Source organism: Mustela nivalis (assembly GCF_964662115.1).
Source record: "Mustela nivalis genome assembly, chromosome: 16".
In the NCBI taxonomy this organism is placed as follows: domain Eukaryota; kingdom Metazoa; phylum Chordata; class Mammalia; order Carnivora; family Mustelidae; genus Mustela; species Mustela nivalis.
In genome coordinates, this window is record NC_139035.1 from 28,663,022 (window position 1) to 28,764,767 (window position 101,746).

Here is a 101,746-nt window from a genome sequence, read left to right on the forward strand (position 1 = left end):
GTAGTCCTTTCACTCTGGTTTTTTCCAAAGCTGTTCCAGTGAATCTAGATCCTTTGTATTTCCCTCTGAAACCTAAAATCAGCTTGTCAGTTTTTACAACAATAAAAAAAAAAAAAACCCTCTGGAACGATATTGATCAGGATTGTACTGATTCTGCAGACTAATTTGGGGAAAACTGACATTGTAACAATACTGAGTCTTTGGTTGATGCATGTGGGGTATCTTTCCATTTGAATTTCATCAGTGGTGTTCTGTTGATTTCATTCTACTGTCTTACACCCCTTCTCTTATGGTAACACCTGTGTATTTCATAGTTCCTGATGCTATTATAAATAGTATTCTTTTAAATTTTGATTTCTGATCATTCATAGCTAATCTATAGACCTACAATTGATTTTGACCTATTGATCTTGTATCCCGCAACCTGGCTGTTATGGGGTGAATTATGTGCCCTCAAAATTTATGTGTTGAAATTAATGCATCCTGGCATGCCTGAGTGGCTCAGTCGGTTAAGCAACTGCCTTCAGCTCAGGTCATGATCTCAGGATCCTGGGATCTAGCCCCATGTCAGGCTCCCTGCTCAGCGGAGAGCCTGCTTCTCCCTCTCCCTCTGCCTGCTGCTCTGCCTCCTTGTGCTCTCTATCTCTCTGTCAAATAAATAAGTGAATTTTTTTTTTTAAATTATGTGTTGATCTTCTAATTCCTAGTACCTCAGAATGTCTCTGTATTTGGAGGTAGGGTCTTTAAAGAGGTAATTTAGTTAAAATTGGGTGGGCCCTAATCCAATATGACTGTCATCCTCATCAGAATGAGAGAGTGGGACATGGATACACGGAGAGGGTGGCCAAGGAGGGAGGCCTCAGAAGAAGCCAGACCTGCCACCACCCTCATTCAGACTTCTTGCCCCCAGGATTGTGAAGCAGTACATTTGTTTGTTCACACCACTCGGGCCCTGGTACTTTGTTACCACAGCCCTAGCAAACCAATACACTTGCTAACCTCACCTAAAGCTTTGCTGTGGACTCCATAGGATTTTCTGCATAGACAATCGTATCAACTGTACCTAGAGTTTTGCTTCTTTCTTTCCAGTCTGAAGCCTTTTATTTCTATTTTTCATCTAACTGCTCTGACGAGGGCTCCCAGAACCATACTGGATAGCAGCGGCAAGCACAGACGCCCTTACCTGCTCCTGGTCCTATGAAGCCAGTTCAGCCTTTCACTAAGTATGATGCTAGCTGTAGGTTTTTTTCACAGATGCCCTTTGTCAAACTGAAGAAATTGCCTTTCTGTTCTTAGTTTCATGGCTATGATTTTTAAAATTCCATTTCTGGTGCTCGCTTCGGCAGTGCATATACTAAAATTCCATTTCTGTACTCCTGAAACAAATAATACATTGTATGCTAATAAAATTAATTAATTAATTAATTAAAAAAACAAATAAGAATGTAAATAAATGAATAAATGAGATTCCATTTCAAATGTGGGAAGATGGAAACCCCAGACAGCTAGGCAAACTTTCCCTACCGATACCTACAATGGTGGGTATTTAGTATAGAATATGGAGAAATTAGTCACAAGCACGGATGCTAGATCCCGACTGCACAGGTTTGAATCCAAGCCTTTGCAACTTGCCAGCTATGGGATTTGGGGGGGAGATTACTGTGCCTTACTTCCTTCACCTGTAAAATAGGAATAATCGTAGTATCTTGCTCATAGGATTGTTCTGAAGATTACAATGTGAACAGTGCGTGACTTCTAAAACTTGTTGTATGTTTTTTTTCTCCCGTACATTCATTTAAAATCGTGGAAGACAACCAGATTCTGCTTTGGGAAGCAAGCCAGCCATGCTGACTTCCAGATACGGGTTTTGTTCCATCTTTTTCCCAGTCCATTATGCTCTTGGTAGCACAGTTAGAATTTTGGACCGGAAGAATTGTTGTCTGGCTCTACCTCCAGCCCAAAGCAGGAATTCCTTCTGCGTGCCACCCCTGACCAGCTGTTGGCTCCCTTTTGAGCAAAAATTCTTCAGGCTAATTGTAGGTCCTGGAAGCCCGAATTTCTCAGTTCTGGGAAAGAATAATGATATCTAGCCATGAGGTGACAGTGAGATTTCCCAGGGACTGGGAAGCTAAATTTCCATATTCATAGTGTGCACTGCTAGGTCCTCCAGTTGCTTCCACCATGACACCAGACATGGTGTTTGCTTCTTGTAGAACAGTTAGGAACCAAGTCTGTAGAATGGGTCTCCTGGGAACTAGCAGTTCCTCTGGGAACTAGCCACTAGGGAACCAAATTAGGGTCAAGGGTTGGCCTGGCACCTCTGCCTTAGCAACTGCCCAGATCACAAGTCAACACCTGAATACAGTCTAGGTTCCTTTTATTTGGCCCAGCTGTGGGTGAAAGAGTACTTTCATGGTGTATTTGGAAAAAAATTAGAAAGGACTCCAAGCATCTGATTCCCAGAAGCTCTTAGCTAAAAGATCTCTTGGTTTCAGATTTGACACGAGTCTTTCCCTGATTGAGCAGCAGGCTGTTTTGCTCACTGGAAAGGTATTGTTCCATAAACAGGCAAGAGAGGCATTTGCTACAAACAAAGTCAAAGTTTCCATCTAAATTTTAGCTAATAGAAATATAAGGCCAATTCAGGTTCTAGATTTTTAAATCTCCTGAGCCTGGCAGCTGTGTTTTCCCTCTTTGTACTAAATGCTGCGGTTTAGGATTTAGGGAATTATGAAAAACACACCGGTAGCAACAGTGCTCAAATGGGGTGGGTTTCCCTGCCTGGGAGTACTGACTGAGGCACCTATCCCCGCCACCCCCCCTTTTTTTTTGCTGATGGCTCTCAAAAATGATCCAGCTAGAAGAGACTGAGCAAAGCGTCTCAGGCTTTCTTAGCTTCAGGACTATCCTTTTTCTTAAAATAACTGAGCATTACATGCAAAACTATGTCAGCGTCCCATTTGCTGTGCACCTTTAGTAACAGAGAAGCGTGCAAAGTCCAGGCATGTTTATACGACTAGTTGCTCTGCAAAACCATCAACCGCTCACAGCCCAACAATCTTCCAAAATACTATGTGATGCATATTTAAAATCTGCAGAGTTGGGAGGGGGCACCCACAAACTACCTTCTTTGAATTTGCATATTTGTGTATAAGAACCCACATCACACTGATATAGGATTTGAGCTAGTCTTCAATGCTAAAAAGGTCCCCACGATTTGCTTTGTCTAAATGCACACTCAAAACTTTATTAAAAACATTTTTCAAAAATAAGCAAGACATCAGCAAGGCTGGGGGGAAGGGTGGAAAATGGATCGTATATCTTTTAACCTGCAGAAGTCAAAAGACTTTTTTTGTTGTTGTTAGCTAACAATGGAAACTTTTTTTTTTTTTTTTTAAGTGTTTCCCTTTCTCGGTCTTGCCAAGCAATAGAAAAAAAAAAAAAAAAAAAAAGAAAAGAAAAGAAAAACTTGTTCCGCTGAGTTCAACCCCAGACGGGCTCACAACTTCCTTCCTGCTTTCCTCCCCCAAACCCCCGCCTTTCTCCCTCCTCCCTCCTCCCTCCTCCCCACCCCACCCCACCCCACCCCCCATTTTTTTTTTTTAATCGCACATTGAACAAACACTGAAGTAGCCAGAGCAGACACTGACAGGGGTAGTGTCTGCACGGCCCAGAAGGGCGTGCAGGGCCGGCCGGCGGAGCCTCCGCGCGATCGCCGGCCCCAGCCCGGGCGCTCTCCCCCAGCGTTCGCGCTCCCCTTTTTTGTCTTCCAGAGCTCGTTGGGGAGGTCGATCCTGAGCTTTTTCACTTTTCAAGCCATCTTGTTCCTACGAGGTCTGCGTCCCTGGGCCATATAGTCTGCTCGGGTCCGGGCAGCTGAGAAATTGCAGGTAAGTTTGGCGGCTTTTTTACTACTCTCGCCTCCGAGCCCTCCCTCCCCTGCCAGGGAGCCAACCTGGGCGTTCCGGGTTCTGGAAAGACAGAGAGGTGGGAAGCGGGGACGCGGACCGAGTGTGAGCCGGGAGGGCGGCGGGAGCCGAGGCGTGGGGAGCGGAGGAGGGACGGGTTCGGGGCGTCCCACCCGCTTGCCTTCCGGGCCGCCGGCCCTGCCGCCTTCCGCGCGAGCACCGGGCGTCCCCGGCTCGGGCAGCAAAGCCGCTGTGCTGGCGCCGGGCGAGGCTGCCCAGGATGCGGATGAGCCCGGCCCTCGGCCGCGGCGCCCGGCGTTCGGAGCGCGGGCCGGGGCGGGGTGCCGAGCCGGGCTGCAGGCGCGCGGGCCCCCGGGTGCCTCCGAGTGGGCGCGGGTCCCGGAGCCTCAGAGGCAGCCGCGTCTTGGGGCACAGGGGGTGCGGAGGCTTGGCTCCCTGTACGCGCTCACACACACACGCCTCCGCTGGGGGCGACGACAGGGGCAACGAGTACTGGTTCCGGTACAGGGGACGTGCAGCGCCTCGGCTCCGGGCGCGCGCAGGCGCGCCCACACTCACAAAACACACTTGTTTGGGGACAGGCGACAAGGCCAGTGCTGAAAAAATCCCTCGGCTGCGGCTCCGCCGCGCGCCCAGGCCCTGGTAGGCCGAGGGACCCACCCCGAGCTCGGGATCGGGGAGGTAAACGGCCGGCGCGCAGGCGTCCTCCCCGCAGCCCGGCGCAGGTAGCCGCTGGGGAGGCAGGTCCCGCTCAGGTTTCCCCCGCCTGGGTGCCTGAGGCCAGAGAAGGTGGAGCGGCAGATGCTGCGGCTCAGGGCGGGCTGCCCTTCCTCCCGCTTCGAGCAGGGTTTGCTCGGCCAGAGGAGACTCGCAGACGGTGGATGCAGTGTCCGCACCCTCGGGGAGATCCGACTCAGCCGCGCCTGCACGCAGCACACTTAGGAACCAAGTAGCCGTACGTGGGCCCCCGCCCGCCGTGTGGCTTTAGGGAGGAATCTTAGATTTTGGACTCTGCAGGGACCTCTAAGCGCATCACACCCTGGGGGTGAGGGGTGGGAGCGCACTCGGGAAATGCACACCCGCCGCTGCGCTGGTGTCCGCGCGGAGCAGCGTACTCGGGTCCCGAGAGGTCCAGTGACCCCGGACACCCGACGTAGGCGAGCGGGCCGCCCCGCCCCTACTCCCGCCACCTCTCCCCCTTCGGCCGTCCCCCTCCCCCGCCCTCCGGGGTCCTGACTCTCCTTCTTGTGTCTCCACAGCGGCGCTGTCGTGTATGGAGCTTTGGGCCGGGGCTGAGCCCTCGGTGTTGCCCCTCCGCTCGCAGCCCAGGCCATGCCACCGCCTCGGCGCGCCTAGCCGCGGCCGCCGGGTCTCCGGGGCTGAGCCGGGAGCCGCACGAGGAGGAGGCGCCAGCGGCGGAGCCCGCTCGGGAGCCGCGGCGGCGGGCAGCGCGGCGGACCCAGTACTATGGCTGTGTACTGCTATGCCCTCAACAGCCTGGTGATCATGAATAGCGCCGAGCAGGTGAAGAGCGGCGGCCCCCGGTCCAGCAGCAGCGAGACACCCCCGCCGCCGGGGAGGGCCGCGTTGAGCCCCGGCAGCGTTTTCAGCCCCGGGAGAGGCGCCTCTTTCCTCTTCCCCCCCGCCGAGTCGTTGTCGCCCGAGGAGCCCGGGAGCCCCGGGGGCTGGCGGGGCGGCCGGCGCAGGCTGAGCGGCGGCAGCGGCGGCGGTGGCGGCAGCAGCGTGGGCAGCCCGAGTTGGGCGGGCAGCGCTCGAGGGGACGGGCAGCAGGTGGTGACCGCAGGATCCCTCTCCCCTCCGGGGCCGGAGGAGACCCAGAGGAAGCTTCGAATCCTGCAGCGCGAGTTGCAGAATGTGCAGGTGAACCAGAAAGTGGATATGTTCGAGGCGCACATCCAGGCGCAGAGCTCCGCCGTCCAAGTGCCCCGCAGCCCGCGCCTGGGCAGGGCTCGTTCTCCCTCTCCCTGCCCCCTCCGCAGCAGCAGTCAGCCCCCAGGGAGGGCCCTGGCTCAGAGTGGGGAACGGAGGACAAAGTCGTGGGGGGAGCAATGTCTACAGACTGCAGAGGCCGGCTCCTCCCGCCTGAGAGGAAGGGCGCTGGGCCTGTGCCTCTCAGAGGGCGACGAGGGAGTGGCACCTTTCCCCGGCCCCGCGGCCCCGTCAGGACCAGGGGCTCAGGGTGCAGCGGATTCTGCAAGAATGGAGAAGAGGACCCCTGCCAGATCCCACTGCTCGCCCAGAGCTGTGGAAATCGACAAGACAGTCTCTCTGCCTTCCCAAACGCGCAGCTGCCAAGCTTCCCCACTGGGGCTGATCCATGTGAACTTAGGGATGGCCACAGAGGGGACAGCAAGAGCCACATCCAGTGGGCCACACCATCCACACGACCCTGACCTCACTCAGAGGGCCCCAGAACTCGGTGGTGTGCACCCCCAGGAGTCTCTGGTGCAGAGACAGGGGCAGCCTCTGGGCAGCGAGACAAGCCCAGCCCCAGAGAGGGAAGGGCCCCAAAACGGGGAGCCCTCTGGGGAGGTGGGGAAAGGAGATCTGCCTGGTGGCCTGGGGGGCCCTGGAGTGCCTGAAGCCAGAAGGCCAGAGGACAGGACTGTGAATTCGCAAAGCTTGGAGCTTTCTGAGGCCCCCAACCGGGTCAGGCCACCTCCAGACCTGGGCTCCGTAAAGCCAGAGGTGACCCAGGGTGGGGCCTCCATGGTCCGGGAGCCTCCGCCGAGCTCCAGAGGAGTGGATGAAGGGTCTCTGACAACACGAGGCTTGCTTGGGGGCAGTTGCTTAGCACAGCCTGGGACACAGGAGGTAAAGGCAGGAATTCCCTTCAGGGGAATGCTGGAGACTTTGCCTTCCTGGGAAGCCGTGAAAGAGCTGAAAGAACCACCGTGCCTTCCTGGGGACAGGCTGGGGGTGCAGCCTGGGAGCTCTGGGGCTTGGCTGGGCCCCATGGAGGCAGCCCAGCTGGCCTGGACGTGTGGCACAGGGATGCAGTCAGAGGGCACTTGGGGAAGCCCCCAGCAGGACGGAGCTGCCCACCCCAGCCTGGAGCTGCTCTCCCCAGATCAAAAGGATAAGACTTCCCCGAGAGAGGCTTGCAGCCCTAGCAGTATACCAGCGGTCATCATCACAGACATGGGTGCCCAGGAGGATGGGACCATGGAGGAGGCCCAGGGGAGCCCTCGGGGTAGCCTGCCCCTGAGGAAACTGTCCTCTTCATCTGCCTCCTCCACCGGCTTCTCTTCCTCCTATGAAGATTCGGAGGAGGACATCTCCAGTGACCCTGAGCGCTGCTTGGACCCCAACTCCGCCTTCCTGCATACCTTGGACCAGCAGAAGCCCAGAGTGGTAAGTTTCGTTCTGAGATTTTCCGTCAACTGGTTTGCATGCCCCTGTTGTTACTTTCTCCTGAGTCACGAAGACTCCGATCAGGGCCCTGGGCCGGTCATAACTTCACCATCCTCTCCAGGTGTGTTTGCTGGGGAGGTGGCCGAGCACTGGCTGTGTATTCGGTAGCTCGGATAGTGAGTCAGTCACTTCACTTGCTACTTCTATGTACATCTTAAAAAACAATATTTAAGGTACATTTCTGGCAGGTCACCACTCCTTTCTCAGGGAGACAGTGTTCATGAACGTTACCAGAAATTCTCCGAGTCCCCAAAGATAGTGAACAGAGCTGCTGAGTATAGCTTTTGTCTGATCAGGCGAAACACAATTCTGTGATACCTTGGGGCAGAAGAAGACTGACAAGATCATGGAATTACCTTGGCTTCTACTCATGGGCCAAGAAAACAAGCCATGGGATTCTATGACAGGCTCTGAATCCCAGGGCTGTGCTGGGGCGGGGTGTCCTGGGTGAGGAGGACAGCACGATATTTGTGGGATCCTTGTAACTTAGATACAGTTTGATGGTATGAATTAAAACAACACCATGCTTTGAGCTATGCAATTTTCAAAAATAATAGAATGTTATATTTGGTTATATTGCCCAAGCTAGAGTTCTCTATGTGTATGCTTGCTGGCTGGTGTAGGTACATTTCAGATATGTTTTCAAGTGCATTTGTTTTAAGACTTTTTATTTATTTATTTGAGAGAGAGAGAGAGCACACGAGCGGGGGGAGGGGTAGGAGCAGAGGGAGAGGGAGAAGCAGACTCCCCACTGAGCAGGGAATAGCAAGTGGGGTTTGATCCCAGGACTCCGAGCCCAGCCACCTGAGCCACATTTGTTTTGATTGATCATACTGACATCTTGCTCTGTCCCTGGCAGGAGATGGGAGTTTATTTCTGTTACACAGTTAATCTCAGTCCCAAGCTGTTTTCACTCTTAGGAGAATGAGAGTGTCTTACGGAAGACGTTAAGAGTTGACGCTAACACTTCTGAAAAGGTCTGGACTTTCTCTTACTTTTCCAGAGTATGGGGAATTTCCTAGTTCAGTGTGCAAGGGGAGGGGTTCTGGTGCTACGCTGCGGGAAAGTCTGCATCTTATTACAGCAGGTAGCTTTTTGACTTCATCTTGAGTATCAAATACTATGCGACTTACCGCAGTAACTCCAACTGCAGGTGCTCAGAACTTTGTTTCTACTTGGCCTCCTTCTTGAAGGTATTTTGGACCTCAAAGCCTGTCCCTCTCAGACTCCCACTTTAGTAATCACAGTCTGAATTTTTGAACACTGAGCATTCCTGTTCATGAGACTCTATTTTATGCCGATGAAGGAGAGGCAAATGTGTATGCAAAATCTGGCCCCGATCAGCCCGGTGTTTTGTGACGGGATAGGGCTGTGGGCACAGGCATACTGGGTTGGGGGGAGGAACGGTGCACCCGGGATGGGAGGGACAGGCTTCTGGATGCAGGTGTGGCTCACGTCTCTCTGCCTTCGTGCCCACAATTACAGGCCTGCTGGAGAGGACAGTTCTCGGTTCTATGCTTCCCGTTTGCTTTTAAATCCCTGGCGCGTCGCTGGCACGGCCAAGTGGCTTTAACTCGTTCTCCAGCTTTCCATTCGGCCTTTCTAGGGGCGGATTAGCAGCTCCTATTGGCTGTCTCTCAAAGCAGCTTCTGTGTCCCAGCCTTTGAAAAGGGCTGTTGTCTGGAAGTCAGTTAAAGGGGAGATCAATAAGGACAGGTGCTATGTTTTTTTTTTCTTTTTTCATTTGCTGGAGGGATGCCAACTGAGAGGCCAGATGGCTGAGCGATGTTCTGTGAGCCAGCAGGTCCTCGGGTAGAAATGAGGGCTGCCGGGCACCTGGGGGGCTCAGCCGGTGAAACCTCTGGCTCAGGATCTCAGCTCAGGTCCTGATCTCAGGGTCCTGGGTTCAAGCTCCTTGTTTAAAAATAAATAAAAATAACAAAGAAATGAGGCCTGCCTGTTGTCTACCCTTCCTCCCCACTTTACACAGGTTTTCAGACACCCTCAGAGTAGAGCCAGGGAAAAATCCCGGGCAGCGTCACTCTGAGTCACGTGAGGCCGAGGGGGTGCGCCCGTGGGGGAAGGGTGGGTAACCAACTGGAAATTATGGGATCCTAGGGACTTTTCACTGTTGGTTGAGTGCTTGCATGATAAGCCAAGTTTTCTTTTTCTTGTACAGCTTGTTATGGTGGAGCCTTATCTGTGACACCAAAACTTCTGCTCATTGGGTCAAAAATCCCTTGGTTACCTGATAAGGATATTTGGTCTACAGAAGGCCTGACATCTTGATTGACTCGGCCTTCTGGTTGCACGCCTCCACGCACTCTGTAGACCTCTCTGCGCGGGGTAGCTGGGGGATGCCCCTGCCGCTGCCCCTGCTCTTCTCCCACCCTGCTGCTCCCATGTGGGGCTGCGCTCACTGGCTCATGTGCACATGGGCTCACACGTGCTCACACTCACACGTGCCCCCACACGTTCAATCTCACAAGTGCTCACATGCACACACGCCCTCATGTGTTCATGCTCACAGCACTCACACACACACGTCCTCAGCCTGTTCACGCTCACACGCACACACCCTCAGCCACTCCATGCTCATGCGTGCTTACACATACACACATGCCCCCACGTGTTCACGCTCAGAGCTCACACACACCCTCAGCTGTTCCACACTCACACATGCTTACCCTCACACACGCCCGAAGTTTTCACGTTCACACATGCTCACGCACACGCCCTCACCCAGACTTGCACGTGCTCACACATGCTTATACTCACACACGCCCTTAGTCGTTTCACACTCACATGTGCTCACTCACACCCCCACCTGTTTGTGCTCACATGTGCTAACACTCACACCTTCACCGTTCATGCTCACACCACTTAGACACACTTACCTGCTCACACACTTGCGTTCACCCTTGCCCCCTCGTGTTCATGCTCACAAGCCTCACATGCTCACGTGCATACTCAAATTCTCACACTCACACATCCTCGGGTTCATGCTCATACATGATCACTCAGACTCATTCACTCTTAGTGTTCGCACTCACAATGCACTCAATTGCTCACACTCATACACACTCACCCTCACGTGCTTGCACACCCACTCACACCTACAGGTTTGATATTGCACATTCAGCCTTCCAGTCATGCAACCAATCCCTGGCCCTCAGCCCCACACTGAGATTTTTTTTTCAAATTTTTCCTTTTTTTTCCCTGCGTTGCCTTTCCTTAGAGTTAAGCCTTTTGTGCCTTGTGCAGCTCGTTTTTTTCTCCCGCAGAGGAGTGACTGTGGGTTATACTGTGCGGGCAGAGGTGACAACCCAGTGAAGCCTGAAACAGGCTGCTTTGTTCACTCAGTGGCTGTTGGGTCCCCCTGCTGCTGCTTGCTGGTGGAAACCCCACAGCCCAGGGACCAGAATCCAGAAGCCCTCCCTGTGGTTAAAAACAAAGTGCAAAGCAAGTTTTTTGGGATTGCACTCTGAAAATCACTTAGCCATTTAGATGATGCAAATGAGCTGTGGCTTTTTTACCAGGCGGGAATGTGGTCCGAAGCCTAGTCTCCCCCCTCCCCACCCCCACCCCGCCGCTTCCACATGCAGGAGCTGTGCCTCTGGCTTTCTGCTCCTGATGAGCCTGACACACAGGCCCGGCCCTGAAGTCGAGTGCTCCAAGGCTTTGCAACTGTCTGTTTATAAAGGCTCACATGTTTGAAATTCACTTGGAAGCAACTGTGTTGCACGCCTTATGTCTGGGGCTTAAATTCACACACCTTCACACTTACTGCTCTCTGCAGTCTGAACAGAAGTGAATTGCACTTGAGCAAAGCTGGTGTTCTTGCTGGTCGTTCTTGAAGAAGCTAAAAATCCCATCAGCACTTCTTGCCTTCCCTCTGTCACTCTGTTAAGAAGAGTATGCGGGCCTTGGGAACACCAGGCTTCAAGGGTCTGTTAAAATATGCATGCATCTTACCTAAAAAATAGATTTTATTGATTTACTTCAGAATTGCATTATCAGTTATGCGTACAGAGGCTAAAACAAAATGCTGGCCTACTTCCCTGGGGAATTCCGTAAAGAAGTATCATATAGAATTCTGGCCTTCTTGGTACTTAGGATTTCTTAGGGGCCCTTGGAATTTCGTTTCCTTTGCTTTAAAAAAAAAATAGTGACCAGTTCTGTGTTTGTTTCGGGGTGTGTGTGTGTGTGTGTGTGTGTGTGAAAAATGAACTCATACATAGAGTAAAAAATTCAAACAGTTTAAAATGCTTTTACGTGGAGGTGCCTGGCCGGCTCTGTCCATGGGGCACATGACTCTTGATCTCAGGGTCATTAATTTGAGCCCAACATTGGTCATGAAGCCTACTTAAAAAGAATTTTTTTTTTTAAAGTTAAAATGGTTTTATGTGGTTTTGAAACGTGTCACACTTGTTTTGGGTAAACCAAATGAAAATGTAAAAGCCTTAGAGGGATATGTACCAAAAAATGGACGTCATGGTGAAAACCTTTAAATAGAGAATTCTTTTCTGGATGAGAATCTTGAAGGCTTGGACTGGTGGGGTTTGGTGTTCAGGTTATACATGCTGTTTGCTTGAGACGGAGCCCACTTTTTTCCTATCGGTCGGTGGAGAGGATCTTTCTGACAAGGCCTCCGCACCTTTGCAGTCTGGGAGGACCCTGAGCCGTCTAGGTGAGATTACGGCATTCCTCTGCTCAGTTTAGGGATAAGAAAACCAAGACTCAGAGGCACAGAGACCCAAGGACAACCTCTGTGCCTCAGTTTCCTCTTTTTAAAATGTGTGTATTGCGTGAAGATGATCTCCTGGAGGTCTGTTTAACTCAGTGGTTGTAAAATTCTAGACTTGAAGTAAAACCTGGCATCTGTGAAGTCCACGTCATGGTGTCAGAATGTGTGGCCTCTCAGACCCGAGGCCCAAATTGGGCACATTTAATTTTGTGCTTTTATTTACAACCCATTAATCGATCTGCCTCCCTTTGCCGGAAGATGGGTTCTTTGTTACATCACATTTCAAAAAGCTTAATTTTGGCAGGTTTCAATGTAGTTAGCTAAAGGCAGAATCATAAAGTATTTGATGGAAAGAGTTTTAGATCTTGGTAGAGAAAACTGCATAGACTTCTGGTAATCAACAGGCAACTGATTCAGAATTAACTCAGGAACTCCTAGCCTGTGTTGTGGCCACACCTTCAGGGTGGAAATTTCTCTAGTTTTGACAAGAGACAGAACCTGAGCATGGCAGGTCGTGCACGCCGGACCCTCAAACCCAGGACAGAGTGTGCCTTGCAGGGATTTTTTTCCTGGCCAGGTAGAATTGGCCCCAGGGAAAGATGTATTTTTCACGAATCGGGGAGCACACTTTTGAGGAAATCAAACACAACCAAAAGGTGAGCTCTTGCATCCTATGAAAAGCCATGTAGAGTGCCAACTGCCATTTGAACTACTGGATGTTTGCGATTTTGTATGTCCCGTTCTCCCGAGACCACAGGTGCCCTCTCCTGGGTCGGGGTACTGTTGACTTGGTGCTATCAGTGGTCTCCGCACATGGAGCAGGAGCACCCAGCATCATAGATGTCCCTCAGACCAGTGGCCCCAGTGCACCTGGTGGGAGAGACCCCCCAGAGGTCCGAAGAACCCATTGTCTTTGTCCCAGGACCCTCCAGTCACACAAAACTTGCTACAGTTCTGATGCCAACCTTGAGTCCCACTGCAGGCCTCCCAGAACCCTGGTTATGCTATTTTTCAGGAGACAACTATTATTTTAAAGACAGTTCACATAGGGGCGCCTTGGTGGCTCCGTTGGTCTAGCATCTGCCTTCTGCTCAGGTTATGATCTCAGGGTCCTGGGATCAAGTCCCGCGTCGGGCTCCCTGCTCAGTGGGGAGCCTGCTTCTCCCTCTCCCTCTGATCCTTCTCCCTGCTTATGCTATCTCTCATTCTCAAATAGATGGATAAAACTTGTGAAAAAAAAATAAAGACGATTCGGGTCTCCTCAGCTGAAAGACACCATGCATATATATGATCCCATTAGGCAGCCGAGCCTCTGTTCTTGGTGTTAAAAAAATAACAAGAACTTTTCTACAGTGTATGTAGTTGGCGTAATACAAAGCTGGGTCTGGGAGAGGCTTTAAAGCTCATTTCCTCCAACACCCACGTTTTAGAGACAAGCAAAGCAAGGCCAGAGAAGGTTCAATACAGTGACAAGACCCCTGTTTACAATTCTTCTTTTCACTTAAAAAACTTGATAAGTGGATACGCTCCTTACCCCCCCTGGGAGGGCCTCCTTGGCTTTAAACACAGCTCACGCTTTTGAAAGGTTCATCAAGGGGAGGGAGGGATGAGTGACTGAGTGACCATATCTCTGCTGCCTTATCTACCCACCAAGGAGATGCTGAACCATCTAGAAGGTGGAGAGCAAAGAAAGGGGAAAAAGAACGAGGAAGGCGAGCTCATGGCTTCTCCCTGTGACCTCGCTGGCTTGGAGGTGAGGGTGCCCGTCTGCAGCCGGCCCACAGGTCCCACGCGAGGTGGAGAGAGCAGGCGTGCCCTCACGGGCCGCTGAGTGCCCAGCACCTCGCCTGGCCCGTGGGAGAGGCTCAGTAGGTGTCGTGGAGGTGGGATTGCAATGTCTGCCTGGAAAATCCCCTCGGGCCCCTTGCAAGAAACGCTCTGTAGCAGGCCTTGGATTGCTTGCGTCCCAGTCCTGTCCTGGGCTGGAATACAATCAGTTTCGCAAAAACTGGATTCCCCGGGCCAGCTGTGAAGCCATCACAGGCAGTGGACATGGTGGGACATTGGGCCCAAGGCCGGCTGCCCCTTCTGTGTCTGGTTCCTAGAGTGGGTGCCCCTGGTTCGGTCTCGAGAATGGGAGTCCGCTGAGGATCCAGGGGACACCAGGCAAACAGCTCCGCCGCAGACGTGCGCACCCGTCGCAGGGTGTTTCCAGGGGGAGACCACGCCCGTGCTCTCACGGGGAGGCAGACCCTGCAGGCCCTCTCCAACCAGGAGCGGACTTGTCCTAAGTCAGCATGCAGGCCTTTGACTGACTAACTGGTCGAGCATGTTTCTTGACGGTTCCATTTGGAGCTGGCTGTTAGAAGTCGGATCTTTCCCCGCTGCTGAGCTTTACTTGAGCGTTTGATTGACTTGGTATCACTTCGTGGAGGGCCATTCAGTAGAAGGTTCCTCTGCAGGGCTCTTGTCAATACTATACATTTTTTTTTAAAGAATTTATTTATTTATTTGACAGAGAGAGATCACAAGTAGGCAGAGAGAGAGAGAGGAGGAAGCAGGCTCCCTGCTGAGCAGAGTGCCCGATGCAGGACTCGATCCCAGGACCCTGAGCCGAAGGCAGCGGCCTAACCCACTGAGCCACCCAGGTGCCCAATACTATACATTTTTTATTTCCTGAAACGTTTGCTTCTCTTTTGCACCAAAACACCTAAGTTTTACAAGGAACCAGAAAGCGCACAGAATGAGCCTCCGCAGTTCATCTTTACGTATAGCTTAATGGGGGGGGGATAGGCTGTGACCCCCACCCCACCTCAGGATCTGTCAGAAAACTCCTCACCCGGCCTGGGCTGGTGGTGGTGAATTTTCAAATCAAGAAGAGCCTCCCTCGTGAAGGTCACGGTTATCTTGTTCATCTAGCACTTTACTTTTGTGGTAAGGTTTGGATGGAAAGGGAAAATGAAATGATACAGCGTCTTAAACAGAGGCCTGGGATTATTTCCGTTGACCGGGTGACTAAGATTAGGGGCGGCCCAATTTAGAGGTGATATGGTGTGTTACTGGCGTGGGGTGCACACACACACCCCCACTGAGGCCCGGGGAGCTCCTCCCATGGGCTCTCCCTTTGCCCAGGTTTGCAAAGTTGATCTCTGTGCATCAGAGAGCAGGGATGGGAGACTTGTGCCTTTAGCATTGGGGGCTCCGAGAGCAGTTTACTTTCTTCACCCCTTTTAAAGGGTCCTCTGCCTTCTGCACACACACACACCCCACCCCCACTACTTCCAATCAGAACAAATAAACTGATGGTCCTGTTTCCTAGGGAGAAGCTGTAATACCTTCTCTCTGATTGGCCTTTACCACTTTCCTACTCTGCAGGCAGGGAAGGAGGGATATGGTGGCTGGCCATCCCCCAGCAAGATCTGCAGTCTCTCTTGGTAGGCTGCCAGCTGGTGGGGCCTGGGCAGTTCCAGGGGGAGGTCACTGCACCCCCCAGGCAGTTTCCAGCAAGTGCTTTTCCAAGTTCACGGACATTCTTTCCAGGCTCAGCTCAATTTGTTTTCTTCTTCTCTATGGCAATTGATGACTGAGTCAAGTGTGTGAGTCTGCAGGATCTCCCGTGAAGGGCTTCCTCCAGAGTTGCCTGGGAGCTGGCTTTTGTCTAAGCCTCTGCTATGCGTGGGTGTGTCTGGTTGTGTCGTGTTTTTATAGGTTCACTCCCCAAAGAGCAGATCTAATACAGTGCACCTCTTCACGATGGGGAGATGGGGGCCCTGGTTGGGGTAGGGAGAGGAACTTGGGAGTATCACTTCTCTAATGCTTAAAATGCTTATCTAACCTGAATCTGCCAGCAGGAAACTGAAAAGGCCTGTGTATGACAATGTCAGAGACAGTTTGATCTCTTAACAATGTCAAGTGGAAAATCCAACCACAGCCGGTAGCTTGAGAAATGGCTAGGACGTCTTGTTGGGATGGCCAAGCCTCATACCCAGGCTGCTGAGCCGAGGGTAGGAAATGGGGCTGCCGGGGGGTTGGGGTTTGAGAAACTGTTGGAAAATCCTCACAGATGCAGAAATGGCTAATGTGGGGGACAGTCTGAATGCCCTATAGTTAGTATTTTGTTTTAAGATTTTTATTTATTTATTTGAGAGAAAGCACACGCACGTGTGTGCACATGAGGCAGGAGGGGCAGAGGGAGAAGCAGGCTCCCTGCTGAGCAAGGAGCCCGTTGCAGGGCTCAATCCCAGGACCCTGAGATCTAGACCTGAGCCGAAGGCAGAAGTTGAACCAGTGGAGCTCCCCAGGCGTCCCTGTAGTTGGTACTGTTAGTCTAAGACATTTTGAATGCTATATAGTTGGTATCTTGACCTCCTCCACCTTCCCTGCCTCCATCACAGTGGTCATTAGCTCATTAGCATTGAGCACTTGGCTCATTCCAGGTCATTCGGCAGGTGGCCGGCGCAGGGCCTCCTCTGGAAACTGTTGGGCACACTTTGGGGGTGCAAGGTGCTAGAAGAGCCAGCGCCTCTCAGATCCGCACTGGCCCTCTTTGGGCTGCGGGATCTTCATCTGTGAAATGGGTGTATTGATTAAAGCCTTCCTACTTCAGGCAGTCTTTGCGAGTCTCAAGGGAGAACATTCTGAGAGAGTAGGATTCTCTCCCGCCTAAACTAGTTTTAATCGTGAGCACCGGGACAGTGCTTTGAATGCTTTCCCAAAAGAGGATGGATAAGGTCAGGCACTGCGTGCGTGCAAGATGCCCCACGTCGGTGTGACTGACCCAAGATGTTGCTTGTGCCAGGGTTTCGGCCAGAGTGGATGGCGGACGAAGCTTCCTGCCCTGGGCCTCGCTGTCCCGTGCACAGGTGGGGTGCAGATGGGATGTAAGTTTGAGAAGCCGAGTGGGTGTGGAGGGGGCTGTGAGGCAGGGGTCAGTGTTCCCCACACTGAATCTGCAGGCTCTGAGCTCCTGCATAACTGAGAGGCAACTGTGCTCTGTCTAGAGTTGGAGGGTACATACAGGAGCATCGATTTTTTTTTTCCAGTACCACGCAATGGTTTTCTCTTCTGTGTCCTGGAAAGTAAAAGGGCGGAATCCGGCAAAAGCTAGAATTTTTCGAGCAGATGCAATAGTCAGCAGATAGTAACTGGGCATTCCCTAAGTATGGCTGGGCCATGGGCTAGACCTGGAAACCTGGGCACACAGGGGGCCACCCGTACTGAGAAGCAGACATTTGTCCCAGCTGTGCAGAGGTCGGGCAGCCACGTTCGGGCTCTGTCTGCAGACCCCTGTGCTAAAGAGAATGGCCTGGTGGATGCTCTGCCTCTCCCTGGGATCCTGACCTGGGAAGCAAAGCCGATGCCAACAGATAAACTTGAGAGTGGCGAAACTCAAGAACAAGGTGTATGGCCATGAATACGAGCATGTTCATTAAAGAGGAGCTAATATGTAGAGTCGGTGTTGGTGTGGGACCCATGCAAGAGCCTTCTGTGTGTGCTGAGAAGCCTGAAGGCTGCTCTGGATCCAAAGGTTCCAGGAGGTTGGAAAGGAAGAGGGAACACGCCCCCTGTGCCTCCTCCCCAAGCCTTAACACCCTGCACTGAACTCCACGAAGACCGATGCAGTATGTGGAAATGTGCCTCGAAGGGGCCCTCAGGAGACCACCCACCCCCACCCCAACTGACCAGAGGACCGTGATCAGGAAAGCTTGGCACGGAAAGCTTGACGTGGAGGGACATCTGTGTTTACTGAACTTGAATCTAAGCAAGGACCCTGGGGCAGGCTGGGGCGTGGCGAGCCCTGGTGTGGCCTCAGGGCAGAGTCCCCGGTTTGAGTGTGAGCTTTGAGTGTGAGCTTTGTGACTCAAGAGAAATGCCTTCCTTTCTGCCCCCCCCTCCATTTCAATGTCTGTAAGGTGAGATGGACGGCGCCACCTTCAGGTTGTGGGGAGGGCTGCTCAGGTGAGCACAGAAGTAGGACTTGGGAGCAGGAGAGCCGGCAGATCCAAATTCACACCCTCCTTCAGTCCCAGAGTCTGTCCCTGGGGGTGTTTCACTTCTCTGGGCCTTCCTGACTTGTTGAGAAGATGCGGTGACAGGCGCGGCCTGTGGGCCCGCATTTGGCAGGCGTGGATGGGTGTCACCTCCGCTAAGGTGGGGTGGCCCAACCCCATCCCAGGTACAGCTCCTGCAGGATGACAAAAAGCATCAGGATTTACTTTCCCAGAGAGATTTCTCCATTGGGGGAGAGACCTGGCTTTGTTACCAGGGGCTCAGAACTTGAAGTTGAAAAAACAACCTACTGCATTCAGCTTCTGGCAAGGGGTGTCAGGTTACTCCCCTGGGACCAGTCTCTCTTTATTCTGTCCCCTGCTCTGTAGAGCTGCGGCTCCTGGGGCCTGGGAGGTCTCTGAACAAAAGTGATTTACTTGGCCTCCCCTGTGCCTTCTCTGCCAGTGGGGTGGGCACCTGCTTGCCACAGGGGGCTCTTTTTTGTGCCGTGGACCCCACTGAGGCCTTGAGGACCAGGCTGGCGGGTCTCAGGGCCACTCTGCACTATGCCCCCCTCCTGCAACTGGAGCAGAGGACAGCCTTCCTGGCACCTCCTGAGTCACACTGCTGCTCTTGGCCGTTGTCCGGGCTGATTTGTGCGGAGCCTGCTGGAGCCTTGCTCCTTGGGGCTGGAGTGGCAGACGGTGGTGTAGAGGGGTCAGGTGGATGGACCCCGAGTGTACCAGCTCATGTCGGAGCCCCGGCCAAGCCCGGGGGACCCTGTGTGGGCTCTGGTGGGAGCTGGGGCTGTGTGGTGACAGGTCCCACAGAGTAGCATGGCCCGTCCCTTGGCCAGGCGTTGACACTGTCCCGGGGAACCCTCTTGCTGAACACGGACTTCTGCTTCACTCCACACTGAACGCAGGATGTGGAAATCTTTCCTTCCCCTATGGCTGTAGTGTGGGGTGGGCAGCCTGCTTGGCTAACCCTTGGGATTCCCCATCTTTCCTGCCTGCTGTTGGTCCCATGAACCTCCACGTGTTCCAAGACGGCCGTGAGGCCTCTGGGCAGAGTGTCCAGGCACTCAACTGTCAGCTCCTTCGAGAGGCACTATGTCCCCTTCTGGAACAATGGGTCTCTGGCCTGGCTTACATCTTCCCTGGGCCCCAGATTCCTGGCTTTTGCAGGGATCCAGAGGCCAGCGTCTGGGAGGAATGGAATCACTGAAAGAGTTTGTTAGCCTGTGGCAGCCTTGACCTCAGAGGCCGCGTGCAGGACAGTAGCTCCCTTATTGCCCCGACCTGGAAATGTACACGGCGTCGTAATTAAGTTCCATTGCAGCCTGAAGCCTTACGGAGCAACGTCTGGGACCCTGCTTGCCTTGCAGTCTCACACGGCACATTGAAAGTGATTCTGCTACCTTGGGAGAGCCACCTCCTGCCCCACTGCAGGCCTCGGTTTCCCCTTTGCCTCTGGTGGCCTCTGATACCACATCCCCGGGGCAGGGAGGGGCGGGGGGAGGCAGGAGAGGCTCACCCAGGAGCTGCACCGGCTGGGAGCCCTGGGGTCTGTATGGGTTAGCCCACAGGGAAGTGCCCTGAGTGTGTTCCTGCCTGGCCTTTGGGGACTCGTGACACTGACTTCGGAAAGAGGATTTTTAAGAACCTCAGGAAATAGTTCACCGTGACCCCATGACCAGGTGTTAGAGAAGAGAATGGGAGTCCTCAACGGAGGTTTCAAAAAGTCCGTTGCTTCGGGGCTCCTGGGTGGCTCTGTCTGTGGAGCATCTCACTCTTGATCTTGATTCAGGCCTTGATTTCAGGGTCCTGAGTTCAAGCCTTGTGTCGGGCTCCATGCTGGGCGTGAGCTTACTTTAAAAAAAAAAACAAAAAAAAAACGGCCCATGAAGGACAGGCTGGAGGCAATGTGGCTCTCGATGTTTCTTGGGAAATTCACTGGGAGTGACAACATTATTACAAATTCATTGTAAACTAACTGTGTGGTTAAAAGTGCTGAGCTGTCTTGGGGGACACAGTAATAATAAAATAAGAGCAGCTATGACTCCTGGCCTATCAGTTCTGTGCCAGGCTCGGTCTATAAATTGCTTCATTGAATTTCTATAAGGTCTCTATTTTCCTTCTCCCATGGCAAGTGGACTGCGGATCCCCAGCACAGCTAGTAAGTGGCAGGCCTCGGCCCCCAGCTCTTCCTCCCTGCCACCTGTGGTCTGTCACCAGAAGGACGGAGGAAGCTGGTGCCCTGTGCAAGGGGAGGGCACGGTTCAGATCTGGGCGTTGGGCTGGAGGGGGATCGGGGCCTGGCTGTGTTGAGTGCGGAGGGAGACGGAAGGGTCTGGGCAGAAGCCTTAGAGATGGGCGGCTGAGGGCATTCGGTTGCCTGTGCCTTGGACAGACCCCATCTGTGGGGCGAGAGAGTTGACTTCGCGTCGCTGCCCTGGAGTCATGCTTCAGTCTGGTTCAAGATCAATTTTCTATTCTCAGAGGTGAAACTAAGAGAGGATTCTTTTCCTTTTCAATGAATGGGCCTTTGTGCAAGAAACACAGACTCAGTTGATGGAATGGCTGCAAAAGGGAGCTTCTGGAGTGGCCTCGAAGTTCCCAGGCCCAGTGGGGAGGGAAGCAGAGAAGCCCAGAGCCGGGCAGCGACCCCGATGGAGGAGCAGGGGAGGGCACCCCAGCATTCCAGATCTTTCTCAGTGACACAGGTGAACACCTGTCGCAGTAGTTGCAGACGTGCCAGTAGCACCTACGCTGGAACAGGCAGCATCTGGTGCTTCCTGCCTGCGGACTTCACTTCTGTTAGGAGACACGGGACAACCAAAGAAGAGAAGGTCTGTTCCAGCGGGGCCAGTAGGCAGGATAGGGGGTCCGGTGCTGCCGTAGGTGGCCGTCCCCGGGTTCCTTCCCTGCCAGAAGAGACCTACTCTGCGTGGCTTCGGTGGGCAGAGCTGCGTCTGAGGTTGTGAGCTTCCAGATGCCGTGGCTGCACTTACACAGGGGAACTGCAGTGTCACCACAGGATAGTGACCCTCTGTGAGCACGGAGAAGGTGCCTGAGGGGCGGCGAGCGGCCACCACGGGCCAAGTCCGGCCCCGCAGAGTGAACACCATGCCCCAGGATGGTTCAGCCTTGCCCCACGCTCCTTGGAGACTCTGATGCAGCTGTCCCTCTTAGGAAGGGACTCTGTGCTGGCCGTGTGGCCATTACGGACATGCGCATCCGGGGTCCTCTGTGGCCGTAGGCATTCGCTTCTCTGTGATAGGTGCGCATGAGTGCACCTGCTGGGCCATATGGTCGTCACGAACTTGCTCAGTTTTTTAAGAGTCTGCCAGACCATTTCTAGAGTGACCGCGCCTCGGTGGTTCCCAGCGACCATGTGTCAGTGATCCGGGTTCCCTGCATCACGCCAGCCTGCAGAGCGGCTACGGTTTTCTACTTCAGCTGCTCCGAAGCTGCATGGGGCAACCTCCCTATGGTTTTAGTGGGTTTCTCCCCGATGGCTAACGGTGATGAACGTTCTCTCGTGTGCGTATCTGCCACCAGTACATCCTCTTCAGTGAAATGATCTGGCTTAAAAAAAAAAAAAAAATCCCCAGAGGTGCTGCAGAACACGGACAGGGTGTGTAAAGCCTTGTGCCTTCGTCACCTGCACCCACCCTGTCGAGGGAGCTGTGCCTCTTCCCACCCCAGGGAGGGCACGTGGCCACCCCCGAGGTCCCGTCCTGTGCCCAACTTCTCTGACCTCAGAACAGAGTGGTGACCCCCAGCAGCCTCCCCTCTGGGCGGCCCCCCACTCACACCATCATCTCATTGCCCCAGGGCCTCAGGATCCACCTCCCACCCCTCCTCTGGGGTTGTTTCACTGAAGTAAAGCAACAGCAGGCACCAGCAAGGAGCGTCTCCCTGGCACCTGCTGGGCCTCTCTCCCGGCCTCCCCAAGGAGAGGACATGGGGCTGAGGCTCAGCCTCCCCTCCAAGCTTCCCCTTGGGTCTCTTCGGCTTGGCCTGCACTTGGGGTTTAGTTTTGCAACACAGTCGTGCTGAAGGTCCCAGAAATGCTTCCCTTTTTGTGCTCATGAAACAGAAAAGAAAAAGTGCATGTATCCTTTCAAACGGCTCCGAACAGTGGTGAGCGAAGTCCCCTTTCCGCTGTGGAAGCAGCATGGGCGTCCTCGCTGCCCGGCACTGTGGGCTGATGGGCAGTGTTGCTGGTTTTCTGCCTTTCGCCTCCCACCTGGGAGGGGCTGCAGGAAGTGGCCTGGAGTGTTAATGGGGCGGCTGCCAGCTTGAGGGCCTGCTAGAGGGTTCTGTCTCCTCTCCATGGGGAAGCAGGGGGGGGGGGCGGGTGTCGTCTGCTTTAAGAACGTATTTGCCTTTGCTCTTCTGCCTCCAGAAGGACCTGGGGTGTGTGAAACGCTCATCCTTCATCATCCCTTTAGTGACTCCTAAAAAACAAGAAGGTGTGGCTGTTTCTTCCTTGGCCTAATGAAGTCTAATATTTGCAAATCCTCCTTCAGTGAATTGGTACAGACACTCTGTCCCAAAGAAGGAATTGTTTTCCAACGGGCTTAGAAGAGTTGTGGAGAACGAGCGAGGAGTTTTACAGGAGGCCCTGAGCCGGGGTGGGGGAGATGGTCTCATGTAGGTAGGTGATGACAGGCTTTCCACCCAGTCCCTGTAGCCTACTAGAACATTCCGGCACATCACAGCAGTCATTTGATGGGGCCCAAGATCAAAAGCAGCTGAATCACATGATGGTTTGGTTCAGAATCTTTTTCTGGTTTGGTACTTTCTGAAAGACTAGGTTTCATTCTGGTTGAACTTGTTCGATAGTCTTGAGGGAAGAGGAGGAAGAAAAAAACACCCTTGTTATGGTCCTGGTTCGAATTAAAATTTGATATTTGTGTTTGGTTTGAGGTCAAATAAATAAAATGCATTATGGCTCTTGGGGAGTCGTTCATTCTGATTCAAGTCACTTCTGCAGATAACATCACAGTTATAAAATTTATTTCCCGTGAACCTGCAGTCTTCCGGGGTGGAGTGTGTCGGTCTCATTTCTTAAATATTCTGGTTAACTGGGAGTTACTGCAAATTGCCTTCATCCTTTGCAGTGAACTAGAAGCTACTAGATGCCCAAGCCAGCAGAGGTTTTGCTAAATGCACAGACGTTGTCTTCTAGGGACCAGGAGGAAGGTTTTATCCACGACTTGCAACCAGGCAGCTTTGAGGAAAGGGTCAGCTCTTGACTCGAATAGTCCACGGACATGTACTGGGTGCTGCCTGAATCTGGGTTGTGGTGGCAGGTAGGGATCTGTGTGTGAGTGGAGGGTAGCTCCTGCCTCCTGGGAATGTTAGCTGGGGGAGGAGGCAGATTGCAACAGCTCACGTGGCGCTGAGCAAGGGGTTAAGTAAATGTCGAAAATCACAGCGATAGAACAAGCAGGACCCAAACTCGGGCCTTTTAACTGTAACAAAGAGTTTCTCAAATGTGGCCTGTGGACATTTGGGACCAGACAGGTTTTGGTTTGGGGGAGCTATTCTGCACACCATAGGGTGTTTAACGGCCTCCCTCAGCAGCAGCCTCTGCCCCTGATTGCAGTGACCAGAAATGTCTCCACTCATGGGCAGATCGTCATGGGTCGAAAGCTGGGATTCTAGAGCTTGTCCCGTAACAAGCAGTCGACACTGCCTACTAGGGCAGGTGCTGCAGGACCATGTCCATGTGTGTAGAGGGGTGAGTCCAGCCAGGGTCCCCGTCCAGGGTCCTGCTGGAAAGAGAGGACAGAGGCCACTCTCTATAGGGCTTCCAGGAAGAGAAATGGCAGAGAAGTTTCTATTTGTGTGGGATTTTGGTGGAGTTCACCGACCTCTCCACAGGCACAAAAGTGGGACCGACAAGGCAGTGTTACGGAATGGCAGATAGTTTGCTGTGGACCCTCTACTTCCCTCCTCTTGCTGTTTTCTCATTCCCTCCTTTCGAGCCATGAGCCAGTTTCCAGCAGCTAGAGATTTCTTCCAGTCACAGGTCTGTGTCGGTCAGGACAGGCGAGGCTCTGCTGCAGTAAGAAACAGCTCCACAGTCAGTGGTTGCCAACAGCAGGGGCTTACATCTGGCTCATACTGCATGCCTGGTCTGGGTCATCTGCGTCCTCACTCTGCACACCAGGCTGACGGTGCAGCCCCTGTCCAGAGCAGTGCTGGTCACCGTGGGCAGAGAGAGTGAGAAGATGGGGATTCACATGCTGCCTTGGAGAGCTTCAGCTCAGAAAAGTGGCACATTTCTTCAGCTCATATTTTTTTCTTTCCTTTTTTTTTTTTTTTTTTTTAAGATTTTAGTCATTTATTTGAGAGAGAGAAAGCATGATCTGGGTTGGGGGAGGCAGAGGGAGAAGCAAACTCCCCACTGAGCAGGGAGCCTAAGCGGGACTCGATCCCAGGACCCTGAGATCATGACCTGAGCCGAAGGCAGACACTTAACCAACTGAGCCACCCAGGTCCCCCCCTTCTGCTCATATTAAGTTGGGCAAGCAAAGTGTTGTGTCCTCACCTAACCTGAAGGGTACAGGGGCATCTACAGGAGAAGAGCTAGAAATATCTGGGGGACAGCCCTGACATCCCAAAGCCTGTACCTGAGCCGTGGGAGTGTGGGCCACTTGCCCTGGTTCTGAGAGACTCCCAGCTTGGCTCCAAAGAATGAATGGCCTGTTGGGGCGCCTGGGTGGCTCAGTGGTTAAGCTGCTGCCTTTGGCTCAGGTCATGATCTCAGGGTCCTGGGATCGAGTCCCGCATCGGGCTCTCTGCTCAGTAGGGAGCCTGCTTCCTCCTCTCTCTCTCTCTCTCTCTCTCTCTGCCTGCCTCTCTGCCTACTTGTGATTTCTCTCTGTCAAATAAATAAATAAAATCGTTAAAAAAAAAAAAAAAAAAAGAATGAATGGCCTGTTGCCAGGCTCAGTGACAAACTGCTGAGCGAAAAGAGAAAAGTGGACCGTCAGGATTCCAAAACAGTTTGATTTTCCAAATAAGTCAGAGGTCCTCGTGGGTTAGGACCAGGTCGTGAGCCCTCGTTCTTAGAGTTACAATGTTGGGCGTGGGAGAAAGTGTTCAAGTAAACAGGGCCTGGATGCAGTGGGTTGTGTCTGTAAGGAGGGAGTAGTGGATCAGGACATCCGTGGTTACTTAGATCCCAGATGCTTTCCCTGGCTGTTACTGTAGGAAACAGAACGGCTTTCAACCCAAGCCAAGGGTTGAGCAAGATGGCGTCCTTCGTGAACCATAGATTTACAGGCTGTTTTGAGATAGTAGAACATGCTGGGTGTGAGCAGACGTGACTGACGCCCTTCAGGATGCTTTCAGAAGCCCTGAAAAATTCCTTATAAAACCAGGAAGCGTCTTCCTCGTTGGAAACTCATTCAGACCGTGACTCGGTCCCAGGCCCTGGAGTGTGGAGATAGAGACAGAGCCTGGCTGTGGTGGATCTAAAATGGGATAAAACCGGAAACCTGTGGGAAGGACACAGGCCTTGACACCCCTTGATAGGGGGCACAGAGGTCTTAGAAAAATAGAACTAAAAATACCAGCTGTTGGCTATGTCCCTCCCCAGTGACCCGCTCTCTCCAAACCTGGTTTCCACTCAATTTCTGAACCGGTTTTCACCACGGTGTGTAGGGAGCTAGGGCAAGTGAGGTGGACAGAAGTGGGGGCGGGGGTGGGCACAAGCCTTGATTCAAAGGGAGACAAAATTAGGAAGCCACTGTCTGGGAATTGGGAGGTTAGGGGCATTCCAGAGACAGGAGGAGCCTGGAGCAGCCAGCTGGGTCCAGAGTCTCCCCCGTAGCGGGGGCTTGCTGGAGCGTGCACGTGGGTATGTGCATAAGTGTGTGTAGGGGGTGGGCCTAGATGTGGATGCGTGTGTCCCCCAGGGAAGGGCTGCGGTGAAGGGTATGCAGAGGACCTGCCTGCGGTTTTTGATCGCTGCCCAAAGAAGGTTGTGTAAGCTACCCCCTCCTCTGTTGGGGACCCCAGGCATCCAGGATGCCGCGGCTCCCTGGCATTTTCCACACCCCCAGTCTGTACTGTTCTTCTCTCACTCTGAGGGTGGCAAAGTGATCTTGTCCTTCTAGAAGCTTCCAAAGGCTGTGCAGGACCGGGTAATGGAAGACTGGAAAGAGCCTGAACAGACAGGTGGGCTAAAGGGCACAGGTGATGGCTGAACACAGGGCCAGGACAGCCAGAGTGAGGCCAGCTGTAACCTCCTCCTAAACCAGTGCTCCCTCCACCGAGACCACTGTCTCTTGCACATCTTTGCTTTTGCAGCTGCAAAATGGGCACATATCTTCAGCTGAGCAGGAACTGTTTGCAAATGTGCCCGCTCTGGGAATTTGTTTCCGTCAAGAAGGCCCCCAAGGTGACATTGTGGCTCGGCTTCCTTCACCTTCTTTGCCCACTGCCCACTTTGCATGGGGCCGCCTTGAGCACTCGCCTGCCCTTCACTTCCCCTGGGGCTGGGGCTGTGCCCGCAGCGGCTGGGAGAGCAGGGATGCAGACTGCTGTGGACCTCACCAGGGTCCCCCAGTTCCCAGCATCAGGCTCTGAGAAGGGCTTCCTCCCAAGCCTTGCCCACCCCTGGGGTGGCAGGAAGGTGGTTCACCCTGCTCTTACCCCAGGCTTTGAGGTCTCCGGAAGACACAGGTACTAAATATAAAACCACGACGACTATCTCACTCTTGCTACATTTCCACCCTGGTGGCTTACTGTACATCACCGCAGAAATTTCCTGAAGCCCTTCTCCCAGGCCCCTGAGGCCAGGCTGGGGGGCACTTGAGATTGAACATCCCTCCCCCCCCCACACAGAAAGGCCCGTTGCACGGCTTGCTTGGGAATAGGGAGGGGCACTACTTTCTAGAAAAACACCACCCTCCCACGAGGAAACTGCCAGTAACTGATCTGGGGGGCCAGAGCGGCCCCGACTGCGGTGAAGCCCCACCTTCCCCTTCTGGCCTCTGGGCTGGGGTAGGAAGGGGGGTGTGGCAGAGACCCGGATAGGTTCAGCTCAGCGCTTGAAGAGAAGATGGACGGTAGTCCTGAAAGATTGCCGTTGGCACTTGTCGCTTCCCTGACAAGCGAAGGGAGGTCCCCATGGGTAGATCTCTGTGAAGCTTCAGTGTTTCTCGCGCAGCTTTCCCAAGTAGGGCATTGTTGGCATTTGGGTCAGGAGAGCTCTGTACTGGGGCTGCCCAGCACCTGTGCGTCATCACTGTGCCCCCCTCCCCGAACATCCAGACGCTCTCTTGGGCTGGGCAGGTGGTTTCTGGTTAACAGCCATAGCGAGGAAGTCTTTATGTTGGCAGGATCTGGAGAGGATAGCAGGCAGAATGGGGAGACCTGAAGGGGTGGGGGTGGGGAGGTAGGCGAGGTCAGACCGAGCAATGTCTTATACCTGGGACAGGGTGTTGGCCTGATTTTTTAATGCAGTGGAGCACCACCAGTTCACCGGAGAATGTTTTGGGCTGGTTTTCTTTCTTTTTTTCCTTTTCCTTCCTTTTCTTTCTTTTCCTTCCTTTATTTCCTAATGAGCAAGGTCACATTTGGGCTGCTTCCCTGGTATGTGACCAGCACAATGCGGGCCCCTCTCGTCCAGGGCCAAACCCTTGGGGTTTAATGCTGTGAGGTCACCGTCTTGAAATTTTTTTTTTTTAAGGTTCTTTTATTTATTTGTCAGAGAGAGAGAGTACAGAAGCAGGGTGGGGAAGGAGCAGGGGCAGAGGGAGAAGCCGCCTCCCCACTGAGCAGGGAGCCCAATGTGGGACTCCATCCCAGGACCCAGAGATCATGACCTGAGCCGAAGGCAGACGCTTAACCCACTGAGCCACTCAGGCGTCCCTTGAAATTCTTAATTCTTTGAGTGTGTATTTCATAAATGAAGTCCAGTGGCACAGGGGAGCAGGAAGGAGGCCCCTGGGCTCGGGCCCCAGCTGGCCCAGCGGCTGCTGATGCCTCACCAGGGCCCCGGGTGAGAGGCGGTTTCTAGTTAACAGCCATAGCGAGAAAGTCTTTACATTGGCAGGATCTGGAGAGGATAGCAGGCAGAGTGGGGAGTCCCTGCCTCTGGTGTCCCAGGGGAGACATGCTGGCCAGCCCCAGCCCAGGCTGGCAGAGCCACAAACTGAACCTCCAGTCATTCCCGCTCCAGGTTTCCAGCGGGAAAGGGGAGATGCCCTGCCCCTGGCCAGGGTCCCGGATGGGGTAAGTCCCCTGGGTCCCTTAGGGTCTGCATTCACCCAGAAATATCAAATAGCAAAGGAGCAACACTATGAGGGTGAGGGAGAACCTGCGGAAGAGAGATTTCTATTTGACGGCCCCTCGGCCCCTCACGGCCCTCTTGTCTGCTCTTTCCTGCATTTCCGCTCGGCCTGGAGCTCATTCACACCTGCGTCTGGTTAGTTTTCCCTGCCTCTCTGGACAGAACAAAGGCAAGAGAGGGCAAGGGATCGCCACAGGAGGGTCCCTTCTGTTCTGACAGCCCCAGCCCCAGCTGCCTTCCTGGCCACACTGTTGGCACAGCACCTTCTCCAGGAGCCCGTGAGCCAGTGGCCAGAGAGCGTCAGGGCCGGGAAATTTGTCCTTCCCGGGACTTGGCTGCATTTGGGGGCCGGTTGGTCATGAATCTTCCGTAGCCGGTGAGCTGCTTCTTCATAGGTACTTGCTGTGGACCAGCTGAGGGCTGGCACGGGGCAGGATGCCAGAAGAAGCCCAGACAGGACCATAAAGCAAGGTTCTAGGAAACGAGGCTGGGCTCTCGGGCAAGCTCCATTCAGGGGTTGTTGGTGAGCAGGTGGATAGTGCCATACAAGGCAGATGACACAGACCTTGTCCTTGGCCTGGGAGACCATGGAGAAAGACTGAGCCCAGTCGAGGGACAGGTGAGGGTGAGGGACCCCCAACCCCAGTGCCACATTTTGTGGCTCGTGGACAGTCTTGGGGGCTTCAGTGTAGACAGGGTAAGGTCAGGGTAACATCAGGTCTTCTGCTTCATCTAGGACCTTCTTGGGGGACGCTGGATGTCAGGGGCCACTGTGCATGGTTCCCTAACCTCCCAGGGTCCCCGGGACGCCCACCGCCCCTTCTCAATTCCAGCATCAACCACTTCTTATTTATTGCTATCAAATGCATCCCAGCCCTTCTGACACATTGGAGACCCCAGGAGGCTACATAGGCCCAGGACAGCCTGGATGCCAAGGGGGCCTTTGTCCCTAGGTAGGTACCTGGCAGAGAGTGACAGCTGGAACAGAGGCTTGTGCCTCCCACGGGGAACACATTTGTACCCAGCAGGGCCTCATCATTCATCTGCAATTCAGACTCCTCCAGGTGTCCTGTGCTCTCCCCGGCAGCCCACTCTGGAGGGCAGTTGTCACAGCCTTCATGAAATGGGGGACTCCAGAACTGGGAGCGCTGGGGGTTAGGAGGTGTCCTACAAGGGGGCCAGATGTCTGGGGACCTGCGGCCCAGTGCTGTCACCGGCTCACCATACCGTCCAAGATCGTCTTTAGGCCGGTACAGTGGGGACATACGGTGTCTTTCCCTCTTCCACTGCCCCTCAGCTGTCCCCCAGGATGGGACCTGATGATGGGTCCTGGCAGAACCCATGAGGCCCAGAGACTGGAGGGGCTCACTTCGGACCCCCGCCTCATTTGTGAAGCTGCACCCAGCTGCACAGAACAGAAAACTGCCACTCTGCCGTCTTGAACAACAAAGCAAACGTGTTATTACACCTTCATGAGTAAGTTCCAGCAGAGGTTCCCCCCTACCCCAGCGCTGTGTAATCCGGGGCTGCTCAGAGTCACTCAGAGGCCCATGTCCTTTGCCTTAGCCACTCTTAGGATTGCAGGATGGCCGCCGCTGGTCTAGACCATGTGGACACTGGAGCATCCTGCGGAGGAAGAGGAGGGCATGGCCCTTCCTTGCGTCTCAGCATCTTTCCCAGGCATCCCTGCATCACACGCTGTGCCCGAGTCAGCCTCAGGCAGGAGAATGACTCAAGACCATTAGCACTTAGCAGTAGCTCAGGACACACATTTTCTGAGTTCCCTTGGGGGAGATGGAGGTGCCCAAACAAAATCAGATCCCTCCCTCCAGCCCCCTCCTTGTCCTAGAAAGGGCTGGCAGTTGCACTGATTTTTTTTCCCCCTCCGTTTTTTTTGTTTTGTTTTGTTTTTGTTTTTTAAGATTTTATTTATTTGAGAGAGAGAGAGAGTGCAGAGGGAGAGGGAGAGGGAGAGAAGCAGACTTCCCCGCTGAGCAGGGAGCCCAAAGTGGAGCTCAATCCTAGGACCCTGGGACCACAAACTGAGCCAAAGGCAGATGCTTCACCAACTGAGCCCCTGGCACGCCAGCACCAAATTTTTACCAAGTACTTATGTGTCAGGTACAGCTCTGAGTGTTTTCTGTGGATTACTTTTCCTAATCTTGTAGCTGCCCATTTTCAGAGGAGGCAAATGAGCATCCAGAAACTCGGTGACGTCTGATTCCCAAGCCGGGGCTTGAACCTCTGCTGCTGCAGTTATGTCCTCGAGCTCCCGGTTGCCATCGGCAGCCACTAGCATTTTCATAAACGTTACCTTTCTCTTCTCCCCATGGTTGCTTTCTTGGGAAGTGTTCCGCTTGGGGATGTTGTCCTCAGTGCCCAAGAACAATGACCAGCCTTCTCCTGGTGTCCCCGTCCTCCCCGGAAAGACTGAACCAATGACGGGCCCATACGCAAAGTCATTCCTCCAGCACCACTGGCTTTTCTCTGTATCTGCTGCTGTCTGATTGTCCCTTTGAGTTTGTGTAATTCTGGAGTTTTCAAGTGGGACTCACCATGCTTCCTTGCAATGACGGCCTTTAATAATTCCTGTGTAAACTCCTGCTGCTTCCCACCGAGCCACTGCCCTCCCGTAGCGACGGTGTGAGTTACTAGCATTTTAATAGAGCAAGCTCTCGACGGCTGTTTACAAATATTTTTCTGTTCTGTGGTTTGCCCTTAAAATCTTGCTTTATTGGTGGCTGTGTTTCCGTTCTAACTCTGATAGACCTTTTTTTGCCCCTTGTGAAACTGGTCTTAATGATGCTTTCCTGAAAGTAGGGACACACTTGTCTTTGAGGGAGATGGTTTTGACTCATGTTTCTTATGCAGCCAACCTTTGGGATGGGTTCTTAGAGGACTGGACTGGGTCTTTCCCTCAGAAGGGGTTTTCTGAAAAACCTCTCTTTGAATTCCCAGGAAGCACCGGGCTCCAAGCAGGTGCCTGGCTGTCAGCTAGTGGGCTCGTGGCCACATCCAGCCACCCCCAGTCTCCTGGCCATCTGCACACCTTGGCAGCAGGGTAGCGACCGACACACCCAGGTCCTGAAAGCCAGACAGAGTGGCGGCTGGAAACTTCTTGGAATCCTTGTAATTAGTAAGGGAAAAGGCCTGTTGGCTCCTGTGGTGTCCTCCTCCTCCCACGGGCCCCAACCAACTTTAGAGATGACATATAATTTGCTCGGTCACCTGGAGCCCTCCACGGAGCTTTCTGGGGCTCCTCTGTGAAACCCAAGAGCTAGACCAGGTCAGTGGTTTTAAACCCCCTTCGGCTCTTGTGTCATTCTGGAAAGTGGTTGAGAGTGGTGTACCCTCCCCTCTAGAGAAATGCATACTTCACAGACCATTCTGCGGGCTCTTTTAGGACATCTGTGGCTGAAAGCCCACCTCAACTCCAGCTACAGTCCGTAGGCTTAGAACCCAAAGACTTGCTGATCTCTGAGCTCCCTTTCAGCAAGCTGTAGAAAGTTTGCAGTCAAGAAACCTAAGGATGGAAACGGGGGAAAGGAAGCTAGTGGTACTTACTTGGAGGAAACAGCTGTCCAGCCCCCAAAGGGTTTCACTATCAGGTATTTGTTATTTGTTAGCTGTTTGTTATTTTTCAGGGTTGAGTTTAACTTTGTGATAGTGTGTTGTATCCCTGAACCTGACTTTTTAAAATTGGCACCCCCTCTGACTGAAACAATTGAAATCTTTCAGGTTTGTGGGGCGGGGAGGGTGGGGGTGGGGCAGGGGGAGGCTTATGAATGCTTTTTGACCTTGGAGTCACAGAAAGGGGGAGGGGGAACGTCTACCCAGAGGCCCAAGCCACTATCAGCCTTAGCCCTCAACTGCTGGGAACAAGAGAGAACAGGCCAGTAGGGTGATGTTTTGTGAGTGAATGGGTGCTCAGGAGTTGGGAGAGAGGGCGGAAAATCTCTTCTGGTTGATCAAAGTATTTTCCCAGCACTTCTGGGCTTGGTTAAGAGGCTTTGCTTCAATTCCAGGGACTTTTCAAATTCCTGAAATGATCTGTTTGAGAGGGAGTTGCAAGGAGCGGCTTAAAGATCTGTTCTCAGGGTCAAGAGAAACCTCACAGCCTTGTTTCACAGTTGCTGGAGGGGAGATACCCGCAGTCTCCAGCATTGAGGCCAGCCCAGCCTCTTGGAATAGGGGTGGAGGCAGTCACAGATACAGGTCTTTCTGGTCGGAGGCCGGAGGGATGTGCGCATATAGGCACAGACGTGCTTCGGAATATTTGGATTTCACTCAGGAAGTTGACAGGACACAGAAGGCAGGGGGAGAGAATCAGAGTTGTAAACCCTAATTTTCTGTTTGTGAAATCTCTTCCCTCCCTCTCACTGCCAGGTTTCTGTAAAAGTTGGGGTAAGAAGTAGAGGACTTCACTGCTCAGTCTTCTATGAAATTTTGGACTGATTCTGCGGTTTGGAGAGTAACCGGGTGCAGGGAGCCTGGGGTCTGCTTTTACCATAGTGACTGGTGTTGTGCTGTTTCTCTGAACATGGAACACTTTGGACCAAGCAGGAGTCAGGCTGTGATTCTTTTTAAGAGCCCTGCAAACAGTCTTGCTTGGTAGCTCTCCTTCCCAACTCTTAAGTTGGATGAGGCGTTTGGGTCATAGTGCTGTCAAGGAGTCAACAACTTTAAGAAAATGTATTCCAATTCCAGGTTTCAAATGAAAATGTATTCCAATTCCAGGTTTCAAATGAAGTTCCAACTCAAGCTGTCCGGTGTGGCCTGCAAAGGCTGAGGCCCTCACACTGGCCTGGGCACTGTGCTGCTACCCATCAGGGAACGTTTAAGTAGCCAACAGTCTCTGGAAAAAAAAAAAAAGGCTGGAGGTTAAGGTTGCCAGAAGGATGCACTGTTTTGTTTCAAGCCAGTGTGAACTCTCTCTGGGTCCTGTTGTTTGCCTCCAGGACATTTGTCACAGTCTTTCTGTTTGTTTCTCCAGAGTGACACAATGTTGCATTTCCCCACAAAACCTCTCAGGAAGACGAATTTCATTCACATTTTCATAATGACCCAGGGGGGGAAAAAACTAGCAGGGTTTTTTTCCTCCAGCTTCACTCCTCTAAGGATATGGGCACCACTTGGACCAGTTCTGCTGGCTCTTGGGGTGTGGTTAGCCCAGATGACACAATGATGTTTAAAAGAGTTAACGTATGCGGAGTTAATAATTGGTCATTGGTATCTTGGGGCACGCTGAACAGATTTTTCTGAGGTGCTTGTGCTGTTAATGTTTATTCTACTCATTGGTTTCCTGGCTCCATTTTTTACACGGCAAAGAATGTTGACTTCAGCCTAAGCTGGGCTTCTCCCAAGACCATGGGGTGTGTGTGGGGGAGTCGGGGGAGGCAGTGAGCAAGCCTTATTCCTCCCCCCCGCAACGCAAATCTGCAGCCCAAGGCCTTTGCAGGGCTGTGTGATCCGAGAGACAGGATCAGGGTTGTGGGTGCGCGTCTCTGGCCTCACTGGGGCTCGCAGCAGCACCCACCACCCACGCAGCCTCGGGACTCGGAGGCACTGAGAAGGACTCGTTGAGTAATTCGGCCCACGTGGCCTGAAACGAGGGGGCTGCTAGCCCACCGACGGTGGGGACGCCACAGACATCTGCACGGCACACTACAAACGTTGCGCGGCCCCCCAGACCCCGGAGGGGGCGGTGGCCGGGCCTGTCACGTGATCTCGCGCCGCCGGCCGGCCGGCGGGTCGTCACGTGACCGCGCGGGCGCGCGCCCCCGCCGCCGAGCATGCTGGGAGGCGGCGGCGCAGTGCAGGCTGGGCTTCCGCGCGTGGGCGGTGGGACGAGGGAGGGGCGGGGACCCCTCGGGTTGGAAGGCACTGGGGTCGCTGGTTGGCCCGCGTACCCTGACTCCGGAATTCCCGACCCGCGGAGGGCTGCAGGGCCGCAGGCCGCTGCTCTGGGGCAGGGGCGGCGGTGCAGGCGGGGCCGGGGGCTCTGCGCGCACCTGCCCCCTACCCGGCACTGTCCCCTATGTCTTCACGGCCGCTCCCCGTGGCTCAGACGTGCCCGCTCAGCCCTCGGCTCTTTGTCACACCTCAGTGTGGAAGTTGCTGAAACAGGGCATGTTTGGCTGCGGGATTTTACTGTCGTGACATTAAACCACCTCTCGCAGGGACACGGCTGCTCAGCTTCTCCCTCCGCGGGGAGTGATTAGAAAGGAGTAAGGTCGTTTCCAGTCCTGGTCCCTTGAGACCGGGGGCCGGGGTAAGGGCCAGTCGTAGGAAAATGCGCCCCCGAAATGTGCTCCCCGTTGGCTGCAGTGACCCAGCCTTCCCGCGGCCTCCTGTCCAGTCTCCCCGAGGGCAGGGTCCCGCTCAGGGGGCTTTACCGCCGCCTGCCCAGGCCCCAGTGCAGCGCTTGGATTTCCTGGAGTCCGCTGATGGCCCTTGGGCTGTGGTCTCCGTGTGAGTGTGGCCGGTGACGCCAGGTATCCTGCCTGTTTGCGAGACGGATCGTGAGGCCCTAAGAAGAGCAAGGTGGTTCTGGGGGTGCCTCACTGTGGTGCAATAGGGGGCCCATCGCCTGGGTCTTTTTGTTTGGAGGTAGTTTCCCTGCTTAACATACACAAGGTGCAGGTGTTCTTGTTTCCTTCTGCTCCCAGGTATTTTCTCTAGTGTTAGGGAAGTATTTCCCGCCTTTTCTGAGCCTGGCTGGGTGTGCAGGGAGTGTTAGAGGAGAGGGGGGAGGAAGATTTCTGATAAAAGGAGCAGTTGGTGAGGTGAGCGGAAATGGCTATTTGGCACTGACTGTCCAACAGAACTCAGGAGTGTTTCGGTGCTGATGCTGTGAGGTCGGGTGGCAGGGTTCGGTGGATTGTGACATTGAGCCCTGTTATCCCAACTGGGGGGGAGTCTGGGAGGGCCCCCTGCGGTGTTTCAGGCCCAGCCAGCAGCGGGCTTTGGCAAGGCTCCGTAGCCCTACTAATCCTGGCCACGCAGACACTATACTGAGCGGGTCTTCTGCATCTGTGGAGCTTAAGACCTGAGGTCCTTGGAGAAAATGGGAAAAGTCAACTTTCTGAAGTAGAGCCATTAGCAAGACCATAGAGCATCCAGAGCCTGGTCGGAGTCCTCCTGTTGGGCTGGTCCTTTCTTGGCAGAAGTGATCCTTCTTCTAGCATCGGGAGTTGGGCAGATCTAGCAGGAAGCCTCGCAGGCCTGCACAGACTGGCTTCCGATCCAAGTGCCAAGAATGTATGAGGTTCTTGGAGGTGTGTTCACTTGAAGAATCAGCTGGGGCTTCTCGAGAAGGCTTATCCCCATTTATGTCCACAGTCCCAGTTTCCAACTGCCCTGCTGCCCCGTGGTTTCCGTCACTGTGTCTTCTCAAAGGTGCTGTGTGCAACCCTGTGATGCCCTGTGTGATCTAAAAACCCCGGGGAAGGCGCACCTGGGTGGGTCAGTGGGTTCAGCCTCTGCCTTCGTCTCAGGTCATGATCTCAGGGTCCTGGGATGGAGCCCCACATCGGGCTCTCTGCTCAGCAGGGAGCTTGCTTCCCACTCTCTCTGCCTCCTGCTTTGCCTACTTGTGATATATCTCTCTTTCTCATAAATAAATACAATCTTTAAAAAATAAAAAAAATTTTTTTTAAAAACCCAGGGGCAGTGGGTAAGTAAGCTGCAGGTGACTAACCTAGGTCCAAAGAAAGACACAGACCTGTAGAGGATAGTGAATTTCTTCTGACGCCCCTCACCTTCTCCTTTTGTGTTCGTTCTCTCTTGCTTGGCTGCTGTATGGGCCCCCTCTCTGCCCTGTGCAGAGGAGGTTGTGTTCAGCAGGCAAGGCAGGTTAGCCGATGGGAAGAAGAGGCAGACTCTGTAGTGCAAGGCTGAGTTTCCATCCTGGCCTGGGCAGTTACTAATACCATTTTAGGCAAGATACTCATCTTCTGTGATAATCTGTCCTGCCTTGGGTCTGTGTAAAGTGCCTCGCCCACATGGTAAGTGGTACTGATTGTTTTGTTTTTACACAAACGAGGCTGTGCTGCACCAGGTGCCGTGGGGAGTCTCCCAGCAAGGGCATCTCTCAGAGCCAACAGATGAGAACGGCTACCTGTCGAGTGCCCATTACATGGGCAGCATGCTAAATGCTCAAACATTGTAGCTTCTGCAGTCCTCACAAATGCCTTGTGAGGGAAGCATTGTTCACGTAACTCTTCTGCAAGTGAGGAAACAGAGGCAGGTTGAGTAGCTTCTCAAGTGTGAGAAAATTCTAGAATGTGAACATAGGCCACCTGGCACCAGAGTCTGGGCCCTTAAGGGCTGTGCCCTCCTGTGCCTCCTAAGACAGACTGTTAGATTCTGGAGTGGACGTCATCAGTGGTACACAAGGGCCCTGGCAGCACCAGGAACCTCAGGTCCTGTTCGCAGGGTCCTGTTGTGCCCTCCTGTCACTCTGACCAGGACACTGCTCAACAGATGGCCCCGTGGGTACATGCCCTTTGGCTGACACTTTCCTGCCCTCCTGGTCTCATGGGTCCTTACTGTCGGCATGTTAGAAAGCCAAGGGTTTTCTAACTGGGGGGCTCAGGCAGTGAAGTGTCTGCCTTTGGCTCAGGTCATGATCAGGATTCTGGGATTGAGTTCTGCGGCGGGCTCCCTGCTCGGCGGGGAGCCTGCTTCTCCCTCTTCCTCTGCTCCTCCTTGCTCCCTCTCTCTCTCTCTCTCTTTCTCTCAAATAAAATCTTTTTAAAAAGAAGAAAGCCAAGGCTGTTCCTTATAGGGGATGGTGGGAGGGAGAGGAGGCCGAAGGGCCGTGCCGAGGTCACCGAGCCCGAGGAGACCAGGAGGCAGTGCTCCTGGCCATCTGCTCTTCCCTAGGCCTTCCCCAGTGCAGCTTCCTGATGACTCCAGATTGATGCTGGCTTTCCAGCTTTTCCCTGAGCTGCCGAACTCAGACTTCTTCATCAAGTAAGGGCGACAGGCTGGACGAGGCAGCAGCCCGGGGCTCTGGCTGCAGACTGTCAGCAGATGAGTGAGTCCTGAGTCAGCTGAACGGAGCAGAAGCCAGGTCCGGAGCTGAGCGGTGAAAGCCTGCCTCATCGGTGATGCTGCTTTCCAGAACCGCCTGCCGATGATGCTCTTCCTCTTCCTGCTCTGACCTCAGTCAGCGGCTCCTTCGCATTGGGCTGGACCTCCCGGAGGAAAAGTCTTGCTTTGCCATTCTTCTCCAGCTGCTGGTGGATTGGTAATGACCCATTCACCTGTGAGGGAGCAGTGCCTGTCCCCTAGGCCTCTTGTCCTTTCCAGGCGAGTTCTAGCTGGGCCCCACTCTGAGTCCAGGAGAGGCAGAAGGAAATGCAGAGGTACGCACCTTTCCGCTGCCAGGGAGAGCCCACGTGCATTTAGCGGAGGCTCTTGACCCCTGTGCCCTGGGCCCTCGGGTCAGCTGTGTTCACTCCAGAAAGGAGTTGTAACTGCTTTAGGGGCCCTAAGGATCCCGGGACCTTTCTCAGCTTTTGCATCAGCCAAGATGTCCCAGCTGCCCGCCATAAGCCAGCACTGTGCTGGGGGCTCTGGCTGGTGGGCAAGGCGGGTGGGCCCTCTGGCTCCTTGACAGTTATCCCCGTGACATTTAGGGGACAGAAAACCATTTGAGCAGCCGATTGTCCAGACAACCCCAAAGTTGCTTTCAGCCCACAGAGCTGGCCTGCCCCTGGCTAGCGTCCCGGGTGCGCGGTCTCCAGAGCGTCGTTCCCGAGCCCCACCCCTGGGGCTGCCCCAAGAGAGGGCTCCTGCCTCTCGGAGACCCCTTAGCAGCCAGGGGTGAAGGCACATCTGCTGGCTCTTCTTGCTTGCCCTGACAGAGAGTCCGAGAACCCTCCCCTGGAGCAATCTCTGGAGAGATGCTTTAGCTCTTCTGGGTGCAGGGAAGGCACTTTTGCTGGGGAGCGCGTAGCAGGGGCTGGTTATATTGGCAAATTCTGCCTTCCCTTTGGGCCTTGGTTTTGGGGGTTACTCTCCCTCTTGAGCGCTCAGAGTGAGGAGCCCTTCACCTCTCTGTCCTAACCGCCCAGGGCTGTGTGAGGTCACCCGGGAGAACCACCCACCACCTGGGCCCTTGCTGAGCTCTCTGGCATGGGGCATGGCTGGTTCCAGGTGTGTTCATGGCAGCCCAGTTTGCTGAGTTGGGTAATCAGGTGCAGAGGGATTCCCCCCACCTGACTTCAGGCCAAGGGGCGGCGAGAGGAGGAAACCATTTCCCTCGCTACCCAACTCTCCTTTGCAGCGCTCACTTGCCTGAAAGGGGGACATACTCTTTCTCGTGTTTTCTGCACTGTGTACTTGGGATGTTTTCAGATTTGCTTCTTGGGGGGTGGAAAGAGGAAAGACACCTCATGTTTGTTGACTGTTGGCCAAAGACTAAATGCATCATGCCTTGCGTCGATCCTCGTCATCCGTCAGACCAGGAAACAGATCCCAAAAGGTTAAGTAAGTTGTGACGGGCACACAGCCTGAACTCAGTGGGTTTGTTCCTGGACCTACCAGCTTTGAATTGTGTTTGCCTGTGTCTTCTGGTCCAATGGGCCGTATTTAGTTGCTCTCATACAATAACACCTCCGAATTCGAGCAAACCAGTTTGTTTAGTGTATGGTTTGTTCCCAGGAGGTCTGGATGAACGAACATCAGGATATGTCCTCTCTTTAATTGGGGACATTGTCCCCATCCTTCCCGTAGGAGACTGGCACCACTGAGTGTGATCATGCCTGGGACGTATTCCTGGGAGTGGGCACAAGGGGTGTCCAGCCCCACTAAAGGAGGTGGGGAAGCTACCCACAGTACTCAGTTCTCCTGGGGAGGCCCAGGCCACCTCGTTTCAGTGGGGTCTCAGCTCTCAGATTCTGTGACCTTACTCGGTGTGACAAATACTTAGAAACTCTTCAGGGCCCTCACCGGATGTTAACCTTTCGCGTTGTGGATGTTTCTCATTGCTGTTGCCGGCCCTCAATTCTCTGAAGGGAGTCTGTTATCTTTAATGGCCACTTTGTCACCAAAGGGACCCTGAGACATAGTAGCAGCGTATGCTCCCAATGAGAAAGTGGTGTCCTCGGGAAAGAGAAGAGACAGTACGGGCCCGGCCTGCATTCTCTGAGAGCCTGCACCTTGTCGCAGGCGAGGCTGACTTTCAGGGTAGTGACACACAGTCCCGGTTGGCCCACCGGGGCCTCCCGTTGTAAGTGATGCTAGCTACCAGCGCACACTTGCCCAGAGATCTAATTCTCATTTAATCCCATGAGCAGAACTAGGAAGGTGGTATTATTGTATTCCATTCCTAGACACGGAAACTAGGGCCCTGAGAGATTGAATAATTGGCTCCAAATCCCACTAACGGGTAGAGCCAGGATTTTAACCAAGTGTATTGGATTCCAAAGGCTCCCAGGTGGGACGTTCCTGGGTGGGTATTGGGCTCAGCAGGTGCTCTGGAGGAGGAGCGGGACGAGCAGGGGAGAGGGCAACAGTATAGGTGGGAATGAGAATTGGGGGCTGGGGAGAGGCTGGGGTGAGGCCAGCCCTCCCCCTGCTCTGTTTCCTTCTGTCCCCCTCTTCCTGGTCTGGGCCCCTTTGCATTTCCTCTGCCCTGCCTTCTTCCTTGCTTCGTCCTTATCCTCCCTGGGGTGCCTGCGGGCCTCACCCCCCGTTGTGGGCCCTGCCCGGGGTTCTCCACTCCCCACCCACGCTTCTCCCCAGACCCCTCCCTCCCTGTCGCCTCTCTTCCTTCCTGCCATCTGTCTGCCAGTTTACTGCCCAGCGGCCTCCTCAAAAGGGCAGGGTGAGGCTGGGGCAGAGGCAGGCTCTCCAGGGGAAGTGAGGGGTCTGCAAGTGTCTGGGGGTCGGCTGCCGTGGGCAAGGAGGGGCTGGGTTGGGGCTGGGGGAAGATGCCAGGACTGCTGCCCGTGCGCTGGAGTCTGACCCCCGTCCCTTCCCCTGCAGTCAGCCGTCCCTAACTGCTGCCACACCAGCACCTTAGGGCTCTTTTCTTATTGATACTGGCCTGGCACTTCAGTCAAGATCATTCTGAGTCTTGATTTCTAGGATTCGTCTTATTCATCATTCCTCCCAGCTTTTTTGAGAGCGTAGGAAGAAGTGAGCCTTGGATTCAGAAACTGGCCCAGCACCTTTTTAACTCTGGACCTTGACCAAGACCTTGGGTTTCAACCAGGGTGTTTTTGACCCCCACCCAGGACATTTGACAATGTCTGGAGACCTCTTTTTCCATCACAGCTGTAAGGAGAGCGCTACTGGCATTTTGTGTGGCAAGGCAAGGGGTGTAGCTATGCTAACCTTTTACAGTAGGTGGAGGAGCAAAGAAGTCCTCCCTGCAGAATGTCAACCTGGCAGACACTGAGAAATCCTGAGTTTAATGAGACGTGGCCCCCTGCCTTGGAAGGCTGGAATGAAGTGAGCTACACAGATGGCCTTGGAAGAACTGTGAAGGCCTCTTATCAGTCATGATCAAAGGCACTCTACCCCAGTCAGGACTTCAGCTGCTCATTCACCCGTCAGAGGAGTCAGCAACAGAGAGGTTAACCAGGATTAGACTCAGCAAGGAACCTTCTGGGATCCTCCAAGAGGCATTCCTCAAGGTTCCTAATGAACGATCTGGAATCAGCCGCCTCCAGAGTGTAGCTCAGATTCCTTCAAAATTGTGCAGCCCCACTCTGATGCGGAATCATGTCTGTTTTCTCGTGTAACTCGAGGAGATCCAAACACGTTCCCCGTGGTATTCTTTCTGGTTTTATAGCTTGCTGCAGAAGAAGAAATGAGATTGATTTGTTGAGACGTTTCCTTACTGAACCCATTTAGACTGTCAGTGACTTTTGCTCTTCCCTGTAAATGTTCACAAATCACTTGTTCTATAATCCAACCGGCAGAAACTTCCAGAGTCCAGTGTAGCAAAAAGCAGGAGACAAATATTTACCCATCTTTAGTCTTCTGACCCTTCTCCCATCCTCCGCGCTGTCTTAAAGGCTGCTATCAATGGTTCTGGGAACACACAGTTGAGGTCTTTCATGGCTGCCCTTGAAGACAAAGAAAGCGAGCTGTGTGTGCTGGGGGAACCCACAGGGACAGGGCCTCCAGATGGTGTGAATTCTCAGAGCACCGGTATGGGGCTCTGTGGGGAAGTAGGGGTTGTCCAGAACCGGGGAATGGGCTAGACACCAACCCCTGATGGGTACGTTCGGTCTGACCCATGCTGTCAGCCCACGAGGTTAGCTTGGAAAGGTGGGACTGGCTGCAGGAGCCTTCACAGCAGTGGTGAAACCACAGATGGTGACCCTGTAATGGGGTCAGAATCCCGTGGTCATAGCCAGTGGGTGATCATGCAGGAGTGCAGAATGGACCTCTCAGAGGGCTCTGCACAGAGCAGTGCGATGTCCTGGTTTGCGAGACTTCGGTTACCTGTGTGTGTGTGTGTGTGCACATGCATGTGCAAGAGTGTGTTGGGGGGGCATAACGGGCATCTCGTGATATCACTGCTTACAGTGGGTCCCGGTGAAAGGCCGGGTAAGAGCAGGCAGAGGTCTCTAGACCCACATAGGAAGTGGTTCTTAAGTGCAGAAATTAAACTCTGCCACCGTGCCTCTCAGCGTGGGTCATCTCTGCACTCCCAGTGTGCTCAGGTGAGGCCTCTGGGTGGGGGGGTTGGTGGAGGGGCCCCAGTAGCCCGAGGCTGTCCAGTCTTAGCATCTCCCACCTCCACGCTCAGCACGCATTCAGTCCCCTTCTGAGCAAACAGGGCTTGGGGCTGTCCGCCCCCAGAAGGTCCCCAGAAGACTCTGATGCGGGGTGTCACTGTGACGGGCTCCGAGGTTCCCGCAAAGAAGCGGCACCCAGATCAGGACTAGACACTGCTTTGTTCCCCAACCAGCCAGGCACTGCGACAGGTGGGCCTGGAGCAGCTCATCAGGGCTTTTGCTGCTGTGCTCCCCCCAGCCCCCCACCCCCAACCCCAGCCCAGGTCAAGACCAGAGCTGTGGACTCAGGAGCCAGCTGTGGAGACTTGATTGTCTACTGATTGCTGATGTTCATTGGAAAAAGAGGAAAGGAGACATGAAAGAGTGTTCATGTTGATAAAAACACATAAAACAGGCTTGTTGCATACCTCCTCACCTCCTTCCTTCCTTCCTTCTCTCCGATTAAAGAAGTTAACATGTTCCTGAAACCTAAAGATTTCCGTGGCTACTTTGGGCTTTGATAACGCTACAGTCAAGGATAAATCGCTTGAACGACAGGCATTTCCAGCTCTCTTTCCTGAGGGTAAGCCAGGAGGCGGTTTGAGGAGGCTGCAAGCGGACACGGCCAGCATGGAGAGCCCTGGACTAGGCCTGAGGTCGCAGGTTTCGGAGGAGCCGACCCAGCCTTGGCCGCGGGGTGCAGGGTGGGGAGCATCCGCTCCGGTTTACGTTAAGGATTCCAGGCTGGGGAGCCAGAGCGCTTTCTGCTGAAACTTAACCCCTTTAAAAAGTGATTTCCACTTTCTTATTTATTTAAAGAGGCTTTGGGACTTGTGTTTGTGAGATCTCTTCCCACCACCGCACGTGACTTGGGACGTAGCCCTGGGATAATCATGTTCTTTTTACCCAGATGGGAAATTGGTCTGGGCCACGGTCTGTGGAAAACTTGGAGAACTTTGGGATTCCCCCCAACCCCAAAAAACCCCAAACCAACAAAACAAAACAAACAAAAAACACCCAGAACAGCTCATTCTGAAAGGCCACTGAGCGTCCTAGAAAGAGTGTAAACTTCGGGGTCAGATGACTCATGGGGGATCCTAGCTCTCTGCCCGGTAGCGTATTGCTGAATTTCTTCTTAAAAATGTGACAATCCAAAAAAAAAAAAAAAAGTGACAATCCCAGGATGTGAAGGCTCCGTGAGGAATAAAGGTACAGCGCCTTGCGCGCAGCAATGAGCACTAATCCCCTTGTAGGCCTTTTGTCCCCATCTCCTCAGGGCTGTTACTGCTCCCCACTGGCCTTTGGTTACTAGCCTGCTGGGGCTTCGAGGCCAGAACATAGTGCTTTGGAGGCCAGCGGCGGGGGAGGGGGGCTGGGCCTTCAGGATGGGGGCCCCTGAGAGCTAGGGCGGCTCCCTTTGCTGCTCCATGCTTGGTTTTTGGTTTGGGGTCCTTGAAACTTGAACTCATTCAGTACAATGACGTGGTGGGGAGAGAGGGGGCAGTGTAGACAGGGTGCTTGGCGTGACGGCGTAATTACGGGTTGGGTCATCCTCAGAGCAGTTTTCCGAAAGACACTGGCCTTCAGGTGAGCAGGTGTCTGTTCATCCTCCTCTATTAGAATTCTTGGCTCTGCTCTGCATCGGGCCAAAGGCGCCAGGCAAGGTGCTGCTTGGTGGGGAGGGTGGTCTGCTATTCTAAACCCTCCCCTTCCTGCCTTCAATTCAGGCCCAGGCTGAGGCATTCGTGAGCACTCGGGGGTTTCCTGGGGCTGGTTTTAGCACACCCATACCAAGCCCTCCCCAGACCCGCCCAGCCACAGCCTGCGGGTCCTGAAGGTCCTCTGAAGGTCATCAGAGGGCTTATGGCCTGAGGCTGGAAAGAGAGTAGATGAAATCGGTCGTACAAAAGTGTCTGCCATAACTCTGGGGGCAAGAACGTGCATCCTTCCCCCCAAAGAGAAGAAGCTAGGTTTTAAAAACCGTAAAATATACGTAACCTAAAATTAACCGTTTTAGGGAGCCTGGGTGGCTCAGTCGGTTGAGTGGCTGCCTTCAGCTCAGGTCATGATCCCAGACTGCTGGGATCAAGTCCCTCATCAGGCTCCCTGCTCAGTGGAGAGCCTGTGTCTCCTTCTCTCTCTGCCTGCTTGTGCTCTCTCTCTCTCTGTGTCAAATAAATAAATAACATTTTTTAAAAAAATTAACCGTTTTAGCCATTTTAACCTGCACTTCGTGGCACTGCATGCGTTCTCACCATTGTGTAACCCTGACCACCATCAACCTCTAGGACCTTGTCATCTCCCCCCACAGAAACCCCAGCCCCAGGGTAACAGCCACCCTCCCCTCCCCCACCGAGAACCACCATTCTGCTTCCTGACTCTGTGGCTGACTCCACGTGCCTCCCACGGTGGGATCACACGGGATCTATTTTTACAATGGGTAATACTGCTTTTGGCCCAAAGGCCTAGAGGTTTCCCCGTGTCACGGCAGTAGTAGCTCCTCCTTCCTCTTGGTGGCTGAGTAATATTCCAGGGTGTGTGTGGGCCCCCTCGGGTCGCCCACTCTTCTGTGCGAGGACACCTGGGCTGCTCCTGCCTTTCAGCTCCTGTAAGAACTGGTCTCGGTGACTGATCTCCTTTATGACTAAGTGAGGTACGTGCAGATGTGTTTGGGGACATGTCTGTCGACGTTGACGGGAATAGGGCAGAAGAGGCCTGTTTCATATCTGGAGAAGCTCTCCCTGCCGCCTGGCTCGCGAAAGGCTCTTGACGAAAAGGTAAACAGGAGGCACTTGGATGTCAGACTCGGAATAGGACACACACGTGGCAGGCTCCTACCCGGGGTCGCAGAGGCGGATGGAGCCCCCCTGAGCCAATCGGCGGGAGGGCAGCTGAGGTGGGCAGCTGGGGGTGGGGCGGCAGCCCAGGCCACCTCCAGCCCTGTCATTTCCAGCGTGGGTGACTCTGGCTAAGTGCTCAGCCCCTCAGCCTCTCAGTCTCTGTGTTGAAGAGGACTTTTGTGCGTCTGTGTATCAAAGGCAACACACTGAAAGCCCACAGGCCAGTCGGTGCGTATTCAAAAAATCCAGTGTTTCTTTCTTCCTCCCTTCTCTGCCCAGAGCACGTTGCCGGGAAAGGTCATGTTCAGTTGACCTCCGGACCACCGGGGCCTAAAGGGAACCCAGCACACCGTAGGGCTGCCACTTGAACACTTGGGAACATTATGCTCAAGGCTCTGTGCCAACCAAAGGCTATTCTACAGGACTTTGCAAACCAGTATTGAGCAAACACAGCTCCGCGGATGGAGGACAAGACCTCCGAAGGGGACCGCTTTGAGGAAACTATTATATATTCAGATGGGTAGACTCTGGCTTGTTTGGAAAACAGAAACCTCATCTTGGCCCCATTACTTTTTTGGTCATTGTCTCCTTGGCTGTGTTTTTTAAAAGATTATTGGTTGGAACTTTAAAAATAGGCCAGTTGTCAGATGTCTTGGCAAGAACATCTATCCTGGTGGCTTTAGGAATCTTCATAGAGCTAAACCTCTCTGCTCGGAGAGGGCTGTTTGGATCGAATCACAGAAACATGCCCCGAGGAGGTAGAAACGCAGACTGGGGGGTGGGGGGTTGTGAGCCAGGGGCCTGGAATGCACATGTCCCTGAAGTAGGGAGGCCTTGGGTATGGGGGGGATTTAATGGTTGCTCGCGGAAGCAAAGCGCATTCAGACCTTTCCCTCTGGACCCCATCCCCAGCCCACTCAAGGGCGTGTGTCTGTGATTGGACCCGTGGATCACCCCAGCTTCCGTGGGTAGTCTGTGGCTCAGGCAGAGAGAAGGACAGGGATGAGGCCTGTGGGTGGGTTTCTGAACATCAGCTGAAAGGCAGAGGAGATATTCCTGCCTAAAAGCACCAGCCTAGGCTGGACGGGCGCTGCGGCACAAGGAACATGACGCCAGCTCCGTAGCCCATGTGGTCCCATGGCCCCCTGGCAGCTGCCCTTGGTGGGGGGCTTCATTAGCCCTGGGTTGCTGAGGAAGAGCCTTCCTCTCTTCCCTTTGTGGCTTATTACCATCTTATATCAAATATGGCGAAGGAGGGGGGCTCTTCTCTTTCTCTTACAGGGGATCCCAAACAGGTGGGACTAGGCTAGCAAAACCTGGGATCTCCAGGAGTAGCTCTGTACAGCAGTGCACCTGTCACAGAAAGGGGGGTGCATTCTTGCCTTGGACCCCCCAAGGGCTGCAGGAGTCTTTGTGATAGTGACCTCACTGGCCCCGTCTGCCATTTCAGAGGGGCTCTGACTCACTGCCTAGAGCTGTCAGAAGAGTTAAGATTCTCCGAAGCACTGAGCCCATGTTTTTCCTTCCTGGCCTTGGACTTTGGCCAGACTTGGTACAGCTCCACTTTAGGTCTCTTTATCCAAGGGTAAGCTTAGGGGGTTGGGGGCTTTCTGCTGTTTGTTGTTACACGAGACGGGGAAAGGTCATTGCAAAAATGCCCTGCTGGTCCTGGCAGACACCTGGTTCATGGAACCACTCTCCCCTGTACCCAGATGCCTGTGGGAGTCAGTGAGTACCCCAGGTTGGTGCGGGGACTGTGTCTTGTGACCTTGGTCTGCATTGCCTTGAGCAGAGGGCCACACACAGGGGGCCCTTGAAGCTGAGGAGTGACTGGCATGCTGTCCAGGCCCCCCGGGTGCATGGATCTGCTGGGGCCGCATCTTCAGGGAACTCTGAGCTCACTCGTGTGCCAGTGGCTTCCATGCATAAAGCTGTTCTGGGCGCACCAGGCAGTCTGCTCCCTAGGCTGGCGGCTGAGCTGGAGAACAGAAACCTGGCAGCTGGGAGTGACGCGCTGGTGACAGAGGAGACCCCAGGCCCTCCTGGCCCCTCTCTTCGGCCCACTTCTGGCAGCCCTGTGTGGGCAGGGGGTGAAAAGTCTGTTTTCATCCAAGGATGGGAGCCGTATGCTCGTGGCCCCGAATGAGTGCTCTTCACAGAGAGCTCATGGTTCTGCAGCCCATGGCCTAAGTCTGGGGCAGCACCCTGCCCTGGTTTCTGCCTTCCCTTCTTGAGCAGAGTGTGGTTTATTCCACGCTGAGCTTAACTTCAGCCCACGTGCAAATGACGCTTCAGAGAGATGCCTTTTTTAGGTTATTCCTTTTTACATCCAAGCCTTCCTGCTCCCTGTGGGTTCACACTCTGGCATCCCAGCCCGAGGCTGGCTGGTCCAGGGGGACCTTATTGTGGCACACAGCAGACAGGCGTCGCCGTGTACACCTGCCTCCAGCACCCCCCAAGACAAGCCTCGGGAGGGCTGGACACACACCCGGGCCCTTTGGGATGGCTTCCTCTGACACCAGGCCTAGCTACCTGCTGCATTTCAAGAAGGAATGCTAGTTAGAAGGCGCACGCCCTGAGATGGCCTTTTCGCATTGGAGAGGTTGGGAGAGTTCCCTGGCCAATGCGTTTAACAAGGTTTAACGTTGGCGTCAGTCTGTGCTGGGGCGGAGGGCACGTCACACCATAGGCTGGAGGAGGCTTGGGCCTCTTGGAGGGTAAGGAGGGGCGGTGCGGAAGCTCTGTGTTTCTGCGCCAAGCTGAAGGAGGCCTGGATGGGCTGAACCTTGAGAATCTGTCCCCAGTTCCCCGGGGCCCGAAGTGGACCCCCAGCTCCAGCTCAGAGATGCTCTTAGGGGCCCCGAGTTTCGTAACTGTGTCTCTGTGAACCTGGAGGGATTTTCCCGTCTCTGGATCACTCACCATGACCTCCTTTCTGGTCAATACCACTGGTGCCTGGAGGTGACATTAGACTCTCTAGGCGGCTGAAGCATTGGAGACCTTCAGCCGCCAGAGCCACTGCTGATCCCAGGGCAGGTGCTTCTGAGTTCACTGGGCCCCTGGTCACCTGTCTCTGCTGCCTCCCCATACCGGCGGACAAACCTGGTCAGGATGCCTGTGGCCTGGCTCTCCTTTGGGTTCTCCAGAAGTTCTCTGGTGAGAGGTGTGCATGGGCCTCCCGGAGCACATGGCTGGACTGCTCCCTCGGCCCGGAGCAGCAGCCTTGCCCATGGGGAGCTGGTGCCTCTCCATCCTCGTCCCACTCCTCGCCTGCTGCCAACACCATCCTCAGCCCCCACCCCACCCCATGCTCATCTGCCTGGGGAGAACCTCATCCCCCGTGCTGCCCGCCAGCCCCTCGCGCTCTTTGTGCTCAGAAGCAAGCCCCTCACTCCCCAGATCTAGAGCCTCATGGCCAGAAGGGGATTTTTTTTTTTTTTTTAAGCTTCTACAGTGTGTTTGACTTTTCGTTGGTTCATTTTACAGACAGTGATCTAAATACCTTGCACATGCTAAACGTTCCAGCTGAGCGAGCCCCAGGACCTGCCGTGGAGGAGCTGGGGGTGTAGCCGTCGGGGAGCTGTGCAATCAGATGGTGGGGCCCCGGAGCGGCAGGGGCAGGGCGGCCTGGCTCTGCCAGGGAGGGGTGACTCCTGCCCTGGGCGGGCAGGGAGGTTCCCCAGCAACGATCCTAGACTGTGTCCCAGAAGCTGGGACAGTCGAACCGGGGGTTCAGTGTGGGCTTGGACTCCTGTGACTGGACAGGGAAGGAAATAAGATTCCAGGTGGAAAGACCGCACAGCCCAAAGTCAAGGCAATGTGGCGGGACCGGGAAATGGTGAGTGGAATGTGGGGGAGCCGTGGGGAGGGGGTGGGGAGCTGGGGCCTGCGGACCAGAGCGGGTGTCCTGAATGGAGCACAGCGCGAATGGACTTTGGAGGGCGGCACTCCTGGGAAACGAAAATGTCCTGTGGATGACAAGGGGACACGTGAGGTTTAGAAGGCAACATCAACAAATTTAGGCATAGAGAGATGATCACTGAGGACAGGGACCTGGGGGTGCACCTCCTCCGACGCTGTTCCCATTGAAGGACTGGTGCGGAGTCCTGTCTTCCAGCACCATCTCTGTACCCACCTCCGCGTGTGGGGGTGGAGGGCGGGAGGCAGAGCAACCTGATGGGTGGCAGGGGAGCCCTGGGGCCTCTGGACTCTGACCCCAGAGCTGCGCCTCTGGGTCCATTGCTGCCTTCTGAAAGCACCAAGAAGAGCACAAGAAATGCCCTGTGACAATGTCCTTTTAAGAGCATGAGCCTCTTAAAACATCCTCAGGCATTCACTTGTGTCCCCGGGGAGGATAGCTTCCAGCGTCCTCTGTGGTGAGAAGGACTCTCTGTCCGAGGTGGGCTCATACAGATCCCAGTTCTGGAACAGGAGTGATTTCGGGTTTGTATGGATTGAATCTGTAGGCACTGCTGTCAGGTTAAAAACAATATAACAAAACAAAACAGAAACCTGAACCGGCTCCATTTTGTCATCCCCTCCCCTGCTTGCTGACCAGTGGGCTGCTTTGTGACTCCAAAAGCAGGCAGTCCATACAGGCTTCGGAGAGAGGATGGGGGTCTCCAGGCTGGCTGTTCTGCTCCCTGGCTGGGGCTCATCGCCTCCTGGAGCCTCGTGCCAGGCAGGCCTGCCACACAGCACCTGGCAACAGATGAGCAGGACTTTCTGTCACCATGACTTCCTTGGGGAGATGTGGGGGGGATGTTGTTCTTCGTCCACATTCCCTTCCTGGGATACATTAACGCTGGTTCTCCTCACTTCACTTGCTCCTGTTCCTAAGAGCGCTGGCGCCAGTACCTTTTGCCAAAGGTGAGGGCTGGCTACCTCTCTCTGGGTCCCTTTATTCTTTCTATTGGAAATTTCCCAGAGACCAGAAAGCTAGGTGGTTTTTCAGCACACCACAGGGTATCAACAGGATCCCCATGCCTTCTTGGGCTGGAATGGAACATTTTCCACTTTGGACCAGCAATGTATAGACCCTCCAGCAAGAAGGTTGTTCAGATGAAAGCTGCCCTTGAGGGCATAGACTTTGTGAGGAGCTTGATGGTTGGACTGTAGTCTTCCTACACCTGGCCTTGACCAGGTGGCTTGCCATTTCTCCTATGAGGGTAAGCGAGAGGCACGGCAAAGAAGGAATGATGTGTGACCCAAGTGCACACTTTTAGAACTGAGAACCCAACCAGCCACCTCTTCCTCCATCCCCCCATTTCCCAGTGTGGAAACCACACAACAAGCAAGGGAGAAATCGGCAGAGGGTAAGGGGCCATCGCATGGTGGAGAGCAGTGGGTTCTTGGCATGCAGATATGGATTCGAGTCCCATTTATGCTTTGACCCTGAGCAAGGGTCAAGAGATCTGCTGAGCCTCTGTGTTTTTATTGGTGAGTCGGGGCATCTCGGCCCCTGCCGTCACCTGCCTCACTGGGTTCTTTTGGGCATCCCCTAAGCCTACCACTGTGAAAGAAAAACAGAGAGAAAGGAAAAGAAGAAAGAGTCACACATTGGCATCTGGGTCTTTTGTGCTGGGGCTGCTTAGAGCACCAACGGGGAGCTGCTGTTCCAGAGTTGGGTTTCCGCATCCTCTCTGCCTTGGGACACCTGTCACAGATTCCCAAGATCTAGCTCTACCACCAGATTGGTCCGTGTTCGTAGGGAACAGGGGCCATGCTGCCATGTGGTGTGTGCCCCTCTGGGACCGGGCTGCCAGCAGAGCCTCTTAGGGCTGAGTGGGAGGGGAGAGCGTGGGCGTGAGTCCCAGGGTAGACAGACCTGTCTTGGGCAGAGCTGTTTGGGGTGACACAATCCTGTTTAATTACCACCCACATTGGGAGGTAGAGCTGTGGCCAAAAGCACTTAGACTCTCTCTAAGTCTACACCTCCTCCCGAGGCGGATCTTGGACGTGGAAAGGGGACTGGGGGTGGGGAACCACATCTGGAGTGTTGTGCAGGCTGAGTTCCTGCCCTGCCCATCTCCCACACCACGTTTGGCTTTTGTTGTTTGCACAGCTCCTCCCCAAGGAAGTGTGACTCTCCCTCCCTCCCAGGGTTCCCTTTGAAGGGCGCAGTAGCCCTCGGCCTCCCTCTTATTCAGACCAGACATAGGCTAAGCCCCAGTGCATGTGGTTGTTCACAGTCCTTGGCAGCATCCACCAAGGACCTAGTACGTGCCAGGCAGCATCCTGGGATGGCTAGTTCTTCAAACAGTCCCGTGAGGGATATCTTATTGCCCCCATTTTACAGATGAAGAAAGTAAAGCTCAGAACCTTTCAGCGGCTTGGCCTCAGTCACACAATGGGCCAAGTGCTGCAGCCGGGATTCAAACTTCTGTTTCCTTGGCTCCAAAAACCTTTCTCTGCTCTCCCTTGCTACCTTGCTGGTCACTGCCAATCAACAGCAGTCCCTTGGGCTTCCTCTGTTCTCAAGAACCCCGCGTGGCTTGTTGAATGTTTACTCACTTTTTCCTGGTTCTTTTGGGGTCACTGTGACCAAACACCAGCCCAGTGGTTCTCCCCTAGGAAACATGTGGGACCCTGGGAAGTGTGGGGGCCTTCACCAATCCTATGCCAGATTGCAGTCCCCACCACTTAAGTCAGAAAATCTGAGATCGGGACCCAGGGAGCAGCGGTCGGAAAGCCCACAGGTGATGCATGTGTGTAGCGGTTACCGACCGCTGCGCACACCCACCCGTCTCTAGCTGGTGGTGTTCCTGTGGCTCCTTTCAGTAACGAAGATGGTGGCACCTGCCTGGGAGCCTTCAGCCAGCCTTCTGGGTGGCCTGCCTACCTTGCTACAAACTGTTTCCAGATAGCTCTGCAATGAGTTCTTATTTGATGGTGTCTTTCTTCCTGTGAGTTTTCAAGCGGTATCTGAACTCCCAGCCCAGGCCTGGGTGACAGAGGCTAGGATATGGACAGTTGTTTTGAAGGGGGAAGTGAGGTATCGTCAGGAGAGCTGAGTTCTGCAGGCTTGCCAAAAGATGGTCTGCGAATAGCCCTGTGCTCACTTGACCCTTTTTCAGTGCCTAGGCTGTGGCATTTAAATATTGCAGGTGGGAAAGGGCAAAGCATGGACCCAGATGCACACGATGCAAAGCTATGCAAACTGGATTTTAAAATAAAAGCCTGCATAATTTTTAAATCAAATCTCTCACCTTGATGGTGGAGTTCCTCTGTGTGGTGCAGGCTGTTTGACATCAGGCAGAGGCCTCGCTTGGATCTTTGCTGCAGATTTATCCATTTCTACACTTCACCTCTTGCGCTCTTGCCCATGGGGGTGTAAAGACAGCTTGGATTCAAGCTCTGGCACAGTGTCAGGCACACGTATGTGCCCAACACAACGGGCATTCCTGCCCTTTCCTTTCCTTCCCATTTTCAAGATGCTCTGCTGTAGGAAACTTGCTAGCCAGCCCCATGGTGAATGAGTGCCCCTGAGCAGCAGAAGCCCCTTTCTAGGCCAGAGCGTGATCCTCAGGCTGGGAAGAAAGCCAGCCAGCTTCTGCCAGGGAACCAGCAACAGCCCATGGACTGAGACCTTCTCAGTAGACCCCCTGGTCTAAGGTGGGGAGGGGAGGCAGACAGTCAGTTTTCGGACCACGGTGCACGGCTATGAGGTCACCAAGGCATGAAATCATCCTGCCATCCTGGGCGAATTCTGGTGACAGGTCCAAGACCTTCAGTCCTGGGCTGACCACTTTCTATCTGGGGATTTTTCTTGAGGCTATGGAGGAACACACCCACTTAGCCTACTTGCAGGGTGTGTGTGTGTGTGTGTGTGTGTGTGGTGGGAGGGGTGAGGTCTTGCATTCACCCAGCACGAGGAGCAACGTCTCCCCTTTCTGTTTCTCCCACCGACAGGCTAGCTCTGGTGCCCAGTAGGTTTCAAGGTAGGAGGGCAGCGTGAATCCTCAAGGAAGAGAAGGCACTAAAAATGTCTCTTGGACAGTGGTTCCCTCCATCTGCCTTTTCTTGGGCTTGACTGCATCTCAACCAAGCTGAGCCTGTTCCAGGAAAAGTTCCTAGTACGGTGCTGTCTGCTTTACCAACGTCGTTGCTGAAGGGCCTGGGCCCCCTTTGTCCTCCCGCCCCAAAGTGTGAGATCTTGCTTCCTTTTTAACGCCAAAGAATCGTGGGTAACTTAGCACAGTGGCTCATGGTGAAGTCCAGTCTGCAGGGGAGCGCTCACCTCCTGTTCCTGGACAAGGCCCTAAAACCACCATCTGTCTCTTCGGGGGAGAGTTTCTGTACCTCCTGCCCAGACTCGGCTGCCCTCAGTCTTTCCTACCTCCGTTCCACCTTCTGCCAAAAGGGATTTAAAACGTCGGTGCTGCCTGGCAGATCTCAAGAAATAATACATCTCAAGAAGCAGAGCACTCTCTCAGGGGTCGCGAGGATGCGGGCCCCGCCCCTCACGCTCCGCTCCGTCCTTCGCCACGCCCCCTGCATCGCGTCACGCCTCCCCGAGCTTGCCACGCCCCCTGCTCGCCGCTTCGTCCCGCTTTCCTGCGCTCTGCCACGCCCCTCGTGCTTCGCCCCGCACCGCTTCGGGGAAAGGGGGCCGGCAGGGCTGGGCGCCCTCCCTGCTCGGAATTCGGTTTCCGGCCCGGTCCTGGTACCACCAGCCAGCTGCGTAGGTCAGGAGGTGGTGGGTACCCGGAGCCAGCCGGGGCCCAGGTGTCTAGCTCAGTGGGAAGCACCAAGATCTGGGGGTTCCCACATGTCCCCTTAACCTCCGGTTCATCGAATCGATGAACCCTCCTCTGGTTGGAGCACGAACACTTGACACTGGTGAAGACTGGGATTTCAGAAATCAGAAATTAGCCTCTCCTTCATTCTCTCCGCAGCAAAATATAATTTAACACAATAACTCATGAGTTTGTTCAAAACACTTTGTATGTCCACTGTAGATAATTGGATAAATCCAGAAAACACAAAGAAATAAAAATCACCTATACTCTGTTAGACATTTTTTCTAAGCACTGAAAAAATTCTTCATGTCAAAATGCAGTTTTAAGTATACTCTTTTGTGTCATTCTGATAAGGAAGAAAAGGTCCATTCTCTGATCCACTTTCTCCCTAAAAACCACTTCAAAAGGGAAGCAAAATCTGAATGCGGGTCAGTCCCCACAATTCAGCCTTTTTTGAGACTATCCCAAACCACGGAATTTCTGGGCCAGCCATTATTTGTGAGCTAATGTGGTTAATCCTTCCGTTTTGTGGACTGACTCTCAGAAGTGACATTACTTGCTAGGGGGTGCGGAATTAGCTGCAGACCTGGGACCCAGAAGAACCCGGGCTCTTCCCCAAAGCTAGGCTCTTCCCCCAACTCCAAGAGCACAGAATAGGACCGCCCCTTCCGATTGGAGATTTATAATAAGCAATGCAGAGAAGGGGAGAGGTTACATTGCAAAGGGACAGTTTTATTTGGTATTTTGGTACATTCTAAACTCTTTTTACAAATGGCAACAAAGCGACATCTCGTAAAATTCTAAGTAGATACTGACCCCCATCCCCTGTTAGTCGGAAACACCAGCAAGTCAGTGCATGGAGAGGCAGAGGGCTCTGTTTTGGAGAGGCGCCCAGTTCTTTGGGACACATGGAGGGATCCCTGAAGAAGTTGGCCTGGAGCCTCGGCCTGCCCGTGGGCCCGCTCCTGCTGGTCCGTCCTCTAGGCAGCCACCTTTCCAAATTGTTGGTCTGTCAATATTACTTCCCCCTGGGACTTGTCCCCTGGCATGCCCTTCTCTCCAGCATCCACTCTGACCCTGCTATCTGTCTCTTGCTGGGAGGATTGACTCCTTCATTGTTACTTCCTGGGAGACCTCACGGGTCACATGAGAAACCTCCTTCTGGATAGCAGCTTGGAAGAAGGGCACTGTGAGGTGCGCAGACCATGTAAAAACCTGACCAAAGCCTTAGCCCGGCCTAGCTCATTTTGGAATAGACAAATACTGATTTTAAGAAAAAAAAAAAAAAAAAAAAACACCTAGAAACCATCTAATGGGGTCTCACAGTGTCCCAAGCTCATTCTATAGACGGGGAAATGGATGGGACAAGCCCGCCTGAGGTCTCCAGGTTTCTAACCAGGAGACTGGGCTAGCTGTTCCCACGAAGGCGTGGCCCCTTCCCTTCTCCACTAGCATCTGCCCATGGTTTATACTTTACTCCCTCTGGGGTGGGAGTCTAGGGTTTTGCACCACCACATTGGTTTCTATGTACAGGCCGAAGTCCATGTGATGGCAAGCTTTCGTTTTTTGTCGTTCAGTTTTGTTTTCTAGCGGCTGTTTTTGTCATGCTGAGTAACGGTCACTGGGGGATTGGTTCTTCTGCAAGATTTTTCGTATGGAGAATGTTAGTCAAATAACCTTTGTCAATTTCCATGCCCGGTGTCGGCTTTGGATAGGCATAGAGGTGGACCCATCCGTTTAAAAACAGACACCCACCTCCTGACTGGCAGCATGTCTTTTTTTTTTTTTTTTAATTCCTTCATTTGATGTTTTCCCAAGTATTCGAGTAATGCCTGTACACGCCTGGGCTAGCAGGTACACATGTGGGATACCCCGCGGGGACATGTACGCTGGTGACACTAATCTCCCTCTCCTCCATCCCGTCCCTCTTAATCCCCGCCAGCCGTGTTCTCTTCCTGGGCAGCTGAGCTGCCCCAGGATTGTTTTCGCATCTGTAACTCGAGGACGATACCTCCCCTTCTGTGAAGGAGAGAGGACGGTGTACCTAGCAGGTGCTCTGTCAATGGCGGTGGCGATGTGGGGGTGCACATTTGGGCTGCAGTTGGTTGGATTTTGCCCTGTGTGGAAGGGCTCCTTCGGCATTCCCACTGTTTCTCATTACTCCTCCATCCTAACGACTCGGGGGCGGCCCAGAGTCCTGCGGGGTGGCCAGGTGGGCAACCGCGTGAGGAGCCGGGCCCAGAAGGCACAGTGGGAGCCCATGCCTTGGCCTCCTCGAGCCACTGCGATGTGGGGCTGAGTTCCAGGGTTTCTGGTCAGGGCAGAGTGGTGGGGCCGGGAGTGGGGGGTGTGCTTGTTTGAGGCTCAAATGAGGTTAGAGAAGGAAGGAAGGAGTGACTACTTGAAGCCCCACCCCCCACACTTTCTCCCCCTTCCTCCCTCTCTGGAGGAAATGTCAGACAGCTCCTCCTGCTTCTCTCCTGCACACATACCTCTTCTTGCCTTCTCTACCTTGACACAAAGGTCTCTCCCCAGCCCGGTGGCATCTTGCCTAGGCTGCTAATAATAGACAAGGGTAGATCTGCCAGGCCGTGAATCAGAAGGCCCGTCCCAGTTCTGCTCTTGCACCGGGATCCTGGCAAACTCTTGTGGGACTGACTTGGTAAATATCCTTTGTGAGCAGAATAGGCCTTTGTGTGTCCTGGAAACTCCTGCTCTCCCTCCCGGAGGGTAACACCCTCCTGGAAGGATGGTGGGGATGCCTTTGGCCTCTAGACTTGAGGAAAACAGAGCTCTGGGCTTCCAAAGCGGCCCCCCGGGGCCAGGAAAGGAGGGTTTGCAGATTTGGCCAAGGAGCAGCTGAGGTGCTCTGGGCAAAGAAGTGTGAACAGAGAGGACTTGCGAGACCGCATTTATTTCAGCTCTACTTACAACACAACACAGGACGCCTCGATCCGTCCTTTTCAAGGCTCTAAAGCAGAAATGTGTGGAAGAAGAAAAGTGGAAGAATTACAGTTTCCCTATTTAAAAAAAAGTCTGAAAGCATACTTAGCACTCCAAGGTTTTGTTTTTGTGACTTGATTGGATAAACTTACTTAGAAATTGTTTAAAAATGCCTCTGGGCTGTTAGCTTAATGTTTTTTTTTTAAATCAAGGTTGGACCTCCATTCGTGAATGGATTAAATTAAAATATCTTCAGGTTCCGGGCTGATTCTCAAGGCACTTATGCAAGATACCCGGCACCTGGTCCTTGTCTGTGGCTTACAAAGCATTTTCACAGCTGGGTCCTCCTCCCGTGGTTGTGACTGTAAGCTTGGGAGCCGGACGGGGCCCGTCTGGTTGTCATCCCCATGTTACGGATGAGGAAGCCAAGGTCTGGGAAGGGTGAGCAGGCTGCTCAAGGTCATGCGGGGTCAGGGGCCAGAGTCAGAGCACAGGGAGGCCGTGATTACACCGTCCCTGTTGCCTTAGACATCAGACTGCCTCGCAGGTGAGCACGGGCCAGAAGCCTGTGTACACAAGGCATTAGGGAGGCAGCCAGATGTTCATTTTAATAAATGGAAACTATGACTCAGAGCTAGAGCCGGCCTGACCCTCCGAGCAGGCAAATTAGTCATTGAAGGGGAAGGCTGGTTGGTCTTGGGATTGGAGAGCATGTGGGAGCGGGGGGCCCGTGTCACTGAGTGCTCCCCGCTGCTCGCCCTCACACTCCGCTGAGCACACGCTATAGGCAGCTGGCCGTTCTGCAGAACTGTGGGTTGAATTATGAAGAAGGCTCAGCAGGCTGAGCTGGGGACGCAGTCCCGCGGAGATGGAGCTGAGGGATGAGCGGGGAGCCAGAGGCCAGCCCTCGAGAAAGCCTTCTGGAACCCTCCGACTATATGCCTTATTCCTCCGTATGGCTCTCACAACAACCGAGGATGTGAGCTGAGCGGTTAACAATATCACCGTTCGTAGAGAGGAAGTCGAAACCCAGAAGCAGGAAGGTTGAGTAATTTCCACAGCTAGTAAATGGCTGGGCTGGGACTCCAGCCTGGGTCCTCTGACCCTTTCTTCCAGAAAGGGTCCTGGCCCCTCCGTTGGCTCAGGCTGAGGGGAACAACGCTAAGCATTTTCCCAAGGGCTGAGATGTCTCTGGAAAAGAGCAGAGCTGTGTCCAGGCCCTGCTCTGTGCTTTGGGGTTTGGGGGTAATTGCACGGAGTCTTGGGCCCTTGGCTCTGGGGAGTGTTTGTGCAAGCATTTCCAAGTGTGGTGGCTTCTTGCACGCCGCTAGTGGAAAATTGTAAGAGTTCCATTTTCCTGTTTCAAGTGAGCGTTTCCCCTCCTGGGGTTACAGTAACCACATCCTCCTCAGCACCCAGTGGAACGTGGTAAACACCGGCGACAGCTGAGTGTTCCCTCCTGAGTGCCTCACTGGGTTCCTTGTTTTTTCTCTTGTCTTTAAGTGCACACACACACACACACACACACACACACACGGTTTTGAAGGACTGAGCTTGTGTCTCTGTGGTTTTAAGACTTCAGGGTAGGGGTGCCTGGGTGGCTCAGTGGGTTAAGCCTCTGCCTTCAGCTCAGGTCATGATCTCAGGGTCCTGAATTGAGTCCGCATCAGGCTCTCTGCTCAGCTTTCCCCTCTCTCTCTGCCTGCTGCTCTGCCTACTTGTCATCTCTCTCTCTCTGTCAAATAAATAAAATCTTAAAAAAAAAAAAAGACTTTAGGGTACCCTGCAGTGCCCCCCTGGAAATGGGGACAGGTACGGTTTTCACCAAGGTGTTTTGTCAACCAGCTTCATTTTGGCAGGGAGCTGGGTTGGAGTCAAGTTAGTCAGACTACTGAGTCATTCATTGGAGGGGTGGGGGAGGCGGGGGGCGGGCAGAGGCATGTGGGTCAACTGCTGAGACAGACACGGTGGGCTCCTGGGCACGACCCGCAGGGGACACTGCGGCAGGTTTTCTGGAAGCGGCAAGGGGAGCAGAGCAGGACTTGGTGGTCAGGTCATGAGGAGAAAGAAGGAAGCAAACAGGGATTCTAAAGAAACTGAAAGCCAAGGGGCGGGGGGGAGGGGTGTCAGGGGGAGTAAAAAAGTTGCAAGAGAGGCTGTTAATTTTAGGAATCTTAAAAAATACCTTAGTGCTTTAAAGACCTATTTATAAGGGCTGGTTTGGGTCACAAGAATTTCTGAATCCCCCTACCACCAGCCCCTCACCGTGTTGCTCAGAGCCTTTGAAAACATGGATTCCAGCACGACAAACTTCTTGTGGCCCAGAACTGAGGGCCCCTGGCTCTGGGGGGCTGGCCAGTAAGCTGGAGGGAGCAGTGGAGCTGAGGCACATGTGGTGATCCCACCTCTGACTCTCTGCTCCCTCGTTTCTTTTACCTAGAGACTGTGGCCCCAGGATATTAGCCTGGCTGTCATCTTGGAAGATTGGCTGCATTTTCCTTTCCCTCCCCTTCTGTTCTCCACCTGACACCATGACTGAGCCAGAACGGGAAGTAAAGCCCCTCTTTGTGTCTGTGCCTCAGCTGTACACATCATTACACAGAACAATAGAAAAGCAGGTCTCTAAGCCCGCCTGGCAGAGCTCACTGGGCAGATGAAGCTGGAGCTCCCTACAGTTCTAGCCGAGCTGGAAATCAAAATTGCACACAGGCTTGTGGTGCTTCCTACTTTTGCGGATCGAGAGGACGGAGCGGAAAGGACGAGAGATTCAAAACATATGCCACGTATCATGTACACAAAGTGCCTTTCGTGTTGCCCTATGGCTGTGTCGAGAGGCTCCAGACCGCCTTGAAGAGCTTTGCACCCATGCGTAGGGTTCGGGAAAATCCCTTGATCGGGAAGAGCCGAGGCTCTTTGAAATGCTTGCTGCCCCCAGATGGACCATGTTTGTCTGTCTGTCCATCCTTCCGCAGAGGACTGTCAGGGACTTTGCTGTGCCCACTGTACGTCGGTCCAGCAGTGCGGACAGTGATCCCTTAGCAGACGCATTTACTGAGCTCTCTCTCACCCCGTGTTTGCAGCTGGGGACAAGGATGAATCCCACCGGCTCTGCCCTGGAGGAGCTCACAGTTTTGTCTTTTCGGTGGGAGGGTTCTGCATATTCCTTTCAGCCCTCTGGGGCCTGCAGGTACTATGTGAATAGTGGGAGGGCCATCACAGGAGCTTTCAGCTTTGTTACCCCCTCCGCTCAGGTTCCTGGGCTCCTAGAATTCTGCGGGGTTCTATTTCCGGAACAGTGTCCCGTCCTGACCTCATTGAACCTGCACAAAAGGGAAAAGAGCCCTGCTTCTCCATCAGATGAAGGGACAGTTAGGAGGGGGCAGGAATTTATTCACATCACCTGTTTTTTTGTTTGTTTGTTTGTTTGTTTGTTTTTGGATGTATATTCCGTGAATTGTATAAAAGAAACTAACCGTGTTGTAGATGTTTCGGATGTAAAGACAATGTAGGGTGTCCATCATTGTAATCCTACCATCATAACTAAACATAACGATTCTGTTGATTACTAATGAATTGGTCAATATGTATTCTGTTTTAATTCAAAAAGATTTGAGGGTGCTTCCTCATTTGTACAGCATAGTACAATAAATAGCTTAAAAAATCAGAGCCAGAGACCAAATAGTTTTGTCAAACTCAGTATAAACAGGGGCGCCTGGGTGGCTCACTGGGTTAAGCCTCTGCCTTCGGCTCAGATCCTGATCTCAGGGTCCTGGGATCGAGCCCTGCATGTGGCTCAGCAGGGAGCCTGCTTCCCCCCTTTCTCTGCCTGCCTCTCTGCCTACTTGTGATCTCTCGCTCTCTCTGTCAAATAAATTTTTTTAAAAAATTAAAAAAAAAACTCAGTATAAACATGGTATGCAGACATGCACACGAATATAGCTATTCTTACAAATTGGTGTGTTTCCTCCCAGCCTTTTAAAAGCATGTACCCGACGGGGTGCCCGGCATGCCTGGCCGGCTCACACAGTGGAGCGTGCTGACTCTTGGTCTCAGGGTTGTGAGTTTGAGCCCCATGTTGGGTGACTTAAAAATAAAATCTTTTTTAAAAAATTAACTCTGTACGTGTTTTATGGCTTATCCTGCTTCCTCCCACTCTCCCCACCCCTCTCCCCACTGAATATTAATACAGACTTTTCCATGTGTCTTTCTAAGGCTAAGGACTTTAATGATCAGACCAAGGATGTGCCTGAGATTTACTTGATCATTCCTCTATTGTTGGCGTCAGGCTATTTTCAATGCTATTGTGAAATAAACAATGGCATCATTTAACATCTTGGTGCTTGTAACTTTTTCCATAGTTCCTTAAGTAGATTTCCAGAGGAAAAATAGCTCATGAAGGATTTAGGGATTTTGATGGCCTTCGACACACATCCCTGGGCTGCTTCCTCCTGAGGGTCACCAGCAGGTATTGGTCCTTCCTGTGTGTCCTCCTCCCCGCCCCTGAGCCCTCCTGTTACTATTTTTCTGGTTTCTCACTAATTTCACAGGGAAAGAACACACTGTTTTCACTATGTGTAGGTTGCCAAGTTTATCTCTTGGCATCTGAGGGGTTTTTTCACCCCTGAGTTATATACAAAAGGTATTAAACCTTCTACAGTAATATATTTTATAAATACTTTCTCCAGTTGATTTGGCTTTTACTCTGGTTTGGTGGATTTTTTTTGCCTTTGATCCTTAGACGTTTTACATTTTGGATAGTCCAAGAAAGCTCTAGTACTGTGCTCCCTCGTTTCTGTCCATTATTCTAGGGACTGTGGCCCCAGGACATTAGCCCGGCTGTCAGTTTAGGAAATTGGCTGGGTTTTCTTTCCCGAAGTCTCACCTTCTGTTCTCCACCTGATATCTCATCCGGGATGCTGAACCAGTGGTTTTATCCTGCATACCTGGCACCTGGCGTGGATGATTTTTCTAACACTCTTCTCTCCTGGAAGACAAAATTATTTTCAGCAATAATCAAGAAATAAAGCACATAGTGAAGATGGCCAGAAAAGGATTGCAGTGAAATTTTCTTCTGCTGAATTTTGTATATTTAATCATGCTGGTAAAACAAAACAAAACAACTGTATATGGTGAGGGAGGATAGTAATAGATCTAGTACTTGTTATTTTTTTAATTGAATTTTATTGTAATTCCAGTCTAGTTAACATGGAGGTTTATATTATTTTGGGGCATATAATACAGCGATTCCATACTTTCTACATCACTCAGTATAATACTTGTTAAATACATAATGCATGTTTAGGAGAAAGGGAGAAATCACGCCTATATATGGGTCTGTGGGAAACATTCTAGTTTCTATTTTGAGTCTCCTGTACATTTGTCAGACTTCCTAAGACCTGATCTCCTCTGCCTGTTCATGTTTGGTGGACAGAGCTGGTTTGCCAGACTACCTTCCTTTATAGCGGACTGCAGAGCACCTCTTATTGATTTTAATTTTGAATAGTTTCCTTCCATGGAAGCAGGGGAAATACAAAGAGAAACCATCTTAAAAATGAAGATGAACATGGCAGAAATTCACCAATTGCCCCTTTCCGTAAGTCCGGAAATTATCCTACTGTCCTTACCTCTGTTTCTCCGGGATTGATGCAACATTGCTGCTGATGAGAAATTTTAAACGTCCCTAAAGCTGCAAGAGTGTCCTTGACCAACAGGCCAGAGAGAGGGAGCCCCGGTCTGTCTTCTGTGCTCCCACCATCAATTTCTGGCCTGCTCTGGACATTCCGGAGGGGACTCTGGAGGGGATGCCAGCCGTGCTGAGTGGGGCCCCCTGCAACAGATTCCGAATCCTGTGACTTTGCCCCGAAGCACGAAGTCTCCTTGTGCATCTCGTCGGGGGCGGGGGGGGGGGGGCTGACTTCACACCTGAGAGCTCCTGAAGTGGGTGGCGTGCGGTGTGATTAAGGATAGCTAACGTAGCTGGGAATTTGAAATTCACATGTATTATTAAAATAAAACAGTTAATGCAGCAGATGTATAGAATCAGGAGGCTCGGAGATGGGGAAGGAAGGCAGGTGGGTGTGTGTTCGTCCACAGTTGCCAGCTCCTGGTGATAACATTTCATTATAGTTTTGTTTGCCCTCTTCATTGCTTGCCTCTGAGGTTAAATGGCCTAGGGCTTGGTGCTGAGCTAAGCTGTTCTATATGGGCCTTTTTTTTTTTTAAAGATTTTATTTATTTATTTGTCAGAGAGAGAGAGCAAGAGCGAGCACAGGCAGAGTGGCAGGCAGAGTCAGAGGGAGAAGCAGGCTCCCTGCGGAGCAAGGAGCCCGATGTGGGACTCGATCCCAGGACGCTGGGATCATGACCTGAGCCGAAGGCAGCTGCTTAACCAACTGAGCCACCCAGGCGTCCCTATATGGGCCTTTTTTGTTTCTCTGTTTTTTTGCTCAAGCTTTTTTCTCCAGGCCCAAAATTACACAGACACACACACACACACACACACACACACACACACTCCTCTTCCTTGCCTTTCACAGTGTAGCTTAAGTGCCACCTTTTCCCAAAGGCTTCCTTAATCTAGTTCCCGTCTCCTAAAGAAACTAAGTCCCCGTGGCCCAATGCCTGGGCCTCTGTAAGGTCACTGATGGTCCTGTACAGTTACTCAGCCCCGTGGACTGTGGCTCCCCAGGACACAGCACGGAACCCCCTACCGTACACATTGTGGGATTTGAATGGGTGCAAATCATCCCAACCAGCAAAGTGCAAAGAGGAGGCAGCTGAGCCATCAGATCTGGGGTTTCAGGAGAGAGTCCCAGGGCCTGCTTCTGTCAGGATAGGGCCAGGAAACTGGGGCAGGGAAGGGGCACAGCAGTTTCGGAGGGACGGCTCATGAAAGGAGGTGGCCTGTTTGTGGGGCCAGCGTGAGCCTGGGTGTGGGGAGACCCGAGTCTTGTCTGCTCAGCCGTGGTCTGGGTGCACGGGGGTGCAAACTCCGGCGGCTTCTTGCTCTGATGTGCAGAGTATCTCCCTGGATGCCTTTTGGGGGGCTCTGTCTTCCTTGTGTGCCCGAGCCCCGCTCCTCTCTGCTGCCGGCTCTCTGCATTTGCCTCTTTCCCTGAAGTGCTGGTCCTTGGAGGCCACTGCCCTGAGCTCTTAACCTCCGGGCAAAAGTGAGCCTTCCTTTCCAGGCTCAGAACACCCTCCTCACCCCATACCCCCAACCTTAAGTCAGACTCTGGGGTTGAGTTGGGGATTCTGGTGACACTCCACTTCTGTCTTCCCGACCAGGCTGAGTCTGGGGGGCGGCTCCCAGTGGTTTAGTTACTAGGCCCTGGTTGATTCCTGAGCCTGAGAAAGCAGTGTGCTGGGGCCGAGGGATTCAGGGTGGACTAGCCGTTTGATGTCCTGAAGACAGTCCCTCCACTGGAGGGGACACTGCAGTACAACCCGGTCACGTGAGTCTGCTCTGAGACGTGCAGCACACAGACATGCGAGGTCTGGGGCACAGGGGCCATGGAAGGGATATGGTCCCTTTGCTTCTGCACCAGGCTAAGGGACGTGAGGTCTGAGGAAAGCACAAGGAGGAGGTGATGCCTGGGTGGGGTTTTGAAGGATGAAGATTTCTTCTCTGGGCACATTTCGTGAGGTGTCTCTGCCAGAGCAAATAGTCCAGAAGGCTCAGAAGCATTAAGCAGTCTGATATGTCTCAGCAAACAGGTGGTTTTTCTTCAGTATGGGGGGGGGGGCGGTGGTGCCTAGAGGGGCAGGCAAGAGCCCTCCGGGATCATCTGTAGGAGTCTGGTCTTTATCCTGAAGGCTTTCAGGAAGCCAGCAAAGGTTGGTTTGTTTGTTTGTTTATTCACAAGAGATGGAGAGCCAGAGAGGCAGGCAGAGGCAGGGGGAGAAGCAGGCTCCCCATTGAGCAGGGGCCCCAATGTAGGACTCGATCCCAAGACCCAGGGATCACAACCTGAACCAAAGGCAGACGCTTTACCAACGGAGCCCCCCAGGCGCCCCGCCTGCAAAGGTTTAAAGCAGGGAGGCGCCTGAAATTGACATGCTGAGATTTAAATTCTAGAAAGTTTTTGAGGCTGAAATGTAGAGGGCCTGCCTGGCGGCGTGGGTCATCCATGGTATTGGCCGCTGGGCTGTGGATACTCAGAGGCATGGATCCCTCCAGTTTGCCCCTGGCATTGGTTGTTGAGTTTTATGGCCAACATGTAACACGGGGCTTCCCCCTGGCCCAGTCCAACGCTATCATGTCTCCCGTCCCAGGCCGGGCCGCGGCTGGCAGTCTCCAGTGGCTGGTGCCCCGGTTCTAAATTCTGCTCTTACCGATGGGGGGCAGAGGCCAGTGAGGGCCTGCGCTGCTCAGCTGTGACTCAGTGTTGTTCCACTTCTCTGGCAAGCAGACAATGAAGTCCCCACTGTGGCGGCGTGCTCGGGTGGCTCAGAAGTCCCGGCTTCTATTTCAGCTCCCTTTGGTGACCACTGAGCTGCGTCGTGGGCTTCCACTGCCCCACTCGCCTCTCCCCAGACTCTTCTAACTAGAGAGGCCAGTTTTCCTCAGGCATTATACTTGGATCTTTTAGCCCCGAATGGCCAGTGTCCTACCTTGCATATGGTACAGTCAGGTGTTCAGAGTGTCCCCTTGCTTTCCTACATCATCCTCTGTGAGGTCTGAGGCGTGGAGAGTGCTGTGCATTTCCTTTCTTTGTGCAGATGGAGAAACAGAGCTCAGCGCAGTAGGTCACAGGTCTGTCCACACTCACGGCACAGGCACATGGACTACTTAGGACCAACAGAGGTCCTGAGCCCATCCTCGGCCCATCCCCTTCCTCTTTGCCTTTAAATCCAGCGGGTTGACGAACCTGCTGTCAGGTGCTGGGCAGGTGCTAATGTGGGAAGTGGGTCTGGTGACCCATCTCCAGGTATCCTCTGAGGTCTAGCTCTTAAGGGATGCCACACCGAACGGTAGGCCACATATCGCACAGATGGTTGGAGATCTGAGTTTTTGTGTGAAATGTCCTCATTTGTGTCAGCAACTAATTTCGAAAAAAATAAATTGTTGCCAAAGAACATGACTTCTGGCTAGCGTCTCTGGGCCACATCATGTGGTCACATGTCGCTAAGTGGCTGTACTCTGGGTCCGACTGAGGGCTGAGGGGAATTTGACTCGACTCCCCCAGGTGGGGCAGGGAGCGGACCTGACTTGGGGAGGGAAGGAGGAAAGAGTTTTCGAAGCTGCCGGTCCATTCACGACCTGCTGGCCAAGCCCAGCCACCCGCATTCCCAGGCCACATACTCTCCATTCTCCTCCTGGGTCACCCTGAATTCTGGGGTTCTTTACTGGTTTAGTGCCTTGCTTCCTTTTCCCAAGATTGAAATGACGACCGCTTGAAAATATTTTCTTTAATTGGGTTTTTCCTTAGTGACCTCGCTCAGAGACAGATGTGCCCTAAGAATAGCCTTGAAAGTTAAGGGGAAGAAGCCAGCCAGCTGGTCCTGTTCCCTAGAAGCGATGTCACAGTTCCTAAATGTGGGCCATCCCCAGAGGCCTCTGAGGGGCCGAGCCTGCCAGAGGTCTGTGGCCACGGTGAGCCTCCGGAGTCCCTCTCTGTGGGACAGAGTCCTTCCTGGTAGCTCTCAATCGCCGGGAGGACAGACTTCCCACCTCTTTCTCCAGGACACGCGTGACACCCAGCGGATGGCAGGTGCGGGTCACACCAGGGCTGCTCTCTGCGCTTGCTCAGCTCCTGCCTCTTGCTTATGGCCAGAGCATGGGGAGAGAGCGCCCTGTCTGCCCGGAGCAGCCCGTCCTCCAAGCGCCTCTCTAGCTCCTCAGGTTCAGGGCCAAAGCCCTCAGCAGGAAAGATTTACTCAGCCTCTAGCCTTCCAGAATTGATGTTTCAGATGACCCACTCACGTCTCTGAAATCATGCTTTATTGCCCGCAAGTCAGGAGGAAGGAGGGAGGAATCTGAAATAACTTTCTGCAGGGGGCTGTCGTGTAGCTCACAGTGCAAGGGCTGTGTTTCTTGGCCCTCTGCTCTGTGACGCTAGGGGAGAAGGCAGGAGCCCCCGCAGCTTTGGGAAAACCCATGCGAGCTGCTGTAAGTTATCTCCATATAAACTAAATGCAAACTCACTGTAGCTTAAAGCAAAAAGTGAAGCCAACCGATGTGGGTGTCCCTGCTTGGTGAGGGTGGGACCCCCCCCTGCTGTTGGCCCATGCAGGCCTCCAGGGGAGGGGTTGGAGGCAGGACCTCCCAGGTCTGCCCTCCAGTTGGACCTTGGGCTTCTCTGGCACTGGGAGGCCGGGGGACTCCCTGCCTCTCCCCGCAGACTCGGGCTGCCGGGAAAGTGCTCAGTAAGCACTCAGGGCCCAGTTGACAGAGACACACGGGGAAGGGCAATGAGTCAGTCTGTTTATGAAAATCACGCGTACCAGCACAGACGTCAAGATGACCCGGGGGACAGCTGTGTTCTGAGAGCTGATGAGTCTGGCTCATACTTGGGGGTTCGCTGCTGCGTCTTTTCAGCAACCTGTTTTCTGTGCCTGCAGTGATGAATGCATGAACAGATGCACTGTAGCTCCAAAAAGCCCAGCTCTGTCCTGATGGGCTCCGGGAGGTAACAGGAGGCTGGGGGACTCAAGGAGGGATCCAGGGCTGGGTGCTGCTTTGGAAACAAGCCCTGGGTTTCTGACCATCATCTCTGCAAGCCCACATTCCCGTTTGCTGACCACTGCTTAACCCCAGGCAAATCCGTGGGCTCTGTCAGAAATATGAATTGTACCAACGCATCTTGCTTGCTTAGAAATACTTCCTAAATACAGCTCAATATTTGATGCTGCGTGGAAGTTCTCGTGTGGCATTCCTGAAAAGTTTCCGTCTTAGAAATTCCTTTCGTGGGAGTTCCCAAAATGTGGCTTCGGAGTTAGCCCAGACTAAGCCCCTTTGCAAATCTCTTACGAGCACTTTCTGGATGCTCAGAAGCTACTTAGAAGGCAGTATTGTGTCCGTGAACATCCTTGGCCCAGAGAGGGCAACCTTTAAAGATGTTATATATTTATTTGAGAGAGAGAGAGAGAGAACACGAGGGGAGGGACAGGAAGAAGCAGGCTCCCCCACTGAGCAGGGAGCCCGACTGGGGCTCGATCCCAGGACCGCAGGATCACAACCTGAGCCAAAGGCAGACGTTTAACCTACTGAGCCCCCGCAGATGCCCCCAGTGAGGTCACATTTTAGCAAGCTGAAGGTGGAGGAAAGCTTCTGCTCTGTCTAGTGGTCTCTGATTCATAACCCAAAGAGTTTCGATCTCAGGGTATCTCCAAATTCCCAAGAGTGTGAGAGCTCTTAAGCCAGGAGGGCTCTGTTGGTAGCAGCACTGTGCTTCTGAGAACTGCAGGGACGGACGATGACCTTTTAGATCCCTCAACATTGTACAGAAAACCTCCCTGCATTTTCCTGGCCGTCTAAATGTCATACCCCCCATGTGGGACAAAAACGGGCAGCTGAGCTCTGTTGCCTAGTGGAGGCTTCCGGAAGAAGCAAAGAGACTTCTTTTAGACCATAGTCCCTGGGGGAGGGGGATTGGGGAGCAGAGTGTCCGCTGGGGACACAGGCTGGTGGCTCGAAGGCCAGGCTGTCTCTCACAGCTGTCTCCAGCACCAGGCTTCCGAAGGAGCAGCTCCTGGGCCTTCTGGACTTCCAGAAAGTCTGTTGAACGTCGGCCCAAGCTCCCCCAGAGTTCATTTTGAGGCAGGGAATGGGACCGTTGTGGGGACCCACTTCCTGCCGGCCATGGCCTTCACCCTCTGCATGTCCCTCATGGGAGGAGGGATCCAAAGGCCTGTGCTGCGGAATAGAAGAAAAGGGGCCCAGGACATGCGGCTCACGTCTTCTGAGCCAACATGGAGCCTCTCGGCCGTTGTTTTATCTCCCAGAGAGGCGCCCCCTGTGGGACTCAGAGACCAGCCCCCTCCCGTGGGAGGCGTGCTGTCATCACATCACTAGGTTACTGGATGCTGGGTCTGGGGCCCGCGCTACACGCAGGGAATTTCATCCAAAAAACCATCCTGACAGGCAGGTGGGATTCCTGTTCTGCATCTGAGCTGGCAAGAGGCTGCTGACCCACCAGATGCCGCCAGCCAGGAATGTCAGCCTCTCCTCCTGGCTCTATGCAGCTGGGAGGTCGCAGACCCTGGAGCCAGGATGCCTGGGTTCTGATCCTGCTTTTGCCACTCACCCGCTGTGGAACCTGGACAAGCTGTGTCCCCACCCATAACCTAGGAGAACGAGAGTCCCTGTGCGGTGTGTCGAGGCACTGGTGTCCCACCGCCATGATGCTTACTGAGCCTGGCGTCTGGCCCTCGTACTCAGTACCTATTAGCTGCTTATTCCATTCCTGGTGCAGTGCGCATGCCGTGGGGCTGGCCTGCCCCCACTAAGATTGCTTAGTCTCCTGGAGCTGGGAGGGGGTTGAGGGCCTCCAGCGCCCCCAGGCCAAGGAAGAAGTGGGAACAGGTGTGTAGGGCCAGGCTGGCTCCCCCACCCCCGGGGGCAAGGGAGGGGGGTGCTGTGTAGCCCTACTCTTCCTTGCTGAGCAATGAGGACCTTCAGGAAATTTCCACCCTCTGTAAATGGGCTTTGTGTCTTTGCGTTTTACCAAAGTGAAAATAAGGTCTCTGAGGAAGGATAGGTGAGGTTGAGGGAGGGAAGGGCCCTGGTGTGTGTCACAGGGGTGTGCCCCCCCTCCCGCCAGCTGGGCAGAGCCCTGGGTGCCCTTTCCCAGAGGAAAAGCTGAGCTCTTCTGACCTGTGAGCTTTGTCCACTGGGAGGTCAGCTACTGGAGGCTGCCCTCCCCCACCCCAGGGCCCTTCCTGGCCTGGCCTCTCCCCGTTTCCTCCTATTGTTGGTTCCCAGCCCCCAAGGTCCCGAAGCCTGGCTCCTGGTGTGAGAGGTGCACTAGGCCTCTGTGCGTTCGAGGTTTTCCTCTACCCCTCCCTCCTCTGTCTCCGTGTGTGTCCTTCTCCCTCCATCCCCCGCTTCTCCCCACTCCTCTGTGTTTCCTCTAGCCCTCCTTTATTATTTTTAGTTCTTAAGAGGATGAAGCCCAGGAGGGAGGAGGAAGGAGGAGCCAAGTTAGTGACCTTCCAGACCAGAGATGGAGCCTTTATGGGCCCTGCCTGGTAGGGAGTGTTAGGAACATTTCCATTTTGAGCGAAGGGTACCTCCATCCCTGGCTAGCCAACCAAGGCTGAGCTGGCAAGATTGCAGGTCCCTGGGACGCCAGCTCCTCCTGCAAAGCTTGGAGCTGGGGAGGAGGGTGGGTCTGGAATGTGCACTGTTAGGAGAGCTTTCTTTGCTGGGTGGACTGACCTGAGTGAAGGGGAGGGGGCGCTCCTCCAAACCCCATGTGGAGATGCTTCTGGAAAAATCCAGGCCCCAGCAAGTGGATGGGAGAGGGTGGGAGAGGGCCGGAGAGCAGGAGTGTGGACACATAAGGCCGGAAAGGCTTCAGGGAGTGGCAACGTGTTTATGGGGGGCCAGCTCCCTCCTGTGGCAGCAGGGGGCATTCGCTGGCTGGGCCAGGGCAGCCCCCTGGTTGAGATCTGGGAGAGTCACCCTGACGAGGACTCCTGTGTCTGGGCCCAGAAAGTGGGCCTCTCGTTGCCACGGGAAGGAGGGAGCTCACCAGGGGTGCAGAGCTGGGCAGCCATTCAGGGTTCTCCTGGCTTCGGCCAGAATGTGCTGAAAGGCACTAAGTGGCTGGGGCAGCCCCCCGCACACGGGGTCAGCAGGGCCAAGCTCACATCAGAAGTGTCTACTCTAAAGCAGCAGCTGGAGGTCCCGACCAGGCCCTCCACCCCAGAGCCTGGGCTCAGCGGCCCTCACCATGAGAACCTGGGCCAGCTCCCACCTCTCACACCTGCAATGGCCGAGGTAGCAGGCCTCAGGGGCTAGAGAGGGCTGTCCGGCCCCAGCCCAGCCGCCCATTCCACACTCCGGGTACTTAATCCACCCTCCATTGCCGGCTTCTCCGAAGGGCAGGCAGGAAGAGCCATACCCCGCCATGACCTCCGGGGAAGGTGTTCTGAACCCGCCCCCCCCCCCCAGCCTGGAGAACATCACGTGAGGAGACGGGAATAAAAGAAAACATTCCTCAGGTCTTTTTGCAGAAGTCTTTGCGTTTGGTTTTTAGGGGAATTTTCTTGTTTGTTAACGTGGGGGATGGCGGCTGGTCTTAAAGCCCAGACTCTTATTTTTAGCTGGTGCGACCTGCCCTGCCAAGTCCTTGGGCTTAATTTTTCCGATGGCTCGGGGTCTTGGTTTTGGAAGATCTTCCCTCACCAACCCCCCTCCACCCCCAGGCGCACAGCTCACCGCTGGCGGGGACGGCTTTCGCTTGGGGCCCCAGCCAGGTTTCTAAGCGGGGCTCCAAGAGAGAGCCGTCGGGTCAGGGGCCCCTACCTGCCCGGGCATGCCAGCTGCCGGCTCGGAGGCTCTGCCAGGGCGAATCCAATGAACAAAGTTGGCTGGCCTGGGCCTGGGAGCAGTGCGGGTTTTCCCCAGCACAGAAGGGAAGGATCACCAGGGAAACCCCAGCTGCTGTTTCAGAGAGACCAAAAGAAGAAGGAAGAAAGAAAGCATTCTTCCAAACATGGACACCTCAGTCAGTGACTTTTGCTCAGCCTTTTGCAAGAGCAAAACAAAGGCACTGAGGCAGAGAGGGCTCTTCCCTTGGGGGGGAGCTGGTCTCTCGCCCTCCCCTCTCAGGACTTTGTGAGGTGGGCCTTTCCTAAGTGTGGGTCAGGGAGGTGGTGCTGGGAATGCACTCAGAATGAGGCCCAGTGGGCCTGTCGGCAAGGTCGCTCTGGGGACAAGAGTCCTCGCTGTTGATCTGAGGCTGTGTTAATTGGGAGAGCGGCTGATAGGCCCAGAACAGGCAGAGAGGATGGGGAGCAGGGTGGGTGCTGGTTAGCCTGTTGGCTGGAACAAAACAAAATCCTCTGAATTAAATGGTGGGGACCAGGAAGCTGTGTGACCTTGGGCAAGTTCCTTAACCTCTCTGAACACCTGTCCTCCAGTGCAAAACAGAACACACTGGTCAGTGTGGTGAGGGAGGAGACATCAGTGATGTGCTCAGCTGGGTTAGGACTGCTCGCTAATGCGCGTGCACCCACACATATGCCCCAACCCCCAGTCTCCGGAAGTGTTGTCTTGGAGAATCCCAGGGTCCAGAGAAGAGCCCCTTTTCTGACATCTTCAAGATTTCTCTTCGTCTCTCTTACCCTTAGAACAAAAACAAATGGAGACTCTGTATAATTATCGAAAAAGAAAAGTTAGCCAATGGGCCAGACTATTTCTATAAAAGGGAAGTGCTGGAGGAAAAAGCAGAAAATTGGGTTCCGGAACCGATTCGGTGGGAAAAAGTTAACAAAAGTTTGTAAAACCCCTTTTGTTAGAAAATGAAATGTGCGCAGCAATCTCACTGCTTACCCCTCAAATGCTATACTTCGGGGCACCTGGCAGACCTCTACATATGTGAAATGGGGTGATTTGGCAGCTTTGCTGATTTTCTGACCCAGAGCCTGGTGTCGGTGCCTGGGCCTGGCCAGCTCCGGCTGTCCCCTGAGGCCAGGAGCTCCCAGCAGCTGGGAGCACCTAGGGGGAAGCTTCTCGAGCAGTGAGTCACACAGTTAGCTTCTCTCCTTGCCCTCTGGCAACGATTTGACCTGCTGGAAGCGCCCATCTGGGTTCTTGCCCATCTGCCTTGCCTTGGAGTGAAAACTAGTTCAATTACCAAAAAAAAAAAAGATACAGAAGAAAAAGCAAAATGAACACCTGAGGTTGTCTTGTCCCATGAGCACCTGCACACCTGTATTATCACATCCTTGGTCCTCCCTGCCACCCTGTTTGGGAATGCAGGGCACATGTCACGTTCTTGAGCCCATTTTGCAGATGAGAACACTGACGGGGGCAAAGGGTCCAGGTTCAAACACTTGCTCGCTGCCACGGCTGGGAGGTCCACAGCTACCTGGGAACCTTAGTTGGCATCGGGGGGCTCTGACCATGGCCCCAGGGGGGCCTGTCGGATTTGGTCTCCCTCCTCCAGAATCCTGTGGGGCTTGGCTCAGCCTGCAGGCCGGGCTGACCAGGGTGTCTGCTCAGGGACCCCCCTGCAAGGGAAAGCCTGGTGGGGCCAGGGGTCTGTCTCTCAGGAGACTCACACTCGTCCAGATAAGAGCTGGTGTGCATGTGTGCGCAGGGAGGGCCTTCTGGAAACACCCAGAGGGCAGGCTTCCTGGGCAAGGTGGGTCCGATCTGTGCTGATTTAGCGGAGTCCTCCGCAGTCATTCTTGGGGAGAAGTCCTGAGGGCAGAGAGCGACACTCTTGCAGGATTCTGTGGGTAGGCGGGGAGAGGTGTGTGGAGCCCTGCCTGCCTGCAGGATCTCCCTGGCCGGGGAGAGTACATTTAGTGAACTGCTGCTCATACTTCCACGGGAGGATGGGGGAATGGGGGGGTGCCGGCCGCCTGAACGTATGCAACCCGTGAGGCAGTCCTTGGAAAAAGGAGTGTCTGCCTCCAGTGTCACCCCCCTTTCTCCCCACCCTACCCCAGTTGCTGGCTGCGAGGAGCAGGCCTGAGAGGGCCCCGGCCTGGGCAGCTCCTGTGAGGGAGGCTGGGCACTGGGCTTGAACACCTCCATGAGGTCCACTCTCTGCCCAGCCCATGAGGAGGAGGACAGAGCAAGGCCAGACCCAAAGAACAGGCAGGAGGGGAATGAGTGCTTTGAGCCCCCAAAGAGAGTCTCAGGCACTTACAGTGGAGCCCTCCCCTCCCCCCAGCACTGAAGAGCAGCTCATAGTCATAGGCCAAGGCCGAGCAGGTCAGGATCCAGCAGGTCACCTGCTCCCGCCAACGGGCTGAGCAGTTGGCCCCCACAGGAGGCAGGGACAGCTTCCCAAGTGGGAGAGCTGGGTGGCCACAAAGCACCTTGAAGAAGCCCCACGCTTGCTTCGGGCTCTGCCATCCTCGTGTTGACAGTCTTACGAAGTTCTAGACAAGGAATCCCATATGTCATATCCTTGGTCCTTTGTGGGTGACCTGGCTTCTCCCCCCACCCAGTCCCACTCTGGGTCCCTGCTCCCTCCTCCTCACTCCACCCTCCTTGTCTGCTCCTTGGAAGACGAAGGCCAGACTCCGAGGTGATCCTGGTCAGCCCTTCCATCTTTCAGAGGCAGTGCTCCCCTGCAGCGTAAGCGGGCCTTCTGGGGGAGCAGCCAGAGAATGGTGTTTCCCCAGGAGCCACAAGCCTCACGGGGAGGCTCGCATCAGATGCTGGCCAGGCTGCCTCCCCTGGGCTTGGGCCAGGGACTTGTGGCCCTGCTGGCTAGGGGACCGTGTCCGCCCTGGGCGCTTGGGGGCCTCTGGGCTGCTCCGGGCCTTCTGAGGCTAGGGCAACCTGTGCGCTTGGAGGCTTAATGAAGGCGTCTGCCCGCGTGGGCCCCCACCTCTAGAGAGCAGCTTCGCGTGTGCCAGACATCCGGGTTCCCGCCGGCCGGTGATGCAAGGCGCTCGAAGTCTGAGCTGCTGGGACGGTCTGGCTGTGGTGCGAAGGCTTGTCTGGGCTGGGCCAGGCTCAGGCACCAAGGGGGTAGAGGTCTGTTTTCAGAGGTTTTTCCTCCCCCTACATACTGCGCCACATTCTCTGACCTGTTTCCTCTCCCTGGCCTGGCAGGTGCGAGGGGACGGAACTCCCTGGAATGATTTCCAAACATCGGACATCTCCAGGCCTCTCCCCTCCCCCGTCCTGCTGGTTTGGCGTTTTTGTTCCTAAATTGCAGCCGGAGCATAGAGTGAGGCCCCAGCTCTCACCGAGCGAGGTACAGCCTGCAGCAGGTCCCCTGCACTCGTGGAGGAAACAGAGCAAAACCCAGATCATTCTTATTTGACCAGTGGGGGTGGTCCGCGAGGGGTCTGTGTGGCGGGGTGTCACCCCCCTCGGTAAACCGGCACCGTTACCTGAAAGAGCTCACTTGGGTCGGCTGACCGCAGAGTCCAGACGAAAGCCTGCCCTAGGGCACTGCACCTGCTCGGCCGGGAGGGCCTTGCGTAGTTCTTCCTTTCCTGTGAAGGGCTTCGAATAGCATCCCAAGTGCAGCCCTCCAGCCCTGGTCAGATCTGGGACGTATCTGGGGTTTGAGTGCCAGGTATAGCGTGTTTCCCAAAGGCTCTGGGCTCCTCTGCTAAAGGAGGCTCCGAAGACTCACCCTGAGCAGAGCGGCTCCCTGACCACCCAGGGGACCCATTTTGAGGAAACCCACCGCCTGGTGGGGGCAGGGGTGGGCTGACTCCCTCCCTCTCCCGGTGCTCCCACGGCTGTGGCCTGCACAGTCCTTTCCCAGCCCAACTGCCACCTGCCCGTGCTTTCTCTGGGTGGGGCTAGTCACATTCGGCACCGGCTGGGTGCCCCCAGCATGCAAACCCACAGGCAAGAATGTTTCACCGCCCTTGACCGCCCTGGGCAAACTTGGCATGGAAGGACTCTCGTGGCCTTGGCCCTTTTCGTGGGAGAGGCAGCTTCCTCATGCCGGGAAGGAGCCTGAGCAGAAGAGCTCAGCATGAACTGTTGAGGACCCCCTGCCCCCCGAGTCCCCCCTCCTCTTTGGCTCAGACTCTCCCACACATACCCCATCCTCATGGAGTGGCTTTTGCTCCTGCTATCAGGGGAACGCATGTGCTGATCCCATCTGACAAGTCGGGGGGAGGGGTCCACCTGCCTCCCCCGCACCGTCACGCTGCCCTGCTCCAGGCTTCCCGGCCCAGCCTCCAGAGCTGGTGTCGGCCGCTCACCCTCAGCCCCTGCTGGACCCAGCTGTTCCAGACCCAGGTTCCATCCCACGGGCCTGCAGGAGCCTTCTCCCCCAGGTCTGTCCCCGCCCTGCCTCTGTCGGTCGCAGCCTCCATGAAGGCCTTCCTTCCCAGCACCCACCCATCTTGGCATGCCCCTCGCTAGCCTGGGTTGTCTGTCACCACTGCACCTACAGATACAATGCGAGGTGACATACTGCCTGTGGGGGACACCAGCCCTTGAGGGTCCAGCTGTGCAAGGAGCCTGGGAGACCAGCGGCCCCTCCCTCAGTAGGTAGAGGAGGACTCTAAGGCCCCAGAGGGGCAGGGAGGGGCGGCGCAGGGTGGGTTTAGTTGTCCCTTGGTGGGAAAGTGGCATGGGGTGGGTCAGCCCTGGGCAGGGAATGCGTGTCCTCCTGCTCCCACACTGCACCTGTCACACCCCTGTCCCCTGCATGGTGGCTGGCTGTGTGCTCTGGCTTGGCGCTGACCTCAGCATCTCCCCCACCGGCCCCTCAGGCCACCGCCCAGGCTGTAAGAAGGTTTTTCTGTTGTTGCCCCCCCACACTGCGCGGTCTGTGCCGCCTTCTGGGTGCTGAGATAAGTCACGCCTCTGCCTTCCTTAGCCTTCTTTGGTGATCTCCATCAGAAGGATCTAGAAGATCAACCTTGCCAGTGGAGGCCCCGCCCTTTTGTCACATGGCCTGGCGTAAGAATAGACTAGGTCTTGGTGGCGGGGTGAGGGTTTCTGGCAGGTTTAGTCGGGAGGAATTCTCCTTAAACAGATTTTCACTTGAAGGCCTGATGACAGAAGCAGCTGAGTCTCGGCAAAGAGAGAAAACCCGGGGCGGCTGATTTAACCTTGAATCCACCTTGGCCGCCCGCAGCCTCTGCAGGGATGGGGCCCCGTCTTGAGGGTGATAGCTGGCGGCTGTGGGGCAGGGAACCAGGACATTGCATTTACAGGGTCCCCCCAGCCAAGGCGGGGGCCCTCCTCCTCGTCCCCCACCCGCCACAGAGCTCCTAGCTTCTCCTTCCCCTGCGCAGAGCCCCGGAGCCCCCCCGTAGCTTCGTGCTGTGGTCTTGCTGGCTGGGGACTCGCTTTCTCAGGGACCTGTGGCACTGTTCAGCGCAGGTCCCCACCCCCCTTTAGGGACGCCTGTGTTTGGCCTGTGGTCTTCCCGTGGTCTTCCATCTCAGATTCTGTCCCAAAGTGAATGCGGGGCTGTGTGCTTCTGGAGAAACATGGATTGGGGGGGAGAAGAAGACCTCTGTGAGGCGGGCGTGTGAGATGGAGGTTTTGCAGGCCAGCTTCATTTCATCACTGACTTCCAAGGGCTCGGTTCTACCCGTGGACGGGATAGTGATGGCCCTGCATGCTTCTTGCAGAGTAAAATAAGGGACTAAGTCAGTGTCAGTTCTCCTTTTTGTGCAAGGAGCCCCTTGGCTCCTTGTCCATGGGCGTGCACGCACACACACACACACACGCGTGCGCGCGCGTGCACACACAGGTTTTACCTGAGAGACACCCAAGAAGAAGTACGTTGGAGAGCAGGGACTTGCAGGCACATTCGCCCCTGTGCGCCCCGGCCATGGGGTGCAGGGTGCTCTCCCCAGGGACCCTCCGCAAAGTCTCCCTTCGGGTCTGTTGCAGGCAAACAGTGCCTCTGCTGCCGCACCCACAGGTACAGTGTGAGGTGACACAACCCTCTCTCCTCTGCCTGCTGGGATGCTGAGGCCGTTTCCTGGAGTCCTGGAGGGTCCAGCCATGCAGGGAGGCTGGGGGACCAGCCGCCCTCCCTCACTAGGCAGAGGAGGAGCCTGAGGCCCCAGAGGAGCAGGGAGGGTAGGGTACAGGGTGGGTTTAGTTGTCCCTTGCTGGAAAAGTGGAAGGGGTTGTTGGCGCTGGACAGGGGACATGTGTCCTCCTGCTCCCACGATGTACCTGTCACCCCTTGCCCTAAAGGTGCCCTTGCATCTGGGCCTTTTGCTGGGCAGCAGGCCTTGCCAGGCTCCCTCTGACGGTGCACACACCACATGGGTGACAGAGGAGAGGTCCTCAGAGCTGCCAAGGGTACCTGCCCCCAGGCTGTGCCACTTCTCCTCTGGGGGCCACCGGCAGTGAGTTACCTTGCTTTGAATTCATCCTAATCAGAAAGTACTTGTTCCCTTTCTAATGGAGACTTTTCTGTGTGCTTGTTTCTAGAGCAAATCATGGAGGAAAATAAAAAACATGGTTCACTGGTCTCCCTTTGTCATGTCTTTCAAGAAGAAGTACCCTTGGATCCAGCTGGCAGGACACGCAGGTAGCGGCACGCCCCTCCCCCCACAGCCTTCCTGCCGGACCGCCAGCTCCCCTGGGAGACACCCGGAGCCTGTGGGCAGAACGGGTTTGGTCCTGCACACTCCCGGGGATGGAAGTGTCTGGAACAGCTTCTCTGAGACCCCGGTGTCTGCATTCTCAGCCAGACTTACCGGGTGTGGCCTGAGCCCTGCCTTGGGGGCAGCTGCCCCTTCCAGAGCCCATGCCGCCCCTTCCCCCAATGCATGTCCCCCCTTCCTCCGTCCCTGCCATCTTCGGGCTTTCTCTCCCCGTCCGCCTGTCCTCTGCCTGGACTCATCAATAAAACCTGTGACATCATCAGCCCTGCAGCTTGACCACTCCTGCATCAGCTGGGACAAAGAGGCCATACAGAGCGCTTCATTGAGCGCCTACTGTATGCGCAAATCACCTTAGTCGTGGGGGTCACAACGTTCTTAGAAACACAGTCTCTGTCCCCCATCTTGTAGGTGGGGAAGGTGCAGACAGGTCACCCCACAAACAAAGGAGGGTCCTAGGTGTAGCTGGCCAGGGCACCTGCCAGCCACCAGGGAGGAGGGATTTGTCACCCCAGAGCCCGAGAGCCGGTCAGTCCAGAGGTAGGGGGCCTTTAGTGAGCATCATCCTCTGGGGAGGTTTCGGCGGCTGCCCGAGACTTGACCTTCATGACCACAGACCAGCATGGGATCTGACATTACCTTTATGTCCCCAACACCTGGGGCCAGCCCCAGGTGCTTGGACAGACGCCTTCCTAAATAAACACTCCTTGACAGTGTGACTGAGGAGCACTGTGCAGGTGGGCAGTGCCTCGGACCCCCGCTTCTCAGCCAGTGTCCCTGTCCCAAGACTGAAGCCGGCCCTCCCAGGACTTCCGTCCTGAGACCAGAGGCGGTTCCATCACCCAAGAAGCAGGACCAGCAATGGGTTGGGGGTGGTCACGGGAACACCAGAGGTACGATGGGGCCCTCCAGCTGTGCGTGCCGGTGTCCTCTTCTGACAAGGAGCCTGCGGTCAGGGAAGCCAGGGAACTGGCTAGCCGCCGGGACCTGCGTCCACGCCCCGGGAAAGGCTTGTTCCACAAGCGGGGACCCTGGGGGCAGCCCCAGGAGACCTGCCTGGGGAGCTGGGCCCTGGGTGTGGGGGGTCAGGGACCAAGGGCCTCCTCCCTCACCCCACAGGGAGCTTCAAGGCGGCAGCCAATGGCAGGATCCTGAAGAAGCACTGTGAGTGTGAGCAGCGCTGCCTGGACCGGCTGATGGCCGACGTGCTGAGGCCCTTCGTGCCTGCCTACCACGGGGACGTGGTGAAGGACGGAGAGCGCTACAACCAGATGGACGACCTTCTGGCCGCCTTCGACTCGCCCTGCGTGATGGACTGCAAGATGGGTGTCCGGTGAGCCCAGCGTGTGCGCCTGGCAGGCTTGGGGATCCGCGGGGACCACGGGAACCCCCTCCCTGCCCCAGCCCTGTCCTATGGCATGCAGAGGGGATGGGACCCTGGCTTTGCCCCTCACAGCCTCCTCCCCTTTCTAGAGCCAAAAGTTATGGGGCCGGGAATGGGTGGGCTCCGTGCTGAGCTAGCCTGGGGAAGGCAGAGAGAACTGCCTGCCTCTCTGGGCAGCAGGGGTGGGGGTGCTGCTCGGAGTAGCAAGGGGGCGGCCGCATAGGGAGGCTGGGGTAGAGGCCCTTCCTGTGACTCCTGTGCCCACACCCGGGGGTAGGGAAAGCCCGTTATTGGAACGTGCTGGCTTGCCAGCAGAGATGTGCGCCTGCCCTTCGAGTATAAGTGGAGCCCAGAAGCTGCTCCCTTGGCAGACATGGGGTGCTCCAGGGGCCCCACGTAAGGCACAGAAGCTGTAAGGGGGCGCATGGGCCTATGCATGGAATCGGGTCCGAGCCCTGGCGTCTGCCCGGGGAGACAAGCCAGGGGAGGACCCGGGAGAGAAGGAGACAGGAGGAGCAGCCAGGAGCAGAGAGGGCCCGAGACCATGCCGTCTGCTGCCTGGGCCCTGTCTTGACTGCATGGTGTCCTCGTCCCTCTCAGACTTGGACCATTCTGTCGCAGGAGTCCCCGAGCGGCTCCTTCTGTCCTGAAAGCCCTGTCCTGCCTCCCAGGAGCCTGACTGGGCCCTGGCAGGTCTGGGCCCTGGGGCCTATGTTTGCTTTGGGTGGCGGAAGCAGATTTATTTCTTCCAAGGGGAGAATGCGAAAGACCGGTGTGTCTGTATGTGTGTGATAGAGACCAGGGCCAGGGAAGAAGCCCCGTTTCCCTTTCCTCCTCACTCTTTCTGGGACTGTCAACCGAGCCAGACCCTGCGGGCTGCATTCCTTCTGTGTTGTCCCCAGGCAGGGACCAAGGTGGGGGAGGTCCAGGCCCCACTCCGCTCTTCCGTGTCCTGACCACCCTCCCTCCCTCCCTCTGTCCAAGGCCCTCACTGCTCTGGCCCACAGGAGGAAACAGACTGTCCCTCCAGGCACCACGTGGCCACTGCTCTCCCACAGAGTCTTATTTCTGTCCCAGGAAGGCCCTCGCAGCGTACACCAGGATGGGTCCCCTCCAGGGAAGACGCATAAATATTATGATGAGTTCACTTCAACCGTGGCCAAAAAAAGTATAGCCTGAGGGAAGAATTTGCGGCTAGTGGGTCCCGAAAGGCTGCCCTGTGGACCTGTCTGTTCCTCGGGAAGCTGCTGGGGACAGGGACCCCCTCCACCTGAGGCTGCCTTCTGTCCCCTGAGTCCCCCCATTGGTGGCCCCAAGGCGGAGGCCGTGGTGTGGGAGCGGAGTGCGCGTGGAGGGGCGGGGGGGGGCCTCCGCAGAAGGGGTCTTTGCTCAGCTTCTCCTCCCTGCTTCACGATGCCAGGGACGGACCCCTCTGCATTCCTGCCACTCAAAGGCAGGGTCATGGCCCAGATGAGCAGGGGTCACTGATGCCACAGGGGAAGGGGACCCAGCAGGGGCAGGCAGGGCAGCATGTCCAGACCAGGCCCCAAGGGGGCTCCATGGCACCCCTGCAGTGTCCTAAACCGGGGGCCTCACGGGGCTGGGGTTCCACATGGACATAGGCTCATGTGGCTCTGGCGAGTTTTCTCGAATGCAGCCCTGTGGTCCTGTGTGTTGTGTGGCCTGCCAGGCAGAGTCAGAAGCGCCCTTCTGACATCCAAATCGGGCTGGTGGGTGGAGACTGGGATCGTCCACAGTTTTTGAAGCCATTAGTGGCCTTAGCGTGGAAGCTGTGGGCTCCCCACGGACTCACTGCCTTCCCGAGGGTGCCCTGGCCTCCATATGGTTGCCGGTCCCCCCTGCGGCTGGCCTCTGCTCTCCCCTGTGAAATGGAGGCGTCGCCTTCCCCAGGGCCAGTGTCAGGGAGCATGGGCCCCACTGTCCAGCTGCTGACCATTTCCTCTGCCAGAGGGTGAGCAATTCCACCCCGGGAGGACTGTGGGGTCTGCTTTGGAGAAAGCCCCAGTCAGAGGAGACTGAGAGCTGAGGCCCCTTCCCGTTTGAGAAACTAATAAAAGCTCTTCGCATAAGTAGAGCCCCCCACCCACCCCATAGGCCCCCAGAGGACACCCAGGAGCACTGGGGATGGCCAGCCTGCTCCAGCCACTCAGCACGCACACACAGCCACACACAGGCCAGTGGGACTCCACACATCACTGGCCCGGCCCTGCAGGCCCAGCGGGGTGTGCATGCACGGGGGTGTGTGAGTGTGCGTGCATGGGGCGGGTGCGTGCATGAGGGTATGCATACATGGGGGGTGTGCACGTGAGAGGAGTGAGTGCATGAGTGGGTGGGCAGGTGAATGACGTGAGTGTGTTGGGTGAGTGGGTGTGAGTGTGTGGGGTGTGTATGCACGCATGTGTGTGTGGGTGTGAGTGTGCACACATGTATACGTGTGTGAGTGCATGTATGGGCTGTGTGCACAATGGAAGGCCATTTAATGACCAGGCCCGTGTTCACACTCGGGGACTTGATCTTTTCTTGTATCTGATATAGTGGTTTCTGAAACCTTGTCCTTTAAAGACCTCACGAGTGGATGTGCCGTCTGTTCTGGTCCCGCTCGGAGCAGATGTGACAGGCAGTGGCTGAGCAGGGCCTGGGACACCCAGGGGTAGGGGGGCCAGACCTCGGTCACAGCCACCCACCTTGTGGGCAGCCCCCACCCACAAGGGGCCCACGCAGAAAACCTCCCTCGCGGCAGCTCAGTGCTGTGACTTCTGTTTCAGGAAGGCTCGCAGCAGGCAGCCATGGAGCCGGGGGCGGGGGAGATGGGTGTGATTGGGGAGCAGGGGTGCGTCTGCGTACACCTACGTGTGCAGTGGGGGTAGCTGTCCACCTCAGTCTGGTGAGGGGGGGGTGAGGGATTCAGCCAGTCCTGCCCCCGCTGCCATTACCTCTCCAGGTTCCGGGGACCCCTGCCAGTTGAGCCGGCAGGCCCAGCCCGCACATGCGGATGGCAGGGCAGCGTGCGGGTGTTGGCCACGTTTTCCGGGGCCCATCGGGCTGCGGGCTCCAGTGTGAGGGGGCACCGGTGAGCAAGGCAGGCTGAGCCAGTACATCTGCGATAGAGCACTGGCCATGGGGCCCCCAGGCTCCCTGTACCAGCCATGAGCTTCCCCTTCCCCCACTGTGGGCCTTTCAGAGGCCACCTTCTGGCCTGGCCTTCGTACTCAGGAGGGGAGTGAGAGAGCCAAGGACGTCTAAACCCTTCTTAGAAGGGCGGGACCTTGGGTTCCTCCAGGCTTCCCCAGTGATGCTGGCGTGGGGTACCCCCTTCCCTAGGCAGCCCTGGTCTCCCAGCCTGAGTGCACGTGTGCCCCTCTGGGCAACCCGCCCCAGCTAAGCTGAGAGCTGCCCTCGGGCGAGGCTGGAGCTGCGGTCCGGCCAGCGGTCCTCATCACCTCCCTCGCCACGCAGGACCTACCTGGAGGAGGAGCTCACCAAGGCCCGGAAGAAGCCCAGCCTCCGCAAGGACATGTACCAGAAGATGATCGAGGTGGACCCTGATGCCCCAACCGAGGAGGAGAAGGCCCAGCGGGCTGTGACCAAGCCGCGGTACATGCAGTGGAGGGAGACCATCAGCTCCACGGCCACCCTCGGCTTTAGGATCGAGGGCATCAAGGTGAGGCCCGCAGGCGCCCAGCTGAGGAGGGGACAGGGGCTCCAATGTGTCTCCATGGGGTCGCAAGTGCACAGGCCGTGGTCCCCACGGCCCTGCTGGGATTCCACCCTCAGCCCACTCTGGGCCTCAGCGTCGGGGTTGGCTCGCTGGAAGCCCCCCGCCGCCAGCTGCCTGATGGCAGACAGCACCTCTGCAGAAGGTCCCGTGGGCACTGCTCTGGGGTGAGAGAGCCACTCGCCCTTCCCCCTGTCCTCTGAAACAAGCATTTTCTTTCCTTTCTGCAACCAGCCCTTGGATTGGCTACAAATTTCATGCTCTTCCCCTCGCCATAGTGCTCATTTTTCTCTCCTTGTCTGTATGAAATGACCCCCCAATCCTTCACCTCTCCCTCTCCAGCTGGATGTTCTGACCTCTGGTCACTGTCTGGCCAATGTCCCCACCAGCACTTTCCCTGCCTCACCCCTCCCCTCCCCCAGAGATGGGCCGTCCACCTGACTGTCTGTCCCTTCGCCCCAGTGCCCTGCTTAACCTTTCCGAGGCGACCACGTTGCACTAACTGGCCTGATGGTGCACAGACCCCCGAGTGTGGTGACTCCACGTGGGGCCATCCTTCCTCACCTTCATCCCCAAGAGCAGAGCTCCCCCTGGGGGAGCTAAGCTCTTTGCGCTTCCCTGGAACAGCCTAGAACACACATAGTGCCAGGATAAGAAGAGGGAGCAATCTCCTGTCCGGGGTGGGCCAGGGAGCAGAGACAGCATCTTGGCCTCCAGGTAACCTGCAATAAAGGATCTCAAATTACAAAGGAAACCTAGCTGGCCTTGGGGTTGGGAGCCCCTGTCTTCTGTCTGGACAGCAGGGACCCGTGGGCACTCGGGTTCTGAGGGCAAAGCCCCGGGTGAAGTGGAGACCCGTCCTTCTCATCCAGCCCCTGCTGCCCATGGCCCCAGCCCTCCATCCCTGGCCTGCACACCCCAGGCCTCCCCTGACCCTGTGATAGTACGGGTGCCCGCCTCCCTCCCCAGCACCTGGGCACCATGGGGTCTCCATAGCCCTGTGAGCTGCCTGGCATCCTTGGGCTGCCATGTGGGTGAGTGCCCTGCCAGCCCCCCCGGCCCTCTGCTGACACCCCTGGGGGGCGTCCTTGTCCTTCTCAGAAAGAAGACGGCTCCGTGAACCGGGACTTCAAGAAGACCAAAACGAGGGAGCAGGTCACCGAGGCCTTCAGAGAGTTCACAAAGGGGAACCGCAACATCCTGGTAAGTCAGCCCCCCACCACTCCCGGGAGGGGCTGGCTGCACGGGGACCACCCATGGCCCCCGAGGCTTGCCTAGCCCTGGACCGAGCCGGGCCGCCAGGCCCACACGCCGGCCCCAAACTCCCACTGGGCAGGTACAGAGGAAGTTGACTCGGCTGCCAGCCCCATTTGAGGGTCACCGGAGGCACCCAGTGGGCTCACTCTCTCCCTTGCCATCCCCTAACGGCTCTGAGGACGGTTGCCTCCCATGAGAGGATTGCTGCCACTATAGTCTCAGTACCTGCCAACCATCGTGGGCTCCCCAGATCCGCAGGGCAGTCCCCTGGGGCAGGGAGACTTTCTTGTCCCCACTTCACAGGTGAGGGACTGAGAGGGTCAAAGGCCCAGCTAGAAAAGCACAAAGTGGGAGCTCACGTGCAGGCCACTGCAGTAGTAGACAAGCTAGACACATGGCTCTGACCTCTGGGGTTAGGACCTTGACCCTCCAGGCAGAAGTAGGGTATACTGAACATCTGCACCCCACGGGAAAGGTGCCCTGGGACAGACCCAGGTGCTTTGGGGACATGGGCCCTGGAGCCCCCAGGGACAGGTTCCTTCTGAGCAGGGGTGGACCCGGACAGCCTTATCTCCGAGCAGACTCCGAGCTGGCTGAACTTGAGGGTCTCCCTCCCTCCTTTGCAGGCCGGATAGGCTTCCCTGAGGCCCTGGCAAGGAGGCTTCGGGCATGGGGTGCACTCCCGAGCTCCTCCACGGCCCGAGCCCCCTCTTTGCCTGCCACAGAGCACATGCCTCACTCTTGGTGGTGCCAAGCCTGGGCCGTGACCTTCTGCAGGAGGGTGTTGAGGGATGTGGGAGCCTGCATACAGCGGGCTTCCCCGCAGTCCCTGGAGACGGCAGGCACCCCAGAGGCCGGCGCAGCTCTGTCCCCATCCAAGGGCTGCACGGAGAGGCCCCTGGCAGAGGCTCCCCACTTTCCCTTCGGAAGGTCACGGGCACGAGGTCTGTGTTCTGGAAGGCCCCATGGTGGCCGGGCTGTTTGGAGGCTGCCTCCACACTATTGTCCTTCCTGAATGAATGTCACCACGTGTGAGAGCTTGTAGGAGCTGCACGGCTCAGCAGGGCCTCCCCTCCCTCCCCTCCCGCTCACAAAGGAGTGTGGATGGACAAAGCGTGGTGCCAGGAGTTGGGCTGCCCGCCTCACCTGGGCCTGGGGCTTGGAATAAATGCTCAGGGCGGAAGGTCCCTTCCACTCTGACACCTGGCAAAAAGCCGCCCCACCCCCAAGTGTTTAGAACTCTGGCCATTTTCTGTCCCCAGATCGCCTACCGGGACCGGCTGAAAGACATTCGGGCCACTCTAGAAGTTTCTCCCTTCTTCAAATGCCACGAGGTAAATACCGGGCTTTCCTTCTCTGGGTTGTGGCGGCAACCTTTGGGTCTGCCCACCTGAGTGGTGAGCACACCTCCCACACTCATGGGCCTGCTTGTTCTGGAAATCCAAGGGCAAATATTAGGACCACGCAGCCAGAGAGGCAGGCTGCCCGGGATCAGGCCACTCGCTGCCGGCAGGGGCCCCGTCCACACGTGTCTGCCCCAGGCTCCCTGGACAGACCACGCAGGGCTGTCCTGCCTCAGGGCTGTGGTCATCCATCCTCCCACTGCTTCCTGCCCCACCTGGCTCCCGAGACTTCCATCCCACAGGCCCCCAGGTCTCAGGACAGAGCCCCCAGAGCTGCCGAAGGAGCCCCCAGAGCTGCCGAAGCAGCCCCCCATCACCACCAGAGACCTTTGGGCACCACCCTGGGAGCCTGGCTGGAACTTTCCACCTGTTCCTGCTTCCACGTCTGTGTGTCTGCGGGGGCAGCAGCCTGGGAACCCAGACACCCGAGACGGAGGGTCTGCAGGACTGTGGGGTCAGAGATCCCAGGCCTCCGGCCCCTGGAGTGTGCACGCACACATATGCACATGCATACGCCAGTGCACGCCGCTCCCCGGAAACGGTTACTGCCGTGGTGAAGCAGGCACCCCATGCTCCCCACAGCCTTGCTCCCCAGCTCCTTCCAGAAAGCAGCTCCTCTCAGGGAGCCTGAGCCTGAGCCTGAGCCTGAGCCTGAGCCTGAGCCTGAGCCCGGCTTAGAGAGGGCAGCGGGGGCAGCAGGTGAACAGGAAATGGGTGGTCCCAGGACCCCGGGCGGTGGGAGCTTCCCCCGGGGGGCGGGGGGAGGGGTGAGCAGGCCCTGCCAGGCCTCACAGCATCTTGGTGCAGGTGACAAGGCTGGTCCTGCTTCCGAACACACAGCCCAGCTTGCCCTGCGATTTTATCCCTAACTTGTCCTTCGGTCAGGGTGCACCTGTCCCACGTGGTGGCTCTGGCAGGTGCCTGGGTAGGACTTCCCGTGAGGAGGGACTGGGGTGCTCAGAGGGCAGACAGGGTGGGCTCTGCCCTGAGCAGCTGCTCTTGGCCTAGCCATCCCCAGGTTGCCCTTTCCTCTGCTCCTCCACACTGAGGCCCAGGGTGTGCAAGCCCTCTGCCCCTCCCAGGGCCTCTGGATCCCCAGCTCGGTAAAAGGTCTTTGTGCGGCCCCACTGGAGCCTCCCTTCCCCTCAGCCTGCTTGCCTGCTCCAGAGGGCACAGGCCGTGCCTGGGCCTCAGAACCCCAGGACCTGCCCACGGGGCCGAGGGACTGCACCGCACCGCCCGAGTCCTGGGAGCTATAAGGACCCCGTACCCTCTCCCCAGACTCTCTTACTTCCTTCGGCCCCACACAGTGACCTGGGGGAGGGTGTGGGGGATGGATTTGTATTTGGGGAAGTGCCTCACTCCATGCAATTGCTCTGAGCCAGAGCCCAGAGCCCAGAGCGGGGGGTGGGGGGTGGGAGGGTTGGAGGCAGGGTAGGGCTCCTTGGTGCCCACTGTTGTCAGAGCCGGGCCATAGCAGAGACCAGCCCCAGAGTGCCCTACTGGGCCTCTCTGCTCAGGCTTTGCCTGGGTCGTGCTACTGGAATGGGGGTGGTCTGGGCCTCCCTGCCAACCTCCTGAGGGGCTGTGTGTGCACTGGGCAGGTCTATCGGGAGGTAGGAATTGCAGGGTAAGACCCCAAGCTTTAGCCTTGGTCTGAATAGTGGGGGCAAGGGTCTGCCACCCCAGAGGTCCTCCCTGACGCCGCCCACACAGAAGATGGTAGCTGTCCTGGTGACCGGCAGCGTCCTTTGCCCCCTGCTCCGCCACCCTGGGTGGGCTCTGCCAGGTGGGATGGGGCTTCGAGCTCTGGGCTCCTCAGCACTCTGGCTGCAGGGGGTGAGCTCTGGGGGCTCCAGCGCTGCCCTCCCCAGATCCCCATTCGCTGCCCTTTCCCCCCAGGTCATCGGCAGCTCGCTTCTCTTCATCCATGACCAGAAGGAGCAGGCCAAGGTGTGGATGATCGACTTCGGGAAAACCACCCCCCTGCCCGAGGGCCAGACCCTGCAGCACAACGTGCCTTGGCAAGAGGGGAACCGAGAGGATGGCTACCTCTCGGGCCTGAACAACCTCATCGACATCCTGACGGAAATGTGCCAGGACGATCCGCTCGCCTGAGGCCCCATGGCACCCGCATCACCACCCTGTCCCTTCCTACTCCTCCGCTTCCTTTCTCCTTTCATTGCCCTTTGCGTCTATCAGGGTGTGAGCCCCACAGCCGACCCTCCCGAACTGCACTACAAGACACTTTGTAGAGACGAGATGGAGAGTTCCAAGAGCAGATGAGAGATTTTCTGGTCACTTTCCTCATGAAGGGCTTGGAGCTGGGGTTTCTACATCTGTCTGTGCATAGGATCTTCCAACAAAAGAGGAATGCCCAGACCCGGGCGCGGCCTGGAGGGCAGCTCTGGTGGGCTGAGGTCTGGAAGCAGACTCAGGTAGCTGTGGCACTTACTGGTGGGTCACTAACCCAAGAGCCAGGCACAGCCTCTGGATGGGTCACCTGCGGGGACCTGCTGCCCCCTGGTGGCCAGTGTGGTCAGTGCCACTGCCAAGTTCAGCCTGTGTCTGTGCCATCCTCCCCCTGCTGGGGGCCGGGATGGGGGGGTGGTGTTGTAAGAATCTGGGCTTGGGCAGGTGCCTGGCTTCGGGCTGCTGGTCTTGGGGCACCAAGCCCTGGGAACTGCGTGTCGGCCATTAACAGGCCAGGGGCGCGCACAGACGGTGTTGGCCTTCTATAGGCACCCCACCCATCTGGTATTGAAAACCTCCAGCTTTGGACCAGACCTGGGAGTCAGGAGATGTTCTCCGACCCAGGCCTTCACAGGAGGGGGCAGGCAGGAGCTATATTCTTCCATATGATTCTCATCCTCTGAGTTCAGAGGACACTCCACACACCTGAGCTTCCAGGGATGTCCCCTAACCACCCAGAGCCACTTGTTTCTCCAGCTCCCTGCCTTGCAGTGGTAAGGTCAGGGGTCCGGGGGGGGGGGGGAGCGGGCCGGGACACAACCAGCCCCAGAGGGAGAAGACAGAACCTACAGAGCACACTCCCTGTACATCCCTTCACATACACACCCCCACCATCTCCCTGGCCTTCTTTCATGAGATCAGGCCCCCAGAAAGTTCAGGCAGGCTCTGGGGCAGTGCTGGGCAGGGAGGAAGCAGGTTCCTGGCTTACTGGCCTCCTCTCCCCCCTAAAGTAACTCTTAGTGCCTGAAGGGGTTAGACCCACATTTCCCAAATGTGGTGCAGGCAACCCCCAACATAGGGGATGGGAGACGGGGTGGCATCTCCCTGGAGTCTCCAGGTTGCTTGAACATGACTGGGGAACCCCTAAACTGTGTTTTAACTTTCAAGCAAGTTATGTCTCTCTTATGGAGAAGAATGTAAAATTGGCCTGACTTTGTAAGAACAAAACTATCAGCTCTTTGGCCATGCAGAGCTGCGCTCCCCAGGTGCCCTCCTTTGCCCATGGAGGTACAGCGGGGCGGGGGGGGGGGCAGAATTGAGCTCTGACAGGCGGCAGGTGCTGGGGTCAGTTCCTCCAGAGGGACCAGTCCAGAAGTTTCCTGGGCTGCCCCCTGTCACCCCAGGGTCTCTGGAGGGACCTCCGACCTCCCTCTAGGACACCAGCATTTCCCCTTTTGGTGCTGGGTGAGTGACGGTTGGTGGGGGCGGAGGGCGGGTCACAGAAGGATGTTTAAGTACAGATTTTTTTTTTTTTTTTAAAGGAAATCCCTTTTAAACTTCCTGGCTTTTGTTGAAAACAGTGGTGAGCTCCAATGTGGGGTATGCTAAAGGTCACACCCCCGCCCAGCTGAGCGCAAGAGGTCTCGTGACAGCATGTGACCCTCTGAAGGCAGGAGCACCACAACCAGCCCTGGGCCTCTCTCTGGAGCTGGAGTTACCTGTAGCTCAGAAGGGGCCTGGTGGTCTGTGCCTTGGCAGTCCGCTGGGGGAGGGACATCGTCCATTCAGACCTCCAGATTCCAGATCTCAGCGCTGTGGGCTGGCCAGAAGTCGCCCTCCCTCGATCTATGTAGAAAGTTTGCTAAAGCAAATGAATGCTCTGAACAGGAAGTGCGGGGGACCAGCTAGAGCTACTTAAGAGAACAAAATTTCCAAGCACTTTAAAGAGGCACCAATTGTTTGCGAACGATGTGCTGAAATACAAGGGATGTATTTATCAGAGGAGGTCTGCACTGCTGATAAGTCAGCTACAGGTTGCTTTGGGGCACGTTCTATCAGCGAAAGTGGTATCTTTGTGATGTTATTCTCTTCCTTAGGGCTTGGGGTTCTGTATGTACTAAATAGCTCTCCTCTCCCGCACCTCTTCTCTCCAACTGGCGTGCCCCCTTCCCTGCCTCCTCCTTGTCCTAAAGGAGTAGATGGATCCTGAGTAGAATTTCCCGGAACCCTTCCCTGCCCAGCCCTGGTCCCCACAGGGACACCTCGGAATCTGGCTGAGCAGGAGCTAGGAGGGCGGGGCGAGCGAGGCCCGTGTGCACATGCGCACAGGTGCACGAGCGGCCTTCCTGCCCGGGGCCGGGGGGCGGGGGGTTCTCGGAGAGCAGCATGCTTCACGTGTTCGCGGAAGGTTTCTCTTGCCTTTAGTGTCGTGTAAGAAGTTTTTAAGTTATATTTATTTTTTCCGGTTTTTTAATTGCACAAAACACTAAGACTGGGAGGCTGGATTCTGTGTGTCCTTTAAAGCTGTGCCTTCTTCCTGAACTTTTGCCACTCGGTGGAAAGAGCCCGGACACAGCACTGCTCCCCCTTCCCCTGCCCATGGACTCTTTCCTCTGTTCGCTGTATCTAGCTTTGAGTTTGCTCGCATCCAGTCCACCCCGTCCCCTACACCTCCCCCACGTGTAGAGAACCCAGGCCGCTGGCTTGGGAAGAGGCCAGGGGTTCCCTGCCCACCCCCAGTGCCTTTCTCCTAGAGGAGACGACTCCCCAGAGGGTTCTCCTTCCCTCTGCACCCCTTTCTCCGCGACACCTTGGAGAAAACTGTTACAAACCACCCACCTGCGCAGTGCCTGTCGAACAGACCGCGTCGCTCTGTACCTTCCTGAATAAAGGCCCAAGACACCACAGTACCGGCCTCCTTGCGGTCCTTTGCGCCCAGAGCCCTGGAGAAGAGCCTTGGGGTGGGTGGGGGACTGCGCTCTTTGGAAACTGGAAGATCACGCTGGGGCCCCAAGAATCCCCCCAGGAATGGGGCTCAGATTGGGTAAGGTTTCGATCTGCAAACGATTTAAAACAGGCTTCAGATCCAGTCTTTTCAGCCTTGTCCACAAAACCTCTGCGTAGTTAGTCATTCAGGACACAGAATGACCACTAGAAGGGATCGTCTCCCACCCCACAGCCCAGGGGACCGGGGAGGCCATTGCACATGGAGACGAGCTCTGTGCAAGGTGGGGAGCTGGCTGCTCGCCTCTGTGGTCCCCTTTGATCCCAGTTCGCCTCCACCAACATTGCTCTGCAGTCTGTTTTACAGAGGGGGAAACTGAGGCCAAACAAGGGACTTGGGCAATAAATGGGGAACAGAGATTTGGATCCAGACTGCCAGGTTGCAGACCCGATTCTGTCTTGCTCCTGCTTGGTGGGCTTTCTCAGGCAGAGAGCCTGTCCTGTCTCTGTCCTGCCTGTGTCCCAGGCTCTCAGCACGGGGCTTGGCCCTCCCTGGCCTCAGCTCTCAGAGAGCAGTAGGAAATAAGCCTCTCCTCCAGGTTGCTTCCTGGAGAACCTAAACAGAAAGAAGTACAGTCTTGGCTCCAATGTTGGCCCCTTGGAGAGGGTTGAGGGCCCCGGGCAAGAGCAAGACACCCCAACCACCGTCTCCCACAGCAGTGTTCCCACCCTCACCTTCTCAATGTTTGCAGCCGCCCGTGGAATTTAGACGGTGTCCACACCAGAGGGATGTCACCCTGAAGATGGGGGCTTACCCCTGGGGACTGGTGTTTCTTCAGCATCTCGCTGGGCTCAAGACAAGTGCTTAGCCAATGTCTGCTGACGGGGACCTCGAGCACTGTCGGTGACCACGGCGGTCAGATACGTGGATGCCCTTCCTTCTGCAGAAGGACTCACTGTTGGCTGGCGTGGGCTCCCTGGCCCCTGGGTTTGCGCCCCCTGTGGCCGTCCCTCCTCTGGGTCTTACTCTAGACCTTGTCATTGCCCTGACTGGTCAGGAGGCACCCCGCAAATGCTTGCTGGAAGGCGTGAGCGTCAGTCCCCCCTTCTACTCTCAGCTCTGTCCTCTGTGGCACCCCCCCCCCCCCGGGCTTGGTGATCACCCCCCCCACCCCAACCCCTCTAATGTAAAACCCCGCACACCTGTGTCCCAGGCCTGCCGCTCCTCCTGAGCCAGGACTTTGCTGCCTGGTCTCCTCCAGCACAGTCATCAGTGGGACCAGGGGCATCCGGGCCCTCTCAGCTTCTGCACCCCTCCTCCTGCCAACCAGGAGCGGACCCCACATCCTCCAGAGGTCCAACTCTAGAAAAAGGACCCCAGGCCGTGGCAGAGGGGTGGAGGAGAGCCTGGGTACTGCCAGGGCACGTAGACGTCCACTGTGGGGGGAAAGAGTTGTCTTCACTCACTTAATGGGGTCTTGGGTCTTTCTGCCTGCTTCGGACAAACTCCCCTAGCCAGGCTGCCTGCTGGCCCAGAGAGAGCTCGGGGTCTGCTGCCCACAGGTCCCCCAGTAGTCTGGGGTTTGGTTGGGGGACAAGGCACTCCAGCAGGGCAGGGGAGGGGGTGGGGCTCCTCTTCATCTTGTTGTGGTGGTTCTCACCAGGATCCCTGGAAAGTGTGAGTCTGTTCTCCTCGGGTGAGGATCGAAGGTCTGTGCCCCACCAGATAAACCCAGCCCAGTGATGCTCCTGGGAACCAGGGCACCAACCATAGGCAGCTCTGTGGACCTACTGGGCTCTCTGGGAAGGGGACTTGGGTCAAAACTCTTATTTCATGGACTCCGTAAGCAGAGGGCCCTGGTGGCATCTCGGGTGGCATTTTGGGCATCAACATCTGTATAGACCCGAGAAGACTGCCCCTTGCGGCTGTAGTGGAAAGTGCAGTCCTTTCCAGATCTAAGTCATAGACAAGACTATGACTTAGTTCTAGAGAGACTATGACCCAGATCCACAGGGACCAAAGGCCTGCCCACACCTCACCTCCCTGGCACCTCATTCCCATTAATGTCAGAGGAGAGCTGTGGGTATGGGGATACCACCCTCTTACTTCCACCAGCAATGGGGCCCCACTGCCTTCAAAGCCACAAGCAAGCCAACTTCCAACTCCCACTCCAAGTTTCTACTCTCTACGGTGAACAGCTGGGCTAGGACCATCCCGAGCCCTAGGAAACCTGATGGCCAGTCACCCTATTGCTTTTCCAGGTCTCCCCTGGCACCAACCAGCTCAGCCTGGGTTCCCTAGAAACCAGGTAAAAGCTGGCTTTTATCAAAGAGAGCGATCCCAAGGGGCCCGGCATGGTGGGGGGTGGAGGGTGGTGTGTGGAACAAGGTTGGGACAAAGCAAGGGGCAGAGTCAGCAAGCGTAAGCCACCCTCCCAGCACCCCTAGCTCTGCCTCCCACTGGCTACCCTGTCCACAGGACCTCATCTCATGCGGGCAGCACTGCCACTCGGGTGCCCGTGTGGGTCAGCGCGGTGATGGTGAGGGCAGCAGCCGAGGCTCTGACCATGGGAACAACACAGGCCTTGCTGGGCTCCTCTGGTCTGGGGTGCTCTGGGAACCAAGGTTGACCGGGCTTTTCCAGTAAACACCAGAAGGCAGTGCCCATCCTGCTCCCCCCACTCGCCAGCCAGTCTTCCATTCTGTCCCTTGCACTTCCCTGACTGATGATCTCACCCACTTACCCAGTTGGGCAGGAAGCTGGGGTCCCATCAACGAGAAACTGGAAATAAGGAAGCTCCCTGCAGGTCTGCCCAGGGTTGGCAGGGGCGTGCCCAGGCTGTCTCCAGACCAGGAACCCCCAGGAAAGCCTCCCAGAACCAGTTTGAAAACCGGCGGTTGGTGGGAAACCTGCTGGGGTGGGGGAGGGGAGCCAGGAGACCCAAGCCTGCCTCTGAGCCGTGGCAGGGCCCCAAGGTCACTGAGGGTCTTCACTAAAGTCTGGGGAGTAACTTGGCTTCACACAGTGGTTTCTCACCTTTGGGGATCACAGATATGATATGCCTCAGATAATTTAAAGGAAGCGATGAACCCTTTTCCCAGAAAAATGCCCATAAGCATACACACAAAGTTATATAGGAATTCAGGGACTCCTGGACACCCCCTTCCCCCACCAGCCCCTGGATAGATCCCCAAGTGGTGGGCAGGTCTGACTTAAGAATGCTTGGTTTGGGACAGTGGCTCAGTCAGTCAAGCAGCTTTCTTCGGCTCAGGTCATGATCCCAGGGTCCTGGGATCAAGTCCCACATCAGGCTCCTTGCTTGATGGGGAGCCTGCTTCTCCCTCTCCCTCTGCCTGCCACACTGCATGCTTGTGCTCTCTCTCTCTCTCTCTCTCTCTGTCAAATAAATAAATAAAATCTTAAAAAAAAAAAAAAAAGAAAAAGAATGCTTCGTTTGTCACAGCCCTTCCCAGTAGGGGAACACTCCCCACCCCCCTCCCTGCAAGGGTGTCTCTGTCATCAGAGGCCAGCCTGGCAGCTGTCCCCCTTTTCCCCCTCCCTTAACGATTCAGACTTCTAAAAGGCATCACCTTAGAACTACGGCCCACCTATTTTTGTAAATAAATCTTTATTGGAAATAGCCATGCACATTTTTTATGTACTATCTATGGCTGCTTTCACACCACAACGTCAGAGCTGAGTAGGTGCTCCAGGCATTCCGTGGACGCAAAGTCTGAAATACTCACTGTCTACCCTTTTACGGGAAAGTCCTCCAATCCCTACCTCACGCCGACCACAGCCATGGAAAGAATGACTCCCTACCTGGCACCATGCTAGGGGATTCATGACTGTTAGTGCAATTTTTATAAGAACTCTGGAGCTGCTTTAACCCCATTTGTACATGAGAAAGCAGAGACACAGAGAGGGTGAGGAACTTATTTAAGAACACACAGCTGGTAAGCGACTGACTCAAGCCCTTTCCATGACCCCATGCAACTGAGTCTCCCCACCGAGCAGCAGTGTTGGTGCAGGCACACGGCTGCATCGCAGGATTTGGGGAGTGGCCTGTGGTCAAGCCATGGGTCCTGGTGACTAGAAACCTGACAAGGCCCAAGCCATGTTGGTCCCAAGCATGGCCCTCAGGGGGGTGAGGGCTGAGCTGCAGAGCCCAGGCTCTGGCTCTGGCCCCCACAACAGGCAGGACCCAGAATTCCACCAGCCCCAGAGGATTTGAGCTGTGGGTGTGACGCCTGGCTCAGGAGCTCTCTGAGAAGCGCTGTCTTTTCTAGACTCCAGGTGACCCTGTAATCGAGCACAGCCCCCCCTCAGCCTCCCTTCCCCCAGAGACCCTTGCACACAGACAAACAGAGTCATCATTGTCCCCTGACACCCCCCACAGACTGCCAGTTCGCAGGCCAGCTCACATGCCCTTCCACTGAAAGACAGAAGCTGCATCCTGTTCTCACAGACACCAAGACACATGTGCATGTCCTTTCTCTCTTTGCCACCACAGCCGAGGCCAGCCCCTGCTCGTTCGTGTGCCAGGCACAGATGGGCCCGAGCAGGGAGGCGGGAGCAGAAAATCCAGCAAGAAGAGAGATTTCACACCTCAGCTGGATGTGAAGGCTTGCAGTTCTGGGTTTTTTTCAACAAGAAAAAAACTAGTCTGATATAATACTGATAATAAAAACATGAGATAGGAAGCGCTTCCCCCAGCACAAATTTATTTTCTCACAGCTCTGGAAGCTGGATGTCCAAGCTCAAGGTCTGGCAGGTTGGTTTCTGGGGAGGACCCGTTCCAGGCTTCCCACTCATTGCCCAAGGCCAAGGGCGAGTTCTGCCACAGCCAGCTCATGCAGGAGCCCCCACCCGTCTGAGCAGGGTGCTCCACTACACCCTCACACGGCCAGCTCTGCTCCAGACACAGTCCCACGGCACGAGAATGGCGGTGGGGAGGGGGTAACGGGACACAAGGCAGCCCCCGCCCCTGTTGTGCACTAACATGGCAGACTGTTTCCAGCTCCACCTTCCATCCCGAACCTTCCAAACTTGTGAATGAGTAAAGCGGTTTGGGGGTGTGGGGGTGGGGGGAGTGCGTCGCTCAGTTCTGTGGTTTTCAATGTGGCGACACATATTTGGGTTATTTTAAAAATAGTTTCTGCAAATCATGGGCAAACAGTATCTCACTGGGACAATTTGCTGTCGGCAGCAGCCCTGTTTTACTTCAATGGAAAACAAGTGCCCAATTTTAGTCATGCTTTCTGAGCACACGTGCTGAAGGGAAGTCGGGCCCGCCGCCCACGGAGGCGGCTATGCGGCTGTGGGGGAAAGGGCCCCCTTCTGGACAGCCTTGAGCAGGACAGCCTTCCAGGAGGAAAGGAAGAGGGGCAGGAGCTCATTCACGGAACAGGTCGCTTGGTGGCCTTGTCCAGGCCCCCCAGAATTACCCCCAGAACATCCCCCTAGAATTTCCCTCACCTTCCTGGCTAACCCCAGACTGTGGTGTCTCGGTCCTGCAGGGACACAGTGGCCTTGGCAATGACATCGGAGTCCCCAACAGCCAGCGCCCATACCGTACCTCCCAACCCTCACCACTGGCGGGTGTGCATATGGTTAGTGCCATTACCTGTGTGGTGTAAATTCAGAGACAGGAGCAAGGTCATGCTGCTGGCAGAACCAGAGTCGGGATCAGAGCCCTTGGTGTGGGTGGACCAGTGAGTGGGCTTGTGCCCAGCACTGGGAAGAGGGTCATGTTGGGGGTGGCAGCATAGGGCAGGACACCTGACCCCCAAGAGGGATGAGCACCCTTCAGAGAGGCTTTGCAGAGGAGGTGTCCCCCAAGGTCAATTTATCCAGAATTATCCGGCAGCGCTGAGGGTGGAGGGAATCACGTGCTGCAGGCACCAGTAGGACGCAGGGTCTGCCATCGCTGCAGGTGGTCAGAGGAGGCTCCGTGTGGGGTCCCTGTGGATGTGAGGCTGGAGGGCTGGACAGGGCCCCCCCACAGACCAGGGCGCCAGGGTGGGGCATGCAGCTGTCCTCAAAGGCTCTCCCAGCCGGGCACGAGAGGGGGCATGTGGAGGGATCCCCCTGGCAGCCAGCAGCCTGGGGGAGGGTAAGACTCAGTGAGGAGGCTTGACCAGAGGAGCACAAGGTCAGGCCATGGGCTGCAAGGGTGTGAAGGGGTTTGTGGGTGCCCCTCCGAGCTGGCTATGGCTGTATGGGGGGGAGGGACACGTGGGGACACCCAGTCTGAGCTGCTGTAGGCTGGGGTGGGGGCTGGGGCAGGAGAGCTTAGCTCCCAACTGCCAGCCGGCTAGAGGGGACAGCCCCACGGGAACGTTGGGGGCGGCCAGATGGGCAGCCTGGAGTCCCAGAGCGAGTCCCCGGGAGCCCGAGTGGGACAGTGCTCACAGTACCCCATTCAGTGACAGAGTCGACTTCAGAGTCCTGCGAGCCGTTTTCCTTTCTCTCTTAGTTATCGTTTTCTGTGTCTTCAAACTATTCTCCACGGGCATGCTTTCGGATTAGAACTCTGTGCATGTGTAAGGAAGGAGTGGGGTCCAGCCACTCCTGTGTTCTCCCATATCCTCCCACACTTCTGCTCAGCCAGCTCGCAGGCCCCTTTCCTCATCCCCAGCATGCGGGGTGCTGACCCTCCATGCTGCACCCCTACACACACACACACACACACACACACACACACACACACACACTCCTTGACAACCAAAATGTGTACGCTGGGATTCCTCCATCAGAACAGGACACGTCTGGAAGCCAGGCCTCCTGAGTGGTGGTGGAAAGGGCCACAGGTGTTTCCTGAGCAGAAGAGAAGGGGAGGTGGATGGCAGACGAGCTGATTGTTCTGAGGGGGACAGAGAGCACTTCCCGCTCCCCTGTCTTACCCTCTGTCCTGAGTTCTGGCGAGATCCGCAGGGACTAACAAGTACAAGTGGCTATAAAGTAGGACATGGCCCAGGCAACGTGTCTCTGAGAGTTATTCACATCCTGCAGAGGGATGTGGGGAGAAGGTGGGGAACCCTGGTCTTGGGGGACTTTCATTGAAATTTGTGACTATTTACCTGGGAGATGGTGGAGGATTTCACAGAAAAGGTAGACGGTAGAGGGCGCCATGATCCTGAGATTTTGTAGTTCGTCAGAAGAGCAGCCGTCCATGCATAGCAAGTAATTTTCAGCCAACAAATACTTTTTTTTTTTTTAAAGATTTTATTTATTCATTTGACAGAGAGATCACAAGTAGGCAGAGAGGCAGGCAGAGAGAGAGAGAGGAGGAAGCAGGCTCCTTGCCAAGTAGAGAGCCCGATGTGGGGCTCGATCCCAGGACCCTGGGATCATGACCTGAGCCGAAGACAGAGGCTTAACCCACTGAGCCACCCAGGCGCCCCAACAAATACTTTTAACTACTTTTTTTAATCTTCCAAAATGTTTTAATGAATACATATCGCTATTGTGGTGGAAAAGATACATTTACTAGCTCAAGTTCACCGAGTCGAATTCTGCAAAATCCAGGGGACCACCTGGGTCTGGAGGAGGATTGAGAGGGCACATAATTGGCAAGGAGTGAATCAAAGCAATCTGGGGAGGTGAGTCTTGGGCTGGCACAGGAGTCTCCAATCCAGACTCCTGTCAGCTGGAGAGAGACTCTGAGATGGACTCTGACCGAACGCTTGGGGTGGCCCCCTCCACAGCACAAGCCACCCCAACTTCCACAGCTCCAGGCCCTGGGAAATCTTTGCAGTTTGGTGACCCCGAGCCACAGCAGCAATGAGGACCGGCACACAACTCTCCCCGTCTCTGCAAGGTGCAGCTCCGGTATGGCTGCCATTCCTGCCCCCAAATGACCTGGGGCCCTAGGAGGCCCCATTAAAGGACCCCCCCCCCTGCCCCGGGGTCTCACAAGGAAGCCAGGGCAAAGCTCGTATGTGAAATGCTTTCACTGAAATTACGACATGTTTTGGAAACCCTGTCGAGCCTCCAATTCCACCACCTTTCCTGAGGCTTGGCTGTTCATCTTCTTCCAAATGTTTGCTCTCTTTCTGTCTGGCTGGCTTCTCTGAGACCTAAAATTCTTTGAGCCCATAGGCCTGTTAGCTCACGCTTATTTGCATGGCTAAGTAACCAACACTTCGGATGGGCAGGAAGCCAATGGAAACAAATCCTGTTTCTATAGTAGGTACAGAGAGGACTCTGCAGAAAATAGTTTCCATTTTCGGGAGAAGGGAGCAGGTGTGTTCATTTGGCAACTGACCCCTCCTAATTCCACCTTTCCTGTGCCTGGAGCGGGGCCAGGTGGCACAAGGGAAATAAAGCTATTCTAGGACCTGGCACCGTCTGGGGGAGCGCTTCGTGTCTGCGAACCTGGTTCCCTCTGCAAAGAGACTAGGGGCCTGGTCCTTGCTTGGTGGGCAGCCCAGCAGGGCTGGGCAGCAGGACACCACCAAGGGGCCAGGATGGTGGAAAACTCCCCCTAGGGCTTTGCGACGCCAACCTCGGTGTTCAGTTTTGGCTCAGAGTGGATGCTCGGTCTCGGTCCTGGGACTTTCTAATGTTCTAACCAGAAAGCAACTCCGGGCGTGCTCCAGGGGTCCTGGCTGTCCCTGCATGTTCCACGGGCATCCACGCCTGCCATCAGGGTGAGGGGAGGAGAAAGGATTTCTACATGTGTGCTAACCTGTTCTGGAACTCTTTATATGGGGAAAAAAAAAGTTTTAATTTGCACTGTTGTGCATGTATATCATTTTTTCTTTATTTTTTTTTAAGTTTTGTTTATTTTTAAGTCATCGCAGGGCCCGAACTCACAACCCGGAGATGAAGAGCCACCAACCAAGCCAGCCGGGTGCCCCTACAATATTTTTCTTTAAATACTGTGCCCCATTTCAGGAGGGAGCAGGTGGAGAGGGAAGGTGGGAGGCCAGGACTGGGGAGGAGAGCTGGCAATGTCTAAGGGCCCAGTCCCTCGCTGGTCACCTGTGGATAGCAAGTGAGCCTGTGCCCAGGTCTGGTGCGTGCCCATGTGGGTGTGTTTGTCCTGTGCAAAGACTGGGACCGTGTCAGCGAGGACAGAGGGTCAGAGGAGACTCTCTGGAGCAAAGATAGCTTTAGGGCTTTTTGTTATTAGCTCCAGTTTGCAGATAGGAAGGGCGGAGCCCAGGAGACTCTGGAGCAAAGATAGCTTTAGGGCTTTTTGTTATTAGCTCCAGTTTGCAGATAGGAAGGGCAGAGCCCAGGAGACAGGAGGGCCGGGAACACAGAGGGCTGGTGGTGAAGACTGGCCTCCAGGAGGAGGCAGGACTGAGACCTTCTCTGCATCTCCGCACACTGGTATCTTGTCTGGCGTCTCCAAGAGGCAGGAACCGTGGCCAGAGATGCCTTCAGGCTTATAAACTACAGCCCCAGAACTGAAGAGGACAATCCCCAAGGTCTCAGGAAAGCTCTCCATCTTCGCAGGCTCACTCGGTGAGCGAGATGAGCTACTGGCTGGGCTGGGATGGGGTGAGTCGAGCCATGGGCAGCGTCCCCCCAGCAGAGCAGAGGGGTGGAGGGCAGAGGAAGTGAGAGCAGTCTGTCTCTCCCCGGGGTGAGAGGGTACCCCAGGGGTGCTGTTCTTGAGCTCCGCCAGGATTTGAATGGGAGGGGTGAGAGCAGCTGCAGATCCTGGGGACCCCCAATGCTCAAAGCAGTGACACTGTTTTCTTGGTGATAAAATCCATTCATCCCACCTCAGCTTCTTTGAAAGATCCCGGATAGGTTTTGAGTTTCCCCAGAAGCCAAGAGCAGAGGCAAGATCCCCAGCCCCTGCCCTCTGGGATCCCCTTCCTGACCCAGAACCTCAAGAGATGTGGACAGCATCCAAGTGTTCTCGAAGGGCTTATTTCCTCCACCAATGACACTCAGTTTTGAAAGTTTCTTTGCCTGACATGGAAATCCCCACGGCTCTGATGGGAAAGACAACTGCAGGCTCCTGCTGGCCCGGTAACTCCCCACAGAGCCAGCTTCTCGGGGCCTGAACCCAGGGTGGGATGAGGAGACCCTCCCTCTCTCCACGGCCAGCCAGGCCTGCATGTCTGTCTCGAGGGGCCCTGGGCCCAGGCTATCCAGCTGCCTGAGCTGTGAACCCACACCCCTTTCACACGGGTGGCCCTCATGCTGTCTCCTCTTTCTCTGGGGCTCCCCTCTTCTCCTCAGTAACTCCTGGCTTCTATGTGAGAAGCTTTCAGCCACCCGGCTGGAGGGTCTTCTCTGAAGGCCATGGCCAGTCCATGGACCCAACTGCGGACCTCCGGGCACCTCCCCGCAGGAGGAAACAGGCAGGTCCTAGCCTGTCCCTGAGCCTGGGGTTCTGGGGAGTAGATGTCCAACATCTCCCCGCCCCCAGAAGGGGCACTTCTGAGGCCACACAGCCTGCGGAAAGCATTCCTTGTCAGACAGCGTTCCCACCATGATCTGAGTCTCTGGATCAAGAAAGGGCCCCCTGGGCTGCGCCTCTCTGCAGACTGAGGCTTCTAGAACGCGGCATAGTGCGCCCCTGACTCACGGGCGTGAGGACGGCCCAGGGCGGCTGTCTCCTCGGCTCACAGATTTCATCTGGTTGGATTACCGCCTCCTGTCAGGAGCTCTCAGCTCCCCCGTGCTCATCTGTTCTAGCCACTGTCTTCATCCATGGATTCCACGGATTCCACAAACTCTGCGGGTCCCGGCCCGTTAGCAAATACCAGCCGGGCCGAGGACTGAGCCCCGCACCTCCCTCCCAGCTCCCTTCAGCTCTGCCAGTTATAGCCAATCTGCTCCTTGCAAGTCCTCCTAACCGTGTCCTAATGCTTCCAATGCTTCCCTCCCAGCTGGTCCACGGTGGAGCTGGAGGGGAGACTCTGCCCTGCCTTCTGGTA

General features: G+C 55.3%; 1 protein-coding gene across 4 annotated transcripts; it reads left to right on the top strand.

Moving 5' to 3' along the window:
- The first annotated feature begins 3,606 nt into the window (after positions 1-3,606).
- On the top strand, positions 3,607-90,801 carry ITPKB (inositol-trisphosphate 3-kinase B). Of its 4 annotated transcripts, none has more exons than XM_082704418.1 (8): positions 3,607-3,890; positions 5,189-7,304; positions 77,750-77,849; positions 79,042-79,255; positions 82,784-82,988; positions 84,144-84,245; positions 85,562-85,633; positions 87,605-90,801. In XM_082704418.1, exons 2-8 carry the CDS (start codon positions 5,397-5,399, stop codon positions 87,818-87,820), a joined length of 2,817 nt encoding a protein of 938 aa, XP_082560544.1. In that variant the 5' UTR covers positions 3,607-3,890; positions 5,189-5,396; the 3' UTR covers positions 87,821-90,801. The 4 variants fall into 4 exon arrangements, with proteins under 4 accessions (XP_082560544.1, XP_082560546.1, XP_082560545.1 ...); XM_082704420.1 differs by lacking the exon at positions 3,607-3,890 and adding an exon at positions 4,550-4,571; XM_082704419.1 differs by lacking the exon at positions 3,607-3,890 and adding an exon at positions 4,725-4,884.
- Positions 90,802-101,746: the final 10,945 nt, after the last annotated feature.

Excerpts from the sequence above, each read along its gene's own strand:
- ITPKB (XM_082704418.1), top strand. The coding sequence starts at position 5,397 with ATGGCTGTGTACTGCTATGCCCTCAACAGCCTGGTGATCATGAATAGC. Across the intron at positions 79,256-82,783 it reads GACTGCAAGATGGGTGTCCG|GACCTACCTGGAGGAGGAGC; the intron begins GTGAGCCCAGCG and ends CTCGCCACGCAG. Across the intron at positions 84,246-85,561 it reads AGGGGAACCGCAACATCCTG|ATCGCCTACCGGGACCGGCT; the intron begins GTAAGTCAGCCC and ends TTCTGTCCCCAG.